This window comes from Pseudopodoces humilis, chromosome 5, assembly GCF_049639895.1.
Source record: "Pseudopodoces humilis isolate 2021_Gansu_Grassland_sample_001 chromosome 5, ASM4963989v1, whole genome shotgun sequence".
In the NCBI taxonomy this organism is placed as follows: domain Eukaryota; kingdom Metazoa; phylum Chordata; class Aves; order Passeriformes; family Paridae; genus Pseudopodoces; species Pseudopodoces humilis.
The window spans coordinates 11,235,444-11,378,166 of NC_142204.1; the positions used below are offsets into that span (position 1 = coordinate 11,235,444).

Sequence of the window (142,723 nt, forward strand, 5' to 3'; positions counted from 1 at the left end):
TTAAATGGAGAGTTTTGGTTATCAGTTTACTGTGGAGTACTGAAGATGCTCTTGCTTTTCAGGCATGCCACTGTTAGGGACAGCAAGGGGGCAAAGAGTGCCCCCAAACTGCACACCTGGAATGTGCTTGTGACCTCCTGATTTCATATGAGCAGTGCTGAGGCTGTAGGTCCCACCAGGCTCACAGAGTCCCTTCAGCTGTGGTCTTAATTCACTGCTTGCAGCCCATTCTGGGGGCTGAGGGAGGCCTGGGGAGGAGAAGACTGTTTTGGGACAAGGTTTGAAGGGTCTCAGTTTTGTGTCAGGGCACCTGCAAGCCTGCAAGAAGGTGGCAGTAGCATGTCAGAAGTACAGCAAATATTTCCATCATCACTTCTAAGACCATGGGTGGTTTCCAGCTGTTCTGCTTATATAAAAATGTTTAAATTGCTCTTCATATTTGGAAGATCTGATGTTTTCAGTTGCTGTTAATGAGTAAGGTTCTAGGGGGCTTAGGTGAAAGTGGAAGAGGAAACTGAGGTTGTGAGAATGTAAGGGGGAGGTTTGCTGCCATAGTAAGGGCATAACTATTTGATTTGAAAATATAAGCTTTACAAATAAATTACAATGCTGATCTCAATAATACAGAAGTGTGCTTCAACATAAGCACCTTTGCTCTCACACTGTGCCTTTTTTCATACAGGTCTTGCTGCCAGTCTTTGCAGAGGTGTAGCAACTAAAGTTTAGTATTTCCTACCTACCTTTGCAAAATACCTGCTGGTTTTGTGAGGCATCTGTGTAGAAACGATTGTCCCTGCTCTGCCCTTTAAGGGAAGTGTTCCAAGTCTTTCCCATGTGTGATCAAACAGGGAAAAGTCATGGGAGGTCAGGTTGGCTCTCCCTTCTCTGGGCTGGGTGAGCACTCACATGAAAAATTAATTTTTACTGTGGTGTTACAGGGAAAGAAAACACCATGAGTCCTTTGTGGGACTATTAAGGAGCTGGTCAGATGTCTGGAAGATTATCCTAAATTCTGTATGGAAGAGCATAAGAAAATAATCCCAAAATTACAGAATTTGAGTGTACAGTACAGTTTGTTCTACTGTTCTTGTCTTGTTTTCAAGAGGGCTGGAACCTGCAGCCACAGCTTCAATAGGAATCTTTTCTGGGAGAATTTTTACACAGCTTCTCAACCATGGCAAACTTGTTGAGATAGTGGATGCATGTTTTATGAGAGCAGTGCTAAATTGCTGTAAGCTACTGCAATGCTGTTGGAGGATTTTACCATAATTGGGGTGAGACTTTGTGCTGAGTGTATCCTGTGCTTTCTTCTCTTGTTATGCAGAAAATGCAACCCAGAGCCAATGTCTGCATGGAATAAATGGTCTTTGTACAAGCTTTTCAGTTAAATAGAATACATAATAGAAGGCACTCTGAAGCAAATCAGTGGCATCAGTTGGGCAGTACATTCCTACCTCAGTATTTAGAAAATAACATTATTAATGCTGCAACCCCCCCAAAGAAAACAAAAAAAAACCCCAACCAAACCCAAACACCAGCAGTCACACCCCCAACACATTTTCATTCATCTGGCAGACCAGGAAGAAAAATTAATTCTGTCTTGTGTTCTTAAAACTTCTATCCAAAGTCAGTACAGGTGGTGTTAGAAAAGACTGTAATGATTTGCTGGTTTAAGAAGTGAGTAGGTTTGCCTTGCTTCAGTATCTGAGGAAGAGAGACCACATATATAATGCCACTGTTACTTTGTGATACATCTAATTACAGTAACCTCAGGTAGTCTAGAATTTTGAAAGCAGTATAAAGTGCTATGAGATTATAATAAAGGAAGAAACACCTCCATCAAAAAGAAGGTGAGCAATGTTTAAATGAGCAAATGTGGATTCAGGCTTTTAAGTGTTCAGCTAAATATTAAAGTAGGAGTTCAGCGCTGAAAATCAAAACAGATTTTAAACAAGGCTTAGTCTTTTCAGTGTAATTCTCTAAAATGACGTGTTTATGCTCTGGCAGTTTTCTTAATTAATATACACTCATTATTGGAATGAGTATATTCCAATTGGAATGTATTAGAATGAATATATTCTTTCAGAAATGCATGGGAATCTCATCCCTAATGAGAGGAAGATACCAGAGAGAATTTTCTGGCTGCAGGGGGCTGGTATCTCATTCATTATGGAGGATTTAAACCATGTAGCTAGGCATGCTCTGAGCTGCAGGCCACTGAGGTGGTGCAGCAGCAGTTGTCTCCCTGTTAGTGGCCATTAGCAAGTTAAATTACTGCACACTAACACTGATCAAAGCAGCGGTGGAAGCTCTTCATTTCCTGTTTTGAAGAGCCCTATTTGTTTGATGAATCTTACAAAGGCTCCAGGTTTTCTTTTGGTGTTTTTGAAGTATAATTTGATTTTCTGTTACCATGGGCTCTCTCTTGTCTCAAATAACCCTGCCTCCTTTTTCTTTGCAATAGGCTGAATGGTTTTTTTTACTTAGCTACACATTGAAGCATTTTATAAATAGATAGGACATCAAAGTCAAAGGTGAATGGATCTATATATGTGGCTTTATTTCAATTATTGAAAGACACTTCCTTTTAAATGGTTACATCTTGAGTGCTGTGCTGGAGTCAGTGAAGTTTTATTTACCATTTGTTCTGTGTGTGTAAATTAACCAGTTTGTTTGCTTTCTTGCTCAAAGTTTGTAGTTACACATTTTCTGATTGCAATTTAATTAAAAAAAAAAATCTGGTAGGACAACTGATCGATTTTTATGGGGCTTTTTTCCCCCAGAGGTTGGATAAAATGCTTTTTCCACACTGCCTTAAAGCTAAATGTAATCTGAGACTTCAGTATGCACTTTGTGAAATGAAAATATCCACTCTGCTAGTCCTGTTGCAGATCAACATTAATGTGTGGGTTTTGTATGAATTCAGGTTATTTATGAACTGAAAATGAAGCTTGCACTTGTAAAATTACAAAAGTAATTTTGTAACTGGTATTGATCCCACCCCTGGTAAATTCTCATTTGCAGTGTAAAAGCCTCTGCTATGGGCAACACGCTGTTGTTGCAGGAAATGAAACTTATTTGTTCTTCCAAAGAAGAAGTTTCAATGAAGTTCACAGAAGTCTGCACTGCCATTCGAAAGAGTCTTTCCAGCCTGGTCATGTGTGCCCTCCACTTCCCTTCTGATGGCACTTGTCCTTGGGTGGCTTCATGCTCAGTCACACTGGAAAGCTTGGGCTGGGCGATTTTGTTTTTTGTTTGTTGGGTTGGGTTTTTCTTTTAGTTGCCAAAGTGACTGTAGAAAAGCAGCTGGAGATGAGGGACAACTGGGTCTGGGTGACAGAGGGGATTAGCTTGGGATAAATCTCGAGTGAAACGGACTCAGAAAATGATCTCTGCTACATTCTGCTCTGGATGTGTCCTGCAGTGTTGCTTCTGTGTCAGGTCAAGCCTGCAAATCTGTCCCATATAAGCTGGGTGTGCAGCTCCTGAGCGAAGCTTTCTTGGTTTGAATGTGGTCCTTTGTTGGAGCAAGGGCTGCTGACAGGGAGGCTGCTCACAGGAGCACTGACAAAGGTTATGCCTGCCTTTGGAGACCCAGCAGTCCCGTTAAAATCAGTGGGACCACTTCAGGGGCTTAAACAGGATCAGACCCTAACACTATAAACTCATCGGGACCTGTCTTTAACGTGTATTCCACAAGCCCCTTATCGTGCTCCCAGCTGCTGTGAAATGATAAGGAATAAGAAATTCCCCCTGTGGGAGCGTCGGTTTGGGGCGTTCCTGCACCCACACACCGTGCTGATGGCAGCAGCAGTGCGGGGAGTCCTGGGAGGTGGTGGCTTGGCAAACACAAAGCCTACGGCCCCCTTCTCGATCTTCCCACAAAGGAGATGTCAGACCTGACCGGCAACGTGCCAGGAGGAGAAGGCAGGCTGGTCTGACAGAAGGGGCGCGTAGCTGCAGAATTAAGAGGCACACCTGAATGAAGCCAGCAAGGAACTGCGGTGCCCTGACAAACGGCACATGCTGAGCGTTTGCCCCCAGTTGTGTCCAACTGTTGCAAAATGTGGAATATATAAAACTGTGCTGAAGAAAGGACGTCATTTCAAGTTGGACCTTCGTGTACTTTCAAGCCCAGCACCACTCCGGTCCGGCTGTGGTGGGACCGGGGGTGTTATTTTGCCGCAATGCTTTTTAGCCACTTTTCCTGGCACCCCGCGTGGGTCCGGCGCACCAGGTGCCCCGGAGGAGGGGCTCGCCCGCCTGGCCGCAGGTAATGCTCGGGTGGGCTCGGTGCCCGCCCCCGGGGGTGTCCGAGGCTCGTCCCGCCCTCGCCTCCCGCGGACTTCCCGGCCGTGGCAGGGCGCTGTGGCTGCGGCGGCTCCCAGCCCGCCCCCAGCGCTGCCAGCGCACATCGTGGGCTCGCCCCGCTCGCTCGGGCGAGTGATTCCCCGCTCCCGGACTCGGTTCGGCTCCGCGGTCCCCGCAGCCGCCGTGCGGGATCGGGCAGGGCCGGGCGGGCTCCCCCGGCAGAGCCGATGTCCGCCGCGCCCGTCCGGTCCCCGACGCTGCGGCCGCACAGGATGAAGAAAGAGGAGTCGTTCCTGGGCAAGCTCGGCGGGACCCTGGCCAGGAAGAAGAAAGCCAAGGAGGGTGAGTTCACCGGTGCGGAGGGAAGGAAGGAACGTGTTCGGGGCCGGCGTGACTTGCGGCCCACCCCGTCCCGTTCCTCCGCGGGAGCAGCAGCGGAGCCCCCGAGCCGCGCTTTGTTTGGCGGCACCGCGGAGTGGCCGTGCCCGCCCTCAGCCCCCGAGAGCCACAACACGGCTGGACACGGGCGTGGGGGGAGACTGGTAGGGATGGGGGAATCTGGAGACATGGGAGATGGATGGCAGCGATGGCGGGCGGCTGATAGCAGTGGGGGAAGGCTGGCAGCAATGGGAGGGACTGAAGTGATGGAGGGTGGGACATCAGCCCACGTCACGTGTCTGGAAAAGTAAGTCCAGGACCCGTTTTGTGCTATAAAATAAATTCCTAGTGAGCAACGAGACCGTGACTGTCGTTTTCTTGTGGTCTGAGAGTCGAGGAAGCCACGAGGGAATGGTTAAGTCCGCCCGTGTTTCATTCCAGGTCCACTTCATCCATAAGCTTTATGTTGGTGTAGGTACTGTGCCCAGATCCATCCATCCCATCCACCTCGCTCTGAAGGATTCCGCATGGGTGAATCCCCCACATACCCCAGGCTATACGAGTGTGTCTGCGTGGGATCTCACTGCTCCTGCAACCTGGGCAGGGAGGAAAGAGACTTCCCTTTGCTGCAGAGAGCCTGGAGAAACTCCCTAGCCTGAGCCCAGTTGACCAGCACCCACACTGGGGGGCTCAACCCCTGTTGCACAACCCGACCTGGGGCCGCTGGCCCTTGCCAGGGGCTGTGCACAGATAGCAGCCTTGCTGCTGTTGTAGAAAGGGAGGTGTCTCATTGCTAGACTTGATAAAGCTGGCCCAGTCCCGAATGCTCAGTGTGCCCTTCCTCTGAGTGCAGTGTCCTTCGAGGATGGTGTGCGCTGTTCTCTTCAGCTTCCCCAACTCACCAGTACTGGTTTCTGTGGAGAAGCTGCCCCTGTGTTATCCCCAGACTCCTGCTATCTGCCAACAGGAAATCTGTGTGTAGGGTAGGGATGTAATTCAAGTTTCAGCTTCCTTTCAGTTGGCTGTTGAGCATATTTTGCCCATATTGAGTCTATGAATTGCCAGCAACATTCAGGGGACAGTTTTTAATATTTAAAAACACAGTATTAGGCCTTGAATCTGGTTCAAGGAAATTATTTCTCTTTCCTTCTGCTGCCTGTTCTGGTGTGGCTAACTGGCATTTCCTTTATTATCTATTTTTAATCAAGTTTCCCTGATGTCGTTCTATTGAGCAGAAGCTGTTGAGCCTTCCTGAAATGATCTCATTTGCTTCCAAAAGAAGATGGTGGAAAAAACTCATCTCTGGCAGGGAGGCTGAGCACGTGCTTTGAAAAAGTGCATGTCTAAGGTGGCTTCTAAGCTGAAACAGGTTGGCAGCTTCCCTTCTTAGGCTTACAGCATCTCTAAGTGGTGATCTTGAGGTGACTACTTTCAGAAAGGGCCACCTGCTGGTTTTGCTGAGTTTGCCTGTGGTTTTACCTACTTGTGGGGCCACAAGGAGCCCTTGTGGTAATGGGAGGGCCTCTTTTAGTTGCTGTGCCTGGTACTTAGTGGGGACCCACATCAAAGCCTCACAGCCCTGCTTCTGCTGGTGTGGTGGGGAGGAAGCAAGGAGCAGCTTTTCATGAGAATATTCCTTCCAGTCTGAAATGCAACTGTCTGCAAGCCTGAGGAGCCACTGGTGGGTGTGATATTTCCCTGGTGCTTCAGGCACCTTTGTTATGAAAGGAAATGGCTTTTTTCCCTTTGTGGAGCAGCTCTGGGAGGCTGTCCCAGTCACAGCTGTGCAATGGGAGGGGGCCAAGAGGTAAGAGTTATGAGCTGGGGGGTCTGCACCAGGGGAGGGAGGCTGGAACATGACTTGTGGTAGGGTCTGGACAGCCCCAGGAGCAAAATTTAGGGCTAGAAACTAAATTTTTTTTTTTTTTTTTTTTTTTTTTATGTGAGTGTGGAGCAGAAGTAAACTGGAAGGTCGTCTGAGTGGCATTCCTTGAAGGAGTTGGTAGGAGCAGATGTGGTCAGCGTTTCCCTATGTGCTCAGCCCTTGGGAATTCCTGGCCTCCCTCCAGGTTTCTGCTGGGTTTGCCTGAGGGGACCAGCAGAGGTCAGAACAATCTTCCCAAAGTAAATCCTGCCCTCCACAGCAAATGAGAATGCTGGCTGCTCATTTGCCACAGCCTGAAATCATCCTTGCCTCTTCTGCCTCCATCAGCACCAAAAGCTCCAGCCTGAGGGCTCTTTATACCTTCTGCTTGCTTTTCACCGCCTGTGTTTTTATTACAGCTGTCACTGTCTCAGCTGTGCTCATACAGCAACGTTTAATGGGGTCTGTGTGAGAGCTAAAATCCACTTACATCAATCCTTTTCCTTTTTGTACACAACTTCTGAGCCACACAGCTCAAAGCTCCTTGTAACGATACTGAAAAAGTTTGATTTTCATTTCTTTAATCACAGATCATAAATAACCATGATGTGAGGCTGCATGAAGTGAGCATCTACGTTTAAATTATTTTTTTTTTTTTTGCTAATTACTTCATAACTTGCTGCAATGTATTTTTGGAGAGGGTTTTTAGGCAGCCTTGACTCAAGAGAAAGAGCAGCTCATGGGGAAGCCGTTTTTACCCTGGTTTCCTATGGGAGGTTGGTGAGTGATCTCACTGTTTGTTTGGCTCCTCCCTTCCTTTTCCTTCCCAGGAATATTTTTAACTCCTAGTTTGGATAAAAATGTCCCAGGCAGAAATGTCTTGCTGATTATTAATGCCTGCAGGCTGTGTCAAAATGGGTGACCAGAGAGTACAGGAATACTTTAGTGAAGCTCTGCAGCAGGAAACCAGCAGATGAGCTCAACCCTACCATGCTAGTACTAGAGAGACCACAGGGGAGGGACTTGGCCAGAGAAAGGACAGGAAAGGCCATGGGACAGCATGGAGGGAGATGTGTGCTCCTAATCTTACAATCAGTCATGATGCACATCCTTAGAAAAGTGGCATGTGTCAGTTCCAGTGCTCTGCTACTGCTTTGGTTTTTTTTGATTCTTTCCCTGTCCTCCATTTAGGCCATGTGGAAATCTTCAAATATCTATGTTTGCCTGATGTTACTGTTCCATGGCTCTGCCTTGGCATATTTGAGGTTTGCATTAGTTATTAGGAAGAAATTTTTCACCATGAGTGTGCTGAGGCCCTGGCACGTGTTGCCCCTGGCAGCTGCCCCATCCCTGGGCAGTGTCCAAGGCCATGTTGGATGGGGCTGTGAGCAGCCTGGGATAGTGAAAGGTGGGGATGGCAGGGAATGGGATTTAAGGTCCCTTGCAACTCAGACCATTCCATGATTCTGTGATTTTGGTCTCTTAAGATGTCCCACCTGTTCAAGAGTTCCAAAATCTGCTTTAAATACCTTAGAAAACTGTTGGCAGGGCCCATAGAGGATATATTTTTTAAGCCAGATGATTCCTTTGCTTCTTTTCATATTTTGTAAAAAATACCGTTTCAGATAATGCTGTATTTCAGCTTAATCTGTGAAAGGAAATTGAAAAAATCTGCCCCTTCCTGTTTGTCAGAGTGATGTTGCTGTACTGAAATAAAGGAGGGGGTTTGCTGCAAGCTTCACTCCCAGCCTTCTTGCAAAGCTTGGTTTTTCTTTTCCTCATAACACACTGTGTGGAAGCAGGTGTTCGGCTAAATAGGCTTTCTATTATTGTATCTATGTATGTGTATAGCTGATATGGGGGAGTCAGTGAGAGAAACAAAACAATCAATTGCTTAGTGCTGTGTCCCTGTGACATGATTGAGGGTGGGCACAGGGGTAAGAAAACTGCTCTGGAAAAGTGCCATTTATTTGTGCCTGATGAAATCAGTAGGAGAGGGGAGTGAGAGAGGACAGCACTGCAGAGGGCAGGATTATTGCAACAGGAGCTGAATAAGGGGGAAGTTTTCTGTGTATCAAGGGAGGCTGAAGTGCTGTTCTTGGGATCCGTGCCTCAGTGTTACAGTGGGATGTTCTGATGGTGTCTCACCCCCTTCTTAATTTACTTCCTGTACTCACAGGATGTGGCAGTGAATTTTTAGGCAGATGGAGCGACAAATACAAAATTTGTGGAGTCTAATTCTCTTGTCCTGCTTCACACAAGTACATTTGCTGCAGACTGAGAGGATGCTTGGCTGGAGAAGTGTGCCTGTGCATTGTGGTGTGCTACTGCTGCTGAAATATCCCCACAGAAGATGAGTACTGGTTAAGTAGAATTACTTTCTCTTTAAGAAAGGAATTTGCGGTTCCTTTCTGCAGTAGTAGTAGTAGTTATATGGAAGCTACATACTGTTCCAGATATGTGTGTATATATAGAAAGTCTGTGCAAACACATGCAGGTTCATATTTCAACCTCAGTTTATTATCCTTTCTGATTTAAATACTGGTTTAAACAGACCTAAATTTTCAGTTGGAACCTGTGTAGCCTAATTGCTGTTTCTCCTGTAGGGCTCAGGCCTGACCAGGTCTGGTTGCAGTCTTGGTAGAGCAATGCTGGTTTGCATTCTGTGTTCTATTCTGGCAAAAGCTGTACTGGGAGTATATTTTGTGTCAATGTCTCAGCTGAAATAAGCTTTGCATGAACAAGAATCCTACTTTTAACGGTATCATAATCCCCACGTATTCTTCCTGTAGCTGTACTTAGTCTAGGGTGGTTCACCCAGTAAAGCTTTAGGCACAGTCTCCTGGTGAGACAAGAGAGTTTGGAATTACAGCTCCAAGTTTTCTTCCAGACAGGATGCAGCAAGACACACAAAACAGCTCTATAGCTGTTCAGTAATGTTCAAGGATTGCCTTACTTTCCTTTAAGGAAAATAGACGTTTAAAAGTAATTTTATTTCCAGAGTTGCAATCTTGAAAATAAGATTCATTGTAAGAATACTGTTAAGCTTCATCATAAAACCTTAGCAGGGTGGTTATCAACACTTCCAGTTTTCCAAAGCCAGAATTCCAATCCTTTTTTCTATAAAGTCTCCCATATTTCAGAGCAGTTGTTCAAAGTTACCTACTTTAGTTTCTTCTAAAGGATTTATTAATTATGACAGCTGGAGAGAGATTTTTAGAAGGGGGCATCTGGCTGTGTCTGTTACAAGGAATGTGTGGAGTCTCTGCTGTGAGACTCTGATGTGTTGGAGAGCTGCACATGGACTTGATGGGAATGGGGGGAGCTGCAAAGCCACAACTCACAGAAAGTCTCTGCGAAGGAGGGACTCTTGATCTCACTGGTGAATCTGTGCAGGGACATCAGGCTGTCCTCTGCAGTGCATTACCATAAATACATTAATCCTACTGATGATTACTGTTTGTAAGAGTTGGGATATTTAGATAATTTTATTAATATACATGTATCCTACTGATTTACACATCGGCAGTCCAGAAGAGAGATTATAGTTACTGATAACTGTGCTAAATACCTTTTTATGTACTTCAAGGACTGTTACAGGCCAGTGGATCTGAAAACAGATGGAGCTGATGGAGTTTTCCAATGCACTGCTCTGAGCTTTTGTCCTTTGATGTTAGGAGGTTTGGGAGATTAGCTGGCAAGTTTTTTCATTGCAAAAGTACGTCAGAACAACTTGCTGCTAAGGGATCCAGGCTTATGTGGTCTGAGGGAAACAGGGCAAGACAGAGTCTGCTGGTTGCAGGAACTGGTGTTTCAGCAGCCACAGCTTTGCTGTTCATCTGGAAGGAACTTTGGTGTGTGTACCTTGTGCACACAAGTTTCGTGGTCACAGCTGAGGAGATTCAGGTTTGTAGCTGTGAAAGTCCAGTAGAACTGCTACTTTAGAGCTCCCCAAGTGGGATTTGGATGCCAAATTGCTGACAGCTTTCAAATGCAGCCAGTCAAGTGTACAAATCTCTCAGGCATCACTAGAAATCTCAGCCTGCAAGATTCCTGAGGTTGTCTCTGTCAGGGTTCCTGGGATATGATGTCCCATACTGATATGTTTCACAAGGAAAAGGACTTTTCTGCATCACCTGTAACATCATTGGTTTGTGATCCTTGTCAGTCCTGCAGTGCAGGGTGGGTTGTGTGTGCCTTCTCAACCCTGGACTCTTGTTCTCTTTTCAGCTCCAGCTCCTCAGTCATTTCAGGAGACCTGAGGGTCAGCAAGGAGGAAGGGAAATCGACCATGTCTCCGAAAGGCTCCTCCTTGTGCTGACCTCTGCTGATTAGAGCAATTTTCAGAACACCTCCAGATTCTTTGAACTAACAGAGTCTGGGTATTTTGTTAGAGAAGCCAGCTACCTGAAGGTCATTGAGGTGGCTCCAGAGAATGATCTAACCTGTGCCAGTGTCAGGATGTGGCTGATGGCACGGGCTCTGTTCTGCTCAACTCTCACAATATCCATGTGCCTTACTCTGACAGCCCTGAGCTGTTCCACATTGTGATCTTGGTAGTTGCTTATTCCCACCCTTGTACACCCTCTGCCTGCTCTGTGAGATGTGTTGTGGACGTGCACTGTCACTGAAGAAGCTCAGCTTTTCTTCTTGGGGCACAGCCCAACCAACCGAGTTGTTTACTCTCACTTACAAGGGATGTGCCTCTGTGGCAGGTTTTCCCTGGGATTTGTATGATGTGTGTGGACTGGCCCTTGTTTTGCCTGGTGGAGGCCTTGTAGCCGAGAAGAGGGCTAGGAGTGTCCAGAGGAGGCTACTAAGATGGTGCAGGGCCTTGAGGGGAAGCCTTATGAGGAGTAGCTGAGGGCACTGGTCTGTTCAGCTGGTGGAGACTGAGGTCAGAGCTCATCAGGGGCTGAAGCTCCTCCTTAAGGGCAGCTGAGGGGCAGATGGCCCCGATCTCTGCTCTGTGTGACCAGGGACAGGACCCAGGGAGCAGCTGGAGCTGTGTCAGGGGAGGGTTAGGGTGGATATCAGGAAAAGGTTCTTTCCCCAGAGGGTGCTGGGGCACTGAACAGGCTCCCCAGGAAATGGTCACAGCCCCAAGGCTGCCAGAGCTCCAGGAACGTTTGGACAACACTCTGAAGCACAGGATGGGATTGTTGGGGTGTGTGTGCAGGGCCAGAGTAAGACTTTGATGCTTTGTGGGTCCCTTTCAGCTCAAGATTTTCTGTGATTCTATGGTGGCTGTAGCATACCTGTCTCTGGTGGGTGTCATAGGCTGCATCCGCTCTTCTGCACTGCTGAGGAAGGTGTGAATTGTTGTGAGGAGGATGGAGGTGGAAGGGGATGATGGGGAGTGTGATCAGTGGAGCAGCACTGCTTATCAAGGGGTTCTGCCAGGCTACCTCAGGAGGAGTTCCTGAACTTGGATGCTGGAGCTCTGCTCAGGACAGGCTGTTCAGTGGCTGTGGGCAGGGAGTCTAAACCAGCAGCTGTGTGTGACCCTATTTGCCTTTGGGAGTGGACACAGCACTGATGGGAAGTGGGAACAGAAGCCTCTGTGTTGCACAGCTAATGGGCCAGTGGCCGACTGATGTCTCCAGGATTATGCATATTGTACTCAGGTGTAGATTTCCTAATTTGTACTCTTCTGATGGCCAAGTAGAAAGCTGCAACCTGAAATTTGTGCCGTCTGTTGTGTATGTCTAGTTTGGCTGGAACAGGATGATGAAAAACACGTGGTGTCAGCCTTTTGTAATTTGAATCTGGTGAAATCCTGCTCTGAAAACCAGATGTGGAGAGAGAGCACACACCTGGCAGCATGTACTGGGGGCAGTGGGTCTTTGTGTTCTGGGCCCTTAAATTGCTGTCACTTCCTCTTGGAGGGGCAGTGGGGCTCCTTATTACAAATCCTGTACACCGATTTGTTTCCTTTCACTCTGCAAACTCCTTTCTTTCCAGAGCCCTTAGGCTGAGACAGGAGGCCATGGAATGAGATTCTGGTTTTGGCTTTTCTGGTGGTGAGTAAATTGCGAGTTCAGTTCTGCCTTTCAATGATTGTTTCTCCAGGTCAAAAAAGTTTTCTTTATAATCCCCAAGACCTGTCTGGCAATCAGATACAGACTTTTATAAAATTTTTTTTCAATGTATGCTGCATTTTGATTATAAAACTAGCAAACTGTTTTGGCTCCTGGAATTCCTGTTCCTTCTTTAGCACTTCTTTCATTGTGTGGTTGAATCATAATGAAATCCACTGAAAAAAGAAACAGTGTATTTTCCATTACAGCTGCCATATGGTCTTACTGCTAATTTTTAATTAGCTGTGGGATGATTGAATACACAGTTTACTTGGAGTAAGGAAGGAGACTGAGAACTGGATGAAGAGATGTCTGTATAGAGGCATGGTGTTGTGTCTTTTTTAGTGTCTTTAAATAGAAGAATGTGTAATCCTCAGAAAGTGTTGTTCCTCTAAGTCTGTTTGGCAGATGCATGCATTTGTGCCATTAAACAGATGCAGACACTTCTGTCATTTTGAAATAGAATAGTGTTGTTTACTCTCCGCCTTGCCTAGTCCAGCAGATGGATCTGGAGGCTTTGCAGAACTGACAGGATTTTCTTCAAAAATGATAGGAAAAAGTAACTGCTTGCACTTTCCACTTACCATTCTCTTACAACAGAAGGGTTATGAAATTGTGCTTCAGGATTGTTGTTTGCCTTCTTCCCTGTGTATGGCTCCCAGTATTGTTACAGTGAACTGGTTCCAATGGAAATTTAGGTAACATTACAGAATTTGGTCTGACAGAATCTTGATGCTCTACTTAGAATTCTGGAATTGCAAAAGTAGATCATTGAGTCTGATTGTTCCCCAAGTCCATCCCTAAATCATGTCCCCAAGTGCCACATATGAGTCTTGTGAGTACCTCCAGCAATGATGACCCCAGCCCTTCCCTGGGCAGCCTGTTCCAATGCTTGACAGCTCTTTCAGTGAAGATGTTTTTCCTCATATCCAATCCGAACCTCCTCTGGCACAACCTGAGGCCATTTCTTCTTTGTTTCATTATTTGTTCCCTGGGAACAGAGCCTGGCCGCCCACCTGGCTGTCCCCTCCTGTCAGGGAGCTGTGAAGAACCAGAAGGTTCCCCCTGAGCCTCCTTTTCTCCAGGCTGAGCCCTCTTCAGCTGCTCCTGGTGCTCAAGATCCTTCCCCTTCTCTGGACACACTCAATGTCTTTTCTGCCATGAGGTCCCAAAACTGATTCCAGTATTTGTTCTGCTCCCTGTCCCTGTCTTCCAGCTCAGGGGCTGGGTACAAGGAGAACAACTAGCCTGACTGTTAAAGAGTGAGGCAGGGAAGGCATTAAGTACCTCTGCCATTTCTTTAAGCTTTATTCATTTTGTGTCCCCATTGCGTCCAATAAAAAGTGGAGATTTTCCTTAGCACTGCTTTTGCCACAGATGCATTTGTAGAAACATTTTTTATTGTCCTTTATAGCAGGAACCAGACTAAGTTCTTGTTGGGTTTTGACCCCCTTAATTTTCTCCCTGCATAATATTATGCCGTCCTTGTAGTCCTCCTGAGTTGTTTGCCCTCCTTCCAAGGTGATAAACTTTTTTCCTGAAGAATGCCCAGCCTTCCTGGACCCCTTTCCCCTTCAGAGCTGCCTCCCAAGAGACTCTATCCCCCTTTGAGACAGATGTATCCCATCTGTCACCACCAGGCTTTGTGTCATGCAGATTGACCCGTGATCAAAAAAATCCAAAATTCCAGACCCTAACCAGACTTGGAGTCAGGTATTGATCTACTGGCTCTTCCTGCTACTTCCATCACTGTTCTCTGCAACTGGAAGGATAGGTAATTACATACACTTGTGTAATGGAGCCCTATCATTGGGAAACTGGATTTTAATTGCATCCAGGGTATCATGCTGAAAAATGGCCCTGCCATGCCAAGAGCAAACAAGATATGCTGGCTGTAAAGCAGATCTGATGCTGTCTACCACACAAACTGTGGTTGGGTTTTATTTATGCATGTGGAAGAGAAGAAGCAGTCGTGCCTGGCTTAGGCATTAACCTAATGCAGCACCAGTCCAGCTTCAACCTAAACTTTTTAGGCCCTTCCAAGGGAGGTTTCTCTGATTGTATTCTCTTAGTTTCTGAGTTTCACTCTGAGTTTTTTGAGGGTCTCTCGTCAGGGAAAGAGACAGATGGTAACAGGAAGATGAAGGGGACTGGCCTTAGTGCCCATCCTGCTGTATGGTTGAGGGAGAAAGTTATATATTTGTTTCCATGTTTCCATATGGTAAAAGAAATTGTAACTTTGAGTGAGGGACTTTCTTCTGGCGAATGGCATTAAGTATAGGTGCCATGCTACCCAGAATCTCAGTGGAAGGCGTCCGCAGTGGAGTACTTCATTTGTTGTAGATCCAGTGGTTGGTACGAGGTTTCTCCAAGGCTGCAGACACAATTTGAAACTGTCTGAGCTGGGAATTTCACTCTTGTGCTGAATGCACAGGAGGTGGGCACTATTGTTTCAGGGGGCTTGGTTGATTTAGCATGTTGCAACATAGCTGGCCAGATGATTCTCTTTGGGGAATGTGAAAGATTCCATTTCCATTGCAATCATGGACAGACTAAGAACACATGCAAGAAGAGGAAGGAAAACATCCTTCTGGCTACCCGTGTGTTGCATGAGCTCTTTGTCTTACATCTTGGGATGTGTTCTGTTCCCTGGTTTGGGACTGACCTGTAACTGAGCTTGAAAGTCTTTAAGATGTCTAGCACCACAGAGACACCACCTTTTCTTGCTTACAGGACCTGACATTTCCAGTGCAAAGGCTTTGAAAAGGACCACAGAAAGCTAGAATTGCAAATCCTGTGCAAATCCTTTGGTGTGCTGACTAAGTAAATGAACAAAAACAGGGGCAGGTCTTTTTGATACTTTGTGAAATGTGATGTTTTCTTGTGCTTTGGACTTGTTTTGATTTGATTCTTTGGCTGGTGCTCGTTTCGTGATTGCATTTATATATATATATATATATACACATATATATATATATATCTATCCCTTGAGGGCTGTGCTTGGAAGACTGGACTGGAAAGTCCATTGATTGGCTCCACTGTTCTACATAGTTTTCAACAGCTCCATTGGGAAATGCTGGGGCTATTTCTTACTTAAACCTAGCAGAGTTAAACATCTAAATGCTTTTATAGCAGCCACTATCTCTACTGTACCTTCCCTTCATGGACTGGCTTTTATCTGGCTGTAGGCTCTGTGTTCCAGGCTTTTACTGTGAGGTCTGTGGTACTTTTTCTGAAGTGCTTGTCTTGACAGGCTTCTCTGGTGCTCAAAGAAACAAGTTAAATAATTTCTCCCATATGACGTGTTTGGAAGCCACTGAGGAAACTCCCTTGTATTTTGTAGTATTTCCTTACACAGATCTTTCATCTCAGTTTTAATACACTGCTTTACTGCCCTGAGTGCAGGCAGAACTCGGGAAACGTGAAGTTGGGCATGAGCAACCTCGGGATATGGTACACTGAAAACTGTGTTGAGTGTTCAGGGTAAAGCTTCTAGTTTGGAGCATGGCCTGTCCCTCCACTGGTCCTCTGGTATTTACTAGCAAACTCTCAATGTGTGTGTTGCAAGTAGAATTGCTGCATGTAAGTGTTTTTCAGGCTTTTTCTTGTCTCTCTGGGTGACATTTGGGAAACTGCAGCAATGAGGCATGTGCAATTTTTGTGGTCTGCAGAACCATTTATCTTGGCCTGTTCTTCCTGTAGAGTCATGTTGCATGAGCAAAATAGTTGCTTTTTTGGAAATGCAAGTCATATGTGTAGCCTCATTTCCATTCCCCTGAAATTTGGCTGTTGAGCTCTGTCCTGTCAGAGGTGGAAGACAGAGCCTTGCTGCTGCTCACCTGCCATCAGCGCCTTCAGAAGTGAGTCTGATACTTTGTACTTCTCTTGACATGTCCAGAAGAAGAAACAGCATAAAATATTCTCATATTTGCACAGTAGACTACTTTTGGTAGTGGTGGTGACCTTTTTCATCCCTCTCTGCAAAGCATATGGGGAGAGCAGGATATGGGGAGAGGTGAGACTGGCCTGGCAGATAACTAAGTGGGGTTCATTCATGTACCTACCTACAAATGAAGTGTCAAACCATGTGGAGGAGGTGAAAGGAAGTTGGTGGAGGAATGGAAAGCTGGTCACTTGTAAAATGTGTTAGCCTGAGCTGCAGTAGTGACTTTTTTGAAGCCGAGTGTTCTGTTTGATAAAGTTTGCAGGGTTAGATGTGCATGTGGGATCCAGAGGTAGAGCTTGTAGGAGGCTGTAACTGAAGTGCTGTTTTCTCTCATATTTCTTCATGGTGCAGAAGACAAGAGTGGATTGAATGGGTTGGGTGTCTCTCTTCCAGAGTAATGCTGTTAGCTTTGCTTCTGACAGCTTCTGTTGTTTCTCCCTTGGTGGTTTGCTTTCACTGGACCCATTAAATATGGGTACCTTAAGCAGTGAGTTGGTTCTGGTTTCTGGATTTGCTTTTGGCTAAAAGAGCCTTGTTGGTGCTTGGCATCTTATGGAAATCAACCTGCTTCATTTGTGATCTTGGGCTGAGATCCTAGACATGACGGTGTTTTTCCTTTAGCTGCGTGGTTGTAAGAGTACACCAAAGCCTGAGGGAGCACTAAGGACTTCCTAGGAGAACACAGCATTTCATGGAGAATGAATAGCAGTAAATTAAAAGTGCCTTGACAGTTTTCTATTGGGACTGGACACTAGCCCCAAATCTCCTTCAGTCCTTTCCTTTTCTTACCAGACCTTGTCTTTCCTTGTGCTCTCATACATCAGATTTGATTCCACATTCCCCTTTCTGTTGAAAATTGTTCTGGTGCTCATGCAGTGTCCTTAGGAGAACATAACCCTCCACCATTTCTTCATGGGGAGAAATGACCCTTTCTGTGTTGAGAGGGAATTATACCTGGGGGCGGCTGAAAGAGTACATTTTCCCCATTTTCAAGTAGAACTTGTGTGCAGGGGAAGGAGTATAGCTTTCCCTGGCTGCTTTTAGGGTTCTCTTAAGCTTCAGTTCTTGTCTGGCTTTTCCCAGTCAAAAAACTTTGGGATTGAAGCATATTCAGGACAAAGCAAATGAATGTCCTGGAGTGTAGAAGCTATCTGTTCTGTATCCTTGAGGGTATCCACCTATTGTCTTTTTAAGTGTAACTTTACAAATACTTTAAAACACCATTCTTGTCCACAATAGTATTTCTGCTGTCTGGGGGTGGAGTTGGTTGTGGGGTTTTTTGTTTGTTTGTTTTTGTTTTTTTGGTTTTTTTTGTTTTGTGTTTTTTTCTGGTGGTGAATTTTTGTTGTTGTTGTTTCTGGGAGGGTTTTTTTGGTTTTCTGGGTGGGGGGGGTTGTGGTGTTTTGTTTTATTTTATTTGAGGTTTTTTGGTTGGCTCTTTTAATTTTGCCCAGCATTAATATTTGTGTGTCTACACAGTCAAAATTAACTTTATATTTTTTTTCCGTTTCTTATCTGGCTAGTTTTCTGACACACAGTTTCCCCACTCTGTGACATAATGTGGCTTCTGGAACAGTAATGCCTGCAAAAGGAAGGGGTGAGTTGGCAGGTCAGGCTCAAGATGAAGTCTGAGTGCCTCTTTGCCATAATGGATCCCTCTGCCTGATGAAGACAGCAACACCAGCAAAAAATGGAAATCCTCTTTTCACAGACACCCCTCCAAGCAGCTCCTTAGAAAGATGAGAACATTCTTATTTGTGAAAATATGAAAGAAGTATTTCACTCTCACAAAAAAAAACAACAAAGCCCAAACTTCTTACAGACATTTCCAACTTGCTCAAGTGTTGAATATGCTGTTACTATGCTAGATACATATTTTACCTTTGGCAAAAATAAAGGGGAAATCTTTGTTCTGGCAGTCACAGAGTACACCTGTGCAAACTTTAACACATCCATTTAAGCAGGTGTGGCCTAACTAAACCAAAAGCGTTATTACAGCCCTTTCCTAAAAGTTGCCTTAGGCTTTGCTTTTGCCTTTTCTTTTTACACCTTTTCATTTCTTTATGTACCAGAGTCTGGCCATTGCAAGTGCCTTGCCTCCTGAGGCATATAAATAATTAGCTTTATTACCACAGTTCTGCTTTGAATGCAGTCCCTCGATACAGTGCCTTTATATGGATTTGGTCAAGTCTTTGCCTTTGATCAGCCTGGGATTATTAATTCTCTTTTATAGTTAATGACTGGTTTGTCTTTCTCCCACAGCCTCTGGGAAAAGATCTTGGGGCCTTTTGTAAAAGTGCAGTGATCAGTAATCTGAGCTGTCTCTAGAAAAGAGGGCAGTGTAGCAGCATGTTTGGGCCTGGTTCTGCAGTTTATCAGTTTTTTGTAGAAAATGTGAGATTTAGCAAAACTGCCTTTTCTTAAATGGGCCTAGAAAGCTTGTGGTTTTGAAGACAACATTTCGTCAGATGGAAATTTAATTGTAGGCAGTGTGTTAGCCTGTGATAGGCAGAGGAGCAAGTTAAGACACTGCAGAGTCTTCAGGGACTTACTGCCTTCGGGTCTGACCTCTCCCATGGAAAGCAGGAGCTCTTGATACCTGATCTTTTATGCAAGGGTTTGCTGCTTCAGGGCATAACCTGTATCGATGTTCTTCTCTGAGATGTGAGTGGATGAATGTGTCACTACTCTGAAAGGGTTAAGAATGCTCTTGAATATGGGCTTTCTATTCTGCACGTGGTGATCTAGACTATAAGGATATGAATGCAGGCAGGTCAGTCACTGTCTGAAAAAGTGCATCTGGTCACTGTTTTTGTCTCTGGTGAGAAGGAAACTTGGGAAGCAGTAAGAATTTGGGGGCAGGAAGGGAGCTTCCCATGCAATTGGAGTTACCTGGGCATTGCATGTTTGCTGTCTGTGTGCTGCTCCCACCAGAGAGGAGGACAAAGTTACCTGAAAGGATCATCTGCAGTGGAGCCAAGGACATCAAAGCAGCCTGATAGCTTCCAAAGCTAGCATTGAATCGTGAGACGGAAGCGCATCATGTAAAAGTTGTGGTCAGGCAGCATTACTGAGCCAGCTGGGCTGAGTGGGATGAATGCAAAGGAAAGCACAGAAACCCTGGGATTAGTGTCACAACAGCTGCTGCAGGGTGGGATTCAGCCTTGCAGTCAGAAATAACCAGAGCTAAAATTAAGTAGCATTTTCCATCTGTGTTTGTAAGATGCAGAGGCTTATGGTCAGTTTTTAATAACAAGGCTGTGAATGGCAAAGACTGAAGTGACCTGTTCTGTTGCTGATACCTTTTTAAATTACACTAAAATTAAGAGTGAAGGTAGAAAGCTGTTGATATCAGTTGACTCTTTCTTTTAAAAAGGAGAAAGCTGGGGACATCTTTTTATAGTGCTCCTGCTGATCTTAAAGGCCGTCTCCCAGCTTTTGAGAAATCCTTGACAGCTCTGGTGGCACTCCCAAGTTTCTGTAGCTAATTGCTTGTGCTGTGTGCAGTTTGCCTGTAATCCCATGTCTGAGACAGCCTGCCTGGCTTACAGATGTAGTGCTGTATTCCGTGTGTGTGATCTGCTCGTTCTATTAATTTGTTTCAAAGGCCAGCACAGCTTCCAATGTGACTTAATCATGTTGACTGCTGGCACTGCCAGGATATAGTCAAAATATTGCAGAGCTGCCAAGAACCCTTGCTGCTTTCCTGGGGACCAGTAGAATCTTTTACATGTGAATTTGAATTTCTAGTTTAGGGGAAAACAGGGTTTTTGCTGAAAGCCAGCCTGGACTAAGCCATGCTCCTTCATGGCATGTTGTCAATGTCCTACCCCTTCCTACTTTCCCCTGCTGCAGGTTTGCTGTGACTGGTCTCTGAAATGGAATCTGAGGCTTTAGTAAAAGGTGTTTTACAACCAGCATTGGGTAGGGAGCAAAAGACCAGTGCCATTACCACAGGGGAAGCTGTTCTATGTCAGCAAGGGGAGGGGCAAAGGAGTCCTGTGACTGGGCAGGCAAGGAGCAGTAACACCTCATGTGAGACCTATCATGACTATAACTTGTCGTGCAAGCACAGCTCTGCTCTGCCAGTCAATGCCTCTTGCATGGACAGTTCTGGTAAACCTCACAGCAAAGCTGCTGCTGCCAGTATGAGGAAGCTGGCTCTTGCTAATCTGTCAATATCCATAATCTTCTACAGTACCTTTGAGTTTACAAAGGCACAGGCTGAAAGCCATTCTTTGTTGTAAATTTGCATTAAAATACCTGTTGGATTCTCAGAAATGTACCTGTTGCTCCATCCTGATTATTAACTGCTTCCACTTGCTCCTTTGTGGGCTCCCTTTTCTTTCCAGCATTGTGGCTCTGTTTCCTGTTTCTGCTTCTCTTTCTTTGCTCAGCAGTATAAGTGAATAGTGGGAGCAGTGAACAGGGAAAAAGTCCTCAGCATTGTTCCAGTGCAGCATGAAAGGAGTGCTGCAGGTGTGGGCAATGCCCTGGAAAGTTCACATTCCTGAGTGCAGGTGCCTGTCTGCATGCTGCCTCTGTGAACCTGTGTGTCCCTTGGGGCAAGCTGTGGAAAGCCAGCTGTGCCTTCACCACGAGGTGCAGGTGACTTTCTTGGGAAGCACAGAAAACCCCGTCCCTAAGGTGCCTGCCCTTAGGCAGCCAGGGTGGGCCAAGTCAGGCACTAGGCTCTCTTGGGACGGGGAGGAATTCCTGGCTGGGACCACAGCCAAGTGCTGTGTCCTCCCTCCTGGCCCCCGTCCCCGGCAGCTGGGAGCTGACCTTAGTGCCTGCTACTGTGTCACCGGGCCCAAATTAGGGCGGTTTGGCAGTCTGGAGGTGGCAGTGCCTTATCCAGTTGCTGCCACTCCGTCAGTATTCAGACACCCCATGGGCTTTGTCTGTGACCTGTCCTTGCTGCTGGGGCCAGGATGGCCGGACTGCTATGTAGGAGGCGCAAAAAAGGAGGTAGGAAACAGTTCCTTTGTGAAAGGAATCTCTTCATAAGGACCTGGTGTGCTTGTCTCTTCCTGGGAAGCAGCTTCAGAAAGCTTTTTGCTGGCAGAGCCTTGCTTTGCTGGTAGAGGTAGGAGAGGATGTTTTGGTCCCATGGGATCTGGCACATCTACACATGGTCTGAAGATGAGCATGAAGGTTTTATGTGTCTCTTCATGTCATGAGGGATGGGGGCTTAATACACAAATTTGCATTAATGTTTTTTTCCATTCTAGTAAATTGCTCAGAAACAAGGTATTTTTGTTAGGAAGGGTAGAGATAATTTTTGTATTAAAATAAAAGAGTAAGTGCATCACCTTATTTGGACTTTTGGGAATAAATCTAGTTTAGCTGCATTTTGAAGTATTCTGGCTTGAAGTGTTTACATAATTTTTTTCATATACATACACTGTATGCATTGTATGGCCATGCATTCACGTCCAAAGGAACTTAGCAGCTCTCCTCTGCATTTGCAGAGCACTGGGAACAGTGATGCCCTGAACTTACTGAACACTTGACATTCCCAGAATGTCAGCACTACTGTGATAATGAAGAGTGCTACACATAGAAATAAGGCTGGTAGTTCCTATATAAGTCTGACTTACTTGAAGTTTGGGCATTTATAGTCCTAGCAGGGTTTTAAAAATCAAGCTTCAGTTTCCAGATGAATTGTCTTGTGCCTCCTGGCAGCATCACAGTGTAGGAGCTGTTGGGGTGAGAAAGCTTTAGTTGGGAGCAATGCAAACAGGGCTGGATAAGGCACATTGTTAGAGCTGGTTTGATCTGTTGTATGAAGCCTTCTTGCTCCCTGACATTTTTGTGTGGACTTTTTCAAGAAAATGAGAAGAAATGCTGAAATGGGGAACTTAAGAATTTCTTTATCAGCATCTTTATTCAGAAGGTTAAATCTCAGCCTGAGAACGTTGTGTTTTGTTTGCAGGCAGGAACCATCAGGTGTCAAAATATGAGACTGAGGTTTGTTGCTTGCACTCCGTAACGAGGATTTTAGTCGTGATCAGCATCATACTGTGAACCAGAATTAATTAATCTCTTGGGACCGCAATTAAGAAATGTGAGAACTTGTTTTAAGCGCCTTTTCAATTTTTCGTTTCAATTTTTTGTGAGGGAAGCAGTGAGGATTGCTTCTTCCCTGTCCTCCACTGTGGCAGTGAGATCTCTGGCTTTTCCACTTCTATGAGGCAGGAAAACAGCAAGTCCTGATGCAGAATTTTGTAACCTTCACAGACTGCATCCTAATGTCAAGCCTGGTATGTTTGGTAGGTGGTACGTTTTTCCAGTGGGAAAGGGGAATAATAACTGCTCTTGAAAGGGAGAGCTTGCAGGGATACTGTAACCATTATTTAACTGTTCCTCCTTTTCTTTCCTGAGAAAAGTTTGCCTAGCAAACCCTATTTATTTAGAAGTTCCTGCTTTCCCCTGAAAAGATTGTGGGACCCTCCCAAAGGAGACTGGACTACCACAAATGCTGCCACAAGTAATTTTAGTTCATGCTTACACAGAATTATCACTGAAAATATGGGGCTCTTGTGGTTTCATGCCTTGTATTCAATGTCACCTGAGTTTAAGGGTAGATGAGCCTTGGAGAGTGTGTTACAGCAGTGCTGATGTTTTTCTTACTGATAAGCTCCATGAAAATACTGAAGAACTGTTCAGTATTTGTCCTCAAGTTTACTTCCTTCCTAATGGTAGGATACAGGGAAGTATTTTAGCTTCCATTTTATTTATGAAGTTTGCTTTACTGAGTTTTCCAATGAGAGTTGTAAGTTTAGGACAGCTTGAGGTAAAAAAATTCAGATTTGTGTTCACTAGATCATGGCACATCTATTTTATGAAGTGGCAGCATTTGAATTAAATACATTTTCATCTTTATTTGGTAGGTCTCCCTGGGATTCTCTGAGGATTTAATAAGGACAATAACAAGCTGCATGTTCTGCAGCTGGAAAGGGTGGGAGTGAGTGGTGGTCATGCTGTCAGAAAAAGGGTTTGTTTTTACAGTTTGATGCCTGCTCTAGGTTGGGGCCATCCTGCAGGCAAAGCTCACACCCCTTCCTTCTGGAGAAACAAGCACTCTGAGCTTGTTCTTACCACAGAATTGGGTTTCCTGCTAAAAGTTTCCAGCCACTTCTGTGGTAGCTCTGTTTAATGGGAAGCTATAAAAGGATGTTACTTTGATTTTATTTTCCACTGTGGCTGCAGTTCTTCATTCCATAAACTTTGGTCCTGTTCTGAAATGGATCTACCAGATGTTGCCTGTTATTATGAACACCATCCCCAACCCCTAAATATACACCAGCTTTGCATTTATTACACTCTTTCTGTTTTTTTTTTCTTATATCCAGTGAGTGACCTCCAAGAAGAAGGTAAAAATGCCATCAATGCACCAATGAACCCAAGCACTGTGGACATCCATCCAGAAGACACACTATTAGGTAAAGTTTTGTCCTGCAGAGGTGGTGCAGAAGGGGACCACTCTGACCCCCACATCATTGCTTCGCTGCTGAATGTAGACTGCCCAGTTGGAACTGAGAGGATTGGAAGTGACAATTGAAAAAGGTTGCATGTTACTCGTAGACTAGAAATTAATAAGGCTAAATGGAGCTTGAAGAGCAGTGCTGAGTGAAGTAGTTTATGGACTCTCCCATGTCCATCCCCATTCCCTCACTCTGAGTCCCTGCAAGAGAAATAGCATAATTTAATAGCAAAAAATGTTAAAACTTGTTGAAATAAACCACTTTTGTTTTTCCTGTCCATATGTCTCTTAATCTAGGGAATTAGTTGAAGCAAGCTAATTATAAAACAGTAAATCAAACAGCAGAACAAATAATAAAATAGTAAATTAAAACCAGAAACTGTTAGTCATTTGGATTTTCTGATTAGGTGAGTAGTAGGAAAGGCAAAGTACTTTTTTCCTAAGATGTGGACAAAGTGTTGGTTGCTCTTATGTTGATATGTCTGGACCAGGAGAGTCTCCAGTGATTTCTTCTGGATATCACTAAAGCTGGGTATGTCATTAGAAGATGCAGGACTTCTGCTGAAGGCCTGTCCTGCAAAGACATGATCACCAGTGAATGTTTGACCAAGTTCTGGGGTAAATCATGCTCTGTTATGGGTCTTGTTCAGAGTTAGCGTTTTGGGTGTGTAGTGGGTGTCACTTCCTATGATGGACTGCCTGACTCACCCTAGGCAGTAATGAGGAAGTAAAGGAATGGGGAGGGAAAAAGGCAGCAAAAGAATTATTGTTTCTTTCACTGGTTTGTGGAAATTTTTCAAGTGTGTTTAGGTAGCACAATCTTATTTTTTTAATAAAAATGATGAGCCCTGGAAAACCCTGACCCCAAATGTGTGGGTGAGGTCTAAGGTGACCAGTTAGGTGCTGGTTACTAAATACTGTGTAGTCAGTCTCGTGTCCAGGGTGTGTCATGTTTCCCATGTGACAGCTGTGAGGTCTGGCACTGCAATGGGAAGTCACTGTAGGCTGGTCACTGCATGTTTTTAAAGGTTTCACTGAGCAGTGTGACAATGGCCTGACCAAAGGTGATACCAAAACACTTCCTTTGTTGTCCTGATAGAAAGAATTGAAAAATCAATAGGAAAAGAGGATTGCGTATGGCCTGCCTTCTGGTCATTAGAGAGCATTTCTCACACAACTCATCAGCAGAAGAAATAGAAGACTTGACACCTGTGAAATCTATTTTATGTTCTTTCCCCATGCACTAGCACAGCTGATACAAAGTGGGGTAATTTTATTTCATAAGGTTAATCAAAGGTTGAGTAGTTCCTGCACTCAGGAGAACATGTGTGACCAAATTTTGGGGAACCAGAGGGTGGAGGCACAAACTCTCAGCCCAAATCTCAGCAGCTGCACTGGGTGTAGTGCATTAAGCTCACTATATTCTTCCAGATCCTGCAATCTGGGACAGGTGTTTTCAATGAGAAAGTAAATTCAAACTTGAGGAGAAGGAAAAAAGTAGCTCACTAGGTTTTTGGTGTGTTATTATGAATGTGCCCCACATGAGGACAGGGATTTTCCTGAAGCATTCTGCATGGGGCAGGGGAAGGTCAGGGGAGACAGTCCTGGTTTAGGGAAGTGGGGCTGTGCTATCTTTCTGTGTGTCTCTAAAATTGCCTGACACTTGGATCATCTGACATCCCCTGGCTAAGAGGATGAGTAGGCACTACCATTTCTCAATCAGCTGACAAGCCCCTTCATGGTGTGGAGTTGTGGCAGTTTCAGCAGTGCACATCTGAAGTGGACCTCACTAAAGTTTCCTCTCTTACTTGAACAGAGGAGAATGAGGAACGCACGATGATCGATCCTAACTCAAAAGAAGACCCCAAGTTCAAGGAACTGATCAAGGTAGGAAATCAATGTTTTGTCCTTCTTCAAACCTTTAACTAGTGAACTGGAGTAATTTGCAAGCTGGTCACCAAAGAACACAGTTGAGGAATGGCAACTTGTTACTGGAGTATAGCTGTGGAAACTGAGATGAAGGTCAACAGCAAGGTAAGGCTAAAAGCAGCAGTGAGGGGGGCAAGGAAAGGCTGAATGTCAGGGTGCTCGTGGAGTTATGGAGCAAAGCTCCATTGTCCATTTCTGTCCTTGTGATTATTACAGCAAGGATCAGTGCTTGGCTTGAGTCTGGCTGCAGTCCCTCCACATAAAATATAGGTACCTTCTGTTTGGGAAAGTTGGGAAGGAGCTTTGCACAGCATCAGTAGGACTGAAATGTTAGGGCACAAGGAGGGGACCTCTTGTGTCATGGGGAAGTTGGAACTGAGATTGTTCTTACTCTATGTTCTGCCCTCTGTTTACCTGTGTCAGGGACAGGTAGTTCTGAGTCTGTCTTGTCACTGGACACACCTGCCCAAGGTGTTGATAAGGTGTGCCCAGATGTGCTGATGATAAATGAGACTTCCCAACTCAGCAGTGCCCATAGTCCCTGCCTGGCACTACAGAGGACTTGCTCTTGAAGGGCTCGTGTTTAGGAGAACCTTTTCCATGCAGAAATTTGTTGGGGTTAACCTAGTACAAGCTTGAGCATGAAGAGAAGGGATGGCGAGCCTGAACAAGTGTGATCTCTTTCAAAAAGGTATTTGTGCTGGTGTTACACTTCTCGCTACACTTTCCCTTTATTTCTTTAAAATAATTGTAAAAATAATTTTTGTTGGAAATGACAATTCAGCTATGTCTGTGTGGCTGTGAAAACTTTGGATAGTGTATACCATTTCCTGAGAGGAGGCTGAGCTTGGGCATATTCCCTGCTGGAAACTTGATGCACCCTGGCTGCTTCCCCAAATTAAACTGCTTCAGCAAATGCCTCAGCAAACTGCTCACCTGGTACATCTTTAAAACAAGCCCACTGTTCTGTTATTACCACTGCAACAATGTGTTAAGCATCACAAAACCACATCAGACTGACTTTAGCAAGGAGCAGTGCTTAAATTTCTGTTTTTCTAGTTCACCATGGTTTTAAATTAAGTGACTGCACCTTCTTTCTTTGTTAGTACCTAAATCCATTAATTCTCTCAAAGGTGCAGTGGTCTTGCAACACCCTCTTAGGATGTAATGTGGTTTCTCTGCCATTGGAGCAGTGATATTGTCATCTGAACAAGAGTCACTGCAGTGGAGGAACCAGATGCACTCTGTGATTCAGGAGACTTGATACAGAGATTGCAATTGCTTTTAAATTGTGAATTTTCCTGCTGAGTTTAATACAAGTTACTGAGTCTTCCCAGATGCTGTAGTCCAGCAATTATATTATATTTTATTTTTTCAAATTAAAACCACGAAAATTTCCAGGAGGAATGAAAACCAGGGCCTGAACAGTGCTTGAGGATAATGTCCGAGTGCATTGCAGAATCAGGTTCAGGGTCACTAGGCCAGTTCACACTTGCACAAGGAGAGAGATCCCAGTGGAACCAGATCACCTGGTGCAGGGAGCTGCATGGAACTGGAGGTTGTTTCCTTGGGATCATCCTCGAAGGAGAGATGTGTTCTGTAGAGTGCCTGTGTAATTTAGGTAATGGCTAATAACTTTCGTACCTCTCAGCAGTGTTAGATTTCTTACAGGGATTCAGCGACGTGGATGTGAGTTCACACTGTGTTGGTGTGATTCTGTAAGCCAGGGAGAGGTTTGAATTATGCTGGCAAAACTTATTTTATACTACAGTGTTTGGATAATGAAAAAATGATTCCTCATTTTTCTGTTCTTTGGTGGTTAATAGCATTTTCCAAAGCCCCAGTGCTGAATGAGAATTGCTGTGCTTTAGAAACCTAGCCAGCAGAAAAGTGTCTGCCCCACAGAACCTGAAAGGAAAGCTCTCCACAGACTAGTGAGGAGTGGGAACTTGAACGGATGGAGGTTTTTATAGTTCCAAGTGGTTCCTTCTCTGTCTTTCTGCTCAGAGAGGAATGTGCCAATAGCAGCAGCAGACCTTCGTGCCTTTCCAAAGCTGGCAGTGGGACTCAATTTCACTGGGGCCAGCCCAGATCTCTTTCAGCACCAGAGTTAGATGTGCCAGTGGTTTGCCATCACTGATGCTGAGTGTTTCTGTCCTGCCAGTCACATGCAGTGAGGTAAATGGATCTCAGTGCAAAGAAGCCTCAGAGATATCTGCTGCTGACACTGCTTTAGTACCTCTTTGTCTCCACCAAATGTTGGTTTAATTTCTGCCAACCTCATGCCATAGGAATTTTATGCATTATGGATTGGGCATTTGGAAGTGATTTTGACAGAGCCTTTGTAACTCTAGAGGAACAGACTGTACAGCATTGTGGTAATACAGAGACCAGCAGATGAAAAACACAACAAAAAGCCTTGTTCCTCTCTCTTAGTAAAGAAAAGATACAGAGAATCTCTTTGTTGAAGGGTGCTTTTAGTTGGGGATGTGAAAATACCTACTTTAAGTCTTTTTGCACGTATGCCTGGAAGTGTTGTTTGTTATCACCATGGACAGTTTTTTAAAAATAGTCACAATTTGTCAGTATGAAGTGTTCAGCAAAGTTCTCTCTGGCCAGCAGCTTTTTAAAACTCACTTCATTTGCCCTTTGTGCAATGAAAATTTGGTACATGGCTGAAGAGACCTAAAGCTGAAAATTCAGATCAGGGAAAGAGAGATGAGTTACTGACTTTATTTATATGTGTGTATAAATATTGCATTCACAAAACACTCTATTTCTAGTGTCTGAAATATGTGAGCTTCTTTTACTTATTGTCCAATATTTGCTCATTTTCTGTATTTCAGTAGGAAAAATATGAAAAAGAGCTTCTGCTAATTTAATGCAAAATTTTAGGACATCAGCTTGCAAGAATTGCGTCCTGTCTGAGAGTGCCGTGACCACAGGGAGCAAGCCACAGTTGTAAGGTGGCTTTCTTCCCTTCAAAGCCGTCTGTCAGATTGGCTTATAACTGCAATAACTTCTGGCCTTTAAAAGACTCATCTAGATTTTATACAGATCTAGACACTGCGTGAAAAGAGTAAACATTCTCATTTGTAGTAAAACATTCACTGTCCTGGAAGATACCGACTTTTCCCATGTCTGGTTTTATGGCTTTTTTAGATTTACTGAAGTGAAGAGAAAACCAAAATGAAGCCACTGTCCTTTGACATGTGGTTTGTCACATGTGAACAGATGAAACTGAGCTCCCTAAATGCTCTGTATCTGCTTTTGGCAACAAGAAGCCTTCCCCTTGGTTACAGGATGCCAGTGCTTTGTGCTTAGCCACGAGGCCTGAATATGAATTTTTGCTATTAATTTTCATGCTCAGCTCTGAAGCCAGTATTATACCTTTTATCTCTGCTTCCTAATTCCCCCAGAAGCTGAGGGGAAGTGGGTTATTGAAGCCAGGGTTTTCTTTTTGTGCTGTTTTTCGTGGTTGGGCTTCCTGTTTTCCCATTGTGCCAGATGTGTTCATGTACTTTGTGTTGTTCGGCATTTTTTCCACTGCTGTACAGCGACGACTGTGGGGTTCTTATGCCCTTGAACTCTGAATTTTTACAGCTAGAAGTGCATGTGTCTGAGCATTTGGCCCAGTTCAAAAGTGCCTTAGATGAGTGCAGATATGCCTGAAATGTCAGCCATGGTTGTGAGGATGTCAGAATATCATATTGAATTTTTAAAACCCCACTACTAGTTCCAAACATTATGGAAGGCTATAGAAAAGCAGCTTTTCATGAGCCCAAAATTTAATATTGAGCTGCAGCTGTATGAAGTGCAGGCACAGGAAGGAAGAAATGGGTAGAGGAGCGGGAGATCAAACATGTTGAGATTAAGCATCTTTTCTTACAAAAAAAGAAAAAACAAAAAAGCTCTTGTCTGTTTCCTGCTAAGCACCAACGTGCCTGTGTCAGGCTGCTAAAATTTTGAGACATTCAGGTTATTGAATATTTCCTGCTTCTGCATTTTTATGAAGGAGAAGTCACAAAGAACTGGAGAGAGCTTACTTTCCATGAGCAGAGTCAGAAAATATTTCTGCACGTTCGTTGTTTCAATAGGCAATGTGGTGTTTCCTCTGTAAAAGTTAAAAAAAAAAAAGAAAATCTGTGCTGAAATTTTTTTCCATGTTTCTAATTAAGACATAATCAAGAAAGGCTTGGGATTTTTTTTTTCACTACAGTTCTTTCCAGTCTTCAACAGCTGTTGAAAAAAACAACCTGGAATTTTTTTTCCTTTGCAAATTAATTTTTTCTAGTGGAGCTGGAATTGTAGTCTGAATAGTAGAGAAGTTAGAATGTTCTTTGGGATATTTTTCCTTTGTTTAGGTACTAAACTATTAAAATAATAAAATAATTATGGCAAGATCTGTTTAATTTTTGTCTTTTTTGTATGCTTTTACCTAAAATTTTTCAGTGCTAAATTTTTGTGAAACATTTAATTAGCACATAGTGTAAGAATTTTCCTTTTTTAAGACCCTGTACTTTGATTCTTGTGTATCTCCACTCTTGGAAATGGGATGTTGGATCTTACATTTTTTCTTTTATTTCTAATTCCTCGGCATTTTCTAAATTCTGACTTCAATACCATTCAGCACAGAACAAACAAAATAAAATGTTTACTAGTGGTTTCAAATAGTTTAGCATCCTGAGTCTTCCTGTAACAAAACTTTTGAGGACTTCTTGAAATCCAACCTCTTCTTATAGTGACTGTAATGGAATCTGGTTTTTAAATATCTTCTGCTGAGATTCAGATAATTTTTGAAAGTCTGTTCTGTAAATCTCACAGAAGACCTAAAACTTTCATGATTTTGATCTCTTAAGTTGATTTTTTTAATGGATGTCTATGTGTTTCAAGTTTGTATAATTATGGAATGAGGCAGTCACCTTTGAAAATCTCTTTCTGGATGATGTCTTGTTATCTAGGACTGATTTTTCTGTATAACTGGTGAAGTTTTTGAGGTGAAAGATAGTATTGTGCTTCTCATTGGCTTCCAGCTGTGGTAATCCTTTGCTGACTTGTCACAGGGGAGCAATGGGATGGTGGTGATGCTGCTGCTGCAGAGCTCATCCTTGTGTATCCATATGTCCTCAGTCACCTCCCCTCTTGTACCTGTGTGAGAGAAGACCACTTCTGACACAAGTGGCTGACATTGAATAGTGACTAACTTACCAGAAAACCTTTATTTTCAAAGGCAGGTCTTTTGAAGAGTCATCTTTATTATTGAGGTTTTAATCCCTCTGGACAGCTTAGAGGGCAAAGGTGATTTATACAGGTGAGCATTGATGCTGATCCTTGTTTTCCATGGGTTGGGCACTTGCCAAATCACTCAGCTAAAACTTGCCACTTACATACTTTCTCTATTTTTAGAGCTGACTTTCAGCCCTGCCTATTTTAGCATGCTTTGGAAGTACTAAAGCTGTGGATTTGATGTACATGAAGCATTAGTATTTCATGTTTGGATTGTGAACTTTTTCATGGTCAGTAAGCCTAGCCAAATTTATTTGAGGTTTCTAGGTTGAATGAACATCCGTAGCCAGGTGGAATACTTAAATGTCCTCATGACCAACATATTCAAATGCTCGTGTTCCTTAGGATTCCCAAAGTGGGTGTTTTCCTCTGTACGCCTGCATGTATTTTATTTGCTTTTGTTTCATGATTTCTTGTATATTAAAACCCCAGAACTTTATTAGCCATTGCAACTGCCAAGAAGAGGCAGAAATATGAATTTCGCAGAAAGTGAATTTAAAGAATCCACAGCTTTACATGATGCAAATTAAAGATTACAGAATCTTTAAATGAAGCTTATTGTTTTTAGGTGGCTCTGGTTAATGGATTTGTCATGTCTGTGATTGGTGATACTCTTCTCTTATAGAACTAAGGAAGTAGCAGGAATTAGCATTGTGTCTCTTCCCACATAACTCTGTTATTTTTGTAAAAACGATTTAATTTTCCAAGTAATAGTTTGGAGGAGAATGCTACTACCAGCTTCAAACAGTGAAGGCTTGTTTTTCTGTAACTGTTCTGAAATAATTGTCTTTGGCACCTGGAAAATTTAGCTCAGTTCTTTTTCTTTTTTCAAGATTCTTTATGCTCATTCCTGTTTTACAGGTGACTGAATGATTTTTGTAGTTATGGTAGTCAGCATATGGGAACTGGCGAAATTGTAAAATTATCATCAGACCCATTCGACCAAGATTTTAATTCTGGACTTTTGTATTCTGCAATAGCTGATGATAAAATGCTTTTTCCTGTTGTTAGGACCCGAGATAAAAGCACTAGGGGACAATGAGATGCTTTTATTCTATTTTTTTTTTTAAATTCAGGTCTCATCTCTGGAACTTGGAAATACATAGACATGCTTATACTTCATCTGTTTTATAGTCCTGATTACTGTCCTGAATGAAAGGAATGTAGTTCAGTTGGGTTTAGACACTTGCATCCTTTTCCTGTGCTTGCAGGTTCTCATTGACTGGATTAATGATGTGCTGGTGGAGGAGAGAATCATTGTCAAACAGCTTGAAGAAGACCTTTATGATGGGCAAGTGCTGCAAAAGCTGCTGGGTAAGTCCACACAAGAGAAAGGTGACCCTTGACTGGGGGAGCCTAAAATTAACCTCTTCCAAAGCTGAAGACTGTGCAGTAGCTCAGCATCTCAGGGAGATGGTCGATTGTCGCCCTGAAAACTCAGCTTCTGAGCTTGCTAACATAGTTTTCTAAGGACTTTCCCAGGACAGTAACTGTAAACATAGATATGTGTACATTCTTTCTGTTACACGTCTTGTGATGGGCATCTCTCATGGCCAGTGCAGTGAGAAAGTGTTATCCTGACCATCCAATCCCTGGCCGTGGTCAGAAGCCTATAAATCCTGGGAGGAAAAATAAACTCTGCTCTTTCCTTCACCACACCTCGACCTGTGTCCGCGTGATCAATTGATCTTCAGCGGTAACAGTCGATTTCACTGAAAACTGCCTCAGCTTCTCCATCTGTTCTCTTCAGCCTGTCTGCTGAGAGGGGAAGAAATCAGATGATTCCTAGGTATCTGTTTCAGGGACTAACTGTAGCTGAAATAATAGGGTAGAAAAGGAGTGAAGAGGTTCATGTTGATGGTGTCAAGCAGAAGCTGTGTGGTCAAAAATTTTGTCAGTGTAGTTTACTTTTGAAAGCTTTTGGTCTAAGAGCTGTTTTGAGATCCTGGTAATATTACTTTTGGGGAGAAAAAGAGAATGCATGGCAAGAGGCATGTGCTCAAAATGTGCTCTTCTGTGTGAATGACACATGAGGGGACATTTAGTTGAGAATTTGGGGTTTTGCAGCCCCCTTCCATCTTTGCAACGTGTGTGTTGATGCAGGAAGCATGGTGGAGAAGACTCAGGTTAATGCAATGATTTATGGGGGTGCTTTTATAAAAGAAAGAGGCTTGAGGTCTCCAGTACCATGTAAATCCACACTTTTTCTTAGCCAGACTTCCCTCAGCTCACTTCTGATGTGTTTTTAAGAGTGGGCCTGGGCTGTGGGGTGTGTGTGTGTGTCAGAGTGGGGCAGGAGGACCTAGTGCTGCTGGTTCAACCGGTTACTGGATTTTCTGCACAGGCCCCTTAAATGACAGGTGTTTTCATGAACATCCACAAGTTTTTAAAATTAGTTAATTAGCTTTGTGTGTAGTTAAAACCCCTCAAAAATAATAACTTGAGGATTGAAACGAGTACTTTTAGCACTTCTGGGTTAGCCTGCAGCCGGGAGCCTCCAGATGTGGTATGGATCAGTATTGTACACAGGTAATTTTAACTGGGGAGTATTTGCTTGAATCCAGTTTTCTTCATAACTGTGCCTCTGCAGCTGGCAGTGGGTTTCACTGTAGCTGTCTCAGGTGTCACTGCTTGCTCACACTCCCTGTGGAGCCACAGCTGCAGCCTCAAGCCTGAAGACGTTTAGGAGGTGCTTAGTTGTACCTAAGTATGTGTGTATGTAAGACACTGAGGAGCTGGAGCATGTCCAGAGAAGGGGATGGAGCTGGGGAAGGGTTTGGAGCACCAGGAGGGGCTGAGGGAGCTGGGAAAGGGGCTCAGCCTGGAGAAAAGGAGGCTCAGGGGGAACCTTCTGGCTCTGCACAACTCCCTGCCAGGAGGGGACAGCTGGGGGAGGGGGGGGATCAGGCTCTGCTCCCAGGGAACAAGGGACAGGACAAGAGGAAACAGCCTCAAGCTGTGCCAGGGGAGGTTCCAGTTGGATAGTGAGAAAATTTTTGCGCTGAAAGGGCAGTTAAGCCTTTGTACAGGCTACCCAGGATGGTGTTCGTGTCACCATCCCTGGAGGTGTTCAGAAATCATGCAGATCTTGCACTTGGGGATGTGATTTAGTGGTGGATTTGGCAGTGCTGGATTAGTCCTGTAACTCAGTGATCTTAAAGGATTTTTCCAACCCTCCACATGGTTCTATGATTTCTGTGTAGATCAGTCAGACTTAGCATATCTTAGAGGAGGAAAGATGGACCTGGACATCTTGCAGCCTGAGATTTTTAACTGCACCAACTTTTACTTGTTTACTTCGTCTTGGGCCTCTGACTGGAGAGCCAAAGCATCTCCCCTGGCCTGGAGCTACCACAACTCAGCCCCAGTCTTGTGCTGTTCTTCAGTAGTGTCTTTGTTTCTTCCTTCACCTTCCTTCATCTTTCAGGAAAAACTAACAAGATATGGTCATTAAACTTCAAGTAGTAGTTAACCATTCCTTGTGAGTGAGAGGTGTTTTGTCTTGATAGCCAGGCCCCACATAAAAGGGTGAAAAGCAACAGCTTTGTCACTGGGCTTATGCTGGAGCAGTTTGAAATAAGATATTAAGAGATGACTGATGGAGGTGGAGCTCCTTCTTTAGTTGATTTTATCAAGGTGCAAGCCAGTGCCATTCAGAGAAGCTGGAATGGCCTGGTACACATGATGTTGGTGTGAAAGGAAATGAATTTGTTTGCTAACTAGGCTGAGAATAGGCAGGAGCCTTAACATGTGACTGAAAAATTAATTTGCTTGTTTTGATAATCTTGATAAAATAATTCCCTACTTTAGATTGATAGAAACAGTCAAGATGTTCAAAGTATTTGTTAGTTGATAACCTGCAAGTTGTCGCCCTGAAAACTCAGCTTCTGAGCTTGCTAACATAGTTTTCTAAGGACTTTCCCAGGACAGTAAATGTAAACATAGATATGTGTACATTCTTTCTGTTACACGTCTTGTGATGGGCATCTCTCATGGCCAGTGCAGTGAGAAAGTGTTATCCTGACCATCTAATCCCTGGCCGTGATCAGAAGCCTATAAATCCTGGGAGGAAAAATAAACTCTGCTCTTTCCTTCACCACAGCTCGACCTGTGTTCGCGTGATCTGTTGATCTTCAGCGGTAACATGCAAGTCTCTTCTCTTTGGGTTACTAGAGTACTTTTATATTGCTACCACTTAAAAAAAAAAGTAAAATCTTCAGCTAGATAAAACAACCAGAAGAAGCATACTCTTGAACTTGAGAGCAGAAATATATCCATTATTGGAATAAGAGGAATTTTGACAACTTTGAAACATTTCTGAAAGAGTCTTCAGATTCTTGAGAACCTCATTTTGTGAAAACATTTTTAGTGAAGTATGTTTTTTGCTTTAGAGAGTGGAATGGTATATAACTGGAATATGGCCAACCAGTCCTGACCTCCTAGACAGATCAGCACAGTGAGTTTGGCCACTTAATTCATGGGTGTGGAGAGAGAACAGAGGTGAGCTGTTCCCATTGCTCTGATGGCTGGAGGACACTACCCCACCTTCCTCAGCTCCCTGCTTTTTCTTTTTTTAGAGAATTTTAGCTCCTGTCTCTTTTGTGCGGGCCACAACAACAGAGGAAGAGAAGAATGAGTTGTCTATGACTTTGGCCACAAATAACTATATTATGTAAACAGAACTGAAATTTTAATGATGGAATTTTACACATTTTCCTGCATTATTTCATTTTGGCAACAATCAACTATGATGTGACAGTGTCAACAACATTACAAGAGTGTACTAACTTACTTTTTAAATTAGTTCCACTTAGCTAATCCTGGGTCATATGAATCTTGAGGGTTTGAGGATGCAAAATGTGCTTTAGCTTAAATTCATACCTTCAGCTAACCTGAAATAAAGCATATCAAGCTGAAGTAAATGTTCACACAAAATAGTTCCCATTTATTTTCCTAAACTAACTTTAAAAATGTCCTTTACATCTGTGCAGATTCCTTGTGCAGTGAAGGCTGTGTTGTGCTGAATGCTTTTCTGCAGTGAAAGAAATGGGGAGGTATCATTAACATTGCTGCTAGCTTGATGTCTAGCTGAAAGTTGTTACATATTTTGACACCTGACTGATGAGCATGTTCAGCCAGACTTTATTAGTTTTGTCACATTTTTATTGGAACTGACACACTTTGGTGAAAGTTTTACTTTCAGCTATTTTTCCTCTCAAAGAAAAGGATTCTCTTAGAAAAGTTCTGGTGGACTCCAGTGGTCTGTGCTTATTATCTCCACATAGTTTAATCTGGTTTTGTCTGTCCTTTTTATTTATTTATTTTGTTTGTTTTTCAAATGCAGAAAAATTGGCTGACCGTAAATTGAATGTGGCAGAGGTGACACAATCTGAAATTGGTCAGAAGCAGAAGTTGCAGACGGTCTTGGAAGCTGTCCATGATTTACTCCGACCCCATGGCTGGACAATCAAGTGGAATGTTGACTGTAAGGACTCTTACTATGTTTTCTGTCTCAGAAAGTGTGTTGTCACTTGGGAAGTCTACTAAGAGCACTTTTCCTCAGTATCCTCCAGGCAAGTGAAAAGCAAGTGGTTGGGCCTGTCTATGATCAGAGAGGGTTTGGACTCGTAAGTTAGGCTTAAAGGAAGGGCTGAATCTAGGCTTTCCTACCTGTGAAGTTGCACTGTAGGCTTTACTGATTTGGGAAAAAGAGGAAGAAGGATAAAAAGACTGTGCTGACCAAAAGCATTTTTCACTGCCTTTTCCCCCCAGAGCTGTTTATGTAAAATAACACCTCAGTATCCTTTCACTGGCTTCATTTCCTTTGTTCCCTGCAGCCATCCATGGCAAGAATTTGATTTCCATCCTTCACCTTCTGGTGGCTTTGGCCATGCATTTCCGAGCTCCCATCAGGCTGCCAGAGCACGTGTCTGTGCAAGTGGTGGTTGTTCGGGTAAGTACCAGCTCCTGGAAGGAGCAGAGGGGACTTTGCAGTGCTGGGCACTCCCTTCCATTGCCTCCCATCTCTTGTCATTCAGAAAATATGTGTCCCAGTTGTTTAGTGTGTCCCATGCCCAGAAATGCGTTTTTGGATTGTACATGCTTAAATGAGACCCCAAGAACAGCACATCCTTCGTAGGTTTTGTGCCACCCTTTGCTATTGCAATATCAAGCTCAAAGTGTGTAATGGGATTTTGTATAAGGGAGCACTGAGCTTGTAATTTCTGTCACTCCAGTACAGTTTTTTTTTGCCCTGCATTTTTTGCAGAGAAGCCATTGTAACCCACACAGCACAGGAAGGAGTTTCAGCCCATAAAATCTCCCTTGTCTGGAATGCCTGTTAGCAGTGTTGTTTTTCCCCAATGACTTCATGTGCAGACTTAGACATTGTTGTTTTTAGTTGTTTTTAGTTGTTTTTAGTTGTTTTCCTTGGCAGGCCTGATAGACTTTCATAATTTCTTTTACAGTCTTATGCTTTTGTTAGCTTTCCTTAGATATGGGGAAGAGATCTGACCTAAGGAACCCTGACTGTTTCCCCTCTGCCCCAGATACTGCTCTAGTTATTCCATTCTCTGCTTGGTGCCAACCATTTCCTTTCCCTCTACAAAGACTCTACTTTCAAGCATCATTTTGCTTTATATTTAAGCAATGGTGTTTTCCAGGTTGCCTGCCTGGATGCTCTAGATGTGCAGGGTGTGATGTAAATGGGAAATTGATGGATGCTCCCTGGTTCACAATAAATATGTTTGTTGTGTATAGGAGGCAATTTTGAACTGCTTTAGTTCTTTCAGATATAAAGCCAGAATTCAAGAACAGTTAGTTAGTTTTATAGTGACATGAAAATAAATAGGAGACTGATTTATTTTTAATTTTTTTTGTCAGTCTTGGAAAGATAAGGAGGAATATGTAAATATAAGCTGGTCAGCAGCTCTCTCACACCTTGATGATAAAAACCTCCTTCTGCCCTTCAGTGAAGTGTCTTCTGTAACTGATAAGGCAGAAAAAAATAATAGGTAGAGAAGTAAAGCCTTCCTTTCTTTGTCCTTAGTTCAAGCTTCAGAGCCATCTACCTCTACAGCAGAGGGAAGGCTGTGGAGAAGGTTTTCACTTCTTTTCCTGTTGGAAGGACATAGAGGAGACACCACCTGGTTCACCAGAGTCCCTGGATCTTGAGACTAGGATGACATAAATAAAGGCTGACAAGAAACTAGGCAGGGGAGAGAGCAACACCTGTGTCCCCGAGGGAGTCAGGTATAGTCCCCTGAAGGTGTCAGGTGTAGTGGGAATTAAGTCAAGTCCTAGAGGCTCTTGCTCTTGGATCTAGAGCCTGGAGTCCTGGAGTTGGGCATGGCTACAGCTGGCCCTGTGCAAGAGGAGGCTTGTCTCAGCCCTCAACCCACCACTAGGAAAAGCTTGCAACCCTTCATCTTTGTTTATTTAAATGGAAAGAGAGGGGTGGTATGAAACAGAGCATGTTTGATCTGGGAAAAAATCTTTTTCCATGTAGTTTGGTAAACTGAATTTTTGTAGTTCAGCATCCATAGTCTAGTCTCAAAATACATGCTGGTTCAGTAACATAGATCTCTTTAAATGGACTTTGTTTAGCCTTTGTTATACTAATAACAGAATGGTGATCAGGTGAATATTGTTCCTAATCTAAATAAGAAAACTACTATTAAGATTATTGCCACTATTACCAATTTGGTTTTAAGTGATCTCTTGTTACATATCCCAATAATGAACAGGGTTCTGTTAAACCAGATCACACTTAACATAAGGTGTTAACTGAGAGGTTTTTATTTAAATGCATCTTTCTGCTTGGCTATACATTTGAGGGGATAAATAAACAGTTTAAGTGACTTCTGTGCAAGTCTTTCAAAACTGACCCTACAGCCAGAAAAATGTGCAAGATGCTGTGGGAGTATGGTGCAGGACCATACCCACACTGAAATTTTCAAAACTAGCTAAGTCTCATTTTCATGGGTGGCTTTATCCACTTATTGAGCTGTCCTCACACTGTGCAGATGCTGAGGTACTTCTTCCTCAAAAGGACCATGCTTACACCATGAAAATAAAGTGATTTAGCAGTTACTGCTCAGCCAAGATGTGTGCATTTCCACAGCCCATCCCAGAGCAATGCAGAACACTTTATGAGCTTGTGTAAGTGCTGTGGACTCTTTTTTCTCTTACTTTCACTGTCCTGATCCATAAAGTGAGATAATACTATGACAGCACTGTGCTACATGGAAGGTATTTATCCAGATCTCCATAGTTCCATGGTGATTCTTCCTTTTCATTAAATTATTCTCTTCCTTTAGGATCTTGAGGTGACAGACTGAGACTTTCTTAAGATGCTGCTTATTATTTTTTTTAATTATAAAGAATTTATTTAGAGTCTGAGAAATATCTGTAGCTCAATCTGAGTCTGTCAAACAATGCACTATCCTTTTTTGGTCCTGCACTGTTAGTTGGTCAGAAGCCCACAAGCATTTTGGAGACAACTTTCTGTTTTATCTTCCTTGGCAGGAAGAGCCTTTAGCTATCTGTCTTTCCATATTATGTGGAACAACTACAAGACCAACCCAGCAGAAAACCACTTTTGTTTTTATTGTTTCATAATGGTCTCTATGATGTAGCCCCTCTCAAGAGCAGAGCTCCTGAAACAGTTATTTGGAAGTGACTTAAAAGCTTTTTTGAAATCAACCTCCAGAATTAGTTTTCTTGCTGGTTTCTTTGTGTGAAATAGTAAATTGGGTGACAACTGGTAATGTATGCACAAGTTATTCAAGAGGGGTCCTGGCAGAGCAAGGGTTTAGATGGGCCTTCTAGTTAAAATCCTGTGAGTAGCTACTCTAAGTGCTGAGTTGAGTCTAGGGTGATACATGCTTTAATGCTTGTGTCACTCAACAGGTGCCTGTCATTCCAGTCCCTCCTCAGGGAGGGCAGGGAGGAGAGAAACTCTTGGTTTTGGTGGTGCTTCCAGTGAGAGCTGAAAATAGTGAGATTTTCCAGCTCACTTTACTGCCTGCTATTTGAAATGTAAGCTTGCATGGTGAAGAAATACTCTAATTCAGGAAAACAAAAAAGTTCTTAGAATTAAGTGTAAAAATTGTCCTTAAGGCTCATTGTGTTGGTTATTGTTGCAAGGCTCGGGAATCGTCATCTTTTATACTTAACTTGCCTCAGCCTTATTCTTAAAATTGTCGCATGTCCCACAGTGATGCTGCTGGGAGATCTGTTATCTGGGGTATTTTTTACAATAATTCCCTTTTAGTCTGAGTTGCAGACTGAAAGGTCAGAGTCAAGGCAGAATGAAGAATAAATGTGTCTGGTGCCAGTGGTGTAAGGAATTAACATTTTATCAGGAAATTACATTTGCTTTTGGATTGCAAGGTCAGGAGACCTAGGCTTGCTGTAAGAGCAGCATGCTCAGCTGCCTGGGAGGGGGAGCAGAGCTTCCTTTTCCACCAGCTGGGGAGCCAGTGTTGGAATCCATTCCTCTTTCTCATCAGGCACTTGGAGGCATTACTCATGAGTCATCACTTGCTGAGGTTTTGTTTACAGGTTTCAGCATCTTCTCCCTGGGGTTCAGGGTGCCTGGAAGGTCCTGAGCCTTGTGTTAATAAAGCAGAGGCATGGTGGGATGGAATAAAGACAGCATTGTTTTGTATGCAGGAAAATACTATTCTGTCAGATGCCTCCTCATTTTTTCATCCATGTTGTCATGCTGGCTTTTGCCCCAAACCTCCTGGCGCCATTCCCATGTCTCCCTCGGGGGAGCAGGATGAGATAGGAGTGTGATAGGGAAGTGAGGGCTGTGAAGACGTGGCCAGCTGGCAGCACAAAACCCAGGGCCCCGTCAGGCATGGAGCTGTAACAGCTCCCCCCTTGCCTCCAGCCAGGCTCCCTCCCTCCCAGCAGCTCTGCCTGCCTTCATTTCTTCAGTAGGGAGTGGAGGGGCTGGAGTTCCTCTTATTGGCTTTTAGACTTCAATTCTCATTTGTCAAACTGCTTCTGGGGAAGGATGTGTTTCTCCTCAAAGCTGTTCTCCCTAATAAGTTCTTGCTTGATGTTCGTCTGGTGAAAACGATTGATATGGTAAAGGTGTACAGAGCTTGTGCTTGGGGGTGGCGGGGGGTGGGGGGAAGGGGGTGTTTCCCTGCTTACCTGAGCTGGAAAGCTTTATTGACCCTCCCCTAAGTCATTCTGACAGACTTGGTTCCTAGATGGCTGCTGAGATTTGAGCTCTTTCTGTCAGCTTTTTGAGCACAGAAAAGGGAGGAAAGAAATTCCTCCATTCAGGCATAGTTTTGAAAGGAACCCATGGAGTTGCAAAGCAAGTTTTTTACTCAGGTGAAAGCACTTCCAGCCTCTGAGGTATTTTGAAACTGTCTCAACACATGCTGTTTCTCTTGGGTAGAGACTCCTTATTCATGTAGAAAATTATGCTCAGGAGAGACAACCTGGCATCAGGGAAGTACTATTCTTTGTGAAATCATTAGCTGAGCTTTTTGTGCTCCCCCGTGTTTCCTTGGAGGATATATTCCTGTCAGGTGTGTGGCAGTGGCCCCAGTGCCATACCTGCTCTAGGAGAGCTGTGCCAGCCCTCTGGAGCCCTGGCCTAGGAACAGCCATCCGTGTCATTTCTGTCCCAGAAGAGTCAGGCTGCCAGATGTGGCAAACTGCTGGTTGATACTGTGACATGACCAGCTGCCCTGCAGGGATCTAAGATGGGGCTGACAAACTCTAAATTGTGTTCCAGGCATGATATTGACTGTAGTCTGAGGGGAAGAATTGTTAGTAAGGCTGTTAGCTACAAATATAGGTGTAAATATACATTTCCCAAACATCCCTGTTTGGGCTGTCAGCCTGATCCTTGCCACTGTTCTGGGGGTGAATCCTACTGTGTTGGCTGTTTCACTTCTGCTCCTGTGAAACTTGGTGAATTCATCTGTTATGTCCTCTGGTGCTCTGAAAAATGCTGAATGAACCCCTGATGAGCTTCTCCTTTGCTAATTCCATCTTCCTTTCCAGAAACGTGAAGGCCTCCTTCAGACCACTCATGTTTCAGAGGAGCTGACGACCACAACAGAGTAAGCACAAAATGCTTTGGTGCAGGATGTGAGACCATTTATGAGGATGAGGGAGAAGTTTAATTGTCCCCCATCCTTGCTAAATGAACAAAATCCCTTCATGTGGTGCTTTTTTTAACTACAAGGAAATGACTTAGTCTGTGAAAATAGGCTACAAGGGAGAAGTGTCTTCTGGAAGTTCTTGTGTCTTAGAAGCTTTTAACTGACAGTGACTTCTGTGAGCCTTTTTTCCCCCCCTGCCTACTGGATGTATGCATCATATATATCTGCTATATATACATATCTGCTTTCTGCTTAGTACTATTTTCTCTACTACATGAAGGGCTAATGTAGATATTTTGGGGAAGAATTAGTTTGGAAAAAGGCAATTTTTTGACATAGCTCTCTAAACTAAAGTGATACAGTTCAAACTGTAAGGAGAGAAGAGGTCAGCAAAAATAAATCAATAAACCTCTTCCCTCTCCAATTTTTGTACCAGCTTACTTTGCTTTATGTTTTTACAGTCCTTTATATAAGGAGAAGGCTAGACATGTATTTTGGCTTCAACTGAAAGCTGAGGTTTTCCTTCACATGGCCTGAAGGCAGCTTTTCTAAGAGGGGCTTACATGAGCCCTCCCTCAGTTTATCAATGTATTGTCTCCCTGTAGAGTTGGCTAAGCTTCCCATGGCTTTGAAGATAAATGAAGCACTTAGTGGGGAAGATCTTTTCAGATGGAAGTGCTCAGAAATGAGATCATGATGTCTCTGTGTGTACATTAAAAATCTCATAGTGGTTTTTGTAGATCAGAGCTCTGGCTCAGGTTTGTGGGCCAAAATTCCTCCCGTCTCTCCCGTGCCCTTGAACAATGCAGTGAGCTTGTGCTCTGCTCCAGATGTGGTTTGCAAGATGTGATCTGCAGGCTGGGGCTTGGACATTTTTTTAGCAAGAATGATGTTTGCAGATTTGTATGTGTGTTTATACATATATTTTATGGAGCTAATTAATATTGCACAGTATTAAGAGGTTACTGCTTTATGTGTTGCATATCCAGATACAAGTACACCTATGGAAAATGCAGTGATCAGCAAAATCCAATGTTTACCGAATAATTTCAAATTCCTCTGTGCAAATCAGAGCCTGATTCTCAGCTGATAGACATCTGCATATGATTGGTGATGTCACTGGCTATGTATGTATTTCATATGTGGCAGTTTTATTTGCATAATATTCACATAGAATGTGTTTTCTTCAGAGAAAACAGGTTAAAGTGAGGTAGATGGCTTTGCTTCTTGTAAGGTGTGTGGTTTAGATTATATTTGTGGAAATGCACACACAAACACATTTAGTCATTCACCTTTCATCATAAAAAGTATGGCTAAGAAGTCATAATTGTGTATAAAATATAGTTAAACATTTCCATTAATTTCAAGTGGATTTCCCTGACATCACTGGTGCTCTGCTGGGGGCATTCCTACAGCATGTTGGGTCTGGTCTGTGATGTGCTCAGCCCTTGAGTTTGCACAAGTTGTTGGCCCTCTGCATATTGAAGGAAAACTGCTTTTAGGGCTATTCTCTTGTCTTCCCAAACTGATTATTCATGAACTAACTTAATGTTTTTGAATTCTCTGACTTGCAGGATGATGATGGGAAGATTTGGTATGTAACAAACTTGACTCTGAATTTTTCTTTTTTTTTTTTTGCTCGATTTGTGTCAGGCACAGAAATCTGGTCATTTTTTCTTCCAGCAGATCAAGACAATAGGTTGAGCAATTCCATGAGGTTGGAATGTGTTGTGGAGACAGGTTTTGTTACTCCTTGTAGATGTGGAGCATAATGGGTAGGACCAGATCTAACTCCTTTGTATGGAGAATCTTACCTCCTCTGTGTTTACTACACTTTGAAGTTTAGGCCTTACCAACTGTACGTCTGGTCTAAGCAAAATCCATTTCTTTTGGTGCTGCTGCCAAGAGATTTCCCTTTCTGCATTTATTTTTTTTTAGTGGCGTTATTTCTCATTTTAAAGATGTATGCTCCTGTAAAGGATGAAAAAAAGTAATTTATTTTTTTTCTTTGCCCATTATAATACGTTAAAACTATCATTTCTCCTCTTGCAATATATCTACATTAAATATTAATAATGCACTGGAAAATAAGTAATGTCAGTGAGCTGTAAGGGCTAAATAATGTATCTTCAGATAACAAAATAATTTAGATAATAAATGTCTATTTGACAGTAGAAAGCTATTAAAATGTGTTTTGTAAATAAAAAGTATTTGATCATGGAAAACAGGTTGGATTAGATATTGATAGACAATGCTTGGAAGGCAAAAACAATTTAAATATTTATATTGTCTGCAGGTTTTGCTCTTCATACACTGCTGAATCAGTATTCACTAGAGTTCAGTTCTAAGCTTTATTGATGTCAGGGGTGCTACCAGTCATTTTAAATTAATCAAATTAAATTTTATTAATTTAAATCAAAAAATTAAATTTGATTAAATCAAATTTGATTATCTAAATGTCTGAATTTGACACTGAATGTGGATGCAACCATAGTTATTTAAGTTAGGATTGGGGTATTGTCAGAATTCATGTTTCATTTTAATTTTACTTTCACCCACATATTTTCTGTACCAATTTTGAATAGCAGAAAAGTGAAAAAAAAAGTGAGCATGTTTATTTTCAGTTACCTCTAAAATCCCCAGAGCAGTTTGCTCTGGCATGTAGCCAGACACCAAAACAGCATGCTGACTTTTAGCTTGGGTCTCAGTTACATGACTTTCTGAAGAGAAAAACCTTTAAGCTTTGGACGGGAAACCTGCTTCCCACACTTGTGCTGTTGGAGGTGTTCTGATTTTAATTTTTTCCCCCCAAACCAGAGCGTGATGCCTTTGACACGCTTTTTGATCACGCACCAGACAAGCTCAGCGTAGTCAAAAAGGTAAAAAGTAAAATCCTAGCTTTATTTTCCACATTGCATTTTTTTCTATGCTTTTGGGAAGATATTCAGGAACATCCAGCAAATAACAGAAGAGGAATCTGAAGTAGTGGAAAGGGTGTTTTTCCCAGGGATCACTGTCTCGAAACCAGGTGATGTTTTCCACAGTACCCTAAAATGTTTCACCCATAAAGAAGTTTGCTGAATATAAAGCTTTTACAAAAGAGCTGCTTTTGTCCGAGTGCTAAGCACATCTTCCTATGGTCCCTTGGTTTGTCCTTTAAAGCTAAGCATCATTGAACCACACATCCATCCAGACATATTTTTGACATGGCTTTGTGTTAGATAGACTAGAAGGGTAATGTAGCTGTTTATCTCTCTCTGCCAGCTCTTGCTGCTTTGGGGGAATATATGAAACGCCACATAGTTCCATCAGATAGTTCCAGCCTGGCTATTAAGCTGCTCATTAGGAGAGCAGTATGTGAAGATCAGTGTTGTAAATTGTCCCTTCCCCTTGTGTGAAATAAAGGATGTGTGCTTTTAAAATAATGCTTTGAAGTCTTGGTAAGATTTTTATCTTTCCAGCCTGAAATGTCTTCTAGAAAAGTGTTTCTAAGTGGATAAAGAACTAACTTAACTCTTTCCACACAATGAATGTGGTAACACTCTACTCTGTGTCCCTTCTGGAAATGGTGCAAGTGGGCTGACAGACCTCTGTGCTTCAGTCCATTAGCACAGATCTGGTTTGTAATGGCAGAATTTGCATCTCAAATAGAAATCCCACCTGGGCTACATCCTGGCTGTACTCTGTGTGCTGACTGCACACATTCCTCCAGGAACAGAATTGTGTGCATAACGCTGTGCCATTGACACTTCAAAAACCTGAAAAAATTAGTGGGGACAGTAACTGCACTTACTACTCACTTCACCTTCAGGCACCAATGTCATCACAGCGTTTTCCCAGGACACTAAAATTTGCTTGATGTGCTGGGAAAGCTGCATGTAACAGCACCATCTGCTGAGTCCTGGCATCTGGTGCAACAAAACTGGCACTTCTTTGTACTTACTTGTGCAAAAGCAAGCAATAAACATGCATGTTGTGTTTTCAAAAATGTCTTTAAAGGTTATGTTAACCCTTTCACATCAGCACTTAGTGTCTGACATCATTTTTTCTGCTCTTTTGGTTTGTTTTTTTTTAACAGTCTCTGATCACCTTTGTGAACAAACACTTGAATAAACTGAATTTGGAAGTAACGGAGTTGGAAACCCAGGTAGGGAGGCTTTGTCTTCTTGGATGTAATCTGTGTAAATCGCAAATTTTCAGATGTGGGCTTGGCTAAGCAGAATCAGGTCTTGTTTCTGGAGTTTACTGAGCTGTGAGAGATGGTGATCTTATTGTCTTAGCAAAAAGATAAGCACAGCATCCAGAGAATTTTACCAGGAGTATAGGTAATTAATTTGATCCTGGCTTGGTATATAGCAGTCATTCATTCACTGCTACTTTACAGCTTTTCCGAAATGGGTGACTGGATCTGATCTGTCACAAGAAATTGTTGCTTCATGCCATAAAGATACCCAAGAATTTATTTTTTAGAGGATGTCACATATACCATATCAGGATCACAAGTGGGAAGTCTTAGAACTACTTAACATTGTCCCCTTAGTCAGTCAGTAGCCATCTGGTCTGGTAGGAACACTGCACAGGGTGGCTGAAAATATGTAGGATTTTATTTAGTATTTGCTGAAACCATAAACAATCTATTTTGACTTGGGGGAAAAAAATACTTTTATGAAATTCAGCTTCTTACCTGTGACAGGAGAGACTTAATTTCAGATTTGATTAAGGGCAAAGATTCAAATGTCTTACACACACAATTTAGGAGGGGTTGTAGTTGAAATGTCCAGATACTGTAGCACTAGGACTGGGGGTATATAATGTGCAAATGTGTTTCCCAGGAAGTTTGTTACTTTTTATCTACAGCTGTGAAGTTGGCAGGATTCCTCAAGCAAATTAAATGAACACGAGGAAAGCAAGAACAGGCTCCTGAACCATCTCCCACTTCTGTGCTAGCAAAAAAAAAGAAAAAAAGAAAGAAAAAAGTCAAAATACATAATTTGGGCCAAACATTCTTTGTCCTTATTTATGAATGCTGATTTACAAACAGATGCTTTCTTCTCATACTTCTCTTCAGTTTGCAGATGGTGTTTACTTGGTTTTGCTCATGGGTCTCCTCGAGGACTATTTTGTTCCACTTCATAACTTCTACTTAACACCTGAAAGTTTTGATCAAAAGGTGGGTAGAAACTCCAGGTTATGTTCTTTCTGCATTATTATCACATTTTTTTCCAATTATTTTATCCTTTCTCCTTGTGCCAGGTGAAACAGAACCTGATATATTCTCTGCAGAAAATCTAGCAAAGAGGCTGTGGCACACATGCCACAGTGGCATGTGGTTAAAACCACTAAAAAATTGTGAAATTAATGGGTAAATTCCCCATAGTTAAGGAAGAAAGGTATTCTGTTCCTGGCATCAGACAACACATAAAGCTCACAAATATCCAGGATGGATAAATACAATAATGAGTGCTCTGTACTGTATAGTACTTTGCATAACCAAAGTAATTTTTTAGATTGTAGTATTGCCTGAAGCATTCTTGTGTGGATGTCTCTTGCTCTCATCCCCACACTTGCTCCATTGTCCTACGCCCCTCCTTGTGTTCACAATGAGAAAAGTGTTTAGGTTGTGTTTTAATGTCACAACCAAAAGTTTACCTCTGCCTGCAGCTGTTCCCAGACTTGCACATGCATCTGTGTGTGTTTGGTCTTGGTGTATCAGAATACCCTGAGCCAGACCTGCATGTGCCCTCTGCTTTTTATTCTGCCAGGTTCTGCAATGCAGAGACAGGTTTTGTGTTGGCTGAGCTGTAGCAGGAGGGGGGCTAGGTCAGGAGTGGAAACACTGGCTAAAGTTAAAAGATGGAATGCTGTCTGAGTGCTGTTTAAAATGGGGTTTTCATAGCAGCTTCCACACAGATTGTTGCTGTCAGCCCCTCATAAAGGTACATCCCTGGGAGGGATGGCTCTCTATTACATCTCACACGTCTTGTATAGCTTTCTCTTGCTTCTTTATCCCATCATCTTCAATTTTTGCCCTTGTGGAAATGCAGGGTGCTGAGTTGCAGCCAGCATCTGTTAGGTTACAATTTTATTAATGGTTGAAATTCATAAAGATTACCCGGTATTCCTGAAGTCACAATGTGATTTTGTGTGGAGACTCAGCCTTGAGGAATGGGGATTTGTAAATTGAAGAAGGAGAGGTAGGCTCTGAGTTTTGGGGGAAAAAATACACCACGTTTAAAGTGATTGGTTTTGTCACAATGAATGAGGAGGAACTGCAGCAGGTAAAAGAGATTAATAAAGTCCTGAGTCATAAGCAATGTATCCCCAGAACTGTCATGGGCAGTAACAAAGCTGCACAGAATTCATAATGCTAACTACCTGCCTAAATTTCAGTAAGCATGGACAAGAAATCTGCTATGCAAATCTCTTTAAACTGTAATTTTTATTCCTCAGAGGAGAGATTAAATAAAGACACCTACCTTCTTTTGCTTTCCCTTTTTGTCCATTTTCTTTCCTCTGAATTTATGCTCCTATGTGATCTATGGGGGCTTCTTCAGAAGCTCTTTATGTACAGTTGGGCTTAGCTTGTTTTGCAGGTTCTCTGCATAGCCTGCCCAGGAACTGCTATCACCAAGCACTTCATGGTTCTTCTATGCTTAAGCATGTAAATGTTTAATATTGATTTAAATCGAATTATCAAGTGCAGAGAGAATAAAGCATCTAAAAAAATTTGATTAAAGGTTTTTGATGCTTATATAACTCTGAGATTCTAAACCATTTACCTCTTTCAGGTGCACAATATTTCTTTTGCTTTTGAGCTGATGCAAGATGGAGGCCTGAAGAAGCCAAAAGCTCGCCCTGAAGGTATGGACATACCACATGGCTTTAAACTGTACAAAGTCATCAGAGCAGGTGTATTTCAAGTGCAATTCCATTCAAAGTAGCAACAGTGGAACCACGAAGTGGAGCTGTGAATGGGCCCCTTGAGAGTTTTCCAAAGGATTCACTATCTGTGCCTGGGGTATATCCTGACCATGCTTCTTGTCTGGAGCAGATTCACTGAGGTGTCCAAGTGGAGCTTTAGTGAGTCATTCAAGAGCTGCTCAGTATACGTTATGAATTCAGCTGGTGTTTTCAATCCAAGCAGAATGCTTTTCATGGTCTTAATTATTGTAATTCTTACAGCTGGTGCTAGTCTGGACTCCTGTGATCAGATAACTGGAAGACTTCAGGGGTTTTTTTTAGGAGAACCAGTAGCAAACAATCTTACTGATTTATGTGGCTGTGGAAGCCAGAGCTAAAAAGTGTAAAACTCAAGTTTTCCCTTTAAGTTTCTTAACTTTAACATTAATTATTGATGAGGTCTGCTCTGTTCCTTGCACTAGGGATAAAAAGAGGAATTAAAACTTTGACTGCTAAATGAGCAATTTTTATTCCTGGTGTTACAGACCACATATGTGTTACAAGCTCCTGCAGAACAAAGAAAAATGGGGATGCCCCAAGAAACATTTGGTCTGACTTAAAATGAGACAAAGTGGTGATAATAGCTAGATTAACAAACAGCGGAGATGGTTGTAAAGGGGGGAAAAGGCAAAAGACAGTATCGAATAGCTTATATATGCTGTCAGTACTGTTGTTGTAAACTGGGGGATGAAAAGTGCTCCTGAAGAATGCTAAAAAAAGGATGAAAACCAGAAGAGGTTACCTTTCCATAAGGCTTTCTTTCATCCTTACACTATAGTGAATGGTAATACACTACAGTAGATCTTGCTTGTGTAGATCCGATAAGAAGCAAAATATGCTTTTAAGTGTTCTACTGATTGAAAATTTAATTATTAATATAAGCTGGAGAGCCAAATTAGCTCATACAACATTCCTTTTTTGCTGTGTGCTTCTGCAGGATGTACCATCTCTTGTGTTTTCCTTCCTCTTCTCTGTGTGTAGCCATTCCTGGCAGCAGTTCCCAGCTGTTGGAGTGGTTGTGGTATCTGTGTGCCTGAAACTGACTGGCTCTTGAAAAACTCGTCCCTTAGAGAGGACAGTCACTTCTTGGGAATGGCTTTGTCACCGTAGTGTCATTTGTAAGGCCTTGCCAGTAATGTATTGCAATATGTGATTCACAGAACAATAATTCATTTGGACAGAGAATCTGAAGCTCTGCAAAAATATTCTGTGTGTAGTTATGCTCTGTTAATGCCATACTCTGATCCATTGTTTGTTCATCAATAGGCTGGGAAACCTATCAGGTGAATCCACGCGCTTTAGCATGAATTGGATAGTAAATACCTCTTGGATTAGAATCATAGAATTATTAAGGTTGGAAAATACCTCTAAGACCATTGAGTTCAACAATTAACCCAGCACCATTGTGTTCACCATTAAGCCACATCCCCAAGTGCCACATCTATATAACTTCTAAATTCCTCTAGACATGGGGACTGCAACACTTCCCTGGGAAGCCTGTTTGGATGCTTGACAACCCTTTGGCTGAAGAAATTTTCCCAATACCCAACTGGGAAAACATGCTCTGGTACAACTTGAGGCCGTTTCCTCTTGTCCTGTCCCTTGTTCCCTGGGAGCAGAGCTTGTCACCCCTTGGCTGTCCCCTCCTGTCAGGGAGCTGTGCAGAGCCAGAAGGTTCTCCCTGAGCCTCCTTTTCTCCAGGCTGAGCCCCTTTCCCAGCTCCCTCAGCCCCTCCTGGTGCTCCAAACCCTTCCCCAGCTCCATTCTCTTCTCTGGACACGCTCCAGCCCCTCAATGTCCATCTTGTCCTGAGGTTCCCAAGCTGTCCCAGGATCTGAGGTGGTGAGCCTGGCTGTCCAACCAGTCTAATTAGTTGTAGTTTTAAGGAAAAATGTAATTTTAAGGAAAAACGTTGTCTAGAGCAGATAATTTTTATCCCTAAAACCCATGCTTTCTACAGTGCTTGCAAGAAATAGGTCTTGTTAAATCTTGTAGTGTGTCTGTGTACAGGTGTAAACAAAAATAGGACCATACAGATCATCTCTTCTCTGTTCTTCAAGCCAAATTCAGTGGATTGGGCCAGCAGCAGAACTATGTTGTGGTGGATTAATTTAGTATCCTCTAATGAGGTTGTTATGGACTGTGAAAGTCTTAAATGAATGGAATATTTTAAACTACTTTTAGAGTGTATGGCCACTTTCAGTTAACATTTTATTAGTTGTTAGTAATATTATGGCTGCCTATGTTTTATCTTATTATAAGAAACAGGAGGCTGCGAATATGCTTATTCTTGGAAGTACCTGTTAGACACATTGATAAGGAGCACAACAGTTTCCCACAGAGGGGGGATGCATTGCACACTCTGTATTCTTTAATGCAGCAGTCAAAGACATAACAAGGCCTGAAAGTTAAGAAAATGGCAAACTGGAATTACAGTATAACTTTTGCAATAGTGGTTATTAACCATTGGTCTTCATTGTCAAGGAATGGAGATGGAATTTCCACCACTGGAAGATGGAAAAAAGAAAAAAAAATTAGGAAAACATTCAGTGTTAAGCTTGTATTTTAATTTGGGTTGGCTTGTTTTAATTTGGGTATCAACTTTCTATGATACCTAGAAAAATTAGAAGTTTTGTATTTAAGGTATACAAATAGGACATTTCTTTTTTAAGAGTGCATGACTTCAGAGCAATTAGGATCTTTCTTTGGGGCAGGAGAAGATTCTTCTGCAAAAGTGAACTGAAAATCATAAATGAAATATATAAAATAATACAGGAGAAAAGGTAGAAAGAATGTTTGAGAGATTACTGAATGTATCAGATGAAGTGTGGGGTTTAGAGTGATATTTAGTGTGGGGTGAGAGGTAAGGGTGAAGAGGTCCTGGCAATGATATTTCAAAGGAGACAGTGGGGTTTCCCTTGGATCTCTCATTAATTGTGCTTGGTCTGTTAGCAGTTTGCTGTCTTTCTAGGACTTTTGATGATTTTTTAATTATCTGTTCTTCCTCACTTCTCCTTCTGTAATATATTGTTCACTGTATATTTTTTGCTTCTTCTTACTACTATCTTACATGTTGTATCCAAACTTTCCTTCTACCTCTTCAGCCTTCTTATGCTGTGCCTCCCCCCAGAATCCCTGCATTCTTGGCATTTTATTTCTGTATAGGTGGAGAAGTGCTAACAGGAAAGCTTTCTCTTGAGAGCTGTTCCAGACCTTTTCTCTGGCCTAGCGTGATAAGAAGCGTTATTAAATAATAAAAAGCTTGAGTCTGCTAAGGATTCAGGCTTTGTTAATTCATGGACCATATCATTGAGAGCTGTGGATGTGGTTCAGTACCTAAGGATGTGTGTGACTGCTTGTTCACTGCTTCTGTGGCCAGGAAAGTCATTAGGAGTATTTCCCAAAGCCTTTATCCCAGGTCTCTGACAGAAGTAGACTTTCTCTGTAGCAAATTTTAGCTGAGGAAGGGAATTACCTTCTGTTTCCCAGGGAGAAGTTGGCTGTGCTGTATGATTGTAAAGCTGCTTTGAAGAACATCATGCAGGACATTTAAAAGACTTGAGGAGATCAAAACTCTGTGGATTTTTTTTTATTCACAATTCCATCAGCTCAGAGATGTGGGGACTTCTGTTCCTGTCAGGACAAATGAGGGAAAACAAAATGCAAATTCAGGATTTATCCTTTTCTTCCACAGATGTTGTCAACTTGGACTTGAAGTCTACCCTCAGGGTTCTGTACAACCTTTTCACAAAGTACAAGAACATTGAGTGATCCTGGAAGCTGCTGAGGTCTCATCATCCTTCAACCTCCTCAGGCAGAAGTTACAATAAACATGCCCTCTGCATGCTCCCATTGTGCCTTATGATATGTACTTCATGCATTCTTCCTACAGTTGATGTGTTCTCCCTGTAGCTGTTTGTAAGACAATCCCACTAAAAATGATGCATATGTATTCTCTAGGTCACTTGAAAATGTGTAGGTGTTTCACACTTTTGCCAAACGGATCTGTTGTTTGCTATAATCCATGAATGTTCTTTTGAGAAAGGAAATATACCACTAACTACTTCAATAAGCAGGGAAAACATGAGACCTTCCTCATGGCTTGAGATTCTTTGCTTCTGCAGAAGACTTTCTTTTGCATACTCCTTGGTTGCAACAGGCATTTGATAATTTTCCAGGCTTAGAGTGTTAACAGTAGAAAATCACCATTGGAATTTTTTTAGAAGCTGAGCCTTTTCTATTAAATAAGGGTTTGTGTGTTCTCTTGGTTTGGTTGGGCTGAGGGGAATTACAGGCACTGTGTGAAGCTAAGGGCAAAAGCTTCAGTTTTTGTGTTCACCTCTTTCTACTCGGTGTTACTTCCATTCAGTGTTTACACAGAATAGTTGCAATGGGATGACCAACTAATCTTTTGATGTCTATTTTTTATTTAATCTATTTTCTAGGAGAAATTTGATTTCTAGGGCCACTGTCCACCTCTAAGCAGGCAGCTTCGGTCAGGTTGATCAGGAGCTGGTCACACAGGCACAGGCTGGATTAGCACATTTGCCCCAGTCCTTCCTGAAACTAACACAGGAAATGTGCTGGAACAGGAGCCATCTGAGTGGGTTTTTGAGGAGAGCTTTGTGGAGGAAATGGGATTGGCATTTCCAGAGTATATGATAGGTGGAATATGTGTTTAAGATCACCCTCTTCCTTTGAGCATGTAGAGGAGAGATTTCATTGCTGCTTTTATGTATCACAGCAGCAACTTCTGTTTTATGGGCAGCCATTCCTTTCAGTGAAACACTAGGCTGAGTGACCTGAAGGAGAGGAGCAGGCAGAATTGCTCTGCTCCATGGGCTTACTTGAATCAGCATCTTCTTTCCCTAAAAATATTTTTTTTTACACCAAGCATTATTTGCCTTTGAGCTCAGGTTCAAGAGGAAACATGCTATTTGAATGGTATAATTTTACAATTGGGATTTTCTCCTTCCCTTCTTAAACAGTTTTTCATCTCAGAGGGAGAGAAATGAGCTTCTGCTTCTTCACTTTGTATTTTTGGGTTCTAGTATTTGGATTACTTGGATCACCTCCCCTCGCACTCAAAAAAAAAGATGGAAGTTACCCTTTCTTTGCATGAAAATTCAGATTTCCTCTTCTCTGCAAGGCTCTCTGGGGAATCTTTGCATGCCTGTACTTTAGGAAGGAGCTAACCTCTCACTGTTTATACTGAGTCTGGAATAAGTGGATGTGCCGTTCAGATGGGGCCTCTAAACTTCACCACAACACCAACAGAGCAGACTTGCACAGCTGCCAAGGCTTGGTGGGACAGCTCTCCTGGCAAGTGAATAAAATTGGTCTAACTTTTGTTCTGAGAAACAAAGGTATCGTGAGGCTGGAAGGTCACTGAATGGAAAGGTCTCTCAAACTTTTAGTTCAATGCAGGGTTATTTGCAGGAATCAAGTCTGTTCAAGAGTTGTTATTCCACTCCCCTTCAGGTGGGAGAGATGTGGAGATGCCAGCTCTGTTTATATTCTCTGAGTTGCTGGGAAAGACCTCCAGAGAGTTTCGTTTTTGAAACTGCAAGCAGTATTAATAACAAAAGCAAACAGAAGTTAGAAGAGATGGGTGAGAGTGATTTGGCTTTAGAAAGGGGAATGTCTGTTTTTGAGCTGGGCATGTGAGCAGAGGTGAGCAGGTTATAACAGGTTGTAACAGAGTGTCTGTTTTGTTGAATTATGTGTTTCTGGTCCCCTTGGCTACAACCATGGGTCTCCTTTAGCAGTCCTTCTGTTAATATCCCTATCAGCCAGGACTGCTCCCTAGATCAGGTGTCACAGCCTGTTCTATTGTGGCCTTGTTTGTTGGTAGATGTTGCACAGGGAAGATACTTTTTTCATTCCTTGGCTCCTGGCTGTCTGGCCAGCTCACTGATCTGTAGACACTGTATTTATTGTTAACTAGATTTGTGAGCAGGGTAGATTGCACTGAAGTGTGGCTTCATCCCAGACAGCCCAGTTTCCAGGCTGAGCCATGTAGGTAAAGCTTTTCTAAATGCCTGCTTTTGTCATACCTTTCTGTGACACATGTACCAAAATTCTTTGCCTCTCAGAAAGTTGAGTCAGTGTTAAAAATGTGATTCATGATATCTTTGTGTTACTGGGGTTTTACAAATGGATACTAGTCTGAATCATGTTGAGTTCGTCTGGAATGCTGAATGCTCTACAGCATTAAAGCTCCTGCATTTTTAAGTATTTAATGAATGTCTGTCTTTTCCAGTCCATACAACTTGACTTTCAGGTGCGTTTACTTGACACACTCAGTTAGTGAGCTGTATTACCACAGAAGCAGCTCAGATAGTCCTCAGCTGCATTCTGTTTCTCAAGATGAAAACCCGACAGTAGCAGATTTTTTAAATCAATTTAAACCTTACAGAATTTCTTCCTCCTCTTCCCCACACCCCAGTGCTTTCAGTATTAATGTATTTTTTAAGAGCCTTTTTTACTGTTTTTAACAGCATTTACTCTGGATTTCTAACTACTAAAAACTAGCCTTACAGATAAAGTTCTGGGCTTGTCATACATTGGAGACATCCATCTTAGTGATAAGAGATGTGTACTGTAAGCAAGTTACAATGCAATGCTATGTTTGCTAAAATTCACAGCACAAATGTTTATGCATGGTTTTTGACAATTGTACTATTTATTCAAATAAAAAAATAATGATCACTATGTTTTCTACTTTTTTTTTTCCTCAGCGGAAAAATCTGTGGGAAGAACTTATGAATGGTGAGCTTCCCTTTGCTCTGGTGTGCAGAGTGTAGCATGGCTCTCCAATACAGCCAGGGCCATGTGGAAAAGTGGGAAAATGCATTGTCAGAACTTGTTATTGCTGTTGAATCCTTGAGTTGTTCCTCAGTGGCTATTTTCACATGGGGGCCAGGTGTTCATGGTGGGGGTGTGTGCATGATGTGATGTGCTTTGAGGACTTTCGGAAACACCTGCCCTGGGTCAGCCCCTTGGAGGTGGTCCAGGGGCTTCTTTGCCCTGTTTTCTTGTGATGTTTTCTCAGATTCTGGTTGCAAAACAAAATGTCTTTGTTAGAGGCTCTCTTCTTGAAAATGAGACTCAACAGAATTTCAGGAATGTTAAAAGGGTTTGCTTAGTACTCTAAAATCTAAGAGAAAGGGGTAGGAAAAATATATAACCATGTATAACCATGTATTAACAGTGCAAAGCTACAAATACATGAAAAATATATATAAAGTAAAAATCTTTAGGCATCATAGGCATGAAATCAAATGCAACTCATACAGGATTGTCTTCTGCTGTTCTGCAAAAGTCTGGATACTCCATGCACTGGTCACTATATCAGGTTTTGGAGGAAAAAAAGGTGTGTTAATAAATGCAATTCATACCTGGAAGAAATGTCCAGGGAAGGTGGTTTCTGTAGGAAGCTCTGTCTCTTTAATCAGTGATGTAAAAGCGGAGGAAGAGCAGCAGCATTGCCTGCTGGGGATAACTCTTGTCTCACATGAGGGCCCTGGTGTGGCTAACTTCCTCTCTAAGGACAAATTAATTAATTTTCTAGGTTTCTCCTTCTGCCAGGTAGGTAGAGTGGTCCTGATCTGCTTTATAAAATACTTGAAGGAGCATGAGGAAAAGGTGTATTTGAACATGATCTTGTCTGCTTTTGGCTAGTTTTTTTATCATATACAAACCAAAAGTGCTCTTGAGTTGCCCTAGAGGCAGAGTAGCCCTGTCGTGCTGGGCAGTGCCATCCACGAACGATCATATCTTAATATTTTATGGTGTTTCAGGAGTTGCAGGGCTGCATGTTTCCTGTTCCTGTATTCCTGTTTATTTCAGTCTCTGCAGCAGAGACCAGCACACAGACAATTAAGTTCCGGATGGGACCATAGTTTCGTTTTTAAGAGCAGAGCACTACGGCACAACTTCCCCTTGTGTGCCTTGTGCTGCCCTGTGTGGGAGACCTCTGAGCCTGGACTCAGCCCTCGGCCCCAGAAACTGCATTCTGACTGCTGGGACAAGGTCTTGGAAGAGTTCTGGAGAGTTACTGAAGGAGAGAGTAGTAAGTTTGGAAAATGGGAGTTCTTTGGGTGCTTTTTTTCATAATTAGTGTTCTTAACTGGAAGATTTTCTGTGTCTGTGAGGATTGTTCTTACTAAGATAACATCTCTTCTGATGCTCATGAGCAAAGATGGCTCCTGAAAGGTCCAGCACTACACAGGGAAGTGAAAATAAGTTTTAAACTGCGCGCACAATGTGCATTCTCTTATTAATCCTTACTTATTTTTTAATTCTGGTTTCCCAAAGGTGGAAATACTACTATTAACATTCCCATTTGGGTTTTTTTTACCCTTCCTTTGTGTGATCTACTTAGGAAATGTGTTTGACCTAGAGTAGGGCTTTCATCTTTTCAAGCAGGAAATGAAACGGATGAAACAGTTTGGTAGCACTGGAAAGTGCCTTGTGAATATTCTACAGCTGATTTGTAAGCCAGAGACCCCCATTAGTGCTTTGTGTGGTGCCTTGGGGACATCTGGGAGCCAGACCCTGTGAAGACTCATGGAGGAAAAGTGAGCTGCTCTGACCCAACTTGAGAATTAGTTGTTTATCAGTAGTTGTGACATTGCGAGTTTGTGCAATAGCCTAGCTCCTGACCTAAGAACAATTTGCTTCTTGGCAGCCCCTGCAGGCAGCACACAAGAAATCAAACACCCCTTTGAAGCAAAGCCTGTATATCCACGGCATTCTCAGAGAATGAGCATTTCATTCAGAGAATGCTATTTCCTTTGAATAGCCCATAATTAAGCATCTATTTTATTTAAAGATGCCGGAATGAAATGCCTGTACAGTCAGTATTTAAGCAGTTGTCTCTTACAATCTACTCCAACTACTGATAAAAAACTTGTGCAGGAGGATGGGGCCTGGAAAAAACAGGATGTCAACCACAGCTCTAAGTAGCAAATATAACTGATGGGCTGCAGGGGCTGGTTGCAGCAAATACGGAATTTTGTGTGTGAGAACCAGCTCTTCTGACCTTTCCTGTTTAAACAGCTCACCCAAAGACTTGTCCCCAACCCAACATAAAATGTTCCATTTTATGTTCCTGTAGTATGTTACTCTCTGAAAGGCTGTTGCCTGGGACCAAACTCCACCAATATGCTGCACTGCCACATGAAAGACTGCCTGTGAGTGCTAATTATGAGTAATAAACAATGAGTCTATTAAATGCTGAAGAACTGCAGTTGTCAGCCTCTGTGGGAGCCTCTGGGAAATGCCTGTGGGAAATCAATATTGATAAATGTGAGCTGAAATACAATAAATGATGGGCTCTTAATGGTGTGTTGCTATGTAGGAATAAGATTTTGGAGATCTAATAGATAATTCCCAATAAAGGGTCAACAATGATGAAAAAGGAAACAGGACTTAGGAGGAGAGGGGCAGAGACCACTGTGAATGCTGCAGTGCACCTTTCTAAATCTGGGCAGGTCCAGTTCCTAGCACTTCCAAAAGGCTGTGATCATGCTGGAGGAAGCTCAGAAAAAAGCACTGAGGCTGACCAGCTGGTTTTCCAGGGAAGGGTAACTGTGGGCTGTCTTCTTGGTTTTGGAAAGAGATGGACATGGAGGGTTTGGAGTAGTAGGGCAGGAGACCATAGAGCATTAACACAGGGGTGTGAAAAATGTGGATCAGTTGATCTTTGCATGGTGCCTTCAGGGGAAGCTGGTGGGTCAGAGCAAGAAACAGGAGATGGAACTTCACATGATGTAGGGCCACACTCCACCTCCTCAATGCTGAGTGCTGAGACAGACACATGTTCAAGGGGTGAGTGGGGAGTTCATGGGAATAAATGTGTTGACAACTTCTAGTGACCAGGCCCCCAGCTTTGCTTTAGGAAGGCTGAACTGCAGACTGTTAAAAATGTTTTGGGGAAGTGTCTATGTATCCTTGCACTGCTTATAGCTCTGGCTTTTTTTCCCAAAGGGACTGGATACTAGGCAAATTAATATTACCCAGTGCAGAAGTTTTAACTGAGTAACACACAGGACTGAGGCCCTAGAGGGTATTCCTATACATTAATTCTGCAATTTCAGGCCTTTCCTTACAGGTTTCCAAATTTTAGAGTGGCTTCTGATGTTCGGGTTCCTTGGCCAAAAAGAGCCTGAAGGTGTGGCAGGCAGCACACACCACTTTGATAGTTGAAGGAATTAAGAGATACAGAACTTGAATATTGCAAAACTGGGTGAGAGTAAGTTGTAGTTTACACAGACCATTTCTGTTATGAGCTGGACTTCCCCAAGGCATCACAGCTGCCAGAAACCTAATTGAAAAGTAAGTTGTCCTCGGGTTGCTCTCTGTTAATTAACTTCTCTCAGTTCATTTCAACTGGGCAGTCTTAGTTCAGTTGTTCCTCAGGCACTACATCACTCAATTTCTCCCATCTGTTTTTATCAAGCACCTTTTTAGAGACAGCATTCAGTTTTGCCGCCACGATAATGAAAAAAATTATCTTGTGACCTTTTCTCTTAGTGCCTTGCTAGCAATTTTGTACCAATTTGTTTTACCAGATTGATGTGCAAAAGCACCCAATTGTTATTTTCTACCAGTATTCTCAGCTTTGGCAAAATCTGTGTTAAAATACACGTTTGTAACATGCTTTGACTGGAGCCTGTAAGAAATATGTGAAAGCCTTCAGAGCAGCACTGTGTTGTTTGGTGTATAAAACTAGCAGGCAAAGGAATGCCACTTTGGAGATGTTTTGTGCCACAGCATTTTCAGCAGATGCCTTGCTCTGGGTCATCTGAAGTGAGAGGGAGCATCTCACTTCAGGCACCTGCAGCAGCAACCAGGGCTGTCTCTCGTAATAGAGTGGATGGAACTCTATTCCTAAAACCAGGATTAGCCACTCATTTAAATCCTCTGGATTGCTCTTTAAAAGTGCCGTTCTCACTCATTTGACAGCAAGAGTTAGGAGAAAGGGCTCCCAATGTGGGCACCCTGGGTAGAGAGTGGGAAAACCCTCCTGTGGGACTCTCTAATATGGAACATATTGTTTTCTTTTGTACTTTAAAAGAACCACAAACTAGTCAGCATCCCTTCTCCCATAGTGGTCCAGCAGTAAAAGTCTTCCTGGTCATCACATCTTCTCTGCTTGGACTTCCAGAGATTTTTGGACTTTTGAGAAGGATGAGTTCTCTTACTCATACTAGAACCATAGCCTGCTATAAGTGTCCAGAGCCCTCATCCTCCTGTAATTTCTTTCACCTCTTCAGGCCACAGCACAGTTGCAGTTTGTGATTCTGGTTTCTGGCACTTAAATCAATGTGCATTTCATTTATGAAGCACCATCTTGCTTCTTGTGCGTCTGGACACAAGTGGTGCGGAATGGAGTCAAATCCAGATGTTGACCAGTCACAAGTGGAGTCCCCAGAGCTCAGCACTGGGGCCAGTCCTGTTTAATATCTTTATCTTTGATCAGAACAAGGGAATTGAGTGCTCCCTCAGCCATTTCTCAGATGACACCCAGCTAGGTGGGAGTGCAGATCTGCTGGGGGCAGGAAGGCTCTGCAGGGGGATCTGGACAGGCTGGATCCATGGGCCCAGGCCAGTGGTCTGAGGGTCAACAAGGCCAGGTCCTGGGTGCTGCCCTTGGCTCACACCAACCCCTGCAGCTTCAGGCTGGGGCAGAGGGGCTGGAAAGCTGGGAAAGGCCCTGGGGGTGCTGGGGACAGCGGCTGGACAGGAGCCCAGCAGGGCAAGAGGCCAAAGGCACCTGGGCTGTGCCAGCCGTGGTGTGGCAGCAGGGCCAGGGCAGTGACTGTCCCTGTGCTGGGCACTGCTGGGGCCACACCTCAGATCCTGGGGCAGCTTGGGAACCTCAGGACAAGATGGACATTGAGGGGCTGGAGCGTGTCCAGAGAAGAGAATGGAGCTGGGGAAGGGTTTGGAGCACCAGGAGGGGCTGAGGGAGCTGGGAAAGGGGCTCAGCCTGGAGAAGAGGAGGCTCAGGGAGAACCTTCTGGCTCTGCACAACTCCCTGAAAGGAGGGGACAGCTGGGGTCGGGCTCTGCTCCCAGGGAATGAGAGTCAGGACAAGAGGAAACGGCCTCAAGTCATGCCAGGGGAGGTTCAGACTGGGCATGAAGGAAAAGCTTTGCACTAAAAGGGCACTCAAGCACTAGAAGGAGCTACTCAGGAAAGTGTTGCAGTCACTATCCCTAGAGTGATTTGAAAACAGTGCACATGTGGCACTTGGGAACATGGTTTAGTGGTGGGTGAACAGTTGAGACCCAATGATCCCAGAGTTCTCTTCCAATAGAAATTATTTCATGACTCTGTACTAGAATTTGTAAAAGAAACTGTTCAGATGCCAATAGCTGTCCTTGTTTCCCCACAGCTGTACCAGCTGGTCTAATAAAGGAAGCTGCTTATATTTACTAACTTGTCGCAGTAATTTAACTATTGGGTTCTTGTTTTAATACTCCTTAAGTATTGGTAATTTTTATGTTTTCTAGCACATATCCAACAATACCTAGGGACTGAAAGCTTCTTTTTCACTTCAGCTGAAATAGGATTTTACTTATCTATTACAGGGACTATAATTAGATGTAATTTAAGCAAGTTTTAGTTTAGGTCTTCAGGTCTTCTTTTCCTACATTTTGATGATTAACAGAAAAAAATGAAAATTGTTTTAAACTTTTTTCTTTGCACACAATTAAATAAATAGTGGTGAAATAATAACTGATAAAAAAAACCTTTTGGTTTGTTTTTTTTCTTAGCACTAATTTTGATCTTTATGTGCCTTTACTCATGTTCCCTTCCCCCAAATGTTTCTACTTTACCAGGAGTGATTAAAGACAATGGATCCAGACTTTTTAAATGTATTTACACAGCCTTCTACACTTGATCGATTCCTGACTGAGGATGTTATCGCTAAAGGTATGTGTTTTATGAACCAGGACACAAAATAGGCCAAAGAACCACCTGCAGGGACAAACAGAAAATGTTCTGTACAAATGAATTTTGTATTTTTCAGCAGTGATCCCTTGGCCATATCAGAAATGAGTAAGTTCTGTGTGTGTAATTTGGCTGATGACTCTTTGGGGGCAGATTATGAAGAAGCAACACAACGTCCAACTGATTCTTTAACTGAAATTTGAGTTTCACTCATGTGGATCTGACCAAGTGTGTTTTCCTCGTTCTAGAATTGTCCATCTAGATCTTACTGATTTAAAGTACACTGAAGCATAATTTCCAACAGCAGGCTTAGTAGTCTGCTATACCAGTTTCTTGCTCATACAGAATTAGTAAAAATGAAAAATAAATGTTTCTACATAGGGAAATTAGCCATATTGGGAATATCAAACTGATAGCAGATTTAGCTGCAAAACTTGTTTTAGTAATATCTGATAATTGTGATGGATCTTGTTTGCTTCCTTTCATAGGCGAGAAGAGGAAACTCATAAAACCGACCTCAAGCAACAACTGCAAACTGGAAGAATTGAAAGTGGTACCACTTCTTTTACTGTGTAGTTTAACCCTCACCTCGAGTTGAGTTAAAGCAAACAACCTAGTTCTAACCTCTTTCAGCCTCTTTCATTAAACTGCCCAGCTCTCTGACCCGAGAGCCCCACTCTCTACAGATGGGAATGAGCTCTGCTTTTGGCATTTGGGCTCCATACAAGTGAAGCGGAGCTTTTGTTTCTGCTCAGCATCAGGGTGGCTGGGCCGTACAGGATCAAGCTTCTAATGAAGTGAGCTCTGCTGGGTGTGGAGTGCAGATACAAACCTGAGTGGCTTCTGATGTGACGCCTCTCCAAACCTGGCCTGTGTGGGTGAGCCACACCAGAAGCACCCAGTTACTCTTTCATTGTGATGATAAAGTAACTGCTGTGAGAATCCAGCCAGAACACTGGGCTTGGACCACAAGCAGACCCATGCCAGCATTTGCTGTGACTAAAGAGAGATATGGTGCAGGGTTGCTGCACTGATCCCATGGTAACTTTTAGGATTGCTCTACTGATTTGCAGCAGCTTTCACCAGCAGCTGGCTCAGCTGGAACGGTTAGCAGAGAGCAGAGGGGGAATGGGATGAAGAGTATGCAAGTCACCAGGAATTTGGAATGAAAGCTTTCAGGCCATTGTATGGTACACTGCCTGTTTGAGGTAACTGTGAAGGATGAATCTCATTCACAGGCAAGTACTTTGTTTCCATCTAATTTTGAAAGTCTCCCCGGTGTGTTCAGTCACTCTTTCAATTTCTCTAATGGCACAGTCCACGTAATGAAACTTCCTGGAAGAAAAGTGGCATGTGTCTTATGAGACCAGCACTCCTTGCATTATGGAGGTGCTGAAATTGTTATAAATATTATAAAAAGCAGCTTAAGATATGTGCTGTTGTTTGTATTTTCTAGCATTTATAAACATGTAGGTGGGTGTGGTTTTTTATTAGGTATTCATGCACATTTGATCCAAAAGATTTGATTTTGTGTCAGGCTTTCATGATGTTGTTATACAAAGGGGAAACTCTGAAAGGTGATGCTGCAGAATGCAATTATGTTTTCTACAGAAAGACCGTATTTGTTATTTTGAGGTTGCCAAAAATGAAGTTTTCCTCAGTTACGAAGATTTCTGTGAGCTTCAGTGCTTAATCCGTTTCCTGTCAGAGATTCCTGAGATGATGTTCATCACGGTCTAGTGTCTTTTCTTTGGGTGATGAGGAGATGGAAATTATGTCCTGAGGGAGACAGAGTTCTCTAGGTGCTCATCAGTGCCCCTTGACTGCCTTCTTTATCTAAAGATTTGATGGCTTCTCTAGAGAAATATTTGGAATGGAGACAGGGACAGGGAGGAATCTTCAAGGGAAGAACAAGGGAAGTGAAGAAACTCACGGGGGAGGGAGACTGTTTCACTGCATTTTCATTTTGTGGTGGCTTTGGAGAACTGAGAAATACGAAATGGCTCCCTGTAGTTGCTATAAATATCTGGTTGCATGTAAAATAGAAGATCGTTAAATTTGGAAGCCAACAGCAAACTTCTCAAAGTATTCCTTTTCTCCTTTCCCTGTTTACTCATTTTTAGACATGAGGCTCTGCTCTGCAGCTGAGTGGGGCCCCCATAGCTGGGCAGAAAGCAGAACGGTGTGAGCTGCAGGCTGTACATGTGGCTGTCAAGCTGGGAGAGAAAAGGAGGGATGCTATAGGTCTGTGCTCAGCAGTATTTGCTGCTTTTCTGACTTCCCTCTGGCTGTACTCTTGTGTTTGGGGTACTGCTCTACCCCTTGCACATACAAAGTGTACCCAAGAATTAGCTAAAGAGCAGAGCTTTCTGCTCTTGTTACTTCTCAGCAGAGGACATGTTTGACAGCTTCTCAGTTCAGACTTTTTTATTTCTTGTGCAGTTCCAAGCATCTCAGAGACTTTTCTTTTCAAACCCTTCTTACATTTTTGTTAATGTTGGCGAGCTTACAGGAATCTGCTATGAATTTTCTCCTCTGTTTACAGCAAGTGAGAAGGATATTATCCACTCCAGACACTCACTCGTAACAATTACAGCAATAGAAGCAATACCCTTCCCTCTCACAAGAGGGATGTTCAGGTTGGCAGCCAGCTGGGGCTACTACTTTTCTGTTCTACTTCACCAGGTCATCTTCCCTTTCTCTCAACACATGTGGATAAAGCACATGCTTGGAGAAGTGCTGAGGAACTGCTTTGTTCTCCTGACTAGGAGCACAAATGGTCCTTCTCCTTTTGTAGCCACACCTTGGCCTCCTGAGCAGCTTCCCCTTGGAAAGGCAGGAAGGATATTGGAAGGCCAGTGGGAGGACTGCCATGTATGAAAGTTCCAAGGAGGTGTTTGGGGACTGAGTGGTACAATATTGCAGAAAGAAAAAGAAAACAAAATCAGGAGATGAGAGGGAGGAATGCTAGTAGCATGGATGAGTACAAGAAACTACCCTCAGAATGAGCCTAGCCTCTTTTCTTACAAACTTCTGCCTAGCAGTTGAATTTGTGTGAATTATGCGATGTTTGATAAAGGTGGGGGATGGGAAGTGTACTGTGCAGCCTTTTCCCTGGTGGAAGTGGGAAGAGTCTCTCTTCCCAGCTCTATAGCAGAATTCCTCGGAATATAGGTAGTGAGATGTCTATCTCACTTGAAAATTAGGAAGAACTTATCCTATAAAAAACAACCAAAAAGCACAAAGGAAGTGGAGATTGAAAGCAAACCAAGATCTGAGATAAGGGCCTGAAGAGAGAAGTGAAACAGAATGCAGCACTGAGTGCTGTATTGTCTAAACAACACGAATATAATTGCTTTGTTTCCACCCTTCCCCACAGTTCTTGACTGAGTGGATCAACAGAACTCTGAAAGAGGAACACATAGTAGTTAAAAGGCTGGAGGAAGACCTGTATGATGGGCTGGTGCTTCATCATCTCCTGGGTGAGCAGCTCCTTTGAGTTTAGTTGTTGCAGACATCTTATGGAGGAACTTTCCAATCAGAGAATAAACCTCAGGAATCGCAGTAGCAGGGACCTGCCCTCACTTCTCACTGCACTGGGGGCCAGCTGTGATAATCACAATTCTGAACAAATTCTCACTATTGTTTTACCTGGTTATTTTACTTCTAAGGAATTCTTATTAGCTGCTAGTTGACATAATAAAAAGGTTGACAATGACGTGTGAAATTTAGTGCTTCTGAAATGAATGAGGGCTTCATAAACTAGAACACAAAGGTGGCTTGTGGTGCTACCAGAAATACTGGAGGGAATCAGCACTGTAATATATATTGCCCTGTCTTTAAAAAAAAAAAAAAATTAAAAGCTCTTGGTCCAAAGAACTGTTCTGGTACTGGAACTGGTAAAAATCTTAAGAGGCTTTTGGATCTATCTGGTGCTTGTATAAAGATGTGACCTCCTGAAGCAGCCTGTAATCTATTTCTCCATCTCTCCTGTCCCTACTACATTTGTCTTTCCCTTATCACTCTCTTTGGGGATGTCTTTTAAATCTATCTCCTTTCCACCAAGGCTGAGAGCAGCAGCACGAGCAGGACTGGCTGATTTTCATGGTTTACTTGCCTGAGCAATGACCTCATATTTCTTCTATATATGAGTTGATATTGACTTTGTACATTATCGACAGGAAAGATGCACTCCTTGGATTTCTGTTGAAGGAATGTAAAGAGCTAGGGCTGAAGGATGATGCTGCAAGGAGTGCCTCTCCCTTTTGCAGAGCTCTGAAATGATATTGAACATTTAAAACAAGACTTTGTGTACTTCACTGTCATTTTATGTTTCTAATTATTTTCTTTTTCCCTACAATGGTGTTAAAATACATCCTTCTTCCTATGGACCCTCTGTAAAAGAAAACTTAGGCTCTCTCAAGCTGGATATTGACAAGATTGCATTAACAGAAAAAAAACAGCGACAGAAACTCTCTGTGATTCTGGAAGCTCTGGCCAAGTGTTTGCAACTGGAAGAAAGTCAGCTGAAATGGAGTGTGGAATGTAGGTGCAGAAGTGAAATTGGCAAAAATTATCCATCACAGGCTGAGCTATAAGGCTGCTGTGGAGGCAGTGTGCTGCCAGAACAGTAATTAAACAACCTGTTTTCAATTACTAGTTGAATCAAAAGTGAGACAGACATATCTGACCCCGCCCAGCTCTGTCTTCTCTAAGTGTGTGGCTTGTGGCTCACTTAAGAACCCTCAGCATCCCTGTATGTCTCACTTTTAAGCTGTGCTATTGCTAGATTTTCATATTATATAAACCCCAATCCGGTGTACCCCCCCGTGTAATGGCCCTCCCATGTTTTCCACACTGACCATTGTATTCTTCCCTTACACTCAATAGCTATCTTGGCAAAGGACTTACTGAGCACACTGCATCTTCTGGTTGCAATAGCAAAGCACTTCGAGCCCACCCTGGCTCTGCCTCCAAATGTTCAAGTGGAGACAATCACCATTGAGGTATTCTTAGTTTTACTATTTGTTACAGTAGATCCTAGAGTCCTTTCACAAGGCTAACCTGCTTAGAATTAGGAGAAATGTCTGTGCAGCTATGAAAGAGATACTTGTATTTTCTGTGAACCACACCTTTCAATTTCTGAGTTTGGTGGATTAGATTGAATTTTCAATTCAGATAGTCTGTCTTTAAAAGGGGAAAAGCACTATGCTGTTTTTCTTCCTCAGCCAAACATGGGAAGGGTCCAAACGGAAAGCAGCTGCTGATCTCTGTAAACAAGAAAATGAAGAAATTCTGCTGTTACTGTTTCTAAATGCTTTAAAATAGAAGCTTGTATTCATAAATCATAAAGTTTTTTTAAATGCTGAAGATTTCTTTCTTTAGGTGATGGGAGTTTTTACTCCACTTCCATTGGGGTCACATTTTGGTACTGTTCTCTGCAAGCAGAGATCTACACACTTTCTTCCTCTGTTTCTTAAGGTCAATTCTGAGACTGTAGAGAAATATTGAATATCCCAGAATTTGGGATATAATTGCAAAAATTACCACCACGGGTGTATGTAAGCACAGTGTTTTTCACTGCCTGAAAGGGAAGAACAGCAAACACCAAGGGCTTCCTCTGATGGGGAAGTAAGAGATTTCCTGCTGGAGACTGAAGAGAGTAGAAGGAAGCAGAAATCTCTTCAAATACCTGTACTAATTGTACTGGAGTTATTGAATAAATGCCTTTTGATACTCATTTAAGGCAGCAAACAGGTCATGAAAGCTTGTTTATGGAATATTTTTTGTGTAACAAACCCAACATTGTTTATTGTCCTTTCAACAGACCACCTCCAGAGGATTAAAGACATCAAATGGGGTGGAAAATATCACAGAAAACAAGTAAGAGGGGATATATCTGTTTTTTACATTGTCAATCAGAAAAGAAACATTGTGGGTGTGTTCCCCCTTACAAAAAGTAGCTGGGATCATGATGATGAAAAAGGTGTAAGCCCAGGTATGCATATGCATGTGAGTTGTTTATCTGTTTTCTTAGCTTTTTTTATTCTCCTCTTCACATTTGGCATTATGGTGCAATACCTTTATTTATTCAGTATATAAAATTCTCTAAACCAATATGCACGATTATTCCTGAGGCTTAGAATTTGTCATTGCCATGGAATTTCACAGCAAATATAGTAACAAAATTCTGGGACTGTAAATTTACCTGTGCCGGACTAAACTGGAAATTTTCTAAAGCCACAAAGGTTTAAATCTACTTTTAATTTCTTGCTGTTGTGTCTTTAAATAAAAAGGAAGGAGACATTTCTTTTCTTATTTTACTGTGAATGAAATGCTTTAGCTTGCTGAGTGTATGAAGTACTGTCATTATTAAAGGAGTTAAACAGGATACCACTTATATACCAAAAAAATAAGGACTTCATTCTAAGAACTAGAAACAGGTTTTCCTACTATCATTTTTTATATGCCAGAACATCTTCAAGCTCTAATATCGTGAGCAGCTTATTGGAAGAGGATATTGAGGATTGTGCTTGTAAAATAAATGTTCATTGGTGTGTGGGCCAGGTAAAATCTCATATGCTTCGAAGACCCCACACAGATATGCAGTACTTAAAAATGTCTGTTGGAAGGTCACTCTGACATAAAGTTAATGCCACTTTGAACTCTATCTCCTGCTTTACAGGATAGCAGATAAGCAAAGCTTATGAATAAGATCAGCTCTGCTGAATCATTTTTCTAACTCTTGCTTATTATTGCACTTCCAGAGAGAATATAGAAGCGCAGTCAAGTAAGTGCTGGCATTGCCAAGTTCAGTGTTTCATTAAGTGCTTTTATACATCATGTCCTGATCAATTTTTACCCCATGATAAAATCAGTATGCTCCCAGTAAAGTTAATGGAGATTCATGGATTTTTTTTCCTGGTGTTTTTCTCCAACTGTCTTCTGTTAATGCCTGCTCCTACCAACACAATACAGCTTGGAAACTGGGTGGTCACTTTGCCTGTGGACTGCAGGCAAGAGATGGGAGGGGAGACAGGACATGAAGGTGGGTTGATGACCCAAAAAAAAAAACCTGGCTGGGGGCACAATGCAGCTTGGATTTGAGCACGGACCATGTTCATGTTGAAACTATTTATAAAGGCTTCAGAACTGTGGTTCTCGTTGCTACCAATTTTTACACTTTCCTTACCACAGTTTGCAAATGGGATTTTGAAATCCACTGGAACTCGGCTGTGGATGGCAGCTCAGTTGAACCAACGTCCCCAGAGCTTTTGCCCTTAGGGATTTTGAGGGCTGGGAAACAGTTGAGATGAAAAATGTTCCTGTTTGCGAAGCCTGCAGAAGGTCTGGGCACTGCTCAGGCTTCAGTGTGAGCTGCTCTTCCCTGCTGCAAACGAGCACATTGCATCCCCAGAGAAGCAAGGCAACCATTTGAATTCTCTGCTGTGCCCTTTATTTTGGCATTTTCATCTTTTGCAGAGGTGCAAACTATATAATTTGATATGTATTTATGATTTATTCCACTGAGTATTCTCTAGTGTGGGCTGAAATTGTGAAAAAACTCCAACACTCACCCCCCACCCCAAACAAAAAAAAATATAAAAGAAAAAAAATTAGGAAAACAAACAAACAAACAAACAAACAAGCAAAAAAACCCAAAACAAAACAAACAAAAAAACCACACACACACACAAAAAAAAAACCGAAAAAAGAAAAAAGAAAAAAAAAAAAAAAAGAAAAATCCCAAACCCATAATTAGGTGTTTCTTGTAGTGGGCTGATTCTGGGAAGAGAAATCTGCAATTCACTCTTCAAGATGTACTCTCCCTATTTTTGACACAGCTTTCCTAGCAAAGAGAAATCCCAAAGCGTGGCTCCAGTAGAGGGCTCTCTCTGATTTGTTTGATTCACCTATTCCCTGACACTGCTCCTGAAGCAATCCCCAAACAGGCAGAACAGAGAATCCTGAGGAATCCCTTTCACAAAGGAGGATTCTCTTTTGGGAGGAAATTCCCTTAAGCAAAGCTGCTTTTGCTTTCCTATGCTGTAGAATCTGGTTCTCCATGTACTTGTGCTGCCAGAATGCCTCTCGTTGCTCAGGGTGTTTCAAATATTTTGCTCATGCTTGAACCAGAGCCGTATTGTGGCTGGGTAAGGAGATGGATCCTGCTTTTGCTGAACCTGGGCAGAAAGGGGAGGTGAGGGTGGGATTTAGATCTCATTTCTTTGGAAGCCTTTACACTCCTGCTAGTTTTCTGGCACAGCTCTGCTGGCACCAGCTCATTGCCACTTTAAACTGGGTGGCAGATCTGGCTGTTTTTGAGGTCTCCGAGTTTTCAGAGGAAAGGCAGAGTATCCATATCTTGCTTGTGGTTTTTTGAAGGAAGGAGGCTGGGCTTTTTTCTGCAAATTTGGTGTAACTGGCATTTCTGTTTGAGGACAGCAGTAAAACATACAGCTCTTCTGCTCCCTGCATTTTATCCCAGAGGCTCAGGGTTAAAAAAAAGTAAGTGAAAAGAGATAAACTGTAGTGATGTGAAATTTAGTTAGTGCTCAGACTGGTGGCAGCACAAACTGAGAACCTCTGAAGGTGAAAATTACAGAGATGAATGAAGTAAATTGTTTTCTCTTATGTGGTCAGGCTGAAGGGAAGGCTGTCATCCAGTCCTCTGATAAATATAAAAGCAGCATCTTTCTCTGCCTCCCTGCTACTCCTTTCCTCCTTGGATTGTAAGCTGCAAATACCTTTCTCCTTCTGGAGCCACATTAAAGCTCTGATCTCTCAGTTATTCAAAATAAAACCAATTAATGTTGTTTTGATACAGAAGGTGATGCCTTTGATGAATTATTTAACTGTGCTCCAGATAAACTGGATGCTGTAAAAAAGGTAATTTACTTTTTTTAGTAGACATCAAAATCTTTTAGGCCAGACTTAAATACTGAAAAAGTTAGTGTTTTTTTTCCTTTCCCCCTTTCTTTTTTCTTTAGGCACTCTTGCAATTTGTTGACCAGCATGTTGGAAAATTAGGGTTAAATGTGAGAGACATCGAATCTCAGGTAGTGTGCTCCAATCTGCATGTTATCCATGATTTGTCAGCCATTTGTGTGTTTCCTGTCACCATTAGGAACTCTCCTTTTTTATTACAGTAATTTGAAATTTGGCAACATAATGATTTCCATGTTTAGGTTAAGACATTAAGCTTTGGTCTCTGAAGTTTCTGAAGCTAATAATTAATGCAAAAATACAGCCTTTGTATTGAATGCTGCCCTTATAATGCTACAGGGAGTAATTTTCAGTCTGCCCAACTTCTAAGGGTGCTTTCTTTGTCAGGATGGAAATAAAGGTGTCCTGAACATTAAAATGAAAGCCAAGTTGATTGCTGTATTTAGTGATAGTTGATTCTGCATTTACTTCATGGTATAAAAGCTTTATTTTCACCACATCTCAAAGTCTCATCCTCTGAATGGAGAGCTTCTTTAGAGTATGAAATTGCAAGAAGAGTTGGGCTGAGCACCCTGGGCTCTGGTGAACGGGGTGCTCTTCTGGATTTTTCCAGTGTGCAACTGTAAGAAAAGAAGGTTTTCAAGTATTTTTTCACACATAACTAGGCACAATTTTCTATTATTTATAGTTATGTATTTGTGCTCATCTGAAGTATTTTCATATTTGGAATAGTTTTTTTTTTTTAATAGCTGTCCTTTTACACAGTTGTATTTTCACAAGTATGAATTTGGGAGCCTTATCTAACTAAATATGAAGTTCACTGTGGAAGAGGTTGAGGGAACTGAGTCATTACACTGTCTGCTTGCCCGAGTAACATTTACATTCCTTTATTGCTAGAATGGCATTTACTGAAATAGTTTACTAAAGCCAAATAATTTTCAGGTAATTCTTATCTAGTTTTCAGATGGAGTTATCTTACTTCTTTTAATTGGACAACTAGAGGGTTACTTTCTGAATTTAAGGAATTTCTTCCTGACTCCGGCCAGCACCATGGAGATGGTATGTTGTTATAAAATTACTTAGAGCTTGAGCCATCAAACTGCCTCTTGTTCTCCCTCTTGCTTCCACTGCTGCAGTTGTGTGTGAAGTCCCATGCCCACAGTGTTTGCAGGAGGGGGTTTTGGGGCAGTGCCAACACGGGCACTTGGGGCTGTCAAAATATCTCAGAACAGGTCGGTGTCCTCTTCAAAATTATCATCTCATGGGAGGCAAACACCTGTTACTTGTGTTTGTTTGGCATGACCATGATTCTGCAGCCTTATGGTGAAATCCAGGGCTCTGTTTGGTGTGGAATGGGTGTGTTTTCTTCTACCAGTCTGTCCTGCAAACAGGATTTGAAGAGGATAACACCTCTTGCATAGCAGAACTTGGATCCCTGTGAGCTTCTTTATGCTGCCCTAAAAATATACCTTAATTCAAGACAGGGCTGGCACATTTTGAAGGCCCCTTCTGTTTTTGGGAAGCTCTTGAGAGTTTGCATCCTTTCCTCCCCCAAGGTTGGGGGCAGTAACATACTCAGCCAGACCTGCTTGGCACCTTTTTCCACCTCTACCAGGCAGATTTCATCTGTGCTTTAAAAGTAAAAGCTGTTACCAGCCAGAAGGAAGTGTGTGCTGGGCTGCCTCCTCCACAGGTCTGGAATGTTGTTATATTTTGAGATATTTGAAGTATTTTTAGATTGTCTCTGGTGTGGGTAGGCTTTTTTTTTTTTTTCATTTGGGTCACTGAATAGCTCTGAAAATCTTGAAACTGTAGCTATTTTTCCTGGTTTGTGCTCAAATCTCTGGAAGTGAAATATGTCAGATCTTTTTTTGCTTGAGAGCTGCCAGAGAAGAAAATCTCTCCTCTGGCATGGTTTGCATTACGGCTTCCCTGCACAGATGAAGCTTTCATCTTATTCCCAACCTTAGCAGAGTTAATGCCCCTGGGCAATTTTTATTTGTAATGAAAATTCTCAGAGGTCCTATATTAACAAATAAATATTCCCATGGAGCTTTTCAAAGTTTAAAAGCACAATTGTTTGACACCTAGGTTCAAATGTTGTCAAAATTTCATTTCTGCCAGTTGGTAACTGTTTAAAGCATTAGGAAAAAAAATGTGGTTTTTTAATCTAAGAACAGGAAAAACGTATTTTGAAGGGTTGAATCAGACATAATATAAGCATTTCCCTAGAGTTGTTTTTATTCCCTTTCTCTTCCACTGAGTTTTCAAAATTATTTGGTCTGTTCCCATTGAATTGGACAGAAATTTTTAACATTTCCATTAGCTTTATTTCAAGGAAGTCACTGGATAATTTCTTATTTAAAAATTCATCAGTAACCATTTTCTTTTTGGTTCAGCCCTATTGTAGCCTCACAGATGTCTTTCTGGAAATGAGATAGCCCTAAAATTCTGGTACAAATCAAAGCTCAGACTTCCTAGCTCTTACCCTGCCCATCACTGGCATCAGAGATGAATAGAATGGGGTTGGGTTATGCTTCAGTACAAATCTTAACATAAAATTTACTACTTTTAGAAAACGAAGTAATTTCATTTTAACAAAGTTACTCCCAAGGACTGGACTTGCTGTTGAACAGTTTTCCAAAGTGGTATTTCCCATTTGCTTCTCCTCTGATGCTCATTACAAAATGAAAAGCAGGATGACACTACAACTAAAAATATCAATTGACCATAGCTCAGCTGTCATTTGTACACAAAACATGTCTTTCAATTTCCCTGTGCTTTCTAACTTCCTGTCATTTTAGACATTAATTGGTGCAGTAAAGTATAAAGATGTAGCCTTTGCTGGGATTTAAAAGATCTCATTTGTTGTTGGAATGGTGACAACCATATGCACTGTTGGGATAAGTGTGGTGCATCCACCTTACAGTTCCTTCTAACCAAAACCATTCCCTGACTGAAATTCAGGAGGTGATTGATTTTGAGGTGCAAGAAGACAACACTGCATGTGGGCAGGTTTGTTGCAGGGTTTTTTGGGGTGTTCATTGCCAAAAAAAAAAGGGTGTTTACAAGTAACCATAAAGAAGTGCAGCTCTGGGAGCTCATGAGTGTAGAAAGGTGTGTTTTTTCTGTCACAAAGAATACAAAATAGTTGGAGGCTGAAACTAGGAGGGATATCTGTACAATTAGGAGAGGAAAATTATGATGATGGAGGGCTTGTGTGCTTATCAAAACTCTACAGAACTCAGTACTTTTGCCAAAACAGGCCCAGAGCTGAAACACCCCAGATGTCCTGGCTGCTGTCCAGTTGTAAATTCTAGAAAACTGTCCAGGTCTTTTGAGTCAGAAAGCACAGCTGGACGAAGCACCTTATTTTTAAGGCTTCCCTTTCTTGGGTAATTATTGGTATTTCTGTCTGAAGATGCTTTTTGAAATGTGCATGTTGTCATTCCTTGAAAATCCCCAATGCATTACAGAGAGGGAAATGTGTCCTTTTTGCCTGTGCTGGTTTATTAAGGAAACATTTGATATATTCATTCCCATCAGCAAATTGTGTAGAACTGCATGGTCTGAAGCTCTCCTCTCTGCTAACTATCAGAGGAAGAAAAGAAACCTGAATCCAAACAGGCAGTCTCACCTACTTGTAAATCAGAGAAGCAGGTGAAACATAAATCTGTTGCTTCACTTCAGAGCCCTTGGCTTATGCAGGGGGGATTCCTGTGCTTGTTGTCACAACATAACAGAGAACAGCAGCCTCCCAAAGGATAAATTGCCCAGTAGCTCATGGAAGGCAAGAAGAGGCAATCTGAAGTTCATTCAGGTCTTGTTACTCCTTTAGAGAAAAGGAATTTCCTAATTACCAGCCAAGTAAATAACTACCCTTAAGCTGTTAGAAGAGGATATTACTTTTAAAAAACTTGTTACCACTGCTGATTATGTGTGCGATGCTGCTTTTATGTGGGGAAGGGAGAGAAAAAGCAGTGAGGAAAAATTAGAAAAAAACCCTCAGCCTTTATTCAGAGATGTGTGTTTAATTTCTGATGAGTGTTATTGAGCATATCATCACTACTATTAATGTGAATAGACATTTTAGAAGTACAGCAGAAACTTCTAGCTAACAAGCATACCTGACCTTTGCAATCCTGAATGAAATATTGAGAACTTTTGCCTTTATGTTTTTTCCAAGTGTGGTGAGCATACATGCATTGTTTAAAAATACCCAGAAATAGACTCCATGCATCCATTAGATCCAGTTAGGAATCTAGCCTGTTTTTCCCATTAACACAAGCCTTTCACATACAAGGTCTATTTTTAAATAAATGGATTCTTCTGCCCACCTCATGGGATATGTTTTGCTGAAGATGGATTTTACATCTAATTTTATATTATAATTGGTATAAATTCTGAAGAGCACTTCATCAAAACTAAGGAGAGGGAGTGCATACTTATGAATCAGTATCTTCAGCAACTAGAGAAATACTTTTTAAAGCCTTCTGTTGGTTAGAAAATATTGTCAGCTATATTAATATCTCTCTCTCTCCAACAGCTCCACAACATTAACCTGGCATTGGAGTTGCTAGCAGAGGGAGGTCTTCTGAATTTTCATGTGAAATCCGAAGGTGAGTCATGACATGCAAACTTATCTGGAATAGAATTGCTAACATCCCAGCTTAGCAAAAGTTTGGGTAATTGCAGGAAGCAGGTTCTGGAAATGACACTGACACATTTCATTATATGGCTGCCCTACAGCTCCTCATGTAGAATGAATGGTAGAGGTAATAAGATTTTTTTTTTTAAAAAATCATTATTTCTATGCTAAAAAAGTTGGATTGTTATAAGTTTAGTAACTTTACACTAAACTTAAACTGCTTAGTAATTCAGTATTTGTTAAAGATTTAAATGAGTGACAGCTCCTAGGGAAATTACAGCAGTTGAGCTGGAGGCAAAGCTATTTTCCTGTGTCAGAAAAACTTTCAGTGCATTAAAAGCAAGCTTGTTTCTGTGGGAAGACACCTTGAAGAATTTCTCTGGAAAATCCAAAACACTGATCACTCTATTCAAACTCAGAATATGGTGGGGCAGTCTCCTGAAAATGTAAGTCACAGTTTCTTAGTTGCTGTTATTCTTGGTTCAGACCTGGGAGTTGAATCTTGATCTTCATCCAAGTGAATGTTTCCATCACTGAATCAATGTATATGCATGCTCCTCTTTCTTTCTCCACCACAAAAACAAACAAATAAGCTCCATTTGGGTGAGTCCAGTTTTCCAATTAAAAGACTCCAAAGAAAAATTTGGTGCCAGCTCCTGCTGGGATGAGGGATATGGTTAATTAATGGGTGGTGCTGTGGCTGCAAAGTCTGACCTTTAGCAGGGCACACGATCCCAGCATTCCTCTACCAGCTTGTTGCTGAATAGGGAAGTCAAATCTTCATTAAAAATAAAAAGCATTATTCCAGTTCTAGCTCCCTGTTAGTTATTCATAAATGGGTGCATGTGTTTGGTACGAAACAGATGGCATCATGGAGAGGGAAAGAGAGGATTTAGGGCTTCCTTTTTTTTTTCCCTTTTATTCTCTTTTCCCACTACTGCTTGGGTGATGTCAGCAGTTTGCATGCTGGGCATTCATGAATTGTGAGCTTTTTGCTGTGCTGCACAGAGCTAGGAGCCTGGAGCTAAAGAGCTTTTATTTATGTTAACGTTAACAGAGTAATCAGTATGGGCTCAGGTCTCCATGCTAAGATCCACCTTTTGTGTGAAAAATCTGTGCTTTCCTTCCTCCCCTCTGGCTGTTCTGAACTGCCTCAAACACAGAGTTGATCAGTATAAGAAATACTGGTGTCAACATCTGCAAGTCTTTTAGCTTCACTGGGGAAATCCTCAGCTAGTGAGTGAATTTAATATGATTTAGGGCTCCTAGTTTGTTACAGCTACACTATTTAGACTCTTCAAGGATCTCATTTTATTAGTGTTTCTTTGTAAGTCTTTCTCCCAGTGATTTACAGCACCATGAGAAAAGTAAGTCCTCTGAATCCTATTACCCTCTTCCTCTGCAACTTTTAAATACAAAAGCAGTTTATATAGCCAAGAAAAAATAAACTGAAAACTAAAGAAAAAACCCAAAACAACAACAAAAGGCTCAAAAAAAAACCCCCAAACAAAGAAACAAAAACAACCCAAAAAACCACCAAAACCCAATGCATCAAATGCAAAACATGATGGAAATATTACAACAAAAAATAAAGAAATAAAGTGTCAGGTAATTCCAACATGATTCCTGATATAGAATAATCATAGATATAAAGCCCTATTAAATTGTGTACTCTGTTCTTTGGTAGTGAATTTCTTACTCTGCATTATTTGCCCTCATTTGCCTTCCAGCAACAGAGTGCAGCAGAAGTCCCTTTTCTTCAAGTTAATTTAATAAATTTTTAGCTTCTACCTCTGTAGTTTCTATTTTGCTTCCTGTCACAATTAGGTTGTCCAAGTTCACATTATAACTGGGGAAAAACTGGGGAAAGGTGGGAGATTGTCTTTGGCAGGTGCTGTCTCATCCTATTCCAGGGATTGCTAATACTTCCCATCTGTTTTTTTTTGTCTCTGGTTTGTGTATCCACAGATATTGTGAACGGAGATATGAAGGCGATAATGCGAGTTCTGTATTGCTTGTATGCCAAATACAGAACCAAAGAAGCATGAAGAACAAGGCCAAGAGCTTGAGCTGCCTTTTTTTGTTGGTTTTTTTTTTTTTTCCCCCTAGCGGGCCACGAGGTGATTTTTTGATTCCCAGCTCTGTTTGCCACTGTTTCTGGGCATGCACTGGTGTTTGACACCTGCTGTGTTAACATTGTATAGCAAATGTGTTGTTCATTCAAGGTTTCACAAACACAGCCTGAGCAACTGTAAATATGTGTCCGCAGCTGTTCTACTATGTAATTCTAGGGCTGTAGCTCTTGTTCCAGATCTTGCCTTCTGTTTTCTTTGAGCCCCCTCAATGCTGCAAAGAAATTAAATGTATGTTTATTCTGGGCTCTGCATTCTTTTCTCCTGAAAGTGACTTTGAAAGTTGTTGCATCCTCCCCATTTTCCTGCTTTGGGAAATCATTTGGGAAACTAGTGAGGAGAAAGACCCACCGGGGTGGGAAGGCTGAGACACAACTGAAGTTCAAAGCCTGCTTCAGAGAGGTGGCCAGTGCTGTCAGTCAAGAGGCTATGAATTGGGTGCCAAATGAATAGGTAGCAAAAATGAAATCTGAATTTACCAAGTGTTTGATAAATGATTCAGTGCTCATTTGCTCAAATATGGAAAAGGCACTCAGAACAATACATTGGTGTGAGACTGTGCAGGAACAGGGGGTTCTCCTGCACAGCTGTAGAAAGATGCTCTTATTTTCCTTGCTAAGCCAGTGCCAAACTGTGTCCAGCTCCAATTGCAGCCCTGACACAAACTCTAATTAGTGGGGATGCCAATCCCTGTCAAGCATGTTGTGAGAGGGAGTAAAACGTCTGCACTTTGTCTGCAGTAAGAGGTGGGCAGCTGCTGGCTGGGCTCTGCAGCTGGCGGAGGTAGAGCCACTACAGGTGGGAGCAGTGAAATCCTATTTCCCACCACCTCTGACAGCTGGATCATCTCAAACTCCTCAGGCACTCCTAGGTGAATTTGTTCAGCCTCCATCCTCAGCCTCCCAGCAGTTTCTTCTGTATGCATCAAGGTAGCCGTGAATTATTAACGGTCACCCTTGGTCATTCTTGGGTGATTTAAATCAGAACTCCTTTCAAAACCTTCATCTACTCTCTTGACCATAAACTTACATCATGTTGCATAAAACCATAGATATAACTAGGGGAAAAAAAAAAAAGCTTCAGGATTTTTTTTTGCTTCCATCTAAACTGATTAAATTTCCTGCCATTGGTAACTGTGACATTTGATCTCTGGTCTGATCCTCCATCTGTGTGTTAACAGGAAACCAGAGCTCACCGAGTGCAGGTGCTGACATTTACAGAGGAGAATTTGTTGTGTCTGCCTCTGGATCATGCAACCCAGGGAAGATCCTTAGATAGCAATGCTGATAAGTCTTTTGAAAATGGTAATACTGCACAGCTGCTGGGGGACAGTGTTAGCATTCAGGAACACATAATCATGGAATGATTATATGAAGGTGCTTTATTAAGAGCTCTGTGTGTCAGGGGTACACATACCCAAATCTGACCCAACTTGGTTTTGAGCTGAACATGTTTTTATACTCTATCATTATATAACTTTCATATTAATCATTAAACTTACATTGTTCTATTGTATGCATTGTTTTTACCCAAGCATGGATTTCTCGTGATTCCCCCAAACCCCTAACATAGCTTCTCATGATTCTTTAAACAATAATTATATCTAATCACATCTAACACTTATATCATTTATCATATACTGACTACACAGGTGCAGTTTCACATGATCTTAGCAAACACAAGGCCTAACATTTCCCAGGGCCTACTTTTAACACTTTTCCTAGGGCTTGCCAAGCCTAACTTTCTTTCTAACTCCCCGAATTTTCTATGATTTTAAAATCTTTTACTATCAACAGATCTGTGCAAACTGCCCCGAGACAAATCCCTTCTGCACCAAGAATTAGCTTGTGACATTTTTACAGAGAAAAATACAATGTGTGGTGCCAATGACCTACCAAGATCACTCGATTCCCAAGCAAATGTTAGTTGTGTGTGCTGATCTGGACAATTTAAGTACATACTTTTTTTTTTTTCATTTGCAAGTTGCCATAGGCACCTCGCGTAATTCCTTAATGGGCTTCCAAGAATCAGCTGGGAGACCTGAGAAGTTCATTCATACTTTGCGGAATTTTAGGTTGCAGTAACACTGCACATAGAACATGCATTCATTGTAGAATGAGCTGCAATTGAACAGATCACAGCCAGGATGTAGCTTGTGGAGAGCAGGGGTAATGGGGCAGGAGGGGCTGGGCAGTGATTTGGTAGCAGTGTGGCCTTTTCCTCCTGGGAAGCCATCCTGAATCTCTTGCCCTGTGCTGGTGATCAGAATTCAGTTCCAGTGTGTGACTCCAGGCATATGGCCTGGGCTAGGACAAAGCCACCAGTGCTGAGAGGAGATTAGCTGGTGCTGCCCTGGTTAGGTGGTTATTACTGCTCAAGGCAACTGCTGGATTTTTCTGTGTGCTCTCAGTTTTGTGTTCCACTCCTCTGGCATAAATAAATCCAGTGTCTGTACTTCCAACAGGGGAAGTCTAGATCTTGATATTTAATAAAAGAAAGGGTCATATTTCCTTTCCAACACCAGCTTGCCTAAAACTGTTATAAGCAAGTCATTCTTTTGAAAACATACAGGGAATAAAAGATGTTTAATGTGCTTGAATCAAAAACATGTTGAGAACAAAAATTAATGTTTTAATCTACTTTTTATGCTGAGAGCAAATTTATAATTGACGTGTCTGGACACTTTGATAGAGCCTGTGTTTGATTATTAAAACATGCTGTGGAATTTTACAAATCCATCATACAGACACCCACTCCATAAACTGGTGTAATATACAAGCACACTATTTACATTTGAGAGATAGCCACGTCTTGACACAGTTTTAATAACAAATATAAAGTGACAGAGCTAAAAAGAATATTCTAACACCTGGTTTAGTGGAAGGTGTCCCTTCCCACAGAAGGGGTGTGGGAACTGGATGATCTTTAATGTCCCTTCCAAAGCCCTACAGTAGCTTCTGTTGCTTTTCCTGCCCCACAGGAAGCTTTGGGTTATAGCAGTAGCTGAGAAGTGGGACAGATCTGAAGGGTTCCCAACTCCTGCTTGCTGTAATCTTTCCATCATCCACTCTTTCCAAAATACCAGACTCATCCATAAAAACACGTATTTCTGGAGGTGGAGTGACAAGGCTGTGTGGAGAGAAGTACAGGTGGAAGGGGTAGGGTTACCAGGGTGACTTTAACGGAATGCAGCTGCACAGAAGTCTTCATAAACAGGATCAAGCCATCAACTGAGATTGGTACTGCCTGTAAAGCCAGAGACAGGAATTTCAGAGCTGTCCCTGCTGTCAAGCCTCCTCCTCCTTGGGAACTGGTCCTGTCAGGATTACACTGACATTTTTGTCACCCTCCCATCATGTGGCTGTATCCCTGGAGCCAGGCCCTTGCTGCTTTGCAATGGGGCAGAGGAACTCCAAATGGAAAGTGCTGGCAGCCTCCATCTGCTGATGGGTGGGAGTGCCAATTCTTAGCGTTTGTCCTTTCCTTCTCATTTTTCCCCTTCCTTTTTTCCTTTCCAATGGTTTCTATTGTGTTGTTTCTTGCAGGGAGCCATCCTCACAGTAGCTGCTCTAAGTCTCCTTGGCAATTCGTCTTTCAAACCATGAAAGCAACTCATTCAAATTCTTCCTCTCCATGGGCACTCCATGAGCTGTGTTTGTGTCTGTATGAAGGGACCTTGCTATTCCTTCTCTTACAAGCTGCTAAAATTTCCCCAAAGAGTAAAAGCCATTGTCAGTTTTTCATGAGTGATTTTTTTTTTTTCTAGTAAATTAATATTTTGATAGACTAGATGAATGTGTTACTTTGGAGGAAAAAAATTAGTGTAGATGGGCCTTTCTACAGGACCTCTGTGGAGATGGTTTCCTCTGCCATTCAAAATCTTCTAAGAGGGTGAGACTGTCAATAGGATGTAAAGAGTGACATATGAAGAGATGAGTTTTGAGACAAGTGATAATGAAATCAAGACAGCAGTACTGCAGACTGGCATATCTTTGCTGTCCCATCTTCTCCATCAACCAACTCTACTATAAAGAACTTAAAAATGAGGAAAAAAGCCCCAAACACAATGAACCACCTCTGGTTTTTTTGCATTTTGATTTATACAAAGTGCATTAGAGTACCTTTGGTATTTACTTCCCCACTTAGTTTTCTAAGCCTTTTCCTCTATGTCATTCCTTTACAAGAAGAGCCCCCAAAGTCATTCTGCTCTAGCCACTGGCTACAATTGAAGTTACTAAGGATGTTTCCATTGATGCCCTCTCTCACGCTGCATGTAACTGATTTCACACACCTCAGCCAGGAGCCAATAAAATAATACAGAATAGCAGCTAAATATTAGAGGACAATGGAGTAGCTTGGTCAAAAACTGATTAGTTTTATCTATAGAACTGTAACTGGATGCTTGGATGGGAGCTCCCCGAATCTGCTGTCATAAAATGCTGGGGAATTGCAGTCAAGGTGCTTCATGCTGCTCCCTGCACTGTATTCCAGATGTCATTGGGATTTACTTGCTTCAGAGAGCTGCAGCCTGCACCAAGCTCATCCTTGGGCTGCAGGGAGCACATACCCTCTGACACTGGGGTGCTTCAGCTTCCTTTGGGGAACAGAGCCCACCTATAGGGTTATGCCCATATTGGTAAATAGGAAGTTGAAATATATTATCTGAAATGGCAATGGTATAATGAAAATGTTCATTTTTTTGTTTGTTTGTTGGTAGTGGTGGTTGGGGTTTATATTTTTGTTGTTGTTGTTGTTGTTTTTGTTTTGTTTTGTTTTGTTTTCCTGGGAGTGATGAGGTCTAGTTTGTCCCTGGGGTTAGATGTCTTTCAAGACCACCTGTCACATAATCCATTTGCCAGCCCCAAGAGAACATAACAAATATTTTAAAGTCTGTAAACACAGCACTATCAGGCTTTCAAGGATCAAAAGCCAGCAAAAATAAATGCATAGTGTTGCAGTCTGCTTGTTTAATTTTGTTAAGTGTTCAGTTGGTACGTTCCTGTTGCTCCCCTATCATTATGCAATGGTTCTGACCCCAAATGTCAATATTGTTAACCCCTCCTCTTGTTCCTGAAACTTCCTTGCCAGTCACCTTCACCCTGCCCCTTCTTCCTATCCATCAATGTAAACCCCACCTTTCCTTCCAGTTCCTTCTATGCCCTCTATCCCTTACCTAGTACCTGATTCGTTACAAGGTTGTTGTCCCACCTCTGTTGTAGTTCCATTGGCCCACAGCATTGTGAATCCCTCCCTTGACTCCTCCCTGCGTAAGCCCTGATTGGTCCCTGGATTGTACCCACCCCTGCTTAAATCCCGACACGGAGAGGTGCTCGAGGCTCCTTCTCTTGTTCCTTCGTCCCAGCCCGAACCCTGTCACCATTCCCTTCTCCTCGTTAATAAACTTGTTCCTGGGAAGTACGAGAGACTGAGCCTCCTCCATCCTTTTGCTGCGACCTATGACGCCTGGGACTTGCAGAGCCCGAGTGTGAGCAGGGCTCTGAAGGTTCAGCAGTGGGGCATTTATTCCCCTGCTGTTCCCCACTCCTGACTGCTGCCAGCGCCGGAGTGGAGCAGAGCTAGCCCGGAGCTCCGGTTAGCTGTGAGGAGCAGCGTCAGCTGGCGCCCAACATGGGGCCTCTTCTGGACGTGGAGACCCCCGGAGGAGTCAATTTTGCGGATTATAAAGACTTTTGGGCGGTAGCTACCCCAGTTGCAGCAGGCCGGTTTTTGTCCGGTGGCACTCCCGGGGATCAAGGCGGCAACCCTCGACGCGCCGAGGATCACCTTGGGGTCGTGGACAGCTCCTGCAGCACAGCGTCCGGACCTGGTGTGGTGAGTTTCCCCAGTGGGGAGGGAAAAAGAGGGTGCTGAGTTTCCCCGGGGTGGGGAAAAGTTGCAGGTCCGGACCCTTATCTTTTGTTCTTTTGAGTTCTCGTTTGCTGCCAGGGGGTGGTAGGACTGCTGAGCCGGGGGTTAGTGAAGATGGGTGCGCCGTTGTCGGCTCAGCAGAGGGGGATTTATTTCCAAGTTGTGGGTATCCTTGAGGGGGGAGGGAAGAAGTTTTCTAAGGGATTGGTTAAGAGGATGGTTAGGTGGCTGTTCTTGCACTACCCCCAGGTGTCCCCTGAGAATGTGAGCTCTGTTGTTTTTTGGAATTCAGTTGGTAGCAAATTAACTCTGTTAGTGAATCAAGGGGACAAGACAGCTTCCAAATTAATTTCACTTTTTGTGTTGATCCGGTCCTCATTAATTGAAAAAGGGGGAGTGCAACTACAGCCAGGGCAGTTTTCCCCAGTTTCCCCATCCCCGTGTTCCTCTACCTCTGTCCCTAAGTTGGGGGAGACCTGCAGAGCACCCCATGTAACGCAGGGCTCCAGCAGTGGCTCTAGTCTCCCTGGCTCCCCATGTCTCCCTCAGAACCCTAGCCCTGGCAGCCCTGGCCAAGCTGCCAGAGCCCCTACCCATTCCCCCACTTCCCTGGTTGTCAATCCTAAGTTTAATACTTCACAGGTTGTTAATTCCCAGTTTAATAAAGTTGAAAACCTCCAGTTGATGTCCCAGAACCCTTGTCCCCTGGTGTCCCCTTATTCTCATTGTTCTCCTGTGCCCCCCTATTCTTTTCCTGACCCTCAAAATGGCCCCCAGAGGGCACAAGATGGCGGGGACCACATGGTCGGGCCCCTCCCTTGTGCTTCTTCTTCCCATAATCCTTTTCTTCCCTCAGTGACCAACCCCTTCCTCCCTAACTCCTCCCCTTCTTCCTACCCTGACCCCTCCCACTTCCCCTTGGGAGATTCCTCCTCCTCCAGGGCGTGTCATGCCAACACCACACCCCCAAACCCCGCCTCTTCCTGCTGCTGCTCCTCCCATAAATCCTCCTACTCGGTCGGTCCTCCAGCCCCACCCCTTCCGGCTCCTGGTTCCCACGCCCCTCCTTCCGGTTCCCACGCCCCTCCTTCCAGTTCCCATGCTCAAAAAACCGGAAGTGATAAGCCGGGAAACCAGAACCCGGAACAGGTCGATATTCCCTTTGTCGCACCGGTGAGCTTTCATGGTAGGGGAGGGCGGTACCATGAATGGGAGCCCTTCTTCTTCCAAACAAAGAGGGAGTTGTGCAAGGCTCAGAAGGAGTTTGGGAGAAGGAGCGAGTATTTTAAAGGTTTATTAAAGGCTACCTTCTCCACAAACGAAATGGTCCCCTCTGACCTGAAAGAGTTATTTTCCTGCCTCCTTTCCTCAGCTGAATTCAAGCTGTGGAAACAGGGGTGGAAGAGGTCATTGGAGTCCATCCTTCCAGAGCTATTGCACAATGAAGACACCGCGGTTGATGCGGATGAAAGCCCTCTAACCCTAGATCACCTGTGTGGCGAAGGGAATTGGGCCAAACCAGAAGAACAGGCCAGGGGTTTGCCCTGGTCTGTGCTGGTAAGGATTGCGGAGGCCGCCGAAAAAGCTTTTAATTTGCTACCCGAGGAAGAACCCCAAGTTAACTTTCTAAATGTTAAACAGCTCCCTAATGAGCGTTTTGTTAAGTTTGTAGACAGGCTACAGGCGCAGGTGGTGAGGCAAGTGGAAAAGACAGAGCTACAGGAGCAATTTGTGCTGGAAGCGGCGAAGGCAAATGCGAATGAAGCCTGCCGCCAAGTCATCTTCAGCCTGCCCATCCATCCACCGCCCACATTAGACATCCTCATTGAGGCATGCACCAAGAAAGTCCCGATGGTGGGGGTGTCTAGGAGCATGCCAATGCCTGCGCCGAAGAGAACACCAGTGGCGGCCGTGACCCAGCACCCAGCAGGCCATCGCATTCCACCACCACCTACGTGGCCATTCTAATGTTTCTGCTGCGGTCAGCTGGGACATCTGGCAAGGGAGTGTCCAGCCTCCAACCCCTGCCAGGGAAATATAGGGAGCAGCTTGGGAGGGAGGGTCAATAAAGATTTAAATAAAAAAAACTAGGAGCAAAGCGCGAACCTGCCCCACGCGAAGAAATAAATGGGACAGGTCTTGCAGGGGGAGGGGGAGTGCAACTTCCAAAGGAGTGGCCAATCAACCGGACACGACATTTGATCACTATCAAGGACATTTTCTTTTGGTCCCAGCACTGGACGGTAGTTGCTGTTGTGATAAATGAACTTATGAATAAAAATTCGTAGAGGTCTAAATAAATATATTTGTAGCTATAATAATATAAAATATAAAATACAGTGTGGCCAACAAGTCCTTCCCCAGATCTAGTCGCGAATTCCCATTCGAGAGATAACAATCCTAGCCGGCGCCCATCAACCGAAAAGAATGAGCAGGACACGGGCCATCAGGCTGACAAGGGAACGAGCTTGGACGAGATACTCAACACCGGACCTGAACACCCCGCCTTGAAGGCCACTGCTGGGGAAGCAATCAGGCTGACAAAGGGAAAAGTCCAGCCGAGATATCCATCAGCTCCAACCCGGATCCAACCACCCCATCCAGATGGCCCGAACCAAAATGAAATCAAGGAACACTCAGAACTTCTTTACATATGAGGAGACTCTGCCCGGACGTCTATTCTCCAATGCCAGGAAATCAATTCATCCAACAATCAAGGACCCTTGGTGAATGGTGCCTGCCTGGAATTTGGCCTCAGGACACAAAATCCCTATAAAAACCCAGGCCAGAGAACCCTCGAGCGTGGATTTGGGAACACCTATACCTTTGGGTATAGACCCCTGTCCACCCAGCGCTGCGCTGTTTATTTTATTGTGGTTTTTCCTCGTTGTTTATTTTTATTATAAAAATTGTTTTATAATAAACTGTTCTTTTATTTAACCTAAATTTGCCTTTGCATTTATAACACTGTGGACCCACTGGACGGGACAATGGTGGGCTCGGGACCAACAAGTAAGTACATTGCCATCGGGGACACCAAGCACACACCCCCAGAGATTGAGATTTCTCCGATCGCCTTCCCGGGTGGTCCGGAGAACCTCATTCTCTTGGCGCGCTGCACTCACCCACCATTCTTTTTAGCGAAGGGCCAAATCATCGCCCAGTTTATTCCTATTCCCGAAGGAGTCCCAGTGGACGACCACGCACCAGTAGGCCAGGTGTCTACTGGGCAGAGGTGGTGGGTGAGAATAAACCCATCATAGATTGCAGCATCAAGCAGGGTGCAGAATCCTTAAACATGAAGGGACTGCTTGACACGGGAGCGAATGTGACGATCATCCCTGAAAGGAGATGGCCATCACATTGGGAGTTGCAACCCGTGGCAGGCAAGATTCAGGGTATAGGGGGTACCCAATTGGCAAGAGTTTCAAAGAGCATGGTACAAATTGCGGGGCCAGATGGGCAATTGGCAAACTTACGCCCATTTGTTGCTGATTATCGGGTTCCCCTGTGGGGAAGAGATCTCATGTCCCAGTGGGGGGTTAAAATCGAGATCCCGAAAACCCCTCGGGATTTTTAGAGGCAGCCACTGTAGAGCGCCCTTTCCAGAAGTTAGATTGGACAATTGTCACAGCGGTCTAGATTGACCAGTGGCCGCTAAGAAAAGATAAATTAAAGGCGCTCAACGAACTCGTGGAGGAGCAACTTGCTAAGGGAAATACAGTGGAAACCACAAGCCCTTGGAATTCCCCGGTCTTTGTTATCCGTACGCCGGGAAAGGATAAGTGGCGGCTCCTTCACGACCTTCCTGAAATTAACAAGGTCATTGTGGATATGGGACCTCTTCAACCTGGGATGCCTACCCCAACCATGCTCCCACAAAATTGGAAATTGGCTGTTATCGACATTAAAGATTGCTTCTTTCAAATTCCCCTACATCCTGACGATGCCCCATGGTTTGCCTTCTCGGTGCCCACCCTTAACCGAGAAGCCCCAATGAGGAGATTCCACTGGCGAGTGCTGCCACAGAGAATGAAGAATTCGCCCAGCATTTGCCAGTGGTATGTCTCCTCATTGCTGTCTCCCGTTCGCGCCAAAGTGGGGGAGGTCATTATCCACCATTATACGAATGATGTCCTGGTGTGTGCCCCCCATGACAATCTACTGAAATGTGCGCTTGACCTGCTGGTTGAAGTTTTAACCTCCGCAGGATTTCAACTCCAGGAAGAGAAGGTTCAAAGGATGCCACCCTGGAAGTATCTGGGCCTGCAGATCGCTTAGAGGACCATTGTTCCTCAAAAATTGGCAATCAGCAGCCATCCAAAAAACTCTGGCAGACCTCCATTCCTTGTGTGGGACCTTAAACTGGGTCAGGCCTTGGCTGGGCCTCACTACTGAGGACCTAGCCCCCCTCTTCATACTATTGAATGGGGAGAAGGAGCCGAGTTCTCCTAGGTTTCTGACCCCAGAGGCACGGAAGGCCCTGGAAAAGGTGCAGGACGCCTTAGTAGAGAGGCAAGCACATAGATATGAACCTAGTCTGCCGTTCGAATTCAGCATGCTGGGTAAGTTGCCACACCTGTGTGGGCTGATCTATCAGTGGGACCAAGGCTCAAGGGACCCACTCTTGATTATAGAGTGGGTTTTCCTAAGCCATCAAAGGTCCAAAAGTACCACGAGGCCACAGGAGCTGATGGCGCAGCTCATCAGGAAAGCTCGGGCAAGGCTTCGGGAGATGGCTGGGTGTGATTTTGCGTGCATACGGGTGCCGGTCAGCCTGTCTCAGGACAAAGCGCCCCCAGATAAGCTGACCAAGGAAATGTTTAATCAATTGCTGCAGGAGAATGAGACTCTCCAAATTGCCTTGGACAGCTACAGTGGACAGGTTTCAGTCCACGCCCCTGCTCATAAATTTTTTAACTCAAAATTTAATGTGATACCAAAAGAAATTAGGAGCAGAAAACCCCTCAAGGCTGTGACAGTTTTCACAGACGCATCTGGAGCATCCCACAAGTCAGTAATGACTTGGGTGGATCTTCAGACTCAGCAGTGGGAAACGGATGTTAAGTATGTGGAGGGATCTCTGCAAGTTGCTGAGTTGGATGCTGTCGTCAGAGCCTTTGAGAGGTTCCCTGAACCATTCAATCTGGTGACTGATTCGGCCTATGTTGCAGGGGTAATAGCAAGAGCAGAAAATGCGGCTCTGAAAGAAGTCTCAAATCCTCAGCTGTTTGAGCTGCTTTCGAAGTTAATTTATGCCGTTTCTCACCGAAAGCAGCCTTTCTTTGTCATGCATGTGCGATCACACACAGAGCTCGCTGGCCCAGTAGCCGAGGGAAACGAAAGAGCAGATTCCCTCACTGCCCCTGTTAGAATGGCTCAGCTTCCTGATGTGTTCCAACAAGCCAAACTGAGCCATCAGATGTTCCATCAAAATGTGCCTGGATTGGTCCGCCAATTCCATCTGAGGCAAGATCAGGCCAGAGCCATTGTGGCCACATGCCCACAGTGTCAGTCAACAGCAATGTCATCCCTGGGGTCGGGAGTTAACTCTAGAGGTCTGGGGAGTTGCGAGGTGTGGCAAATGGATGTCACTCACATCCCAGAATTTGGCAGCCTCAAATATGTACACCTCTCTATTGACACCTTTTCCGGTGCAGTCTACGCCTCTGCCCACACAGGAGAGAAAGCTGAGCATGTCTGCAAACATCTCATGCAAGCTTTCTCTGTGTTGGGGGTTCCCAGAGAAATAAAAACTGACAATGGTCCAGCATATGTCTCCAGGAAACTGGAAGACTTCCTGCAGGAGTGGGGAGTGGAGCATAAAAGAGGCATCCCTCATTCCCCCACAGGCCAAGCTATCGTTGAGCGAGCCCATCAATCACTCAAAAAGGTCCTGATTCATCAAAAGGAGAGCATGAAGGGCTGCACGCCCCAAGACCGGCGGTGCAAAGCTCTGTGTACTCTGAATTTTTTAAACGGCTCTACTGACAGTCTAAACCCTCCAGTGGCCCGGCATTTCCAGTCCAACAGCAACTACAAGTTACAAGGTCATCCTCCAGTGCTGGTGCGGGACCCGGAGTCCCAGAAAATCTTGGGACCCTTTGAGCTGGTGACCTGGGGGCGAGGCTACGCTTGTGTTTCCTCGCCCCAGGGACTGAGGTGGATCCCACAGCGGTGGGTGAAGCCTTACGTCCCGAAACATCCTAACAGGCCACCAGACCACAAGGAAAATGATGTTGCATCCAAAGAAGCTGCCCCCTGACCCCAATAAGGAGGAGGAGGAAACCCCGAGTCCCCTTCTTTTGTGTTGACCTATCTTTCTAGCTGTGTTAACACCGATATATGTCTCTTTTATTTTAGAAGAAGCCATCCAAAAAGATGACAACCCCGAACATCCTAAGCCTGTTGTTCCTGGTGACCCAGACTGCGGCGTGGATCGTGCCTCAGCCTAAACAAAATGTTTGAGTAACACTCGTGAAGACCCTGCACCGTGATGATCTGTGCTTGTCCACCGGAGCATCGGGAAGTCTGATGGCTACCTGCCTGGTGGGGATCCCTTTAAAGCCCGCAGAATTCCCCGAAGCCCTAACCGCCTTAGTTGAAAATGCTAATCAGGGGAAACCAGCCCATCGCGTTGCCCGATCCCTCCCAGTTTACAAAGTGAAAAAGCCTGTTAAGAACCCTCTCCTCCTCTGGAGGGATTGGTAAGAAACACTGGAAAGGGCAACTGATGAGCCGCAGGAGTTTGATTTGCTAGATTCTTCTCCTGCTTCTTTTTGTGTTCATTTTAATTACCGTCCCTCTGATCCTACCCTGTACTCCCAAGTTATACAAGTAAATAAGCAGTTTCAAGCTGCTCAATGGTGCAAAAATATTGCACATGTTAAAATGCCCTCTACCCTTGATCCTTCCCCTCGGAAGTTAGAAAAAGGCCTATTTTTGATTTGCGGAGATCGAGCGTGGGCAGGCATCCCCTCTCGCCTTCTCGGAGGGCCGTGCACTTTGGGCCAGTTGTCCCTGTTTTCTCCCAATGCGACTCAAATTGATAATTGGGCTACAAAAAATGATTCGGTTATCAAGAAGCGCAGCCTGGATGATTTAGACCCAGACTGCGACTCCGAAATTTTCCATTGGAGTAAGCTAAAACGAGCAGCAGTGTCATTGTTTTTGCCCTGGGTGGCCACTGCCAAGGCTCTAGGAGAATTAGGTAGATTTGAGTGTTGGGTTGTGAAACAGGCCAATTTGACATCAACTGTGCTAAGCGACCTCCTCGAAGATGAGGAAATAACCAGGCGGGCCACACTGCAAAATCGTGCTGCCATCGATTTCTTGTTGCTCCTGCACAATCACGAGTGCAGGGAATTTGAAGGGCTGTGTTGCATGAACCTGACCACCAAGAGCCCCAGCGTTCACAAGACCATCGCTGAGATGAAAAGCATGATCCATCAGATAAAACAAGAATCAGAAGACTGGGTCACCAATCTTTTCTCTAGTTGGGGATTGTCAGGATGGCTTTCTTCAATTATCAAAACTATTTTATGGGTTGTTTTTGTTATTTTCATGATACTGTTTACGTTTGCTGTGTTAAGAAGATGTTTAGTTCAGTCAGTTCTCCGCCTTTTATCCCCCCCACCACAAGTTAATCATATTAATTTAGACCCTCTTTCCTCCTCCTCACCTTCTCCCTAACCCACCTGTGACAGGTGGTTTATTGTGCCCTCTGCTCCCCCTGACCCTGCAACCTCCTCCTTTTGAAAAAGAAAGGGGGAGATGTTGCAGTCTGCTTGTTTAATTTTGTTAAGTGTTCAGTTGGTACGTTCCTGTTGCTCCCCTATCATTATGTAATGGTTCTGACCCCAAATGTCAATATTGTTAACCCCTCCTCTTGTTCCTGAAACTTCCTTGCCAGTCACCTTCACCCTGCCCCTTCTTCCTATCCATCAATGTAAACCCCACCTTTCCTTCCAGTTCCTTCTATGCCCTCTATCCCTTACCTAGTACCTGATTCGTTACAAGGTTGTTGTCCCACCTCTGTTGTAGTTCCATTGGCCCACAGCATTGTGAATCCCTCCCTTGACTCCTCCCTGCGTAAGCCCTGATTGGTCCCTGGATTGTACCCACCCCTGCTTAAATCCCGACACGGAGAGGTGCTCGAGGCTCCTTCTCTTGTTCCTTTGTCCCAGCCCGAACCCTGTCACCATTCCCTTCTCCTCGTTAATAAACTTGTTCCTGGGAAGTACGAGAGACTGAGCCTCCTCCATCCTTTTGGTGCGACCTATGACGCCTGGGACTTGCAGAGCCCGAGTGTGAGCAGGGCTCTGAAGGTTCAGCAGTGGGGCATTTATTCCCCTGCTGTTCCCCACTCCTGACTGCTGCCAGCGCCGGAGTGGAGCAGAGCTAGCCCGGAGCTCCGGTTAGCTGTGAGGAGCAGCGTCAGCACAGTGTTAAAAAGCCACAAGTACCAAAGTAGTTCTTGTTGTGAATGTTTTTAATAGGAATACTATTGCAGGCATATAATCTGACCTTAAACACAACTGAAGAACACAATACTGTTATAAAATAGGAAAAAGTCTGGAGAGTTTGGGTCATATAAAATTATACTAGTGTCATAGTAAGATAAAGATTCCTAGTGAAGTCAAATATGTATTTTGTTATCTATTCTGCAGACACATCAACTAAAATTTTGGAAGAAATGAATAAACTTCAACTTACAGCCTCATTCTAGCATCCAGTTTTTCTGTGTGCTTCCCCCTACATATTTCCCCTCAATAATTTGGCATTCTGACTCCTTGTCCATCCCAATTTTCCTCCCTTTTGTGCCCCCCTTGTGCTGCAGACACAGGTGGTCCAACAGCTTCTTCCCCTCTCCATACTCAGAGCTGCCAGGGTGTCACTGGGAAGGTATCTGGTAGAGAAGTTGTATGTGAAATGCAGAAAAGCTGTGTAAAATCTTTGGAAACACCAGCTGGCTGCTGTGTATAAGAATTTAAATGTTTCTCAGTGGTGCAAGAAGAATTTCTTTATCCTTCATCCAGCATTAAAAAAATATCAAAGATAGCAGATAACATTTTGACTGAGCCAGTGTGTTAGGGATGCAGAAGTACAGCCAGATCCAGTAATGAGCTAATTTTCCTTCCCCCTTTTACCTTTTGATGCAAGGCAGCTGGGATATGTGTGCAGTCTTCCTGGCTGTGTTGCCTTTTTGGCAGGAGAATGTTGAATAGGGAGGGTTTGAAATTTTTGGGGTGTTTGGTCAGCCTCCTCTGGTGCAGCTGTATCCTGGGTTTTTTTGTGGTTACAGGTTTATGGTTTTGTGGGTACAGGGGATTTCTGTATGCCCACAGGTAGGAACTGTGTGTGCAGAAGTGTAGCATCTCCTGGTTGTGTCACGTTGGCAGTGAACAGGTGGAAATAGGCTGGGGAAAGGGAATTTCCTAGAACTTGGACACCAAGCCAAGAGGGCAAGAGCTGTTGACAGAATTTCTGGTAGGGGATCCCCACTGTGGAAATGTTGACTCTGGCTCACTGCTAAAGTTAGAGCCATGTAAAACACGTACCCTGGACTTTATGCAGAGCAGATGGTCCAACAGGCTTTACTGGTTGGAGTGTGTCAAATAACAGATTGTCTAGAAAAGTTTGCTTACTTTTGGCAGACAATTTAATTCAGCTTATAGTGTGTTACCGAAGTTCACTGTGCATCTCTGCAGAAGTGGGCAGCTAACACATTTTGTGTCATCTGCTATACCAAAAGTTTTTTAAATAATAAAAAAAAAATAAAGTAGAAGTTGTATCCCTACTTGTTCTCTTGAGTGGAGGTGGGAAAAGGCAGCTCCAGTGTGTGAGTAGAAAATGAAATCCAGAAAATTGATTCATATTTCAAAGCCACAATCTCCTTCCAGTTGGTACAACATTTTTTTTTTTATTCTCTTTTAATATGCCCTTTGAAATAATTCCTCCCTTTATTTTAGAATCAGGAAACCATAAAAGTCTCATGCTTTATTGCAAAAAAAATAAAAATAAAAAAAAATAGATTCTACAAACTTTTAACATCTACACAGAACAGGTTATTAATTGTAGTACCAGCTATCAATAGGTTCAATAAACCCAAGTAGTGTTTAATAAGAAGTGAGCATACACAAACATGAATGTTGAAGTACTGATAAAGCTACCAGCTTGTTAATATTAAGAATGATTATCTTGTGAAAGGTTCCTTGGAAGAACTGGATTCTTTAGATCCCTTTAGGTAAGTCATTGCATATTTTTCTCTTTTTTGAGGCAGTTTATTGAAAACATTGTAGTGTAATCCAGACAAAAGTACTCCACTGAGCTGTCTCACCTGGACTGGTCTGTCACGCTCAGCAGGCAGGGCAAGGCTTTACACCCAAGTGACTTTCTATTGCAATGCTCTTTTAGCTTTATCAGATGTGTGACAGTGTGAAACTACTGCCCAGTCACCTCCTTGCTGTTTAGCTGAGCTCATGCATTGAGTACCCCTAAAGACCTGGCCTTGAGCCACTGTTTACAGGTGATACCTGAGGAGCATAAAGTCCTGCAGACTGTGCTTGTATGCGATCCCAAGGCGTGGCCATGTCTTTAAAATGGCCTTTTTCCTCTAACAAATGTCATATCTGTAGCTATGAATCACTGTGCATGTTTTATGTGTCAGCGCCTTGTTGCACATCTTGAATGTGAAATCCCTTTTCTGAGGTGGGTCTTCTGTGAAAGCCCAACTGAGGCTGAGAGTCAGTAAGTTGGTAAGATCAGTGAGCTCTTCAACATGAGCCCTAAAACCCATTCTTTTTCCTTCTGCAGACCATTAATCCAGTGACTGCCTTGCCCAAATGGATGGCCAGCAGTGTGTCAGGTGCTGTGACTGGTCTGTAGGTGCAGGGTGGGAATTTTGTTGACAAGGATGAGGGTGGGGGATGCCCTCACTCTCCACAATTCCTGCGGGGCTCTGCCTTTTTCCAAACCTGGACGACAGCAGGCTCCCTCTGTGCAAATCCAGCTTTGCTGACAGACAACGCTGTTGCCAGCTGGCACAGTTTTATTAAGACTTTATTATTAATCAGAGTTTGTCAGTTTTCTGTTGCTCACCCTGTCTTGTTCTCAGCAGTGGAGCTGCCAGAGCCCCCAGTGGGGTGAGGAGACTATATAAGAAATACCTCTTCTTTCACAGTCATTTGCCACCTCTTGGGGAGACTAAAACCTGCCCAGGGCCTCCAGCTCCATGGGTGAGGGGATGTGGTGGTATCTGGGGAAGTGGCCTGTGAGGAGAAGCAGCAAATACCCCATGACTGTTTTGAGTTGTGGCAGGGCAAGGAGGGAAGTGGATTTGAGTTTTACCTGGAGGAGGAGAACCAGCAGGCACAGGAAGCCTGGAAGAGGAAGCAACTTGGCTGGTTTTGAAGGGACAGCTGGAGGGTGCACAGGGAAGGCTTATATTTTCTCAACAGTCTCGCAGTTCTCTTTGTCTTACCTTCCAAGAAGATGCTGACAGCAGAAAGACAGAGTAACACAGGCAAGAAAACACAATCCTGAAGGATGGTTGGGAGCCTGCAGGTGTGTGTCCCCTAAAGGAAGGGTGTCCTGGTTTTAAAGCATTAGCTAAAAAAATTACTAGAAAACCTACTAATTTCTTGCCATGAGATATGGATTAGGAGAAGGGAAAAACAGGCTTAAAACTTAAAAGGAAGTTTATTAACAAAACTACAAGAATAAGAAACCAGAATAAAACCTCCAGAAACCCTTTTTCCCCACCACCCAACCATTCCCTTGTTTAATATGCAACATAGAGACAACAAAACCTGGTGGTTAAAACAGTTCTAACTTTGCTATAGTCTATTCATCAGTCTTTGTAGAGAAAAAGAAGTTCTCTTTTGTCAATCTATGGAGTTTTTCACAAGAAAACCATTTTCTCATGGCTTTCTATTTCTCTGATGCCAGCCACCTGGAAAACACTGCCATCAGTCCTTTCCTCCCATTTCACACCGCTCTGAGGTGTGTTCGTGGGCCATGATTCAAAGGGGTGTCGTTTTAAGGATGAGTTCTTCAAAGGCAAAAGTTCTCTTCATCTGTCTCTGTGATCATCCCTGGAAACAGAAGTTTTCTCTTTGCCTCTTAGGGACCACAAATCAACAACTCTCACTTCTTTTTTCTGTTCCAGCATCTCATAGGATCACAACTACTTCACCATTCGCTTAGATCCACACTTTGAAATACTCCATTCCCCCCAAAATGCTCTGTCATGAATTGAAGGAGTTTTTTCAGCACATTATTGTCCATCTCCATAGCTTTAACAAAAGAATATTTCAGCTTATTAAGGCATCTCCTTATTTCTCTCCCCATCTGAGGCTTAATTCGTTTCTTCACTGTCTTTGATAGTTTATGTTGTCTCTTTACATGTTGATCACTCTCTCTCTTGCCCTCTCTCTGGAAAAAGGATTAATCTGCAGGTCTCATCTGGGTAGTGAAAGGGTTAAAATCTGGCTCAAGCCACAGCAGGTATTCATGGTGCCACAGCAGGCCCAGCCCAGCCCCTGCCCGGGCTGCATGGCCTGGGGAGGGGATGGGAGCCAGCTGGAGTTCTGCTACCTTTCAATACCTTTCAATTCTCAAAGAGAGAGAGAAATTCCCGGGTTTAGAGTTGAAAGGGCGGTGGTGTTCACAGGCTGATCTCACTTTTCAATGGTCAGAACTACTGTCAATTCTCAGAAATGGACAGTTATTGGCCAGGAGGAAAAAAACCTCCCAGCAGCCTCCAGCAGCCTTAACTTCCTTAGCTGTTTCCCTTTGTTTCTTAAATGCCAGTCTATCACAAAAGGGCTCAGTGACCAGCAGGGTAAGTGTGGTGTGCTTTAATGCCAGCTCTGCGGTCCCAGCTTGTACTGCTTCTGCTGGTGCAGAGCCTGAGACAGGTGGCCTGAGCCTTTGCTGGAGCCCAGCTGCATATAATCTGTCACATAAATGCTCAGGACAATACCCATTGGGGAAATGCTGGCGGGAAGACAGTACTTCCAAAGAGATTTTTTTAATGGCTTGGTAATCAAGTTTATCAAAATCCATCAGCAAACAGCCTCACTGAGCATGCTGGAAAATTCTCTGTTCTCTGACTTCTCACTACCTTCTTCTTTGTGAGGTTATTCCTACAAAACTGGGTATGAAATGCTGCCAGCACTGATGGTAATACACAGGTGTAAGTTACCACACATCTCTGAGGGCAGAAGAATAAAGGTCTCTCAGAGGTGACTGTGTATGAGAAGAGGTGCAGTGCATGCCAGGCAGGCAATGCCTTCCCTCCTACCTCCTCTACCCAGAGGAGGCATTGATACTGTCCAGAAATGGTGCTTTCTCTGGCCTGTGGGTGTCCTTTTTTCAAGACTCCCACCATTGACTTAGCTGTGAATTCAGTGGGAGTTAAACCAAATTAAAGCATGTTGGAAAATCCTATTCAAAATACATAGTCTGCCGTTGTGGGGATGCTGCATGGATGCCTTCCAGAGCAGCTCCTAGACCAAGCAGGATCATCACAGAGTGCTTGTGAGAGTCACGGACTCCACCCGTGGGACAGAAATGGAAGGTAGGGTGGGAGGAGTGTGGGCACCTGGGTGCTGACCCGTTACAGGGAGAACCACAGACACATGTCTGGGAGGTGATTCCCACCTCCCCCTCCTCACAACTTGCCTCTGGAACAAAATCTATCACAAAATTGGTGGCTCCGGAAAATCCATTTTTTGCTGGCTTGGAGCCAGTCCAATTGAGAAAAGATCCTTTGCAATCCTAGTAGCAGCATGAAATACTCTGGTTTTGTTCATAAGCTATTTTGGATTAGCTGCAGGTAATTGTGCTGATTGTTCAGTGGCAGCCTCTCTGCATACTTAGCCATATTTGCATGTAGCAAAGAGTACTGAACCATGAACGAGGATATTTCTGTATCAGGATATTTTTCAATATCTCTGATTTCCTCTCACCCAAGCACTGAAGCAAATTCAGCATGAGTGATTTAAGAATTAATTGTCTATTGGGAAGCTGAAGTAAGCAAACTATGGAAATCCTGCTTCCATTATCTCTGAAGAAATGGCTGTGGACAACCAGTGGTTTCCAAGCAAGGGGTTTGGTTTTTATCTGATTGATAATCAGACACGGCAAACTCCATCGCTTATAGCCTGAATTAGTGTATTGGAAAATTAACTAATAGCTGGAGATATGTGCTTCTCTAAAATTATTCTTTCTGTGATTTGACAGCTCTAGTAATCCAATTGCTGTGAGTTTAATTTAATATTTATCTTTCTGTGAGGTTGTGTTCTAATGCTTGTTTTAGCTTGATGCGTTCTAATGAAGATTATTTATTAAAAAAAAATAAAGGGGAGGGTGTTTTGCAAACTAGATTGATTTCATAGCAAGGAAAGCCAGGGTGAGGTGCTCCTCATGCCAAGCACTGGAAACAGGGGTTGGCCAAGGGTCGTCTCCACAGGAAAACATCCCACCACATAGCCATAGCAGGGGCAGGCACTGCTCCTGCAGAGGGACCGGGACTCTGGGGAGATGCTGCTGCATAACCTGTTTTTCAGGATTTTTTAGGCCCTGTTATTTTTAATTTTATAATGCTGTTTCTCAGCTCTATAGTTTCTGACAGTGTGTAGGGAGGAGGTGTGTGTGTGTACTCATCTGCCTTCCTGCAAGAGAAAATCTGTATAAAATTCCTTTTGGAGGTGCCCAAATGAACATAATGACTAAATGGTGAATAATCCAGTAAATGAGACATTTCAGGAACTATTTTATGATATGAGAAGTTGAAAATCTGAACAAACACATGCTGAATTAAAGAACTTTCCATGAGGGTGGAGGTTTGCCAGAAAGACTATAGTTACAAATCTGTATTTCTCTGTGATTACAAATCAATGCAGAGACATCATTTAATTTGCAAAGGGAAAGAAAAAAGCACTGATGAAAGCCAGCACCTCTGACAGAGCTATGTGCTAGACACTTGGAGGATGGCTCTGCTTGGGTAGAATCTCCTGCCTGACAGTGATGGGGTGGCTGTGCACTGGGACATGAGACCACCTTATGAAGGTTATTTTTCTTTAATACAGTGGATTCCAGTGTCTGAAGTATATACCTGATAATTATCATGGGAAGAGCCACTGTGATAGTGGTACCTTTTTTTTTTCCTTGGGGAAGAAAAGTAGCCAAAAAACAGCCTTTAAAGTGGTGACTTTAAGTGGTGATTCTTCAACGATTGTCTCAAGTAGGTGAGAGCAAATCTCAGATAATGAGTCTAGAAAAATAATACCATTAAGGGCGTGCTCTCTATAATTCCTAATAGAAATATCCAGGCTCATCTGCTTTCAAAGGATACTCCACTGTCTTGCTACTTAAACAAAGAAAGAAAAAAAAAAGAGCTGTGGAACTGCTAACCTTTCTGTCCCACTCAGATTCCAATGCCATTTTCAGTTATTTGTATGCAATTTTTCTCCTTTCTTCTGGGCTTTGTTTTTTCCCCCCCTTTTAAGCTTTGCACTTAATCCTACACCATGTCAATAAATACACTAAGGTGCAGAATCTGGCTGCAGATTTACACATTTTGCCTGGCTTTGCCTTGTCCTTTCTCTCTCTGGTGCTCTTGGGAGGCTGGGGCAGGGGAAGAGAAAAAAGTGGGAATGTGTAAGAGGCATCTCTGGCACTGCTGCTCTTGTGAACTTCTGGAGCTTATGCAGAGCTGAAGAGAAGCAGGTGCCTTCTTCATGCCTCTGTCAGTATTTTAAAGAAAGAATCATCCCTCCCTCCAAGTCTTTTAACCCCAGGTGCTCTGGTGTCACTGGAACGAAGGGTTCTGTCCCTCTGCTCTCATCCTGGCTGATAATAACATGCCAATATAGGTGCTAGAACATGTTGAGAAGACATGAGGACTCCCTGAGACTTCCTGCCTTTATTTTTAAGTGGTAATCCTTGTGTAATGCTACATAAAATAATTTGATGGAAGGACTCAGTTGTGTTGCTCTCCTTATTGGGCATAGGGTGAAGTTCAGGTGCTGGTGTTGAGCCCTGGAGCCATGCATGGAAGGGTCTTGGTGAGACTACAGAAACCCAAGCTGTTCTTGTCTGGTATTCATCCTTCAGGTGGGTGAACCCTGGCCGGTAGCAATGCTGACATGGCATCAGGAAGCGGACAGCCTATGGCTTCAGCTGAGTGTGTCACCACAAGTGTAGGACAGGGCTGGCCCACACTGGCTGCTTCTGTGTTCTTTCAGCTCTGTAAAACTCCTAAAATGCTGTTGCCTGTCCTAAGATTTTGCCATCAATTTGTGGTTTGGGTCAGCAAAAGGTGGCTTGACAACAATTGGCTTTTTTAGACCTGTGCATAGTCGTAGGGCAAGAGTATTGTGTTATTGCTTTTCCACAAATGTCTTCCTTCAGCTGGAAGATGCTCTGCCACTTTGCCTTCTTAAAGCTGAAGGAGAGAGAAGATTCAGCTGCAAGAATTTTGAACTTTATTACTGTCATGGGGTGACTGTGTTGCTTGTATCCCAAATTGCCTGGTTTTTGTTATATATTAAGTTCTGCACCTTTAAGTCTGGCTCTGAGAGCGAAGAGGGGGAAGAATAAGCCACAGTTTGTGTTGAGAAAGAGCACTCACTGCCCCTCATCCCGCTCCTGGACTGTGTTGTCTGCAGCACAGACAGACAGCAGGACAGAGCTCTCTCCTTTGCTTTTAGTTAGTTTTTAGCTAGCTGAGGCAAAGAGGTTCTCTGGACTGTTTTTTTCTCCTTTTTCCTTGGATCTGTTCAAACCTGCTCTGGACTGAAAACCCAGAAAAACACCAGGAGCTCACCCCTGTGGCCTACTGGGGCCTGAGCCTTAGCACTTTCCAGCGATAAGAACCTGAGCGAGCCCAGCTACACTACATGAAAAGGATTCTTCTGGATGTGCCATCTCTTTGAACAGCAAGAGGTTTTATTGTTTAATATTATTCAATTTCTGTTAAATAAACAGGATTTTTCCATTTTTCTCTAAGGAAATATTTTCCTGAACCAGCTGGGAGAGGGGCTGCTTGAATTTGCTTTCTGGAGGGACCCCATTTGGAGGTTTTCTCCCAGATTTGCCCTAAATCAGGACAATTACCCAGGAAAAACACTTGTAATTTACTCTAATTGCTGTCTATTTAATAACTCTTAAAGGTACTGATTTCCTTGAGCTGGGCCCTGTTTTCAAGTGTTTTTCCAGGAACCAACTATGTAGTTAAAAAATTATTTAACTCTGTTGGCCAGGTATTGCAAAAGCAGGATACGGTTCTTTGGGGTTTTTTTCTGTTTCAGTTCATATCCTATAGGAATATTTCCACTGCACTTAATACAGGAACACCTGACTGTGTTTCCCGAACTCCTTGCCATGAGATCAAAATGATGTCAGGGATCAAAATGATGTCAGGGCTGATATTTCTTTCTTCTGCCAAACTGAAGTTGATTAAAACAGGCAAAGACATCTTAAAAAGGAACAGTCTTCTTGAGAGGGAAATGCATATTAAGGTTAATTTCCTTGCCCCATCCTGAACATACACAGAGAAGAGGACACTGCCCAGCACTTTATGCATGCCCCCAGAGACAGACTTTGCTGCTGCTGCTATTTTCCTGGGAGGCAGGTGGATAGCAACTGTGAGTAATAAAAACCCTTAAAGAGAGAGTTCAGTGTAGGATTAATGATTCCCTCTAGGAAAGTGCCAATCAAAGGTATCCAAAATTCAAACACAACAGAAGCAGCCCAGCACACATTGACCTAGCAAGCCCTCTCCCCATGTGCCTTCATTTGGTTTTGACCTTGTAGGGAATTCAGGGTTTGCCCAAACTGGGACCTTGCTAAAGGCGAAGGCCAAGGAAGGGCTCTCAGTCATGCTACCAGTGCCATGGAAGGCCCTAGAGCAAGAGGGCATTTCTTGGGTGTAGAGATCCTATCTTGACAGTCTGACCTTACAGGTTAGCAAAATCCACACGTACATCCTGGCACATGGGGAGAGGGTTTGAAGTGAAAGTCATAGAACGGAGTTAAATCTAAATGAAAATGAGTAAGGCAGGAGCGTTGATCAGCCTGAGGGCAGGAAGGTTCTACTCAGGGATCTGGGCAGGTGTAATTGATGGGTCAAGTCCACCCAGTATGATGTAGCTGAAGAAAAGATACTGGGTCCTGCATTTTGGGCACACCCACCCCATGCTGTGCTATAGGCTGGGGGAAGAGGGGCTGGAGAGCTACAAAAGAAATGGCCCTGGGAGTGCTGGTTGATGGACAGCATCGTGCCCAAGTGGCCAAGAAGTCAATGGCATCCTAGCTTCTGTCAGAAGCAGTGCAGACAGCAGGAAGAGAGCAGTGATTGTCCCGCCCCTCCCCCCCCCCCACCACAGGGCACTGGTGAGGCTGTACCTCAAATCCTGCATTCAGTTATGCCTCCCTGACGACAAGAAAGACATGAAGATGCTTGAGTGTGTGCACAGAAGGGAAATGGAGATGGTGAATGGTCTGGAACACAAGTCTGATGAACAGCAGAGGGACGTGCAGGGATTGAGCACAGAGAAAAAGCACCTCAGGGGGACCTTACAGTTCTCTACAGCTCTCTCAATGGAGATTGTAGACAGGTGGGGGTCATTATATTCTCCAAGGGAACAAAGAACAATACCAGAGGAAATTACCTCAAGATGCACCAAAGCAGATTTAGACTAGATTCTTTCAACAAATAGGATATCAAGCTTGGGAACAGGCTACCCAAGGATATGGTTGAGTCCCCACCCTTAGGCAGAGTGAAAAGTCATGTGGATGTAGAATTTTGGAACCCGGCTGCTACGTGGAGGAAGCAGTCTTAAGTATACAATTGCACTATGTGAAATTCTGGGACTTTTACAACCTTGAAGACTCAGAGATTTAACAGTACCTCAGCATGGAGTCAAGGCTTAGACTCCATGATCCTCAAGGCTGCCTTCCAACATGGATATCCATGAGATTACCAATAGAAGGCAGCTGATAAGAAAGGCAAAAGAAATACCCAGAGAAGTTCTTTGAAGAAGGTTCACTCAAAAGCTCCCTTTAGCTCTTGATGTGTTAGAAAGTGGAGAAGAGCTTGAGAAGGATCACTGAAGGATCAGGGCATTTCCCTGTGTGTGAAAAACTTCACACCACCAGAGGTTTATGTCTGGAAAAGACACAGAGGAGTCCTGAAACGTTATTTGAATAAAGGGAGAGGCCATGATGCAATTCCCATGGGGTATCTGGAATTGTCGAGACCCAGGACAAGGGCACAACCTCCGTTTTGATCCTAATTCCTCTTCCTTCCCACACTGCCGGAGGTACTCGGAAGGCACAGACTTCCCAAACTGTCTGCTCTATGGTCCCCTCTCCTATGCACCCTCTGTTTTATTTATATATATATATATAACCCTGCAGAAAGGACAGGCAAGGAAGGAGAGGTGCTGGGGTCACCATCTATGTAAGATGGGCTTCCAACTGTCTAGATATTAAGGATGGTGCAGACTGGGTTGAGGATTTATGGGTAGCAATCAGGGGGAAGGCCAACAACACCAGCCTGTGACTCTTGGAAGGCAGTTCATCACTGCACTCTGTGTGGCTGTGCCTATTTATGGACAAGCAGACAGACCAATATACTTGGAACTGGTCACACAAAAGACATCTTTCTAATGCAGGACGTCTTGTCATGGTGCTGGGAAACTCTTTCTGGAGCAGAAAAAATGAACGCTCTCCCAGAGGCCTACCACACAAGTGGTTGTGGGGAAGCAAGAGGATGCTGTCATGCTCATCGTTCAGAGAAGCAGGAAGCCTGAAACCAAAGTGCACCTTCTAGAGACTCAGAGATTTAACTGTAGCTCAGCATGGAGTCAAGGCTTAGACGCCATGATCCTCAAGGCTGCCTTCCAACATGGATATCCATGGGATTGCCAATGGAAGGCAGCTGATAAGAAAGGCAAAAGAAAGACCAAGAGAAATTCTTTGAAGAAGGTTCACTCAAAAGCTGCCTTGAGCAGTACACCAGAGCCGCTCTGGGTGGCTGAGTTGGCACGGGGACAAAGGGCAGAGCTGGCCTGGCTGTGCTGTACTGTGACACCTGTGGCATCATGGGGGACATGTCACAATGGGGGCGGCTCTAAAACTCCCCAGCAGGAAACGCTGGCTCTGTATTGCTTGGGCAAGCAGTGAGTGCACACGTGGCAGGGAGGCTGGGCTGGGGACAATGTCCAGGACAGGAATGCTGCACGTGGGGTTGGCTTCTAACCCCTGCAGGCAGGTACAGCCACTCATGGCAGAGCCTTGGGCAGGGCACCATGCTGCTGCTGCTGCTGCTGCTGCTGCGGCGGGACAGGCCTCGCTGCTTGCCAGCTCTCTGGGGTCCTATCCTTCCTGTCCCCAGATGCCTGGGATTGCATTCCCTGCTCCCCCCACTGCCAGCTGCCTCCCTCCCTGTGCCACTCAAGGCCTTCTCTCCATCCTTTTGCAGACCATGGATACGTGGGTATTGTGGTTCTTGCTCTTGCAAAGTGTAGTCCAGTACCCACAGCCTGTGGGTGATGGCTTGGACAAGGTGACATGCCTGCAAATGGAGGCGCATGCAAAGCTCCAGGAAGAGGAGAAGATTCGGCTGGAGCGGGAGGTGGAGCAGCTGGCCCTGAAGCAGGGTGTCTGGGCCTGGGGAGACCTGCTCTGCTCTGCCTTGCAGCACTGGCAGCTCGGGGCTGTTGCTGGGCTCCTGCTCCTTCTCTTGGCCCTCTGGTGTATCTGGAGGAAAAGGAGCCTGAGGAGAGAGGAGCATGAAGAAGCAAATGATGGTGCAAATGAAGAGGAAGTCAGAGATGTGCATGCAAACGAAGAAGGTGTTAGAAATGAGGATGTTGGAAATGAAGAAGACAATGATGTGAATGGAGGGGAAAACAACAATGCAGATGGCGAGGCACAGGAAGTTGACCATGTTGCTGCTAATGAAGAAGGTGACGTTGGAAATGAAGTTGGCAATGAGGCTGCAAATGCAGCAAACAACAACGATGTCAGAAATGAAGTTGAAGAAGACCATGATCATGACGAGAACTTTGGAAGTATGGTAATGGATTGCGTAGAGTGGCCTCTACAGGACCTGCAGAGAGGATGCAAGTGGACAACTGACCTGATGGACAGTTTTACAATTTACTCTCAACGTGTCTTGTCCAGCAGTTTCTACCCTGTGCTGCAACAAGCCATTGGGGTGGGCAGTGCCTTTGAAGGTTGGAGTCCCCGTGAGCAGGATGTTGTGTACCAGGTGCTCCTACCCATGACTCCTCCCCGAGGACACAGCTCCACCTAGAGCTGGGCACTGCAGGGAAGAGGTGCACGAGGAACCTCCACATCCGCATGCAGCTGGAGTGCACCTGCACGAGGGAGCAGTGGGGTGAGAACATGCTGTGCTTCCTGTAGCGCCCCCTGTGTACTGCCTAGCTGGCAGTAGGTTATCGTGCCATTTTATACCAAGGGTGGAAGGTTGTTCTTTTATTTATGTTTTCATATCTAATGTTTTATTCTGGTTCTTTGTAGGATAGCTTATTTCTTTTGGTCTCATGTTGAAATTTTTTTTTTTACATCCGTTAATTCCAGAGCTATTATGCTGAAAGAATGACATCAAAAACAAAGTATTTTAGCATAGGAATCTAGACTTCTATATCACAAATACATAAACTATCTATAAACATTGTAATATAAATAAATCACCCCTTCTTACATGTATTGTATTACAAAGAAGAATGGGTGTGTTCTGAGTAAAAGGCTTCTGTATGGAAACTTACTGTGATATGCTGTATTTTCATAGTAAGGGAAAATTAATGTAAAATGAGGCACAGTTGTTTGGTTTTTTTTTTCCCTTTGCTCATTTGTCTACTTCCTCTACTCTTTCACTTCTTTTCCCTGAGGAAAAATACCCATTCCTTATTTTCTGTTTCATCCATGAGCCAGGTGTTTAATAAAGGGAACCGAAGATTTTAATTTTCAACCCCCTCTCCTTCATGAAGGGAGGAGGACTGAGGAGAATAAAATATTTTATTTTAAGCAGGTAAAAACTTGGTAAAATATCTTTCTCAAGGGGATTTTTTTTGAGGGAAAATTAGAAACTTCTGGGCCAATTTCAGTAGTGAAATGGCACTTTGGATTGGACACATTTGATTCCTCAGCATCTCTGAATGGTTTTTCAGATTACAGCTGTTGAGGGGGATCAGAAACATCAGTGGTGTCTGAGGAAAGGACTGGAAGGCTGCTGCTCATGGAAGGACTGATGCAGACAGGCAGCAAACATACAGCTGAGTTAATCTCGGTAAACACACAGTTGTTGGATGACAGAAGGGGGATAGAATGGGGCTTAACATCTTGTTGGGCAGAGGGAAAAATCCCAAAGAACATTTAGCTCCAAGAAGGGATTGCAGAATCTCTTCCATTGGGCCACTTTACTGCCAGAGGGACTCAAAGAGCTTCTCCCACCAGGTCAAATCCTACATGTGGAATGAGAGCCACCTCTTAATTTCTCAGCAATATAATTCTTCTTCTGGGGCATGCAGCATAGTATGAGGCCAATTTTCCAGCCATGCTATGGCAGTCATCTAGCCTCACATCACCGCTCCCACCTTCTTTTACAAGTGTGTCCATTCATTCTCCCACCTACAAGGTTTGTTTTCAGGATCCAAATAGCAAGGATGGAGGACTCCCTGGGACTGTTTAACCACTGCCAAGCTTCCCATTGTCATTTATATTTGGTTGGTAATTCCCAAGAACAAGCATTTTCATAACAAATACTTTTTTGTTGTTTTTTGGTTTTTTTTCTGAGACCTCTGAAGTGCTTCAGAAATGCCAGTTAGCCATTTTGTGTCATTCTTTCCTAAGGTAGGGGTGCACTGCTTTGGGCTGAGGTAGTTTCCTTCACAGTAGCTCATGCATGTTCTGTCCATGTTAGGTTTTGGCAACCTATTGAAGAAGAAGGGTTGTTGTTCTTTCTTGTCCCTTTGTGTTTTATCCAAGTTACACTGAATTTCTAAGCTACCCCAATGAGAACACCTGCCTTCTGCTCACCGAGCCCTTATTCCAGGGCTTTTCACCTCTGAAAAGGGCCTACTTAGAGGATTTCCCCACAAAACAAAATTATACAACACACATTCCCCTTACATATATTTATATATATTATACCCTAACATGATAGAATTATTTCCTGATGCAGCCTATTGAGTTGTTCTGTGCTAGAGGTTTGCAGCAGAGGGGACAGAGCCATTCCTTGGGACAAACTGGATCAGTGCTCTGTTTTTATTGCATATTTTATCAAAATTTTCCTCTGCTCAGTTCCATTCAATTTTCCCCAGTGGTATTCCTGCTTTGCAGTTCTCCAGTTTATCTTTCAAGTTACTTTTACTTTTACTTTTCGTTTTTGTTTGGCCAAGCCCAACAAATTTAGCAAGCCTAACTTTTCTTCATCAACCAGCTCCTTTCCCCAAAACTTTGTTGCTGTGATTTCATGGATACTTCACAGCTAACTTTGTACCTCAGTTGAGACATCTAAGAGGAGAGAAGCTGTAGCAACTGTATTCTCAGAATAGGAAATATTTTATTATGCCATGGGGCAAGAATCACTCTGAACATGACAGAAATGTCATTAATGATGTATTGCAGCACAGATCCAGAGAGCACCATGCTAAGTTGTTGTGTACCCATGGGAGGGGTACACATGTGTTTTTTTTTCCCACAACTTGGGATGTGAGCTGGTGGGGAGGGTGGGATCTGCACACAGATGTGGCCAAGAAGTTCAAATCCTTAATATGTTACTGTGTCCTGCCAGCCAATGGAGAAGGAGTCACTGGGAGTCTTAAAAAGAAAGGAAAAGTAAGTATTTTATGGGCATGTCTCTTTTTAATGAAATTCTGTGACTGACTATTTAAGAAATTAAAACTAATGTAGATGGAAATGGGATTTTTAAGTGAATTGCTCTAAGACAACTTAATGATTTACAGTACATTAATCTTTTACTCATTTCTATTCCAGATTTCTTTCATTTTCTTAGTGCAACAGAAAAATTAATCTCTTCTGTAGAGAGAAATCACCTAGACAGTGAGACTGAAATGTGCCTGGAATCACAATCCTCTATTATATCTGAGCTGATTGTAGTACTTTACCAAATTTCTCATGCAAATAGATATTTTCTCCTATATATGTTTGAAACAGGCCTCTGTTCTGCTTGACTACAGCATTAGCAGAGGCAAAGGTAAAAGTGATACAGACATATGCAATGCCAATTCTGCCTGTTTGATCTTGTTTTCTCTGTTAATCAGCCTCTGAAATGAAAAAAGTATAGTAAAAGGTCTTTTTCAAAACCTATTTATTCTCAAGAGCTTAGGCACTGAGTTCCTTTCCTAATTTTCAGTAAAATAGTGAAAAAAAATAAATAAATTCAAGTACATAGCTTGTAAACAGATGAACTTAAAGGCCTTCCAAAAGGTATTAGCAATTGCAGTTGTTATTTCTGAATTCTTTGAGATTTTCCAGGTAATACCAGAAACTGTTTACATCTAGTTTACTTTCTGTTTGTAGGTTTCTTATTTCCACATAGCTTGAATAACAGTGAGAGGCATTGTTGGCATTCAACAAATAATTACTTCCTCTCACTGCAGGACTATCTCTCCATCTCCAAAAGGACTCCCTCCTGAGTAGATTTAGGCAGGAACATGTGCTAAAGCACAGCTTTGGATGCCTGAAACACTTCACTCCCATGCTATGGAACTCTTCCAGCTTGTTAGCTTACACTCAGTTGTAATCCAGGGAAATCACTGCAACAGCCAAAGGCATATTTCCATGATGATGCCTTATGCCTGAAGAAGGACAATCCTTTGGAGTGCTCTCTGAATCTGCTGTCTTATGGAACTGAGTATTTATAAACGTGCCACAAAAATAATATCTTGGTTTGGCTCTCTTTTCTGACTCACTTCTGCTTCAAAATATCTGGGAAGGAGGAATGAAATGTTTGCTTGCTGACAAATACCACTACAATTTAAGAAGTGACAACCTGGGAGCCCTAGGCTTTTCTCCTACTAAATCCTCAGGATCTTCTTGGTCCTGTAATGACTGGTAGAAATCTCAGGCACTTGTGGTCAGCATGGCAGTAACTGTGAATCCTGAGAGCCATCCAGATGACCCCATTCCTAATCTAGAAATTGGGGTGAACAGAACCCTGAATCCATGGCATGCCTGTTATGCAATTTCTTTGTGACCAAACATGGATTTTTAAAATTTATTTATTTATGCTTGTGTTTTACCATACACATACATACGTGCATACAAATACCTCAGAGTGATATTTTATACCTAAAATGAAGGTCAATTTTTTTTTTCACTGAATAATAATTGTGAAAGCAGTGAAATTTTGGAACAAGTGGAGCATGTTGAGCTATGGAGGTTGAAAGAGAGGCAATGATATTCAACTTGGTAGGAAAGCAAGCATTTTTTAACTTCAGCTTTTAGAGCTGTATCTAGCTGTTCTTTCCCTGCCTGTCTTCACACTCAGTCTGTGGTTGGTGGTTGCCTGAGGCACAGAAGAAAGTCTGAGTATCAGAAACCTGTGCTGCAGAATGAGGAAGATCCTTTGATGGAGACATCAAGATATAATGCCACCTTCTTTTGCAATTTTGTTTAAAATTGATAATTTAATTTTTTTAACATCCTCAGAGTTTCTTATTTAACTTTTCCCCATAAAAATCATCAATTGCTTCAAAATTAAACTAGCCAAGACCCTTTATTAGAAATACCAGAGTTCATCAGGAAACTGCAACTAATTGGAGAGAACAATGTATGCACCAAAGTAGGTTTAAAACAAAAAACTCCTAAATCTTCAAGTCAGGGAGTGCTATTGTTTAGAAAGCTTATTTAGTTAACACACTGGCTTTTGCATACAAACTACTGAAAGCTGTCACCATCACATCAGCATTTTTCCACTTTTTTGTAAAATGTATGGATTCTGGACTTTTCCATGGCAAAACTCTGAAAGAGCTTGGTTTTCATGAGTTTTGAAATTAAACTTGCTGACTTCTTAGATTGAAATTATAATTTTATTTTAAATTTTAGTTAATCTTAAAGGCATTTTAAAAGTCTCTAAATTAGTTATAGTTTTTTTTTATATGCCTTTTTTTTTTCCTATCTGAAAGGAATGATGCATGTTGATTGGAAATTCATTTTTTATTGTTGAAAAATTTTATACAGCTTTTCTGTGGTTTAACCAAACAACTCTGTGTATAGAAAATCTAGCTCTGGCCATTAAGTTGCAATAAAATTAATAATAACAAAAATACACAAATAGCTTTTCTTGCCCATGTGTGTTCCTATCTGATCCCTGGTCCTGGAAAACCAGCTTTTCAGTGATGATCACTAATTACATCCTCACCTGAGGCTTAGGTATCTGGACTGGCAGATACACTGAGCACAACTGGAATCAAGCTGGGCTGTGTGGGTATCCATTTTTCTATTTGTTCACTGGGCAGAGGCTACTAATTCAAAAACGGGTACCGTACTATAAGCAATAATGTCATAGAGGCCCTGTGTGAAAAGCTAATTGCTCTGGCTTCAGAAGAAATGTGAGCAGCAGGCAGTAAAGAGAGATGGGGTAGAGGAAGTAGAAGGAGGACAGCTGCCCATGAGGGGTGTCCCGTGTGCAAAGGCCTTCCGAGGCACCCTGTGGAAAACCTGCATGTGATCAGATATTTAAAAAGTGTGTCTTCATGTATGTGTGTAAGGGAAATGAATTCAGATTCCCCTCTATGCCTTCAATTTTAGACATTCAAGCTTCTGGCTGCTTGCTGCTCTGCCTTTTATGCTCTCTCTTTTAGTATGTTTGTGTGTGTTGCCTGAAGTTGAGGTCAAAAATCAAACTGTGGAATCACAGAATCAGCTGAGATGGAAGTGACCCACAAGGATCATTAAGTCCAGCTCCTGGTCCTGCCCAGGACACCCCAACAATCCCATGTTGTGCATCCCTGAGAGCATTGTCCAAATGTTCCTGGAGCTCTGGCAGCCTTGGGGCCATGACCATTCCCAAAGGAGCCTGTTCAGTGCCCCAGCACCCTCTGGGAGAAGAACCTTTTCCTGATATCCACCCTAACCCTCCCCTGACTCAGCTCCTGGTGTTCCCTCAGGTCATGTCCCTGGTCAAGCAGAGCAGAGATCAGGGCCTGTCCCTCAGTTTCCCTCATGAGGGTGTTGAAGAGGACCATGAGCTCTGGCCTCAGTCTCCTTCAGCTGAACAGACCAAATGCCCTCTGCTGCTCCTCACATGGCCTCCCCTCCAGATATTTCACCATGCCCATGGCCTCCTTTGGATGCTCTCTAACAGTATAATGTCTTCTTTACATCGTAGTGCCAAAAGCTGCCCCAGAAGTTGAGGTGAGGGTGTCCTTGCACAGAGCAGAGTGGGACAATCCCCTTCCCACTGACTGTCTCGTTCTCATTTAGCCCAACCCAGTCTGCAGATCCCAAACTTCAGATTTGGGATGTACACAGCCTGGCTGTCCTCCGCCAACAGGTGTGAAGCCTTCCCGAGGTGGAACACCCTTGGTGGCACCAAGCAGATGGTGAGTTTGTTGGCAGTTCAGCCCTGGCAAATCTGTGAGACAAAATGGGCCTGAGGTTTTGGTGATTTTTCAGTTCTCATGTCGCAACTTTTCTTCTGATGGCAAAAACAATATGGGATCATGAAAAGCACCTACTGCCCTCTTCAAGCTGCCACCCTCACACGGCAAGTAGCAGCTTTTCAAAAAGATTAGCAGAGAAAAGCCCATTCCTGTTCACAAGCTCACATTTTCTGAAGCAAATAAATTATCCTGTCGGAAGGTTTTAATCTGAAAAAAACATAATCTACTGTAAGGAAGATATCTAACATCCATCTAGATGACCAAAGTGAGGCGTAGTTCTGAAAGCAACCACAAGCAGGGCTCTGTGCAGGCAATACTGAGCAATTTCAATTATTGTTGGTATTATCAGCCCTGCCTCCAAAATAATTGAATACATAATGTGAGATTACAGAACTGCACTGTCATTCAGCTGCTGCTGAGACATGGGGAGAGATTAGTGTTATTATGCATTTAAATTATGGGGCAGGAAGATTAATGATGTGCAAATTAGCTTCATTCTATTACAAGTAATTTTTGCTTTCATTTGCTACTATCATCCCCCAATGCCAACATTGCCTTACATTTATGATGTTCAAATGGTAAATTAAATACCAAATTATATATCGACTCACCTAATTTTCCGTGCTGAAAGGCATTGAATACAGAGAAAGTTTTTGCTTCCGTGTACCTCTGCTGCCCCTTTGTCAACTATTGCTATCAGAAAACATTCATAACGTGCAGCATACTTTAAATTGCAGGGCTTTGGGACCATCTTTTATTTTTTAGCTTTTCAATTAGAGACAAAGTATTAATTCAGTGTGCAGGTTGCTCTGCCTTCTTGGCAATTCTCACTGTATCATTATCATATTATCATTTTCTGTTTGCTGCATTCCTTATGGCAAAGAGATTTTTTTTTTTCCCTGTGGGATTGTTAAAAAGATTTACTGCTTTGGATGTCAAAATGCAGTATTTCTTCCACCAGACACTTTTTACCTTGTAATGCATCCACAAAGTGTCAGAAGTCACCTCCTTCACTCTCTGGTTATGCTGTCTGTGGCAAACACATTTTCCCATTAATCTCACTGTTAAACCTTTTTTTATTTTTAATATCATGGCAGATGTGAGTCCATGTATACAAAGTTTGAAAATTCCTTAGTTTTTGATTCTAACTTTTCTTTGGATGGAAGTGTCTTGCTCTTTGAAAATAATAATTAATTTCACTGGGACTACATTGGCATAAGGACAACTCAACCCAGTTGAGGTTAGCAGCATCTGCTTCTTTATGCTATCAGTTTTAAAACAAATAAAAAGAGTTATTTGGTGCATATCCTACATGTTATAAGAGAAAAGATTATGTCTGAGATGTGTGTTTTTCTCAGCTCTGATATTTTGTCCTGAGCATTTTTCTACCCTGCAGTCAGAATTACCTGGGTGCTGGCAGTGGGTGAACCCCTTTTAGCCCCAGCTAGCTTTGGATGCTGCATGCTTGCTGCACAGCATCTCTTCTCAGCACTGCAGTTGACAGGATTCCATGATGGATCTTTGGATTTCCTTTGCCTCTGCTCTCTCTGACCCAACATCTCTCACACAAAACCTGGTGCAGCTGCTTGGCCCCTGGCTGGGGTTGTCCCTGCACTCCTCATCCCTGCCTGTCCTCCCTTCGTGTCAGGAGCTGCTGGGTTTGGGGATGGGGCTGCACCTCCCTAGGACAAATAACACCCCAAGAAGCACAGAAGCGAGGAACAACGTGGGTGCTCTGTCCCTCAGCCCACCCTTGGACTGGGACATTGCACTGGTTTGGCAGGGTTTAAAATGGCAGAATTGCAGTACAGATCAGGGTGTGGAAGACACATCAGAGCTCAGGAATTCTCACAGGACACAAAGCATGAATTTTGCCAGCTCTTCTGTAATTCAAGGTAATGACTTTTAAAAGGCTCTTAGCAAGTTTAAAGGCCTCCTTCAACCCAGTTCTCTGTGAGTAGTGAAGCTTTTAAAGCAGCTCTGACTTATCTAAAAAAAAGCAGCTCTGACTTCTTAGGGGCAATGAAGGACAATATCTCCTTTTACTACTTTTATGCATTAGATGTAAGACTACCATTAAGGCAGGAAAGTGTTAGCTCAGGGAAATATGGGATGTATTTAAGGCAATTTTTTAATGAAAATGGTTTTAAGCTGAAAACAATCCAGGAGTATCTACCTGAAACACTGAATCAGAAGTGTTAGTAAACGTAATATTTTATTTTTTTTAATTACCTAGATTTCATACTTAATGTTAACTTTATGGAATGCAAAAAATTATATTTTATTGCCCTGGCTGTAGAAATTTCTGTACTAAGATCTTCCTAGATGATCTGCTAAAGAAGGAACTATTTTCCATTCATAATACATGCTGCTGCCAGAAGTTTTAGAAATATGCTTTCACCAATATTTATGCCCTCAAGGGGGTAATTTGGTTATAGTCACCAGTTTATAATCTCATTAACAATAAGCTGTAAATGAGCTGTGATGATCTGAACTACCTGCTATTTCTCAGTGTATGTTTTACCTAAAGAATGGTTTGCTGCAGCTGTTTGTATGGTAGGAGAGGGTGTGGGGTGTAACCTCTGAATTCAAGAGCAAAGAGTGTAATATCTCTAATAATAACATTTAAAAAGAAAACTCTCAACAAGCACATTTCCTTTAGTCACCTGCTGGACAAACCTTTTCTCCTTTGGTTTTCACCTGAGGCTAGATGTGAACATTGTCATGCTGCCTATTAATCTGAAGTAAGCAGCAGCTGGCTGCCAGACAGGAGTTATAACTCAATACTTATAGAATTCAATTTCTGTTTCTTCTTTAAATTCAGTCAGTGTTTAAAAGTCCTACAGGCTCCATGGTGATACATGACATTCCCTTCATCAATGGATATCATGTTGTCAGAGCTGTGTCTTCTTGTGTCAGTAATGGAAATTCATTTTTGTTACTGCTGCTTGCTTCTTTGGGCCTTGAGGGACCAAACCAATTGAAGAAAATGAGTTATATGATATATTTGTGAGTTTTAGTTCCTGCCTAATTATGAGTGGATATAGGGTAGATTTAGTTTATGAGTAGTACAGTCTCTAAAAAGATACTCAGTGGGCATTTATCAGATCACAACCTTTATCCAGAAGTGCTAATACACAAAATCTGGAATATTGGGCAGACTAGAGAGAAAACAGATTGTGGTGGTCAGAGACAGGGTTGTTGTTTTGGATGATGTTAGGACGGGCCTCTGTCCTGTACATTGGTATTTTTAAAATAACTTTTAAAATGTGTCCAATAAAGAAAAATCCAGACTGAACCTGGGCAGCAAGACCTGAGGGCTTCCTAAGAGTAAGTGATATTTTTTTAATATACAGATTTCTGAGAGGGAAACAATAGATAGCACCAGGTGCCAGTCAGGCTTGTAGGATACATAGTCCAAAACTTGCCAATTCAGCAGCCCCCTGGAGAAACCAAGCAGCTTCTCTCAAATCAGGGTAAATTACTGAGATAATGTTTTTCTGTAATGTTTTAATTAGCTTTGATATATATATGTCAATGTTTCTGTCAGCTTCAGAAGGAACAGGATCAGTGTTTATGGAAGTATTTTTGGCAGTTGCTTTGTCATGTTATGATTTTTTACTTCTAATCAGTGATCTTATTTCTACTTATACCACTGCAATCCTGTGCTATTTGTTTGAGTAAGGATAAGTATACCCTTAGCATACCCTGCTGAATTAATAAATCAAGGAGGGTAAAATAGAGCCATAATTTGAAACAATTCTGTATGAATGACCAGTGAGAGCAACAGCCTGAACCCTGGCCTGGAGCCTTTGCACCATCCTGCCTGGGTCAGAGCTGGAGATTTATGGATGCACAAACACATTAAAAAAAGCCTCTAACTTGTCAGAGGGAAGGGTTTGATTTTGACCAAAATATTCTTCCTTTGGTGAAGTGATGGTGATACTCTGCACAAGAGAGTGAAATGGCCATGGGTTTAGAGCAGAGCCTCCCATTAAGGATTTGCTCCCTCTGTTGAGTTCCTCCTCAGAAGTGTAAGAAGACTGTGAGCTGTATCTCATGGTTTCTACATGACTAATGCTTTAATCTCATGTAAATCTGCACAAATGAATATATCTGCACTCCCCCCACCACTATACATTCAGACATCACACAGGATAAACAAGCCAAATACAGTTATTATCATTTTAATTTTGACCATATTGCAGAAATGTCAAAATATTAGCTGGGAAAATTAATTCCTACAATTTAGCATATGGTTTTCCTGAAATGAAATCAAAGGTATCACTCATCTCCCTTGAAGTCCTCCCACAACATTTCTAGGGAAATCTTTTCCAAAAAATTCATTTGAAACACTCTCATGCATTTTGCTGGCAGGAAGTCAGAAAACTCTTGTATTTCTACATCTCTTTCCTACTTTTATTCTTAGTGGAAGGTCAAATAGGCAGGAGGATGTCTGGGTTGGTGATGGTACCTCAGGACTGGCTGGCACTCAGACACCTAAAAGCATTTCATGAACCATAATATTTAATTTTATGCTGTTGTAGCATTAGGAACTGTCTGCTTCTTTCAAGGCTTTGTTCCAGGACTTGGAAACTGAAGGTGAGGGGCATCCAAAGAGGGTTTCTGCCCCCCTCCAGGGTTTGGTTTGTGTCTGGAGGGTATATGTGGTGTTGGAGGGGAGATGGATGCTTTTTCCTCCCAGTTAGGAGCATGAATGGAAGCATCAGGTGTGAGGTGTTTCTCTGCCTTCCACTGGCACTGCACACACCCACGCCTGGGACTGTGGGACTAAACAGCTTCTGCCACTGCACTGCTTGATGGGGCATTGAAAGAAAGAACTGGGCCTCATTACTTTTTCATGCAAAAGCTCTTGGCAGTTCTTAGAGAGTGTTTTTCTCAGAGTACATAATTTCCTTTTGGGTCAAATCACAGACACTTTTAAAACTGTGTATGCCTTTGTTTCTTTTCTAGGCAAGTATCGCAGCTATTTCAAGGTCCTGAAGGTGTCATAAAAGTGGATTTTTCTGTATGTGCCCATCATTTACTGTGAGGAGTCAGTATTTTGAGAGGATTTATTAATGCATTAACATATTACAATATTTAAAATTATTGCAGAGTTTATGCATGATTTAGGACAATGCTAGGGGACACATAGTGCATAACCCTTATTAGACCTAGCACAACTGAACATGTTATACTTAACATTTTACATTGCCATGTCTCCAATCACAGAGAAGTTCCTGTGAAGGGAATAACATTGTGCCAACTCCATGACAGTTCTCTGGCACATGCTTCTCTGCTCACTCTTGAGCAGTGAGCAAAGACAGTGCTCTCACTGATGATGAAAGGCTTTTTTTGTCCCTGAGCTGCCCTGTTTTCAGATGTATATGATATCAAGGGTCTCTAAACAGTTGGTGGTCCTCACATGTAGGAGGCTTTCTGGTGAGTGCATGTTTTTATAACTAAGGCAATTGAGCTGTGTGGTAGACTTGTTCATGGGGTCATTTCAGTGAGACAAAATAAATTATTGGAATATCTTTCAGGTAGCACTTCATCACCCAGCCCTCCTGAATTATTTTTATCCTCATTTGTATGTATGCACAGCTGAAAATAGGGTGCACCATAGAGGCTTGCTGCAAGCATCAGAGCAGTCCTAATTGTTCCAGGTTAAAAAAGGAAAAGACTGAGGGCTGTTTTGGGGAACGTAGAGAGATATGTGAAGCAAGTTGTATCCAGGCAGGAAACTGGTGGCATCTCACACCTGTGAGATGCAGATCTCAGTCTCTGCCAAACTGAATTTATCAGGACCTGAAGCAAAATCATATAAATGAGTGATTTTTATATTGATACCTAAACATTTATATTTCGTGTGAGTACAGTCTTTGTGCCTCTAGATTCCCTTAATACCCCTGAATATTACACAGCATCACACACCTGCTCTTCTGCCCCTGAGAATGAAATATCCATCCGTTTCCCAACAGCAATTTAAAAAAAAACCTATTTTTTTAGCAGAGGCTTTGGGCTATCTCCTCTTAACCAGATGTAATGTTGACAAGTAGGATGTCTACTTTTTCCAACTCCTCTTTTTGTGCTTCTTCTTGTAGGGTTTTTCAAGACACCTTTTAACTTTTCTGGGAGTGAGTAATAAGTTAAAGGGTCCAGTGCTGCCATACTGGGTGACAAACTGGAAGGCAGTAAGCTGCAGGTCTATGCAGAGTTTGAACTGACACTTAATTTCAAGTACTGGAAGAAGAGGGTAAATAATGTCAACCTTCTACTGATTCTCTGCCTTTGCATGCTTTTAGTTCCCTGCTGTAGCTCTGAAACTTTGCCTCCAGAAATCAGATAGTGTTTTCACTGGAGAGACAGGCCAAGGAAAGTCCAATAAAGTCTAAACCAGTGCTTGTTTCTGAATGCAAATGATGGCAAAAAAAACATATGGTCAAATTCTTAAATACAATGCTTTGTTTTTCAATAACCAGTCAAGCTCAGGGGATGAAAAATTACTGATTAAAAGAGTATTTTGTTGGAAATTTTCTACTCAGTGTGCACAGAAACCTCTGCTGCTGCAGGGTTCACTGTACTGAAGTTCTTCCAAGGTTTCCTGTGTCCAAGGACTCTTGGACATGGGTTTTCTCATTTTCCTCTTTCTCCTGTATTTGCAAAAAGTCATACAGATTCTGAAGGAAGATATTTACACAAAATTCAGTGATATCACTCAAGGTATTTCTTTGGAGGAACTTTCTTATGCAAAGTGTTAAAAAGTCCCTGAGAACAAGTGGCTGAAGAATTAAGAATTCAAACTCCAAACTAATTGAAGCTAATCGACTGATTGTGTGTCTGATCAGCACAAATTACCTGACACCATGATTTTCATGGTTCACAAAACTATTTATCTCTAAGGAATGGTTTGCATTTGAGAAAAGATGTGTATTCCTTTCCAAAGCCATTACCGTTCATTGGCAAAATTGTTCAGTGGAGTCAGTGGCTTGTATATCACTTAGCAAAGTTTTGTAACTTCACTGCTGGGGAGGAACCCCCAGGCTGCAAAGGGGTCTTAAATATTGGTGCTCAGGTGAAAGGGGGAGGGCAGTGTGGGTTTGTTCCTGTGGTGTTGTCTTAGAGAGAACAGGAGTGGGAGGCAAGAAGGTGTTTTGAAAGAAAATACACTAGTTGGGCTTCATTTGTTGATTCTGTTGTTATTTAGTATTTCCTTTAGTGGTATAGCCAGAAAAAGTAATAGTGCATTAATGGAATTGCCTCTGACACAAAGCTGGGAGCATTTCTCTGTGTGGGGATGGTAGAGTAGCAGGCATCAGGAAGGAAAAAACCTGTTTGCACTGACAGAGCAGTAATGCAAAAAGTGTTTGTGGCCTGGCTGAAAATTCTGAGGCATCCAGCTGCCGGAAAAATAAGATTTTGAAGTAAACTTTGTTTAAGGGTAGTGGAGGAAAAACTGGTTTTGAGAGAGAGGTTGTAGAGCTACTAAATTTATTTATACAATTACCTGGTAGCTACAGCCTTGTTCACTCTGGAAACAGTCCCAGCACTTTCATGTTGTCTCAGTTCCACGTGTGAATGCTGCACTTTGCAGAAGAAATGCAGGTAGCAAAGCTGGATTTTCCTTTGCAGGCCTGTGGCAGAGTAAGCCAAGAGTAAATTATATACTTAGGGAATGTAGCTGTTGAACTCTTTCTCTCTCAAGCACATCTAAATTACTGTATTCTGAGATGTGTTTTTAGCCAAGTTAGTATTGCATTTTGCCAGAGGGACAAAGGCATGGCCAAATACTGAAATAACCTCTGAAAAGTCATCAAATTATCCTTCAAAGAATGTGTGATATAATGGAATCCCAAAAATTTCTCAGTAAAACAGTTTTTCAAAGTTTTAAAAAGCAAAGCAATGCTGTGTCTGTCCCCTCACCCTGTCTGTGGTAAAGAGCATTTTTGTTCTTGTAGCATTCCTAAAGCAGTCAAGAAGTTAAATTTGTTCATCAGGGAAAGCCTTTTAATAAGGTGAGTCTGGCACCATCACTGCTACTGATAAAAAGAGGAGGAATTTTTGTCATGTATTTGTTGGAGCCTGAGGCACAGAGTGTGCCCTTGTCTCTGATACCTAGCTCTGACATCCAAAAAAACATTGAATTTCATATAACACCATGAAAACAATCGTTAAAGTTAAATGGAAAAGCTCAAAGTGTAAGTGTAGATTAGAAAGTTTTCTTAAGTCACTGGGTGAAAAAGTTAAAGTTTAGAGTTTAAGCTAATTTAGAGAACAGAAGACAAGACGGAGGATTTAAGGTGTTGTCTCTTTTCCTTCTTCTTCTTCTAGAGGTTTTTGGGTAATAGTAGGTGATTGGATAGAAAATGCTGCAATGCAGCACACAGGTGATGGGTCGTTGGGTTACTAAAAAAAAATAATTTGCGTGTCTATTGTTAATTGGGTAAGAATAAGTATAAAGGTAAAAAGGCTGCACAGTTCGAGGCCATTTTGTGCCTTCAGAGCCAAAATGAGCCAGTTGATGGTGATTTGAGCTTGTGCAGAAAGTCTGGGAAGGCCTGCCAGGTATTTTGATAACATCCTAATAAACATAAGAAATAAGATCCTAACAAGCTTTGGACTTTTCTTCCTGACCCAGAGAACTGAGATAAATGGAGTTCCCCGTGAGGGAGTATCCTGAAGGAGCTCGGCTCAGAAGAGACCAAGAAATCTGTTCCAAGAAGTGCAGCATAAAGCAGCGAAAAGGTTGCAGTATTTATTTGCCAGTTGTCATCTTTCATCAACTTCATGTCATTAACAAGGAAAAATGTTAATCTGCTATTGCCCATCTAACACCTTCCAAAGGTACTGAGACCTACAGGACTTAAGCAAAACATTAATGTCAAATATCTCTCCCTGATTTGTTAAATATGGATAGAAATGGAAATAAACATAGATGTTATACTGGTTTGAAGATCAAAGCACTGATAGGAAAACCTGATAGGATGAGTTGACTTGTTGAAAATGAAAAAGGAAAAGCAGAAGGAAAAAGATTTAAGGGAAGATGAGTTTTACTTTATTATTTCTTCTCCCAACTTCTTATGGGCCGCTGGGGGCCATTGCAGAAGATGAGATCTATTCTTCTTTGTAATGATAGCAGAAATGTGCCAAATATTGGGGAAACAACTCTGAAGTTGCTGTACTGGACAGGTCTGAGGAAAAGGTGCATAATGCGGTGCTCAGCTCAGGGAGTCTCTGAGTAGCTTCAGTTCAGGTGGGGCAGAAGTGTCTGAAAATTGAACTGCAGTTTTTAGATGTTTTGTCACATAGCACTGAGTCTTGTCTGAAGAATCTTGAAAACGTTAACTTGTTCCAGGGGGCTGTTTCTGAATGTCCTGGAGCTTTGCTTCCCTGGTTACAAAATTAGATGATTTATTTATGCTTTCTTGCTTTCCTATATTTAGACTATAACAAGGAATATTTTTAACTTTGTGGGTTTATGTGATTGCTGCAGAGGCTCTGATTGAAGCTGTGATTTCTACATGCCATTATACTCCAATCCTGTAATAATTCCAGACAATTATGGGAGTGATGAGAGGGAATTCCTACATGCTCGGTATGGAAGCTAATTTTGCAAAAAAAAAGACATTATAATGTGCAAGATGCTGAAGGTTGTGTACTAATTTTTAAACTATCTTTTTCAACAATCAGGCAGATTTAATAACCAAAAAGTACAATTCACCAAATCTCTTATATATGGGAGGACACCACAGACTGATTCTCTGTATCAATTCATTTCAGCATTTGAATACCTTATTTAAGACAGCAACCTCCCCCTGAAGGAGTAAACATCTGATCATGTTATTAAAACTAGCTGCATCTAGTAAGAAAATATTTTAAAAGGTGGCAGGAGAGGAGGAAAAAGAGAAATAAAAAAAATACAATCCCTAGCTTCTCTGAGCTAGAAACATGAACTCTAAAATTACCCTAATTAGGAAAGGTAGAAGACATTCAAATGTTTCTCAAGACCTCTGGTTTTCAGCTTGGTAGTGGTGCACCAATCAGCCTTTCCAAATTCACAAGCACAGGAGACCATCTGGTCTCCACCAAAGGATGTTTTACTGAACTTCCTTGACAGCCTGACCCTTCCTGTATTTTTTCTCTAATCTGTGACATAAATTCTTGTTTGTTAGGACTTTTTAGCTCTTTTTCTGAATGCAGGATATGTATTGTATTGTATTGTATTGTATTGTATTGTATTGTATTGTATTGTATGTGTCAATTTTTCCTCCTTCACAAGGGGACTATAATGCTCTTAGGACTTACTGAACAGCTAGGCTTTCTAAATCTATGACTTTCACTACATTTTTATCTGACTTCTGTATTTTTTTGTCCTTAATAGGACAGCCTTGATGCGATGCCACCATTTTACAACATAAGCAAATAGGCTATTCTTAAAGATGGTTTCAGCACTACTTTTTATCAGTGATGAAGAGACGGGGTGTTGTGGGTTTAAAGCATTAGCTAAAAAAATCACTAGAAAACTTATTCACTTCTTGCTGTGAGATATGGATTAGAAAAAGAGCAAAACAGGACTAAAAGGAACAAAGAAAGTTTATTAACAAAAACTACAAGAATAAAAAAATCAGAATAAAACCTCCAGAAACCCTTATTTCCCACTACCCAACCATTCCCTTGTTCACATGAAAACACAGAGACAAAAAAAACCCTGGTGGTTAAAACAGTCTTAATTTTTCCATAGTCTTTTCATCAGTCTTTATAGAGAAAAAGAAGTTTTCTTCTGCTAATCTATGGAGTTTTTCACAAGAAAACCATTTTTATCATGGCTTTCTATTTCTCTGATGTCAGTCGCTCGGAAAACTCTGCCATCAGTCCTTTCCTCCCATTTCACACCGCTCTGAGTTTTTGGGCCATGAAGTCAAAGGAGTGTCATTTTAAGGATGAGTTCTTCAAAGGCAAAAATTCTCTTCATCTGTCTCTGTGAACATCTCTGGAAACAGAAATTTTCTCTTTGCCTCTTAAGGGCTATAAATTTTCAACAACTATCACTTCTCTTTTTCTGTTCCAGCATCTCATAGGATCACAACTACTTCACCATTTGCTTAAATCCACACTTTGAAATACTCCATTCCCCCCAATATACTCTGTCATGAATTAAAGGAGTTTCTTCAGAACACTACTGTCCATCTCCATAGTTTTAGCAAAAGAATATTTCAGCTTATTAAAGCATCTCCTTGTTTCTCTCACCATCTGAGGCTTAATTCGTTTCTTCACTGTCTTTGATAGTTTATGTTGTCTCTTTACATGTTGATCACTCTCCCCCTTTCTCTGGAAAAAAAACGATTAATCTGCAAGTCTTACATGGGTAGTGAAAGAGTTAAAATCTTGCCCAGGTTTTGTAGATGGTTCTGTGATCTCTGCCAGAGCAGCAACTGGAGCTGTCTGTGATGGAGGGTTTTTCCATGGCTGCTCTGGAAAGTATAGTCACTGTCTCAGCCTGCTGCAGGTCAATGGCTTTCTCTCTCCTTACTCCGCAGTCTCTGGTGAAACTCAGCAGCGGCAGAAACTGCAGCTGAGCCAGGGACCGGCCTGGCCTGGCAGCCCCACTGTACAAGGCCCAATGAGCCTTCTGGGAAGGGGCTCCTGAAACTTCACAATCTCCATCCTCCCTGGGACCCTCAGAGCCCTGGCCAGCCCCACTCCCCCTGCGGCCTTGTTGGGCCTGGAGGAGGTGGGGGGAGGCTGAACCGGCACCTTGTAACCTCTTCAAAAGCTGGAAACCAAAGAGACAAATAAATTCCTGGGCTTAGGTCTTAAGGTGGTGTTCACAGGTTGATCTCACTTTTCAATGGTCAAAACTACTGTCAGTTCTCAGAAATGGCCAGTTATTGGCCAGGAGAAAAACTCACATCAGCCTCCAGCAGCCTAAACTTCCTTAGGTGTTTCTCTTTGTTTCTTAAATGTCAATCACATGGGAGCAACTGACTCAGTAATCAGAATCCAATTTTACTGTGGGCTACATAAGCTTATATAGCATTCTAGGAAGGCTAGGAATACTTTACTGCAATGATTGGGTTAAACATCATACAAACATACAGACAAATGTGTACTTCAACATTGATTCAATCTACTTTCAATCTTCAAAGCTCTGTTTGTTCCTGCCAAGGCATCCTGGCTATCAGATCTTTTACGCTAGTCAAGTCCAAGGTGCTTTCTGATTTCACCATATCTCCCCCTTCCTTTTTTACCAAAAATATTCCCTGGATGGCTTTATTAATTAACCTCTGGGTACACTGAAGTAAACAAAGTATCAGAATTATTACAATTATTATCAAAATCAACACATGCATACCTATTCTAAACAAATCCTTTAGCCAGAGTGTTAAACCCCATCCACTAAAGAGGTTATTTAGCTAAGATTTAGCTTCTATTCTTAGTTTAAACACACTATTTTCTAGTTGCTATATGCCATTATGGATAGATTCTGAGTTATTAAACAGGTTGAAAACGGATTTTCTTGGGAAGCAGTCGCTAATCATAGGGTATCTTGTTTTGTTACATTAACTAGAGTTAATCTAAACATTTGTTTTGGGTTGGTTAACAGGCTAAGCTGTGTGGATAGGATTCCTGAGCCTGAGAGAAATTTAGGCCTGTCAGGAGCTCATCTGTTCCCAGGGAACAGTTCCTGGGAACAGTTCTTCTCTCCAGAATTGTGTTATTGTAAAGAGATAATTTTTCTCATAACAATACAAACAGATGTCCTTGATGTGTTTTCTCTGGTCCCACCAATGAGATCAAAGGGGGTGTTGTTCCTTCCACCAATCAGTGTAACCTGGCTGGAAAAACTATATAAGGTTAGAAAATCTTGCAATAAAAGACTTACTTAGCCACATGAAAAACTCACCTTGGTGGTGTTCTTGCTCCGACCTGCGCCCAATATTTCGTCTCCTCTAGTGACAAAGATAGTAAAAGCAAGCAATTTTAATAGGCATAAGCACAGCATTCAATTTAATTATATGCTTTTTTTCTTAACTATGTTGTGGCAAAGACTTCTTTTTGGATTTTAGTTTTCAAGCATATATTTTAGCACATTCTCTTTTTGTTTTTTTCCCAAGCTTGTTCAGGGACTGGCCAAATATAAGGCACTAAGTTGTTTTGTTTGCACTCTACAAATATGGCTGTTTTCAGATTAACTTAATACTTCTCTCATGAGGATAGAGGGGTGGGGGCTATCCTCTTTCTCATGGTCTACTACAATTAAAAATTCAATGGCTTTATACCTTATTTGTAACTTTACATCATAACACGATTCACACTATGCTTTTACTAAAATGACTCTGTGATACTACTGATTTTTACACTTTTTACACTCATGGTGTAAAGGTTCACGGTTTCTTTTACAGGTGGGACAAAAGATGTTAGTTATGAACTGTAGTCTCTTCCTCCTCCCCCTCCTTCTCTTGGGGGCTTGGTAGCATCCTGGCTTCTCTCAGCTGCTGGTAGAGGTTCCTGGAATAAGTTTGACATTTCAGGCAGGGAGACAGGTGGTCTTTTCTCTGTAGAGACACAAGGAAAGCCTCTCCCTCACAAAACTAGGGACTGACATTGCATAAAAGGGTTAATCATAGTAATTCGGTTCTCAGGGTCTGTAATGTGCACCAAGTGTTGGCTCTGCAGTCTTTTGCTATTCCCACCTATGCCTGAGAGCATGGGAGGCACAGCCCTTAATGGCCAATTCCTGGGCCATTGTTTTTTTGAGATAACAGTCACATCGGCTCCAGTATCAATGAGTCTTGTCAGAGTCACTTTGCATTGGCATGTGACGAGATGTAATATGCTGTGTCCAAAAAATCTGTGTGACCCCTGTGGAACCAAACTCACCTCCCCTCTGTTCAGCTATTGGGGGTGAAGATAGGGGTGCTGCTGGGAAAAGTATGGGTTGGACTGTATTGCTCCTGGCTGGGACCACACAGGGCAGCTGCGGGGTCCAAGCCATGATCTTTATCTCTGAGTCAGAGTCAGTAACTCCTGGCAACACAAATAATCTGGTTATCAAGGCGGATGATCTACCTACAAGCAAAGCATGCTAACCAGGTTTCAAGGGTTCAGAAATTCCTGTAGGGAGACAAAATACTGAGCAGTCAGTTAATGTTACTGTGTTGCTGGTTGATACGTCCAGTCCGGTGCTCCCTGGGGTGGCTGGGTGTAGGTCAGAGACAGTCCAGTGTGGGAGGGCTGGGTTGGTTGGAAGCTGACAGCTGCTCCTTGTTGCTGCGTCTGCTGCTGTGTCGGCAGTGGGATTTGTGTCTGCATGCGTCACCGTCCTGAACTCACAGATGAGTTTCCCTGTGTGATAAATGTAACCTTGGATAAAAATTCATGAAAGAATAAATAAGTATATAACTAGATTTGTAACAATGTAAAAATTATATAAAATATAGTGTGGCCGAAGAATTTCCCCAAACCCAGCAGTAACTACCCATTCAGGCGGTAACGACCCTAGGTGACATTCATCAGCCTGAAAGAAAGAGCAGGACACGAACAATTAAGTTAAACAATGAAAGGAGCCAGGCCGAGATGGCCATCGACTCCACACCGCACCTGGGCACCCCTTCCTGCAAGCCCCGGCTGAAGATGCAATCAGGCCAGACAATAAGAGGAGCCCAGCCGAGATATCCGTCGACTCCGCACCGGACTTGGACACTTCACCCTGAGAGCCCAACCGAAGATACAATCAAGAAGCACTCAGAACCTTTCACATGCGAGAGGACTCTGCCCAGTCGTCTATTGATTCAGTTCCACGGTTCCAGGAAATTCATTCAACCAACCATCTAAACTCTTTGTTGAACAGTAACTGCTCGGAGTTTTGGCCTCAGGACACAAAATCCCTATAAAAACCCCGGACAGTCTACCCTCCTTCGTGGATTTGGGTAAATCTGTACCTCCGGGTATAGACGTCTCCCTGTCCACCCAGCGCTGCGCTGATTTATTGTGGTTTTTTTCTCTCATTGTCTGTGATTAAAATTGTTTTATAATAAATCGCTTTTTGTATTAACCCTATTTTGCCATTGCATTTATAACACCTGTAAAGGCTGGCCATTCTGGTGGAACTTGAAGCTGCAAAGATTAGCTTTAATTTCTGAGTGGCCTAAGGACTGCCATTGTGGTTTTCTCCCCCTCGGGCTAAGTTGCAAGGGGACCACAAAGATTTCTGCCAGTATCAAAGTCTCTGTCCTTAAAGGCTTTCTTTTTTATCCATAGCCAATTGTTATGTGTATGCAAAGGGAATAATTCTGGGTCTTTTTTGGGGTTGGGGTCGAAGGGGTCCAGTTCTCCTTCACTGTCAGAGTCAGTGTCCACTGCATAAGCAGTAAGCATCCAGTGGCTCTGGGATCGCTGGCAGTATAGCAGTGACGATGGAGGGGGTGACCAGGCTCTATCCCTGGTGCTTGTTGGGGAGGGCATGCGGATGGGGGATGGGGAGTGGGACCTGGACAGGTTTTGGTCCAGCATGGTTGCCAGGGCTGTCTTGGAAATAGCCTCACAAGCAGCCTTACCACCCCCCTCTTTTTTAATCACGTCCATGACCGCCTTCCAAGCAGGGAGTATTTGTAGCTCTGGCTCATGTCAAGGGAGGGTGCCCAGGTAGTAGAGCTTAATGCCAACCTTGTCCCAGGAGCAGAAGGTAAAAGCAGAAGGAGTGGCATCGGGTAACATGCGTGACACCCATGGTAAAAGTAACTTAAAGTTGTGCTTTAGGATGGGGGACCCATGCTTGCACAGAAGAGCAAGCATGGTTTCACAAAGGTCTCTCTCTTCGGACACATTCCGTCCCATAGTTTCGTTTCCCTGGCTCACCTGTCGTGTCACAGCTGATCAGGTGATTGTGGGCCTAGACGCAGTTCTCTCACCACCACAATCAGTTCTGGGGGCACGCTGACTGCCACCAGGTAGGTTGGTCCTTTACCTCCCACGAGGCACCAGTTATTGGTGCTGAAGAGAGACGGGGAAAACTGACTCGGTGATCAGAATCTGATTTTACTGTGGGCTACATAAGCTTATATACCATTCTAGGAAAGCTAGTAATATTTTACTACAATGATTGGGTTAAACATCATACAAACATACAGACATACATATGTATTTCAACATTGATTCAATCTTCTTTCAATCTTCAAAGCTCTGTTTGTTCCTGCTGTTATAAATCCATATTGTGATATTGGCTTTTCACAAGTATTAAGGTGAATGTTATATGTTATACGTTTTTGCTATGTCTTTTTCTTTTTTCTCCAGCTAGCAGCTAAAAGGTTTTTAGGCGTAGGTCAAGAAGAATTTTGGATGTTAGGGCTATGTCCTGTCTGTACAAAATAAGATAACCTCCAGGGAACAGATGATGGGGCCCAGGTGTCGCTCTATTAGGAACGGAGAGAGAACGACATAGACTCTCAAGGGAGTCGATTAGGAGAATGTCTCGTAGTTTATTACTTCAGTTCTGTTTTATAGACTGATACATGGAAAATACAGAAAGGAAACTCTTATTGGTTAGTAAACTACTACATTACCATCATTGGTCAGTGGGGCACACACCCCCATACCTTCTCCTACAAAGAAAACAAGAGACAGAGAAACAACACCTGTAAGGCTGTTTTCTGTCTTTGAGGATTGTTTTGAATCCTCCCATGAATTTCCCAGGCCAGCTTCTCAGGCAAGACTGAGAAGCTATATGGCCTGCAGTTTCACAAGCTCTCTGTTTCAGAGTTAGCATCCACACCCAGGCTGCTATCAATGCTGATTGCCTGTAGAAGAAAGAACCCCAGCCCAAATAAAAAGATGATAAAAGAGAAATTAAAACCAAATGCATGTGCTCCAAAGAGGCAAACCCAGGGAGTGGCTATGCAAACTAGTTCTTGGAAAAGTTTGAATATGCATTAAACCCCTACAGCAGAATGGGATAAAAGGAGTGTTCTAAAGACACCACGGGTGCCCTTGGCAGAGAGCCAAGCACCCGGCCATTTTAACCTTTTGCTTTATTATTTTTGTCTCCTAATTGCCTTTTTTGTTTATATTAAACCTTTTAAAATTTATTAGGCGAGTGAACCCCGTTTTTCACACTGCCAAGGCATCCTGGCTATCAGATCTCTTATGCTAGTCAAGTCCAAGGTGCTTTCTGATTTCACCATGCTTTTACTTTTTTTTCTGAGCTGTATCTTCAGGTTATGGGCATTTTTTAGTTTAAATGGGACATTATTCTAACATGGATGCACTGGTTAGAGGAGAACAAGGATGTCTGAATATGCCTTGAGCCCTCCTAAGCAACACAGAGCTCTTGAAGCTACTGGGAAAGCAATTTCACACATTTTCTGTAAGAAACACAAAACCCTCAGTAATTAAGTCCGAAAAAGAGGTTTTCTGTGTGTGAAGCACAGTCTGACCTGCATGTGGCCCTGTCATGTTGCATTAAGATGTTTACACTAAGTGGTTTTTCCCTGTGCTCCCCCCCAGGTTTGTGATGTTGGTTCCTTCCCCTCGCCCCACCCTTTCGGTCTCATCCCATTGGTTGTAATTCTACCACGACATCTACTCTCTTCCTCCCTTTTCCCCCCAGTTTAAAAGTCCCCACCATTTACTGTTCTGTCTCCTTTTTCCCCTGGAGTTCGTTCAGACCTTAAACCTAGGGACAGTGGTCTCGGAAGAAAGAGCCTCCTTTGTCTTTTACCTTTGTCCATTGCTGAATCCTCCCCGCCCCCCACAGTGGACTGGGAGCTAGTCGGGCGATTCCCAGGGCCGGGAGTTGAGGATTATGGCATACCCCAACATGGGCTGGGTGCCTCCTCTGGGCTCTTGTCACTGTGACCTAGAAAGGACAAATCCTGGTAACCACCGAGCCCCTTGAAGATGAGAGGGAGCATGAAGCCTCCACTCCCACAGGGCCTTTGCACAGTCCTGGGAGGAAAAAGATCAAGTCCTTGGGTCAAAGTCTCTCCATTAATTAAAACACTGTGAGCTACCCCTTGTTTTTGAAAAGACATTGAGTTTGTTTGTCCCATGCAATGGAACCCAGAGATGACAAACTTTCATGGAGAGGTGGGTTAGGAGGATCCTACTGATGCTGAGCTGGGAGAAAACTTTCCGTGCTCCTTGTGAGCAGCAAGGAAACTCCTCCTCAGTTCTGATGGGGATTCCTGACTTCTCACGCTCTCCAACTCAGTGGATTATTTCACCCCTTACACAACTGCTTATCTATAATTCACACCAGAACCAAAAGGAAAAGGTCCTGCCACCACTGAGTTTAACCTGGTGTCACCTGACAGCTGAGGCAGTTAGTTTATCTCCTCATGGCCTGAATGAATGGAGGGGAACTTCAAAACAAACTGGTTCCGCTTCTGCTGCTTGCAGGTCAATTACCCCATCTTTTGCAGCAGGCTGGTGGAGGTTTGCAAGACACAACTCCTTTAAAGTGTGCTTGGATTGCTCTGTACAGTGCAGCTTACAGCATAAATATATAGAATATGTCATCTACCTGCCTTTTTCTCCCCTACCTAACTGAAGATTATTAATACATATATTCTACATTGCATTTGTTCTGCTTTGTTTGCTCATGTCATTTTAATTTTCTTTTGTAAGAAAATTAGTAGATGGAAAATATTTATTTTTTTTTTAAATTATGAAAAGTTGGGTGACACCTGTCGACAAAGGAAACCTGACTAAGGACTTGTGCCTATGTATCTGGAAAAGAGGAAATACTATAAGAATTTTGCACCTTCCATACAACAGCGTGGGAAGTTTGTATGAAATACTTACCTAGGTCAAGATGGCTTATGAGAATTTCTTCTGAGAGTATGTCTGGCATTGCCCCTGACAGGGAGAGGTGAATATTCAAGTACATCAGGCTGCACGTTATGCAGATTGTGTCTGCTGGTGTTGACAGTCCTCCCACTCCCTTCTGTCTTCTGCCCTGTCCTGTTCGTGTTCACTGTGGAGACAGGATGTGCTGTGATAACACCTACAGCCTTTGTTGCTTTCTCCCATGGCTCTTCTGCAGCAACTCTTCTTGCTTTTCAATAAAAACTGTTTCTAGGATTTTCCTCTAGTCACCCAACCATCTGCTGCTTTTTTAATGTCTTATTGTCTTTGGACATCATCACTTTCATGTGACTACAATGTTATGTTCTGGCTCTGTACTGGAGGTGTGCTGCCTGTGGAGTGACAAATACCACTGACCCCCAAAGAGTTTGCCTGAAAATAACCAAAATGAAACAAGGAGCTGAGGTTTGACTTGTGTCATCCCTCAAGAGACATTTGAGCTGGGATCAGGACCTATTTCTAACCTCCAGCCCAGGGTACAAAGTCAAGTCTCACAGAAGTTCTCTTCTGCTGGGCTGAAGTCTGTAAGGGTCCAGTGTTTTTGTTACCTGCCTGGTTTGTCCTAGTTCCTAACTATCTCTTCACAAAAAAAAATCAAATTCAGTTTCCTTGACAGCAGTTTGTCATTTCCTTATGCGATAATGAAACAGTGGTTACAATGCAATCTTCAATCTCTGCTTCAGTTTTAGCCATTCTTACTGCTTTCCCCTGTGCTCCTCTGGGGTTGCTTCCATTTGCCTCATCTCAAAGGCACTTTTAAACATTCTTTTTTTTCCCCTTTACTCTTTGTTACCCTTTGCTTTTTATTTTTCCAAATTGACCATGGTATAGAGCCATCCACCATGGTTGATCTATACCTGTTCATTCCCACTTAGCAATAGAAGAATAAATGTCAAATGTGATGCTGTACCAAGGCAGCAGGCTGGTGCTGTTGTCAGTGGTTGTATTTATATCTGAGATTTTTTTTCAAAGTAAGAAACTGTCTCTTGAAGCTTGGCACCCTGTATCTCTTCTGTAAATACCTGAGCCTATTAATCTATTACCACAAACTATCTTTTTGTCAGTGATCTTTATTGTCTGCCTTTCCATGGCAAAATCTTTCTGTCCTGCTGTGGTTAATTTGAAACTCAGTAACAGAATTCAGATCTTCTGGAATCTAAATCTGCAGAGATCCAGTAGCCCTTAGCTTGCTGAAGCCCCTTAGCTTGGAGATTAGGAGGTGTGTTTAGTCTGGCAAATATCATCAAAGACAGTGATGTGGGAAAGAGAAACAACTAGAGTCGCACTTGAAAATTATTCTAAATATATAGGGGAAAGAACCCAGCAATGTGTTCTCTGTGGTTAAAATTAAAAAAGAACAGGATGCCATGAAAATAGGAACTGACTGTATGGTCCTCCTGGGAGAAACAGGCTCTGATGGAAGGACAGGAGGATTTGAAATTGTGTCTGGACACTAGAGCAGTGTGACTGCACAGGTTGTTTGCAGGAGCTGCAGTGGGTGCTGACAGCTGGGAAGGGCTCTGAGTTACACAGTGGTTTCAGTGCCCACGGAGACAGACTGCACCTTGGGTTATTCCAGACACAGCTGGGTAAGTTTTGGCAGATGGATGTAGTTTTGTTGTAGTACGGTCAGAACTTTACTGATTTTGCAATTCTGCTGGAGCATAAATGGAGTTAAGGACTTCTGTTGCCATGAGGCTCTTTGCTGCTATGTTGAATGGCTCTAATCCCATCAAATATCAGATTGCCCCAAACTAATTGTGGATATCCTCTCCATGGTTTTGGGATGGTTGCTTTTTAACCTAACCTTGATTTATCCTCAACCTTTTTTTTTTTTCCCTTCCTTAATTTTTTGCAGGGAGGGGTGAAGGTGAAGATAAGCATGGATTTTGAAACCCAGACACATATATAAAATAACTTTTTCCCTGCCGCATGCCTGAATGCTGGTTTTTCAAGCAAGGCAAACACCCTAGTCCAGGAGCCAGCCCGTGGCCTCTCTCCCGGGCCACCCTGGCCAATCTACCCACAAGACATCAATATGATGGATGGCGAAGCAATGGCGTTTATTGCAGGGGAATTTGACAATTTATAACTTAGGGTCATTGTGTTACTCCCATCTGCTCACATCACACCTAAGTGCTATTGGCTAATTACAGGAGGTTTTACTATCCTAAAGAGAGGGGTTTTTTCTAACTTTCCGTTACATTCCGAGATCTTCCGCATCGCCGGGCCTTAAACTGCAACATATCCCCCCTCTTTATGAGTAATTAATTTGCTAAAATATAAGGTATATTAGTCTTAAAAATTCTAATGTTATTTTTTATATATGTATTTCTAAACACTTTATCTAACTTAACTATATTATAAAAGTTTTAAAAATGGATAATATAAAATTGAGTAAAATATAAAATATTAACTAAAAGGCTAAAAACGTATAAAATTGATACTACAGTTTTCATTAGTAAATATGAGGCACAAGCGGTGACTAAGTATATTTTTAAAGCATTTGTTGCCTTTCTATAAACAAAATGTTAACTTTTTCTAGTCGGCTTTTAACAAAGGACACAAGCTTATTTAAAATACATGGTCCAAAGATTAGCACGAGTAAAATCATCACAACTGGTCCAATCAGGGTAGACACCAGGGTGGTCAGCCACGGAGATTGGTTAAACCAGGATTGGAACCAGTTTTGCTGAGCTTCTCTCTCTCTGCCTTCCGTTGAGACAGCCTGTCTCGTAGCTCTGCCATGGTGTCTCTCACTACTCTGGTGTGGTCTGCGTAAAAGCAGCATTCTTCATTCAGGGCGATACAGAGGCCTCCCTGCTGCATGAATAGAAGGTCAAGACCCCGCCTGTTTTGCAAAACAACTTCAGAGAGTGAGGAGACTGATTTTTCTAGAAAGGATATGGATTTCTCAATTTTCTGTAGATCTTCATCTACAGTCATTTGTAGCTGAGAGAGACTCTGACTCTGGGTTACCAGAGCGGAGACACCCGTGGCTGCTCCAGTTGCTCCCAAGCCGAGCAGCATTGCTATTGACAGTCCTGTCAGCAGCTCTCTTTTCTGAAGGCGGCCTGTTCGCTCAAGGTACTGGCTCACTTCTTCTCTGGAGTGGTATAGGACCCTGGGGATGATAACAGCTAACACACAAAAGTCAACAGAGGAATTAAAGCTTTGGGTATAAATGCAAGGGCTTAGCCCACTGCGGTTGCAAACCCACATGCCAGACAGGGGGGCGATTGCCCATCTCTTGGACTTGTCCACCTGCATGGTAGTCGCACAAACCTTTTTGTCAACAACAGTGGCTTTGCCTACGCAAAGTCCTCGCCCGGTCATGTGGCTGATGGTGATTCTGCGAGAAGGTGACTCACTGCAGCACTGAATTGGGGCTTCTGCATTAACCCACATTGGCTGGTTATTAAGGGCCACAGCTTCATAGTAAGGGGGCTGTGTGTCATAACACAGCCAGCAGGATTCTGTAGCATTAGGGTTAGATTGATTCAGAGGTAAAAAGGTGGCATCTAACATTCGATAGAGCGAGTTAAAAGCAGCGGCTTCAGATCTTTGGGGAGTAGTTTCTTGTTTATGCAGCGGGTATAAACTATTAGATCATGGGTTCTCAGCCTGTACTACAAGGTTGGGGCTCACTGCTTCAGGTGTTATGACTATAAACAGCACAATTACTATAAGCAGCTTACCATGTAAATGACACTATGCTTACAAACTCACAGCTAAAACTTTAACATTAAATGAACCTTCAAAGATACTTATACTATTTCTTAAAAGAAAAATACTTATACTTTATACTAACGTAATAATTACTACACAGGCTAAACATTTTACCTTAAACTATTATCTAACTACTTTTAACACACGTGCTCTGGTATATATGTAATCTAAGCGTAAAAACAATTTGCTAAAAGGATAAACACACAATTACAATTTGCTTTGTATATAGTTAGATGGAGTCTCTACACCTCCCAAATCTTCTACAGAATTTTTCCAACACGATTCAGTCCTGGAATGTTCACTGCTCCCGTGATGTCAGCTGGCAGCTGATCGGTGACTGAGGGCTTTGATGTTCAAGTTGTTTTTCAGATCTTTCTAAATCTTAAAACAAAGGATAACTGAAAAATTGATAGAAACACCACATCATAATAACAACATAAAATTTCTGTTGGCAACCGTCTATATAGTGTTCGGACACAACTGTGTCCTGACAGGTCCACTTCTGATCCATGTTTGGAGTACCAAACGTGTGATGACTTCTCCGTTCACTGCATCTCATGTGTTCAGAGGCAGACAGACTGGTCAGATGGACAGGTGACCTTATTGAACCTGCCAACAAAACACAGGCACTTCTCTCCTTGAAGTTAATGAATTACACTAATCAAATGCTTTTAGGGTATCATTTTTCCCCCCTTTTTCTTAAAAAAAAATAAAAATGAGATGTATTTCTGTTCAACATTAACACAAAACTTTATACAGAATTAGTAAAAACCTATAGCAGTTGAAAATCAATTAATATAAAAGTACTGTTAATTATTAAAACACTGCACCAGCATCTCATAGTTTATAAACAAACAAAAAAATCATCAGTGAAGGATTGGATCATCATCTCTGGAAATGATTCTCCAAGCCCACTTCAAAATTGATCCAGCTGTCATATTAACAGGGTCAAATTGTTGAGTCAAAAAGTGACTCAAATACTGATTTGGTGCAAAAAACATCTGGATCTGCTGGCAAACATTCCATCCAGGTAAAGTCAAGGCTTGGCCAGGGCCTTAGACTTTAAACTGGAAAGATGCCTCTTAACTCATTTCTAAAACAAGGTTCTCAATAGTAGCAGCTATGAGATGCTTACAGCACAACAAACTGTTAAAATGCATTTGTACAAATCAAATGATCAGAAGCCTTAGGTACCAGACCAATTAAACCATGCAGCAGTTGATTTAATCTGAAGCCTCTCCCATGGCCACTGATCATCAGCAATGGTATATCTTCTTAAAATTCTGGAAATACTGAAAAATAAGAAAGTTATAGCAAACAAAACTGCAAAAACTGCAACAACCAATAAAGCTCTCGATGAAATCAAGGGTGTCACAAACTGCATTCATTTCTGTCCACAAGCAGGTGTTCATCAGTGTCCCATCACAGTTGTTTCAGTTGTAGCTGTCTTCATATCTCTAAAAAAATAACTATATTTTGCAATTTAAACAAGTGTTTCCAATAAAACATAAAACAATTCAAATTAAACAAAATTTAAACTTAACAAAAATTATTTATAACAAAAAGAAATGACAAAACTTAACTTTTAAAAGGCTATCTAAGTTATACAACTTAACTTAAAAACATTTAAGCCAACGGTAACATGGATTCACTATAAAAATTATAAAAATGCAACAAATACATCACAATTCCATGTTATCTAGCTTTGAGAATAACCCACAATAACTGCAAATGTTACTAAAAACACTCATTCACAACAAGAATTTGCCTAGTATATGTTCAAATTAGTTAAAATTTCAAAATGCAGCTTCTTTAAAAAAGCTACAACAACACAGGATTGGGCAAGTTGTCATTTAGCTTTTGTAGCACTTTTCAAAAACATCAAGTCTAATTTTTAAACTAAAATCCAAAATTTAAATTTATATATATGCAGTTGTATGTGTTTTATATAATAAAAAGATTCACATTAACACTTTGCTAATTTACAAACAATACAATTTATAAAGCTTTTAATTTTTGAATTGTCTAATTAAAACTCTCTCTTTTTTATCCCTCTCCAAAATATCCAGCTTTTTGTTGTTTTTTATTGTTTTATTGCTTTGCTTTCCGCGGTTTCATTGAAGTCGCTGTTACTTGTTTCACCGGTGGTTGCCATGGCGACAGTGCCTCTCGCTGCCGTGTGTTTTTTCCTGAACTCGGCCGTGCTGGGTTAGTTTTAAATCTGAGAAAAAACTTTTAAAAACTGCAACTGCACAAACTCACAATCACTCAAAACACAAAATCAACTCTAAAAGGGTATATAAACACATCCTGAAAACTTAACAAACCACAACTCCGTAACAAGCTGGATACTTTTGCTGTGCTTTTTTCTTGGGCCCCGGCCCTTCCAGCCACCCCTGTGGGCGGGCTGTTCCCTCCCCCCTGGTTCCACTCCGCCTCCACCCCGCCTCTCGCCCCACCTTTCCCTCCGCCCCTCACTCCAGGCTCTGACCCGCCCTTTGCCACCCCTCCTTTCCATTGCCTCTGCATTCCAAACATTCTGCACACATCCCCCGCTTTCTTCTCTACATCTCTTATCTCTCTCAACCCTCCAACTGTACCCATCTTCCAAGGCCAGCTTCTGTTCTTTGTTAAAGACATATTTTTCCTGCTCTGTAACATTTTTCTCAGCGCCATCTTTAAGTCCAAGGGGGGATGTATCTCCCCTTACTTTCTTTGCTACATTTCTGGCTTCTTCTGTTAAATTTTTCCAAAAATCTTTTGCTTTCTGTTGCCCTTCTGAGAGCAGCTCAGAGTTTGGGGTTTTAGGAGGCATATCGTCCTCCTGTGTCCCCTTCTGCTCAGCTGAGCTACTCTCATCTGGGGATTCTAAAGTTTGTGTTGTAGCACTCACCCCTAGTTTTGGGGTGACCAACAGACAGCTTTTTGCTGCTGTCCAGGCTTCCTGCTTTTGTCTAGCTTTTTTCAAGGCCTTAACGACCTTCCCCCACGACTTAAAATGTTTCATATTGCTAGAATCTACAGTTTCATTAGCCAGAGCCCTGGTACATTTCTCCCACACCTCAGGGTGAAGAATGTCCACTGGTCGCTCTATAATACCCATTTGTAAAAGCTGTATAACAGCAAGCTTAAAATCTTTAGATTTGCAGTCTACACCCCACTGCTTATATAGTTCAGATACGACCTTTATCAAAGATTCCATCGTTGTTGAAGATGCAGGGACGTCTCCCTCGTCAGGAAGGATCCAGCCTGTCCTGACCGCTGCTCCTGTTTTTTCAGGGATTCCTCGCTTTCTGGATTTTTTCCAGCTTTTCTTCCCGGGTTTCCAGCACCAATTGCTGGTTTTTCAAGCAAGGCAAACACCCTAGTCCAGGAGCCAGCCCGTGGCCTCTCTCCCGGGCCACCCTGGCCAATCTACCCACAAGACATCAATATGATGGATGGCGAAGCAATGGCGTTTATTGCAGGGGAATTTGACAATTTATAACTTAGGGTCATTGTGTTACTCCCATCTGCTCACGTCACACCTAAGTGCTATTGGCTAATTACAGGAGGTTTTACTATCCTAAAGAGAGGGGTTTTTTCTAACTTTCCGTTACATTCTGAGATCTTCCGCATCGCCGGGCCTTAAACTGCAACACCCGAACATTTCTTACAGCTCCCATAGGGATTTATTTTATCCAATTAACACAACTGCTGGGCAAAGCTAATTTTGAGATAGAATCTTGGATTGGGGAGAAAATGATTCCCATGGAGTCCTTGAAAATCTCTTGGAATATCAAGACTGATAGTCCTGTCAGACCTTGTCTCAGTCCTTATTAGACCCTGCCTTGCTTTATCATCTTTTTTACAATGAGATATTCCTTAGAAGGAAGACTAATTCAAACAGCTGCTTTTCTATCAATTCTCATTTGGGAAAGGTAGTGCTGGATAGAGATATTTTCAAAATTAAGAACAGAAGATCTGCTTTCTGCTTTCAATTCCCAGTTCTGCTTTTCATTCCTTCTGAACTCAGGCAAATCACACATTCTGCTTTTTTTTCCCAATCTTTTTTTTTTTTTAACTTTTGGTTGAATTTCTGATCCTATCTTTCCCCGGCTTTCTTTTTTATCTGTTTAGGTGCTGTCTTAAACAGTGTGCAGTCAATCCTGTTTTTTAGTGAAAGAGCTGAAGCACTGATGCTCCCTAAGTCATGGATTCTAAAGCAATTTCATACCCAGTATGACTGAGAGGTGTTTCAAGATTGTCAAGGCAGCTGGTTCCTCGTGTAATCAGGGGAACATGTTGGTAACCTCTTCTTATGGGAGCTGAAGAATGACAGTGTGTGAATTGGGAAGGAAGATGTATTCCCAAAGCCTAATACCTCAATTCAAAATTACCTCAAGGCAGCATGATGGATTGACAGCAGAATTTAATCTTTAATGAGCTTTTGTCTCTGACTTCATGAAACCTAATGTGGCTTAATATATTTTATCATCTCTGGTTAAAGCACAGAAACCCTCTGAATTAAATTAATATTGCAAGATAAGAAGCTAAGGTTTTTTAATCCAAAGTGGTAAAGAAAAGCAGGGTTTTTTTTGGTTTTGTTTTGTTTTTGGTTTTTTTTATTCACTACAGGTATAAAAGAATACCTGAACCAAATTCTTTTTAAAGCAATAATTTTTATTGCAATGCACTCTCTCCAAATTTGTTTCAAGTTATCCCACAACTACCACATTAATTTCTATGACTCTTACCTTTGCGGTTGTTGCTATTAGATTATCACTATTACTTAAAATCAAGTGAATATGACATTCTAGCTGCTAGATTGGAAGCTATTTTCTCACCTTTTTAATTCTTTCCATTTCTAGAGTTTGTAGAAGGGACTTGTGCTTGTGGGGGGGGAAAAATATTGCCATCAAATAACCAGGCAATAGAGCATTTCCCAAATTCTTCTAAAAATGCTAATCAGCCATTTTGAAAGGTCTCTGAGAGGAGTAATATTAATCAGTGACTTAAAGAATTTGTCATATACTGTGAACTGCAAATAGCTGACAGAATGTGATGAATGACAGCAGTAGATGGTGAAAGTGAGGGGCCTATGTGTGGTGGAAATATTTGACAGAAAGAAAACTAGCAAAGCCCTATGTGCCACATATTATATTCAGCAGGCCAGGACTTAGTGTATCAGTGTAATTGTGGAGAAGGGTAATTTGTCATGTAGACAAAGAGAGATTTTTTTGAAAGCTTTGCTGCTTGCAGGAGGTTCAACAGCTTATATTATATTCATAACTTGCTGTTCTAATCAGAGTACCTGTGAGCTGTTTTGTTATGCCTAATGGAGAACTGTAACAAAAGGAAAGAGAATTGTAAAGCTAACAAATTTTCAATAAGTATTGTAATTAAATTCTCCTCTATCCTTGTCTTTGTGATGAAGAAATTTTGCTGAAATACTTTTGCCCTAATTAAATATTAGAATGTGCATGGCTTTTTTCATTATAATGTTCCTTATTGTAAAGATTAATAATATTTGGGTTTTGATGGAAAAAGAAGCCCTCTTCTGAAGTCCAGTCCTTCTCTCTTCAAATTGCATTCAACTTTTTCTCCTATAGTGGATGACATCCTGACTGTTGCTGATGTGCTAGAAAGCACAGAGGCAATTTAGGTGATGACCTTTTAGCCATTCATGCTTTGCAGGACCAGCCGTTTCAGACTAACACACATTTATCACTCTGATGCTAATCTGAATCCTAGTGGAGATAATTTTGGCTGATCAGTAGCTTTTTTTGGTAACAACTCGTGGATGTTAGTCTAATGTTTTATACCTACAAGCTGTTTAGTATATTAATATTTTAGATGGGGAAAGAAGAATGAGAACATGTATGAACATAAGAAAAAGGGAAAGCGAGTTTTTTTGGTCTGAACCTGCGTTGTAAACAAGTAAAGGAAAAGAGGATTAATTGTTCTGCCTATCATTTCTCACTCTAAGACAATCTTCTTTCTGATCCAGCTTTGCCAAAACCAGCTGGTCAAAGCAGATGAGATAGGTAGATCTCATTAGTATAAATATATGTAAAGCGTGCAAATGACTCTGGGTTTTCTACTCTAATTCTCATTAGTTCTATAAGAATAATGGCCATTCCAAGTATTTCATTAGTGCTGTGTCACTCTGCTACCAGTGCTGGTATTGTGAGGGCTTGCCCTCATTGCTAGACATCTCCAGAAAAGCAGAATATGTGCAGAAAAGGCCAGGAAAAGGGAAATCACTGAGCTTTCATGCCTCACTTGACACCTCCTGCATCAGTCCCATGGGGCAGGCTGCCCACCCAAGCAGGTAGGGAAGGAAATCTGCCACCATCACCTTATCCAAAGCCATTTGCAAAGGGAGTGACAGTGTTAGAGATTTTCTGCAAACTGGCAAACCTGTTGCATCACAACTACAATTTTTAGTGATGTTTTGTATAATGTAGTAAAATTTCCTATTTGGGAGCCTAAGGGAGCAAATGATTCTTCATTAAAGAGCGAAAGAGTAGATGCTGGTGAATTAATTTACAGGAATTACCCAGAGCTTTTAGAGATGCTGCTCTTATGTCAAAGACCTCGGAAAGCCCCATTGACATGACCTCTTGAATCAAACTCATTGTAATCCTGCTGATAATCAAATTACAGCATTTACTTCACCATCACACATCAGGAGCCCAGATTTTATAAGTGTTCTGTTTAGTGCCTGCAAAGTGTGTGGTGAAGATGGATAGAGCAGTTTGGTACAGAAGAAGCTGCTTTTAGGAGCCATCTGTGTTTTTATTGATGAGACTGAATTCTAACTAATGAAAATTTCAGTGGTGAATGTTGAACATATTGAAGCAACTACTCAATGTGATAGGTTTTTATGTAATAAGGTAAAAAGAGAGGTGGAAAATCCAGCACAGACCATGTGCCTTGAGATGCAGTTGAGTGGTGGCCTTTTTTTCTGCCCTTGGTTCTGAATTTGTATTGGAAAAATTTTCAGGTAAGTTTTACATGAAAGAGCAAATGTGTTTGAAGGTATGGTGGTCATATCTTTTCCAGAAGTGAAGTGATCTATGATAATTAAGGCTACGATTGGCAATTATGTCCTCAAAATCTAATGAGCCAGATATCTTTTTGCAGTGCAGGTTACAAGAGCCTTTTTAAAAAATAAAAAAATAAAAAAATATATGGACAGAGGAAATCCTAATGATGATTCTCCTGTATATGAATAACTGTTCTGGGGTACTTGGAGGAAAAGACCCCAAAACATCAGGAAAAGTTTGGGTTTCATAATCTTCATTTTCTGTGAAGGGTATGATGTTTTGATGGATTAGATCATATGCTGGGGATTCTAGTTCTTCAAATAGATTTGTCTTCCCTTTCCAAATACAGAGTTTGTGGAAATATCTTCCAGATTCTGGCAACCTGTGCCCACAGCCTGGAAAGCACCACAGGTGGGATCTCAGCTAGGTTAAAGACCCCAGGTATGCCCAGACTTGAGCTACTCAGCCAGGACAGAAAGGACCCTTCTGCAGGAAATGCATCTCTGCCTTCTGCTGTGGGCATCCAAAATTCTGCCAGGACACCCCAGACTGTAACCCCTGATTTTTCTGCATTAACTGTCAAAGGATGTTTGTTTTATACCAGAATCCCATCTTGCCTCCCTATTCCCAGTGTGGGGTGATCTGGCTGCCTTTATCTTCTTGGAAATGCAAAAGGAGATCCATTAATTCCTTTTTTAACCTGGATGTAATTTGAAAGGAGAGATTAGAGGAAGCTATTTCCCCTCCCCCTCCCCACCAGGAGATTATTTAATCTCATCTATGATGGCACAACACTGTAGAAATATTAGCAAATGCCTGTAACTAATTTCAATTTGTTCATGCCATGTTATTTTGGTTCCTGGTGATGTGACCGCAATAAACTCTCTTCTTGCTCTACATTACCTTCTGTAATTTATTGCTTTACATAAAAAAAACCCAACCCAGCCAACTGGTCAGTTCAATATGTTTTTGGACAACTGCTGCTTGTCTGAACATGAGGCAGAAAGGAGTGAAATAAAAGTGATTTTCAGCCCTGAACATGTAGAAAATTCTAGATGTTTAAGAAACAAATATCAAGAACTCTTGATTCCTCCTACTTTTGATCATGTTCATTATCCTAATTTTTCTTTTTGGGAAATTCTAGAGGGAAATATTAGATGCCTTTTTTTTTTTTTCCTGTTTGAAGGTATGCAAGTCTAGGACATGGCATTTAGGAAAGACATCAGATATACTGAGAGAGCTACATGAGGGTGCAGGTTTGCTCCATCACATGAGAGATGTCTGGGATCCAAGCCCTTTGCTCACAGCTCTGTTGCACTGTTTTTCTTCTGAGGTGCTGACCATCATCACAGCAGCCAAGAGTTGCACCTGTTTTCATGGCAACAAGGTATCCTGAAAGTCTTAGTTTTCAGTGTGCAAGTTTATATGTAATTGGTATGGCAAATTCACAGTCTTTCTACTCTTTGAATTTCCCTGCAGCTGCTGTTTTC

General features: G+C 42.6%; 3 protein-coding genes and 1 pseudogene across 13 annotated transcripts; all 4 read left to right on the forward strand.

Annotated features, from left to right (window-relative positions):
• Positions 1 to 4,385: 4,385 nt before the first annotated feature.
• Positions 4,386 to 56,092, forward strand: PARVB (parvin beta). Of its 5 annotated transcripts, XM_088055848.1 has the most exons (14): positions 4,610 to 4,653; positions 12,518 to 12,576; positions 23,938 to 24,027; positions 25,885 to 25,955; positions 32,495 to 32,597; positions 36,628 to 36,768; positions 37,121 to 37,236; positions 42,318 to 42,376; positions 43,993 to 44,012; positions 45,236 to 45,297; positions 46,497 to 46,565; positions 47,487 to 47,588; positions 49,207 to 49,279; positions 53,073 to 56,092. In XM_088055848.1, the coding sequence occupies exons 3-14, from the start codon at positions 23,982 to 23,984 to the stop codon at positions 53,147 to 53,149; spliced, it is 939 nt and encodes a 312-aa protein (XP_087911974.1). In that variant the 5' UTR covers positions 4,610 to 4,653; positions 12,518 to 12,576; positions 23,938 to 23,981; the 3' UTR covers positions 53,150 to 56,092. The 5 variants fall into 5 exon arrangements, with proteins under 5 accessions (XP_005532945.1, XP_087911974.1, XP_014116893.1 ...); XM_005532888.3 differs by lacking the exon at positions 12,518 to 12,576 and having other exon boundaries at positions 4,386 to 4,653; XM_014261418.2 differs by lacking the exons at positions 4,610 to 4,653; positions 12,518 to 12,576 and adding an exon at positions 16,409 to 16,493.
• Positions 49,221 to 78,324, forward strand: PARVG (parvin gamma). 7 transcript variants are annotated; one of them, XM_088055849.1, is made up of 13 exons: positions 49,221 to 49,279; positions 62,233 to 62,326; positions 62,833 to 62,897; positions 65,724 to 65,826; positions 66,749 to 66,889; positions 67,235 to 67,350; positions 68,172 to 68,227; positions 69,112 to 69,134; positions 71,172 to 71,233; positions 71,335 to 71,403; positions 72,248 to 72,349; positions 75,837 to 75,909; positions 77,907 to 78,324. In XM_088055849.1, the coding sequence occupies exons 2-13, from the start codon at positions 62,248 to 62,250 to the stop codon at positions 77,984 to 77,986; spliced, it is 969 nt and encodes a 322-aa protein (XP_087911975.1). In that variant the 5' UTR covers positions 49,221 to 49,279; positions 62,233 to 62,247; the 3' UTR covers positions 77,987 to 78,324. The 7 variants fall into 7 exon arrangements, with proteins under 7 accessions (XP_087911975.1, XP_005532947.1, XP_087911976.1 ...); XM_005532890.3 differs by lacking the exon at positions 49,221 to 49,279 and adding an exon at positions 57,328 to 57,452; XM_088055850.1 differs by lacking the exon at positions 49,221 to 49,279 and adding an exon at positions 57,328 to 57,452 and having other exon boundaries at positions 71,175 to 71,233.
• A 5,135-nt stretch (positions 78,325 to 83,459) lies between these two features.
• LOC148184271 (uncharacterized) lies at positions 83,460 to 85,947 on the forward strand. Its single transcript, XM_088055487.1, has 2 exons — positions 83,460 to 83,902; positions 85,604 to 85,947. Exons 1-2 carry the CDS (start codon positions 83,699 to 83,701, stop codon positions 85,904 to 85,906), a joined length of 507 nt encoding a protein of 168 aa, XP_087911613.1. The 5' UTR covers positions 83,460 to 83,698; the 3' UTR covers positions 85,907 to 85,947.
• Positions 85,948 to 89,956: 4,009 nt separating this feature from the next.
• On the forward strand, positions 89,957 to 92,059 carry LOC148184272 (uncharacterized; annotated as a pseudogene).
• The last annotated feature ends 50,664 nt before the right edge of the window (positions 92,060 to 142,723 follow it).

What these genes read in the sequence shown, in the direction of transcription:
- PARVG (XM_088055849.1), top strand. Translation starts at nt 62,248, where the DNA reads ATGGATCCAGACTTTTTAAATGTATTTACACAGCCTTCTACACTTGAT. An exon ending in GCTGAAATGGAGTGTGGAAT is followed by an intron (nt 66,890 to 67,234) that starts GTAGGTGCAGAA and finishes TACACTCAATAG; the next exon opens with CTATCTTGGCAAAGGACTTA. An exon ending in TGAGAGACATCGAATCTCAG is followed by an intron (nt 71,404 to 72,247) that starts GTAGTGTGCTCC and finishes ATTCTTATCTAG; the next exon opens with TTTTCAGATGGAGTTATCTT.
- PARVB (XM_005532888.3), top strand. Translation starts at nt 4,539, where the DNA reads ATGTCCGCCGCGCCCGTCCGGTCCCCGACGCTGCGGCCGCACAGGATG. An exon ending in AGCTCAGCGTAGTCAAAAAG is followed by an intron (nt 45,298 to 46,496) that starts GTAAAAAGTAAA and finishes TTTTTTTAACAG; the next exon opens with TCTCTGATCACCTTTGTGAA. An exon ending in CTGAAAGTTTTGATCAAAAG is followed by an intron (nt 47,589 to 49,206) that starts GTGGGTAGAAAC and finishes TACCTCTTTCAG; the next exon opens with GTGCACAATATTTCTTTTGC.
- LOC148184271 (XM_088055487.1), top strand. Translation starts at nt 83,699, where the DNA reads ATGGGGCCTCTTCTGGACGTGGAGACCCCCGGAGGAGTCAATTTTGCG. An exon ending in CAGCGTCCGGACCTGGTGTG is followed by an intron (nt 83,903 to 85,603) that starts GTGAGTTTCCCC and finishes CGTTTTGTTAAG; the next exon opens with TTTGTAGACAGGCTACAGGC.